The following is a 117875-nucleotide window of genomic DNA, read 5'->3' as shown; positions in this document are numbered from 1 at the left end:
TTTATTTAGTTGAAAATAAGTACCTCAATTCATCATAATGGACCAACACCCCGTCTGACAGGTGTGCTGTCATTGCCTGGGTGAAGAAGATCCATCTTCCTTGTTTTGGTTGAACTTCTCTTTCCTCATGACAAGGGCTATTTCCCCACTTCTCTTTCCTCATGACAAGGGCTATTTCCCCACTTCTCTTTCCTCATGACAAGGGCTATTTCCCCACTTCGTGTACTAAGTGTGACAGAATGTGACTGTAAATGTGATTCTCTGATTTCTCAGACCATGACGCTTCACTCATCTCAGCATGTCCTCTCTCTCTCTCTCTCTCTCTCGTCTGTCTGTCTGGTATTTAGAGGACGTATATGTAAGAACAGATGGTGTCTTTCTTTGTTTTCCATCTCTGAGTTCACTTGAATGTGACCTGAATCATTCACATTTTGAAGAGTGTCCTCACTTCATGTACAGTATTTATTCACTATTTCATTGTATTTATTTTGGTGTACCCCTGAATCAATCTTCAACGGAATGTGATACTGGTATAGATGAATAGCTGGACCGTGACACAGAGAGTACTGCACAGATGTTACATCACTTAGAGCTAGGACACTACGGACCCCAGAGAGGATGGAAGGGACTATTGTTATAGAACCCAGTCAGAGAGGATGGAAGGGACTATTGTTATAGAACCCAGTCAGAGAGGATGGAAGGGACTATTGTTATAGAACCCAGTCAGAGAGGAGGGATGGGACTAATGTTATAGAACCCAGTCAGAGAGGATGGATGGGACTAATGTTATAGAACCCAGTCAGAGAGGAGGGATGGGACTAATGTTATAGAACCCAGTCAGAGAGGATGGATGGGACTAATGTTATAGAACCCAGTCAGAGAGGATGGATGGGACTATTGTTATAGAACCCAGTCAGAGAGGATGGATGGGACTATTGTTATAGAACCCAGTCAGAGAGGATGGATGGGACTATTGTTATAGAACCCAGTCAGAGAGGATGGATGGGACTAATGTTATAGAACCCAGTCAGAGAGGAGGGATGGGACTAATGTTATAGAACCCAGTCAGAGAGGATGGATGGGACTAATGTTATAGAACCCAGTCAGAGAGGATGGATGGGACTATTGTTATAGAACCCAGTCAGAGAGGATGGATGGGACTATTGTTATAGAACCCAGTCAGAGAGGATGGATGGGACTATTGTTATAGAACCCAGTCAGAGAGGAGGGATGGGACTAATGTTATAGAACCCAGTCAGAGAGGATGGAAGGGACTAATGTTATAGAACCCAGTCAGAGAGGATGGATGGGACTAGTGTTATAGAACCCAGTCAGAGAGGATGGATGGGACTAGTGTTATAGAACCCAGTCAGAGAGGATGGATGGGACTAAAGTTATAGAACCTATTCTGCAGATAGAAGTTAGATTTATTTTGTCTTGCACACACTCTCACGCATACCGACACTGTCTCTGTGTTTGAGTAAGGTGGAGTTTGTCTAGCGCTATGCATTATGACTTGGATCAGGTGAGTACAGGTGTATTCCCACTTGTTCCTGGTCACATGACATCACCTGATGACTGTACCTACCTGTTCAGGAAGGTCAACACCAGCATGGTGATTAGAATGTCGGTAGTGTAGAGGCAACAGACTTCCCCAAAACACTAGACAGGATAGTACTGCACTGCAGAACATCGTCATTCCAATAGATTGTAGTTTTATTCTGTGTGTTTAGTTGCCAGTGAGCTGTTATGAAGTATAATGGGAATTTACACTAAGGCTGTACTCAACATGTAAACATGAATAGAAGCTAACAGAATCCACTGAGAGCAGATGGTGCATTGATGTCCATAATTTCTCCTATTGATTTTGGCTTTTTACAATGCTCTCTGATGGGGAAGCAACATGTACTGGGAACAGTTGCCTTACTCACCACCACCCTCTCCTCAGTCTGACTGCAATGGGTCTTACCTGCAGAAATACCTGATGAGAATCATAAACACTGGATCACCATAGTCAGACAGGCCATCTACCCAGAGCAGGGTATCATGTGAACTCAACTCACCCTCCTTTTGACACTGTGAGGTACAGTACTACTCTATTCTCTGTTGTGGTACAGGATGCTGAAGAGATGGGATGGCTTTCTCTCTCTCCCTCTCATTCCAAACAGTTCTGGAACATTCAAGGCATGATGAGTGACATTTTGAATGGAAAGATTTTTTAAATCTGTTAATTTATTGTTGTTTTAACTACACAGGACATGGGGATCGTAACCACAACAACTATTTATTTTCAAATCATGTTTCGGTATATTACTTTTCATTGCTAAGTACACATATAACTGATCCACTGTGTTAATGGTTTAATTTCATTGTCTAATCTATTCTGTCCCTTTTTTTAAAGTGATTTGGTTGAATTGCTTGTTTCTGTACAAGCAGCTTCTAGGGGTGTAGATTGTGACTCACCATGATGACACACTGGGTTTTTCCATACTGTGAATTCCTTTATTCCTGGGAGAGACCAGAGAACACTAAACAGGCTTCGGAATTTGGTTTATGTCAGGTCCTTTTTTTTCTTCTTTTTTTTAAAAGATAATGAGCAATGATTTTTGCTTGTCAGATAAATCAAGGTATAGATTTGTACTGAAAATTGTCAGTATTTTCTTATTGATAGTGTATGATGTACATTGTTATCACATTTAATGAAAATGTTTTAAAGTAATAAAGAAATGTATGAATATAGATGCACATGTATAATTGTTGATTCCATGAGCTGGAAATATAAACAAATATGTAGCAATCATTGAATATATGTTTTATGTTTCTTTTCTTTTCATTACAAAAACATGCATTTAAATAACTTGACACATTTTTCTACTATCAAAATTAACAGAAAATGCGCAAGTTCATATATCAGTCAGAGAGGAGGGATGGGACTAATGTTATAGAACCCAGTCAGAGAGGAGGGATGGGACTATTGTTATAGAACCCAGTCAGAGAGGAGGGATGGGACTAATGTTATAGAACCCAGTCAGAGAGGATGGATGGGACTATTGTTATAGAACCCAGTCAGAGGAGGGATGGGACTATTGTTATAGAACCCAGTCAGAGAGGATGGATGGGACTAATGTTATAGAACCCAGTCAGAGAGGAGGGATGGGACTATTGTTATAGAACCCAGTCAGAGAGGATGGAAGGGACTAATGTTATAGAACCCAGTCAGAGGAGGGATGGGACTATTGTTATAGAACCCAGTCAGAGAGGATGGATGGGACTATTGTTATAGAACCCAGTCAGAGAGGAGGGGAGGGACTAATGTTATAGAACCCAGTCAGAGAGGATGGATGGGACTATTGTTATAGAACCCAGTCAGAGAGGAGGGATGGGACTATTGTTATAGAACCCAGTCAGAGAGGAGGGATGGGACTATTGTTATAGAACCCAGTCAGAGAGGAGGGATGGGACTATTGTTATAGAACCCAGTCAGAGAGGAGGGATGGGACTAATGTTATAGAACCCAGTCAGAGAGGATGGATGGGACTATTGTTATAGAACCCAGTCAGAGAGGAGGGATGGGACTATTGTTATAGAACCCAGTCAGAGAGGAGGGATGGGACTATTGTTATAGAACCCAGTCAGAGAGGAGGGATGGGACTATTGTTATAGAACCCAGTCAGAGAGGAGGGATGGGACTAATGTTATAGAACCCAGTCAGAGAGGATGGATGGGACTAATGTTATAGAACCCAGTCAGAGAGGAGGGATGGGACTATTGTTATAGAACCCAGTCAGAGAGGAGGGATGGGACTATTGTTATAGAACCCAGTCAGAGAGGATGGAAGGGACTAATGTTATAGAACCCAGTCAGAGAGGATGGAAGGGACTATTGTTATAGAACCCAGTCAGAGAGGAGGGATGGGACTATTGTTATAGAACCCAGTCAGAGAGGATGGATGGGACTAATGTTATAGAACCCAGTCAGAGAGGATGGATGGGACTATTGTTATAGAACCCAGTCAGAGAGGAGGGATGGGACTAATGTTATAGAACCCAGTCAGAGAGGATGGATGGGACTATTGTTATAGAACCCAGTCAGAGAGGATGGATGGGACTATTGTTATAGAACCCAGTCAGAGAGGATGGATGGGACTATTGTTATAGAACCCAGTCAGAGAGGATGGATGGGACTAAAGTTATAGAACCCAGTCAGAGAGGAGGGATGGGACTATTGTTATAGAACCCAGTCAGAGAGGATGGATGGGACTAATGTTATAGAACCCAGTCTGCGGGAAGAAGTTACTCTTTTGCATTTACATTTTAGTAATTTAGCAGACCCTCTTATCCAGAGCGACTTACAGTTAGTGCATTCATGTTAAAATAGCTAGGTGGGACAAACACATCTCACAGTCATAGTAAGTACATTGTTGCTCAATAAGTAGCTATCAGCAATGTCAGTGCTAGTAGGTGGAAAAGTGAAGTGCGAGTGTTTAGTTCACAAAAGGCTTTTTTTTTTTGCGGTGGGGGTGGAGGGGTGCTGTGGGATTATTTAAGATACTCTTTGAAGAGGTAGGGTTTCAGATGTTTTTGGGAAAATGGGCAGGGACTCTGTGTCCTAGCTTTAGGGGGAAGCTGGTTCCACCATTGCCATGCCTTTGACTGGGCTGAGCTGAGCGGGTGCTGCCCTCCCGTAGGGGTCGGAGGTCCAAGAGACCAGTGGTGGCAGAACAGAGTACTCGGTTGGGGGGAGCAGGGAGCCCAGCCAACAGTGAGTTGCAGTAATCCAGATGGGAGATGACAAGTGCCTGGAATAGGACCTGCGCCTCTTCCTGTGTTAGGTAGGGTCGTACTCTACGGATGTTGTAGAGCATGAACCTGCAGGAGCGAGTCACTGCTTTGATGTTTGCAGAGAACTATAGGGTGTCGTCCAGGGTCACGCCAAGGTTCTTTGCACTCTGGGAGGGGGACACTGTGGAGTTGTCAACCATGATGGAGAGGTCTTGGAGCGGTCCAACCGTAATTGAGTGGTCTTTTGTCTTGCACACGCTCTCACGCATACCGACACAGTCTCTGTGTTTGAGTAAGGTGGAGTTTGTCTAGCGCTATGCATTATGACTTGGATCAGGTGAATACAGGTATATTCCCACTTGTTCCTGGTCACAGAATATATCATCACAATATAAGCCATTTAGCAGATGCTTTTATTCAAAGCGATCCCGGGAAACGAACCCACTACTCTGGTGTTACAAGCACCATGCTCTACCAACTGAGCTACAAAGGACCACATGTACTGTCCCCTGATGACTGTACAACTGTGGTAGTTCAGGAAGGTCAACACCAGCAAGGTGATTAGAATGTCGGTAGTGTAGAGGCAACAGACTTCCCCAAAACACTAGACAGGATAGTACTGCACTGCAGAACATCGTCATTCCAATAGATTGTAGTTTTATTCTGTGTGTTTAGTTGCCAGTGAGCTGTTATGAAGTATAATGGGAATTTACACTAAGGCTGTACTCAACATGTAAACATTAATAGAAGCTAACAGACTCCACTGAGAGCAGATGGTGCATTGATGTCCATAATTTCTCCTATTGAATTTGGCTTTTTACAATGCTCTCTGATGGGGAAGCAACATGTACTGGGAACAGTTGCCTTACTCACCAACACCCTCTCCTCAGTCTGACTGCAATGGGTCTTACCTGCAGAAATACCTGATGAGAATCATAAACACTGGATCACCATAGTCAGACAGGCCATCTACCCAGAGCAGGGTATCATGTGAACTCAACTCACCCTCCTTTTGACACTGTGAGGTACAGTACTACTCTATTCTCTGTTGTGGTACAGGATGCGGAAGAGATGGGATGGCTTTCTCTCTCTCCCTCTCATTCCAAACAGTTATGGAACATTCAAGGCATGATGAGTGACATTTTGAATGGATATTACTTTTCATTGCTAAGTAAGTACACATTATTTATTTTTTTGGAACTGATGCACTGTGTTGATTAATGGTTGAAGTTCATTATCTCATCTATTCCTGGTAGGTAGATATTCTTGCCCTTTAAAGGTGATTTGATTAAATTGCTTTTTTCTGTACAAGCAGCTTCTAGGGGTGTAGATTGTGACTCACCATGACATACTGTTTCTTTCCATACTGTGAATTCCTCTGTTCCTGGGAGAGACCTGCATGTGTTAGGGAATACACTAAACAGGATGGGAGGGACCTGCATGTGTTAGAGAATACACTAGACAGGCGTCGGAACATAATAGCCAGGATGTGGCTGGTTGTGTCCAATATCACCACCTGGTGGATAAATTGTGTTTTTATTTCAGTGCGAGCATTCGATTTGTCCAACACCTTGGACCGGAGTTCATCATTCAGCTCCGGGCTTGATGAGCAAACTTCGGCCATCATATGCAACTTCAAAATTTGAATTTTCATGCAATTTTAAAATGGTATTCATGATGATGTTTCTTTAAACCCACCAAAAATCTAAAAACTAGCTAGATAACCTGAGATATGTGTATTAGGTTTTTGTTGTAGAACTGTTAGATATTACTTGCTAGATATTGCTGCACTGTCGGAACTAGAAGCACAAGCATCTCGCAATAATATCTGCTAACCATGTGTACAGTCGTGGTCAAAAGTTTTGAGAATGACACAAATATAAATTTTCACAAAGTCTGCTGCCTCAGTTTTTATGATGGCAATTTTCATATACTCCAGAATGTTATGAAGAGTGATCAGATGAATTGCAATTAATTGCAAAATCCCTCTTTGCCATGAAAATGAACTTAATACCAAAAAAACATTTCCACTGCATTTCAGCCCTGCCACAAAAGGACCAGCTGACATCATGTCAGTGATTCTCTCGTTAACACAGGTGAGAGTGTTGACGAGGACAAGGCTGGAGATCACTCTGTCATGCTGATTGAGTTAGAATAACAGACTGGAAGCTTTAAAAGGAGGGTGGTGCTTGAAATCATTGTTCTTTCTCTGTTAACCATGGTTACCTGCAAGGAAACATGTGCCGTCATCATTGCTTTGCACAAAAAGGGCTTCACAGGCAAGGATATTGCTGCTAGTAAGATTGCACCTAAATCAACAATTTATCGGATCATCAAGAATTTCAAGGAGAGAGGTTCAATTGTTGTGAAGAAGGCTTCAGGGCGCCCAACAAAGTCCAGCAAGCGCCAGGACCATCTCCTAAAGTTGATTCAGCTGCGGGATCGGGGCACCACCAGTGCAGAGCTTGCTCAGTAATGGCAGCAGGCAGGTGTGAATGCATCTGCACGCACAGTGAGGCGAATATTTTTGGAGGATGGCCTGGTGTCAAGAAGGGCAGCGAGGAACCACTTCTCTCCAGGAAAAACATCAGGGACAGACTGATATTCTGCAAAAGGTACAGGGATTGGACTGCTGAGGACTGGGGTAAAGTCATTTTCTCTGATGAATCCCCTTTCCGATTGTTTGGGGCATCCGGAAAAAAGCTTGTCCGGAGAAGACAAGGTGAGCGCTACCATCAGTCCTGTGTCATGCCAACAGTAAAGCATCCTGAGACCATTCATGTGTGGGGTTGCTTCTCAGCCAAGGGAGTGGGCTCACTCACAATTTTGCCTAAGAACACAGCCATGAATAAAGAATGGTACCAACACATCCTCCGAGAGCAACTTCTCCCAACTATCCAAGAACAGTTTGGCGACGAACAATGCCCTTACCAGCATGATGGAGCACCTTGTCATAAGGCAAAAGTGATAACTAAGTGGCTCTGGGAACAAAAAATCGACATTTTGGGTCCATGGCCAGGAAACTCCCCAGACCTTAATCCCATTGAGAACTTGTGGTCAATCCTCAAGAGGTGGGTGGACTAACAAAACCCCACAAATTCTGACAAACTCCAAGCATTGATTATGCAAGAATGGGCTGCCATCAGTCAGGATATGGCCCAGAAGTTAATTGACAGCATGCCAGGGCGGATTGCAGAGGTCTTGAAAAAGAAGGGTCAACACTGTAAATATTGACTCTTTGCATAAACTTTAATGTAATTGTCAAAAGCCTTTGACACTTATGGAATGTTTGTAATTATACTTCAGTAAACCATAGTAACATCTGACAATATCTAAAAACACTGAAGCAGCAAACTTTGTGAAGACCAATACTTGTGTCATTCTCAACTTTTGACCACGACTGTATGTGACCATTTGATTTGATTTTGATATATCTTAGCCATCTGCTGCCTTCGGAAGAATCCAAATCAATCAAAAACATTTAATTGAGTTACGTAGGGTAAATACTGTCTGTAAGAAGTGTGTATGATGAAATTTTGATTATCAGCATGTGTAAAGGTTTTAGTGGGAAAACCAAGGCGTCATTAAATCCAGTGGAGGGGGACAAAGCATCCAAATAAAAGCAGCTGAAAATCACGTGACGTGGAACCAACATGGCGACTGTGCTGAGGTAGCATCCTCAACGAACTCGGTGACTAGACAGACACCGATAGCCTTTCTCTCGCCTGCATCTACGCAGTGCCCGGCCGAAGATGACGGCCTGAGAGAGCAGAAGTTATATCAAGAGATGCAACAGCAACGTCTTGCTCAACAACAACAGAAGCAGGCAGAAAGCGCAAAAACCAAGAGCATGTTTCTGTCTAGGGCGCTGGAAAAAATCCTCTCCGATAAGGAGGTGAAGCGGATCCAGCACAGCCAGCTGCGTAAAGCTTGTCAAGTGGCACTTGGTACGTGAGTTTTATTTTTATTCTTGGACAGTGCACACATAGGCATGTTTTGTTTCTTCAATGTAATGTTTTAGGTAACCCTTTGCGTGCTAACTAACACAGTACTGGGTTATCTCATTTCGTAGTGGCCTCCTGACTGTCAAGCTAGCTACTCTAGCTTGCTAGCCAGTTTGGTATAACGTTAGATAGCTTGCACGCTAACAACACAACGCAGGTAATGTTCAACGCTTCAGACTTTGAACGCTGGCTGATTATAGTGGGGTCTTGGCATAGGTCTGACTGCATGGGAACGCTTGGATCTGAGTCCTATCTCTTAAGATTGCAAAATCATCACTGTCAACTTTAACAGCTGGCTGGCTAACTAGTTAACGTGATACCTTCCCATTGGACCAGTCATTGTACAGTACGTAGCATTGTCACCTAACCGGAGCGGCACCTGTTTATTGAACTGGGAACTTATGCCGCGTTCAGATACTGTTCGGCCTAGGAAACTCGGAAATGCTCGATTTGTGGATTCGTTGAACGCGGCACGTGTAGCTAAGTACAACCAGTTAGCAAGTCGGAAATGTCATTTTCCTAGTTCCGACTAGCACGTGAACGCGGCATTAACTCAGGGTACTCTTGACGTCCGTTCTTTTCCATTGAGCAGTGGAGGGATAGTTTTACACACCACGCATTCTTGTGTTTGTTGAGAGAGAAATCCTGTAACCTTGTCTTTGATAATCTGAATAGGAGACATTCCAGCTGTATACATTTTACTGTAAATTAAGGATAATGTGTAAGTGAAATGTTAGTGTAAATGAATGGTCATTATTACTGCTAGTTTAGTATGGCATACAGCGTAGTCCCTGCCCATCTTACGAAAATGTCTGAAACTCTACCTCTTTAAAGAGTATCTTAGAGAAATACCATGGCGGGGACTTCTAGCTCGATCAGGGGCAATCAATTACTATTTGAGAAGGTATAGACACACACATGTCCTATGTGGTAAAGGTCAGAATGGATAATGTCAAGTAATGATAGATTCCAGTCAAGTCATTGTCACAGCCAGGTAACCCTGTACTGAAGTAGTACCATATTCATCTGGTGGGTAAATGTTGGCCTTGCTCCTTTCAAATAAATTAATCTCTCCATATTGACATTGCCCAGCCCACTCATAGACTCTCATATTCAGCACACTGTACACTAAACCGTTTACTTAGGCTCTATTCATTGCATACTTTTCTCATTGGCACAGATGGTGGGGGGAGAACCTCCCTGCCTGGCTATAGCCCAAATTCTTTAACGAAGCCCAGTCATTATCATAATCAGATAACATGTTATAATGGAGTGATTCCGTACAAAACCCGGACAAAATCCCCCAAATCATGGTATTTTTTTGTCTTGGTTTCATATGGAATCACTCCATGAGCATGCCTCAATGGATCCTCATCCTCTGACTAATATTAGCCACCCTTTTTCACAAACTGTGAGTGGCCAATGGACTGTGGTTCCCCCTAGTTTGAGTATATGCACACATATGCCATTGAGAAATGAAATGACCTAGACACTGGCACCATAGTTAGTTTATTTGCTGTTTACTGCACTGTGATGTATCCTAGATCGGTGGTTCCCAAACTGTGGGTCGGCGGGGGTCCCCCCCCCCCCCAAAAAAAAAACGGAACTCAGTCCTGCTTTAAACATTCTCTTGAAAGTTGTAATAGTAGAATGCACAAGGTGCAATTTAGAAATTGGGTAGTGCGTCATCAGTTCCTCTTGTCATGTTAGTCATTGCATACCTTAGAGAGCTTTACAACTTGTCAGAAATGTCCAGATCAACTAGCCTATGTCAGCTAATGTTTTTTTAGCCAATAGATATTGTTGGATTTTTGTGTCACTCAAATATGACACGAATACACATTAGACATGGCAAATGGATAGAATTGCAAGAAAAATAGCTTTAAAACAAACTGCAATATTTTCTTTGCACCCCATGACAAAATGTGTAGAATTGCTGAAAGGGGGGCCCCCAAGTGGAAAAAGTTTGGGAACCCCTGACCTAGATTATGAAATGTAGACTATTGCACAAGTTGTATTTGCTGTTATATTGTTAAGGGGAGATATGATGAGCAACTAGAGATGTCCAGTGGTGCCATAATGCTGCTTCCACAGCTAATGGTTTGTTTATGGATCCCAGATGAGCCTTGGGAGATTCTTTCTCTTCCTTTTCTGAGTCGGCAGTTTTCATATTTACAATACAACTTTATACAACACCACTTTAATGTCCATCGTTGCAGCGAACAATGGGAATTCTGTCTTCTGCGCTCTTCATTTCTCAACCCCCCCCCCCCCCCCCCGCCCAGATAGCACACGTCAATCAGACACACAGTTGAGAGGAGCACAAGGCCAAGCTGCAGTTGAGAGACTACAACTGCTGTAAGCTATATCCTCAGAGAGTGTACGCTATGCTCCCTGTTCTACCTCGTGCCTGCCTTGAGAACAACTTTGGGTCTTGTGTGTCAGCAGTTGCCAAGCATCTCAGCATGTGAAGTTCTGGGATGCAACAGGCCAACTTGGTCACATCACGTCTGGCCTTGTATGTATGCACCATTGCTAATGCTTAGACCTACTAGGCTAGATAAGGAAAATTGTGACTTCCAGTGAGTGGTGCATTTGGGCCTGTTCCGAAAGAGCTGCTTTGAACGCAGGACCTTTGGTCACAGCTTTGGACAGAGCAATGTTAAGGCGATTTAAGATTGTCTCTGGTCATTAGCAAGAGGTTTATGGGTTTTGCGGTAGTGTGATTTTAAATTAGCCAAACACCATAATATCAATTGTTTGATGACTGCAGTCCATTTTTTATTTGTTTTTGCTAATGCTAACTGTATTAATGGTATGTTGATACTGGTATTTTTATGTTGGTGAAATGAATTATGAGTTATGCCTACAAAACAGAAGAAACACTCATCAGGTCTAAAGGTCTAAAAGTTCAGACGTCATTTATCTTGTTCCCTTTGTTTTCACAGATGAAATCAAAATCGAGCTTGAGAAGCAAAAGTAAGTTCAAACCCCTTTCTCTCCGAAAGTATTTGCAACTCATGGACAGGTGATTGGTGATGCACCTATCAAAGGGATACTGCGACATTTTAGCAATATGTGTCTGCGTTTAGTTTGCAGGAAGTTGAAGATAGTTTCTGGAACCATTGCTATCTAGCGTTAGCGCAACGACCAGAAGGCTACGGGAACAACTATCGCGCTCTATCCCTTTTAAGCAGTCACCGCTGTTATTAGTGGTTATTAAGCTTGTTGTTCTGAGGCCTGCATGTCATCAAGACCTTGTCCTGTGGCTCCTTTATACAGAGATGGCACAGTGGTCCTGCCCCGAGCAAACTACATTGAAGCTGACAAATATGTGCTACCTTTTGAGCTCGCCTGTCAATCAAAGTCCCCACGCATTGTCAGCACATCGTTGGACTGCCTACAGGTACGCAAGTTTACACATCAAAGGACTTTAAACACACCAACACCCATATGTATTACAAATCAAATGTTATGTGTCACATGCGCCGAATACAACAGCTGTAGACCGTAAGGAAGCATTTCACTGTAAGGTCTACACCTGTTGTATTTGGCGAATGTGACAAATACAATTTGATTTGATTTATGGGATGGAGGTAATTGGCCCTACTCAATCAACCACACTATTCTATTATATACAAGACACTGTCTCTGTCGTACTGTCTCTGTCGTACTGTCTCTGTCGTACTGTCCTACTGTCTCTGTCCTACTGTCTCTGTCGTACTGTCTCTGTCGTACTGTCTCTGTCGTACTGTCTCTGTCGTACTGTCGTACTGTCTCCGTCGTACTGTCTCCGTCGTACTGTCTCTGTCGTACTGTCCTACTGTCTCTGTCCTACTGTCTCTGTCCTACTGTCTCTGTCGTACTGTCCTACTGTCTCTGTCCTACTGTCTCTGTCGTACTGTCCTACTGTCTCTGTCCTACTGTCTCTGTCCTACTGTCCTACTGTCTCTGTCCTACTGTCCTACTGTCTCTGTCTCTGTCCTACTGTCTCTGTCTCTGTCGTACTGTCTCTGTCGTACTGTCGTACTGTCTCCGTCGTACTGTCTCCGTCGTACTGTCTCTGTCGTACTGTCGTACTGTCTCCGTCGTACTGTCTCCGTCGTACTGTCTCTGTCGTACTGTCGTACTGTCTCTGTCCTACTGTCTCTGTCCGACTGTCTCTGTCGTACTGTCTCTGTCCTACGGTCTCTGTCTCACTGTCTCTGTCCTACTGTCTCTGTCCTACGGTCTCTGTCGTACTGTCTCTGTCCTACTGTCTCTGTCCTACTGTCTCTGTCCTACTGTCTCTGTCCTACTGTCTCTGTCCTACTGTCTCTGTCGTAATGTCTCTGTCCTACTGTCTCTGTCCTACTGTCTCTGTCTCTGTCGTACTGTCTCTGTCCTACGGTCTCTGTCTCTGTCCTACTGAACTACTGTCTCTGTCGTAATGTCTCTGTCCTACTGTCTCTGTCGTACTGTCTCTGTCCTACTGTCTCTGTCTCTGTCCTACGGTCTCTGTCGTACTGTCTCTGTCGTACTGAACTACTGTCTCTGTCGTAATGTCTCTGTCCTACTGTCTCTGTCTCTGTCCTACGGTCTCTGTCGTACTGTCTCTGTCCTACTGAACTACTGTCTCTGTCCTACTGTCTCTGTCGTACAGTCTCTGTCCTACTGAACTACTGTCTCTGTCCTACTGTCTCTGTCGTACTGTCCTACTGTCTCTGTCCTACTGTCTTTGTCCTACTATCTCTGTCGTACTGTCTCTGTCCTACTGTCTCTGTCTCTGTCCTACTATCTCTGTCCTACTGTCTCTGTCGTAATGTCTCTGTCGTAATGTCTCTGTCGTAATGTCTCTGTCGTAATGTCTCTGTCGTACTGTCTCTGTCCTACTGTCTCTGTCGTAATGTCTCTGTCGTACTATCTCTGTCCTACTGTCTCTGTCGTAATGTCTCTGTCGTACTGTCCTAGTCTCTGTCCTACTGTCTCTGTCCTACTGTCTCTGTTGTACTGTCCTAGTCTCTGTCCTACTGTCTCTGACCTGCTGTCGTATTTTCTGACTGTCTCTGTCCTACTGTCTCTGTCCTACTGTCCTAGTCTCTGTCCTACTGTCTCTGTTGTACTGTCCTAGTCTCTGTCCTACTGTCTCTGTTGTACTGTCCTACTGTCCTACTGTCTCTGTCCTACTGTCTCTGTCGTACTGTCTCTGTCGTACTGTCTCTGTCGTACTGTCTCTGTCCTACTGAACTACTGTCTGTCGTACTGTCTCTGTTGTACTGTCCTACTGTCTCTGTCGTACTGTCCTACTGTCTCTGTCGTACTGTCCTACTGTCTCTGTCGTACTGTCCTACTGTTGTACTGTCCTACTGTCGTACTGTCCTACTGTCTCTGTCGTACTGTCTCTGTCGTACTGTCTCTGTCGTACTGTCTCTGTCCTACTGAACTACTGTCTGTCGTACTGTCTCTGTCGTACTGTCCTACTGTCTCTGTTGTACTGTCCTACTGTCTCTGTCGTACTGTCCTACTGTCTCTGTCGTACTTTCCTACTGTCCTACTGTCTCTGTCCTACTGTCTCTACCCTACTGAACTGCTGTCTCTGTCCTACTGTCGCTGTCATATTTTCTGACTGTCTCTGTCCTACTGTCTCTGTCGTACTGTCCTACTGTCTCTGTTCTACTGTCTCTGTTGTACTGTCTTACTGTCTCTGTCGTACTGTCCAACTGCCTCTGTCCTACTGTCTCTGTTGTACTGTCCTACTGTCTCTGTCATACTGTCCCACTGTCTCTGTCGTACTGTCCTACTGTCTCTGTCATACTGTCCTACTGTCTCTGTCGTACTGTCCTACTGTCTCTGTCCGACTGTCTCTGTCGTTCTGTCCCACTGTCTCTGTCGTACTGTCGTACTGTCTCTGTCGTACTGTCCTACTGTCTCTGTCCTACTGTCTCTGTCATACTGTCCTACTGTCTCTGTCGTACTGTCCTACTGTCTCTGTCCGACTGTCTCTGTCGTTCTGTCCCACTGTCTCTGTTGTACTGTCCTACCGTCTCTGTCCTACTGTCCTACCGTCTCTGTCCAACTGTCTCTGTCGTACTGTCCTACTGTCTCTGTCCTACTGTCTCTGTCCAACTTTCTCTATCGTGCTGTCCTACTGTCTCTGTCGTACTGTCCTACTGTCTCTGTCCGACTGTCTCTGTCGTTCTGTCCCACTGTCTCTGTCGTACTGTCGTACTGTCTCTGTCGTACTGTCCTACTGTCTCTGTCCTACTGTCTCTGTCATACTGTCCTACTGTCTCTGTCGTACTGTCCTACTGTCTCTGTCCGACTGTCTCTGTCGTTCTGTCCCACTGTCTCTGTTGTACTGTCCTACCGTCTCTGTCCTACTGTCCTACCGTCTCTGTCCAACTGTCTCTGTCGTACTGTCCTACTGTCTCTGTCCTACTGTCTCTGTCCAACTTTCTCTATCGTGCTGTCCTACTGTCTCTGTCCTACTTTCTCTGTCCTACTGTCTCTTGTACTGTCCAACTGTCTCTGTCCGACTGTCTTACTATCCTACTATCTTACTGTCCTTCTATCTTACAAGGATGGGAAACAGTGTTTAAACCCTTTACAATGAAGATCTGTGAAGTTATTTGGATTTCTACTAATTATATTTGAAAGACAGGTTCCTGAAAAAGGACGTTTCTTTTTTTTTGCTGAGTTTAGTTCTATACTGTATATCCTATTGTGTACATATTGGTCATATTTTTATGTGACTTCTTGATTTATTATAGATGTCGATTATTGTACTGCAATGTTGAGGGAGCTAGCACACAAGCATTTCACTTCACCTTTTATACATGCTGTGAACTGTGTACGTGTCTAACATTTGATTCGATATTTACTTGTAAATGCCACATGTTGGAGGACTTAAAATGTTACTACACTTGTTGTGTGCCTCAGAAATGTGCTCCTAAATGCCACAGATGCATACTCTCTCCACAACATCTCCTCTCCCCCTTGGCAGAAGCTCATTGCGTATGGCCACATCACAGGGAACGCCCCTGACAGTAGTGCTCCAGGGAAGAGGCTCATCGACCGGCTGGTGGAGACCATTTGTAACTGCTTCCAGGGCCCACAGACAGACGAGGGGGTGCAGCTGCAGATCATCAAGGTCTGGCAGGGATCCCATCCATCTTAAACATCTCCTTTTATGTATAGCTACATATTTATATAGATATAGTACCAGTCAAAAGTTTGGACACACCTACTCATTCAAGGTTTTTTCTTTATTTTCACTATTTTCTAATAATAATAATATGCCATTTAGCAGACGCTTTTATCCAAAGCGACTTACAGTCATGCGTGCATAAATTTTTGTGTATGGGTGGTCCCGGGGATCGAACCCACTACCTTGGCGTTATAAGCGCCGTGCTCTACCAGCTGAGCTACAGAGGACCACATTGTAGAATAACAGTGAGGACATCAACACTATGAAATAACACATGGAAGTAACCAAAAAAGTGTTAAATCAAAATATATTTTATATTTCAGATTTTCCAAATTAGCCACCATTTGCCTTGGTGACAGCTTTGTACACTGTTGGCATTCTCTCAACCAGCTTCATGAGGTAGTCACCTGGAATGCATTTCAATTAACAAGTGTGCCTTGTTAATTTGTGGAATTTCTTTCCTTCTTAATGCGTTCGAGGCAATCAGTTGGAGGTATACAGAAGATATCCCTATTTGGTAAAAGACCAAGTCCATATTATGGCAAGAACAGCTCAAATAAGCAAAGAGAAATGACAGTCCATCATTTCTTTTAAGACATGAAGGTCAGTCAATACGGAAAATGTTAAGAACTTTGAAAGTTTCTTCAAGTGCAGTCGCAAGAACCATCAAGAGCTATGATGAAACTGTCTCTCATGAGGACCGCCACAGGAATGGAAGACCCAGAGTTACCTCTGCTGCAGAGGATACGTTCATTAGAGTTACCAGCCTCAGAAATTGCAGCCCAAATAAATGCTTCACAGAGTTCAAGTCACAGACACATCTCAACATCAACTGTTCAGAGGGGACTGTGTGAATCAGGCCTTCATGGTCAAATTGCTGCAAAGAAACCACAACTAAAGGACACCAATAAGAAGAAGAGACCTGCTTGGGCCAAGAAACACGAGAAATGGACATTAGAACGTTGGAAATCTGTCCTTTTGGTCTGATGAGTCCAAATTTGAGATTTTTGGTTCCAACCGCCGTGTCTTTGTGAGACGCGGTGTGGGTGAACGGATGATCTCTGCATGTGTAGTTCCCACCGTGAAGCATGGAGGAGGAGGTGTGATGGTGTGGGGGTGCTTTGCTGGTGAGACTCTGTGATTTATTTAGAATTCAAGGCACACTTAACCAGCACGGCTACCACAGCATTCTGCAGCGATACACCATCCCATCTGGTTTGGGCTTAGTGGGACTATCATTTGTTTTTCAACAGGACAATGACCCAACACACCTCCAGGCTGTGTAAGGGCTATTTTACCAAGAAGGAGAGAGATGGAGTGCTGCAACATGATGACCTGGCCTCCACAATCCCCTGACCTCAACCCAATTGAGATGGTTTGGGATGAGTCGGACCGCAGAGTGAAGGAAAAGCAGCCAACAAGTGCTCAGCATATGTGGGAACTCCTTCAAGACTATTGGAAAAGCATTCCAGGTGAAGCTGGTTGAGAGAATGCCAAGAGTGTGCAAAGCTGTCATCAAGGCAAAGGGTGGCTACTTTTGAAGAATCTCAAATATAAAATATATTTTGATTTGATTAACACTTTTTTTTGGTTACTACATGATTCCATATGTGTTATTTCATAGTTTTGATGTCTTCACTATTATTCTACCATGTAGAAAATAGTAAAAAGAAAGAAAAACCCTTGAATGAGTAGGTGTGTCCAAACCTTTGACTGGTACTATATATATATATATATATATATATATATATATATATATATATATATATATATATATATATATATATATATATATATATATATATATATATATATATATATATATTATCCCCTAGTTGCCTCTCAGGACAAATTGCTGCAGATTCTTTTCCACACCCCATTCCCAATAGTTATACTACAGATATATCCGGTGGCACATCCGTCTCTGATGACTGTTCAGTCAGGCGTGATGCGTAACCAGAGCTCATTTCAGCTTCCCATATTGGTGCTCCAGAGTTGAGGGTCCAAAGTCTGGCTTGTTCATACAAGCTACCCGTCAGTATTATCATGGTTGATAACAGGTTTTATTGGACTGACCAACATTCCTACCCATATTTGAAAGACATATATATCAAGATAATTAATCTATAATTCACAAAGGTAGTTAAAGGCGGTATTTATTCTCTGTCCCCTGTCTGTCAAAATTCCGGGAACTTTCAATAAATTCCCTGGTTTTCCCAGAAGTCCTGGTTGGAGGAATCTGGATTAAACTGCTTATTCCCTTCTGATTCCAGAAATCCTGGTTGGAGGATTCTGGGAAAAGCAGGCAATTTATTGGAAGTTCCCAGAATTGTGCAACCCTAGTCCTGACCCCTCTGTCTGTTCTCCTGCAGGCTCTGCTGACGGCAGTGACCTCCCCTCACATTGAGATCCATGAGGGAACTGTTCTGCTGACAGTGCGTACCTGTTACAACATCTACCTGGCCAGCCGTAACCTCATCAACCAGACCACCGCCAAGGCCACGCTCACACAGATGCTCAATGTCATCTTCACCCGCATGGAGACACAGGCGGTTAGTGTACTACTGTCACCTGTCCAGACCCGCTCAGTTCAGTCTCATATCTACACAGTCGTCTACAACAAGCACTTGACGCAATCATAAATGCTGGTCTGTATCATCTTAGAGCAAGCTGCTTGAGTATCTGGATTGAAACTAGATTGGAAATGTATACCCTCCTTGTATCTCAGTCATTTCTCCATAAGTGTATTTGTGTCTCTATCCTGAGTAGGTGTGTAACAGCCTGTGTCTCCTAGTCCTATTAGCTGACTGGTTCGGCTGGGATTGACATGCTGTTAGTTTGGTAGTCTGACTAGTTGTGTTGATCATGGCCGGTCTGTTCATCTCCCTGCATCTATACAGGCTATGGAGGCTCTGGAGAAGGATAGACTATGTCTGCCCCAGCAGAACCCCTCCCCTTCCCCTGGGCAGATGTCTGGTGGTTCCCCCACGTCAGACTGCACCCCAGACCTCAACTGGACCCCCTCTTCTGCAGCCAGCACACCGGACCTTAATGCCACGCCCCCGGCCCCAGACACACCCTCCATCAATGGCCAACCAGAGGAGTGCAAGACTGAGGAGGGTGTGGCTACTACAGAGGAGAACAGAGAGCAGACACCACCTCCAGGTATTGTCCTTGGTCGTATTCATACTTAGCATAGATCAGTGCTGTTTCTGGAGAGCTACCCTCCTGTAGGTTTTCACTCCAACCCTGTTCCTGGAGAGCTACCCTCCTGTAGGTTCACACCAGGGCTCTCCAACCCTGTTCCTGGAGAGCTACCGTCCTGTAAGTTTTCACTCCAACCTTAATCTAGCACACCTGATTCTAATAATTAGCTGGTTGATAAGCTGAATCAGGTTAGTTACAACTGGGGTTGGACTGAAAACCTATAGGAGTGTAGCTCTCCAGGAACAGGGTTGGAGAGCCCTGGCGTGAACCTACAGGAGGGTAGCTCTCCAGGAACAGGGTTGGAGAGCCCTGGCGTGAACCTACAGGAGTGTAGCTCTCCAGGAACAGGGTTGGAGAGCCCTGGTGTGAACCTACAGGAGGGTAGCTCTCCAGGAACAGGGTTGGAGTGAACCTACAGGAGGGTAGCTCTCCAGGAACAGGGTTGGAGTGAAAACCTAAAGGAGGGTAGCTCTCCAGGAACAGGGTTGGAGAGCTCTGCCAAAGATCATGTGCTTTCATTGTATGACATTTCTGAAGCCGACGTCATCCTCATTAATTTGACACTTACTCTTTTTCCTCATCAATAGTTTTTAATGATCCACTTCCATTAACACAGTCAGAGGAAGGGGATGAAGTGGGAGAGGGGGAGAAATCAGAAGTACGGGAGAAGGACAGGGGGTGAAATCAGAAGTACGGGAGAGCAGGACATCGGGAGTAGGACAGGGGAGAAATCAGAAGTAGGGGAGAAGGACAGGGGAGAAATCAGAAGTAGGGGAGAAGGACAGGGGAGAAATCAGAAGTAGGGGAGAAGGACAGGGGAGAAATCAGAAGTAGGGGAGAAGGACAGGGGAGAAATCAGAAGTAGGGGAGAAGGACAGGGGAGAAATCAGAAGTAGGGGAGAAGGACAGGGGAGAAATCAGAAGTAGGGGAGAAGGACAGGGGAGAAATCAGAAGTAGGGGAGAAGGACAGGGGAGAAATCAGAAGTAGGGGAGAAGGACAGGGGAGAAATCAGAAGTAGGGGAGAGCAGGACAGGGAGAGAAATCAGAAGTTGATTCAAAGCAACAGAGCAACCAACGACAGATATTGTGGAGGAAGTGGCCGCAGAACCTGAACCAGAACCACAGCCCCAAACTGTACATTTACATTTACATCATTTAGCAGACGCTCTTATCCAGAACGACTTAGTTAGTGAGTGCATACATTATAAAAAAAAAAAAATAATCATACTGGCCCCCGTGGGAATCGAACCCACAACCCTGGCGTTGCAAACGCCATGCTCTACCAACTGAGCTACATCCCTGCCGGCCATTCCCTCCCCTACCCTGGACGACGCTGGGCCAATTGTGCGCCGCCCCATGGGTCTCCCGGTCGCGGCCGGCTACGACAGAGCCTGGATTTGAACCAGGATCTCTAGTGGCACAGCTAGCACTGCGATGCAGTGCCTTAGACCACTGCACCACTCGGGAGGTTTTGTAATTGGTCAGTAATTGGTTGTGATCGGAGTGGCTGGGCTATCATTTACACACCTGTATCAAGGTTCCTGCCTTCTAGTTTTTCCAGGCCACTTTGTGAAAACTGCTGATGTAAAAAGGACTTTATATAATACATTTGATTGCATCTGACTGGTCTGTTCCACCCCTCCACACAGAAGGGGATCGTCCCCCACCCATACCCCCAGAGCACCCTGAGGCGATGCCCCCTACACCCAGGACAGACAGGAACCAGATGAACGGCATTATGGGTGACCGTGGTTCTGTGTCCTCTACAGACGTCTTGGTGAGTGATCTCTTATCCTGGAATGAGGATGGGTCACATCAAAGGTTCTATGGGAACAGTGATTCCTGATGATATTTGCCCCTATGAATTATAAATAGTTATGCTCATTTTAGTTATATATTGACAATTGCATGGTGCAGTTAAAGCTGTTCTGTTAGTTATTTTTTTGTCTTTGTCTCTTTCAGGATGCAGAGTCCATTCAGGGTGGCCAGAACACGGCTCGTTTCTCCCACATCCTGCAGAAAGATTCTTTCCTGGTGTTCCGCTCCCTCTGCAAGCTCTCCATGAAGCCGCTTGCGGACGGACCCCCTGACCCAAAGTGAGACATGATCCACTAGTCCTTCAGCCCTTGCTTCCCCTCTGTTCACACACACAGCTTCTCTTGTCCCTTTGGTCTCATCACCAAAACCAAGTCCAAATGTTCTCCTGGCTTTCTCTTCTATCCAAAGCGACCAACTAACCTGGCATGCGCTACTAGCTATGCTACAGAGGACCTCCAGGCCCCAATACAACACTATATAACTAGCTGCCATTTGCTCGATATAGCTAGAGTGTTTTAAAGATCTGTAGGTTTTCTGGAGGTTTTAAATTCTGGACTGGGCTTCTTCAGTTACTGTAATGTAAAACCCTGAGGCTGGGAGTCTGAATAGATGAATGCTGAACCTGATCACTGCATCCAAACATAAGAGAGGGACTCGCTCTAATTTAACCCTAAATACCTTTATTGTACCAAGGCTCTAGACTGTACAATACATTCCTATACTACACTGTTCAATATTTACACCCCTCACCATCTACTTTGGCTCTTTGTCTTAATCTCTCCTTTCTCCAACTTCTTCTTTCCCCTCTTCCTCTCCGCTGCTTTTGACCTTCCCTCCCTATCTTTCATCCTCTCCTCCCCCCTCCCTCTCTCTCCCCCTCCCCCCTCCCTCTCTCTCCCCCTCCTCTCCTCCCCCCTCCCTCTCTCTCCCCCTCCCCCCTCTCTCTCCCCCTCCCCCTCCCTCTCTCCCCCTCCCCCTCCCTCTCTCTCCCCCTCCCCTCCCTCTCCTCTCCTCCCCCCTCCCTCTCTCTCCCCCTCCCCCCTCTCTCTCTCCCCCTCCCCCTCCCTCTCTCTCCCCCTCCCCTCCCTCTCTCTCCTCCCCCCTCCCTCTCTCTCTCCTCCCCCCTCTCTCCCCCCCCTCCCTCTCTCTCCCCCTCCCCTCCCCCTCTCTCTCCTCCACCCTCCCTCCCTCTCTCTCCTCCCCCTCCCCTCCCTCTCTCCCCCTCCCTCCCTCTCCTCCCCCCTCCCTCTCTCTCCCCCTCCCCTCAGGTCCCATGAGCTGCGCTCCAAGGTGGTGTCCCTGCAGCTGCTGCTGTCTGCGCTCCAGGGGGCGGGGCCTGTCTTCCGCACCCACGAGATGTTTGTCAATGCCATCAAGCAGTACCTGTGTGTGGCCCTCTCTAAGAACGGTGTCTCCTCTGTGCCCGAGGTGTTCGAGCTCTCCCTCGCCATCTTCCTCACCCTGCTCTCCCACTTCAAAGTCCACCTCAAGATGCAGATCGAGGTGTGGGATGCAGGAGTTACATATCCATTTAATCTGTGATTTTAGTTTGAATCCTGTCACTCAATTCAGAATAGGCAACAGGGAATGAAAATAAATGATGCGGCTACGTACCATCTTTCCTCCCCTCACACTCCCTACCCTCCTCTCTCTACGATCCTCCCCTCGCGCTCTCTCTCTACGCTCCTCCCCTCGCGCTCTCTCTCTACGATCCTCCCCTCGCGCTCTCTCTCTACGCTCCTCCCCTCGCGCTCTCTCTCTACGCTCCTCCCCTCGCGCTCTCTCTCTACCCTCCTCCCCTCACTCTCTCTACCTCTCTCAGGTGTTCTTCAGGGAGATTTTCCTGACCATCCTGGAAACGTCATCCAGCTCCTTTGAACACAAGTGGATGGTCATTCAGACACTGACACGGATATGTGCAGGTAAAAACACACAGACCTGATGGAGACGTTGCTGTTTGTGTACAATACACCACCTTAACCCTCATTTTGACCGGTCTCATTGTATTCTTCCCTCCCCTCTTCAAACCCTTCACACCAGATGCTCAGTGTGTGGTGGATATCTATGTGAACTACGACTGTGACCTGAACGCTGCAAACATCTTTGAGCGTCTGGTGAATGACCTGTCTAAGATTGCCATGGGGAGGAGTGGCCAGGAGATGGGGATGACCCCTCTACAGGTGACCTTACACTGACCTGTCAGTAGTTACATACCAAATATGGTCAGAATTAGAATCACCTTTATTCGCCAAGTACATTGACACAGTCAGAAATGGACTTGGTGGTATGGTGCCTCTAGTGATCTACAACATCTAGAGACAGTTATACATTATATACAAAATCATGGTTGTCTATTTGTCTGATTCTGTGTGTTCTAAAGTGTTTTTGAGCTCCGTAAATGATGTGACTGACCGTTAACAGGAGAGCTATTTTCCAGGAGTTGAGTCTGCGTAAGAAGGGCCTGGAGTGTCTGGTGTCCATTCTGAAATGCATGGTGGAGTGGAGCAGAGAAATGTATGTCAACCCCAACCTGCAGACCAACCTCGGTGAGTGTAATGTCTGTAGCTGTGTTTGTGTCTGTAGCTGTGTTTGTGTCTGTAGCGGTGTGTGTCTGTCTGTAGCGGTGTGTCTGTAGCGGTCTGTCTGTCTGTAGCGGTGTGTGTGTGTGTGTCTTGACCCTGCTGTATATGTGTGTGACCCAGGCCAGGAGCGGCCGTCGGATGGTGAGGGTGCGGAGCTAAATCTTCCTGACCAGCTGGCGTCTCGTAGAGACAGCGTCAGTTCTCTGGACTCCACCATGTCGTCTAGTGTCCAGTCCTCCCAGCCTGACCACCCAGAACAGTATGAGGTCATCAAACAACAGAAGGACGTCATCGAACATGGCATTGAGCTGTGAGTCCCACTCTTTCTCTGTATCAGTCAGTCTGGGAGATGTCTCGTGGCCTATCTAATGATGTATCAGTCTGGGAGATGTCTCGTGGCCTATCTAATGATGTATCAGTAGTAGCCATAGATTATTTGTGTCGCTATCTCTCAAGGTTCAACAAAAAGCCCAAGCGAGGTATCCAGTACTTACAAGACCAAGGCATGCTGGGAACCACAGCAGAGGAAATCGCCCAGTTCCTGCATCAAGAGGAGCGCCTGGATACGGTGAGCAACTCCCCACAACCTCATAGCCTTCATCCACCTTGTATCACTGGGCAAATAATCAGTAGCCTCTCTAGAGAGTATGTAACAACAGGAAGTTATTGTGATGTACTCTGCCTTGAGTTTGTACAAGAAAAGGTTGTCATTGTAAATGCCAGGTCGTTATTGTAAATGCCAGGTCGTTATTGTAAATGCCATCTTACGAAGGCCTTGATGCCGATGCGTAAAGCTTATTAAAGAGCAGCGATACTATCAAGAGCAGTGTGCAGGTTATTTTTCTCAAATGGCATTGTTTATAACTAATTTCTGTGGTTATATAAAGGTTAAATAAAAAGGTGTGTAAGAGTTTCCTGTCTGACTCAGCTCTTCATCTTCCTCTCTCCCCTCTATAGACCCAGGTAGGGGAGTACTTGGGAGAAAACATGCGTTTCAACAAGGAGGTGATGTACAGCTATGTGGACCTGCTGGACTTCTGTGGCCGGGACTTTGTTTCTGCTCTGAGGGCTTTCCTGGAGGGCTTCCGGCTCCCAGGAGAGGCCCAGAAGATTGACAGGCTCATGGAGAAGTTTGCTGCCAGATATCTGGAGTGTAACCAGGGGTAAGGAATATGGCTGTCAGTGGCTGTATGCTACCTGAAGGGGGAGGCATTGAGATTTTATACACTCTCTGGAAACATGTCATGAAGAACATCCTCAATTATATATACTGTGTGGATGTAGCCTCTTTGAATATTCATTCTTTAATCTCTGTGTTAGATTGATGTACTCTTGAATCCAGCTGATCTTGCCCCTACAGACAGACAGAGTTTGCCAGTGCAGACACGGCCTACGTCTTGGCCTACTCCATCATCATGCTCACCACAGACCTGCACAGTCCACAGGTCAGAACACCATCCAATCAGTCAGTCCATTTAAAAAATATATATATATACATACATACATACATACATACAGTTGAAGTCGGAAATTTACATACACTTAGGTTGGAGTCATTAACTCGTTTTTCAACCACTCCACACATTTCTTGTTAACAAACTATAGTTTTGGCAAGTTGGTTAGGACATCTACTTTGTGCATGACACAAGTAATTTTTCCAACAATTGTTTACAGACAGATTATGTCACTTATAATTCACTGTATCACAATTCCAGTGGGTCACACGTTTACGTACACTAAGTTGACTGTACCTTGAAACAGCTTGGAAAATTGCAGAAAATGATGTCATGGCTTTAGAAGCTTCTGATAGGATAATTGACATCATTTGAGTCAATTGGAGGTGTACCTGTGGATGTATTTCAAGGCCTACCTTCAAACTCACTGCGTCTTTGCTTGACATCATGGGAAAATCAAAAGTAATCAGCCAAAACCTCAGAAAATTGTCTGCTTCATCCTTGGGAGCAATTTCCAAACGCCTGAAGGTACCACGTTTATCTGTACAAACAATAGTACGCAAGTATAAACCCCATGGGACCACGCAGCCATCATACCGCTCAGGAAGGAGACTCATTCTGTCTCCTATATATGAACGTACTTTGGTGCGAAAAGTGCAAATCAATCCCAGAACAACAGCAAAGGACATTGTGAAGATGCTGGAGGAAACGGGTACAAATGTATCTATATCCACAGTAAAACGAGTCCTATATCGACATAACCTGAAAGGCCGCTCAGCAAGGAAGAAGCCACTGCTCCAAAACCGCCATAAAAAAGCCAGACTACGGTTTGCAACTGCACATGGGGACAAAGATCATACTTTTTGGATAAATGTCCTCTGGTCTGATGAAACAAAAATAGAACTGTTTGGCCATAATGACTATTGTTATGTTTGGAGGAAAAAGGGGGCTGCTTTTCTTAAAATAAAGTGGTGATCCTAACTGACCTAAGATAAGGAATTTTTACTAGGATTAAATGTCAGGAATTGTGAAAAACTGAATTTAAATGTATTTGGCTAAGGTGTATGTAAACTTCCGACTTCAATTGTACATACATACATACAGTACCAGTCAAAAGTTTGGACACACCTACTCATTCAAGGGTTTTTCTTTATTTTTCTACATTGTAGAATAATAGTGAAGACATCGAAACTGTGAAATAACACATATGGAATCATGTAGTAAGCAAAAATGTGTCAAACAAATCAAAGTATATTTTATATTTGAGATTCTTCAAATTAGCCACCCTTTGCCTTGATGACAGCTTTGCACACTGTTGGCATTCTCTCAACCAGCTTCACCTGGAATGCTTTTCCAACAGTCTTGAAGGAGTTCCCACATATGCTGTGCACTTGTTGGCTGCTTTTCCTTCACTCATCCCAAACCATCTCAATTAGGTTGAGGTCGGGTGATTGGGGAGGCCAGGTCATCTGATGCAGCACTCCATCACTCTCCTTCTTGGTCAAATAGCCCTTACACAGCCTGGAGGTGTGTTGGGTCATTGTCCTGTTGAAAAACAAATGATAGTCCCACTAAGCGCATACCAGATGGGATGGCGTATCGCTGCAGAATGCTGTGGTAGCCACGCTGGTTAAGTGTGCCTTGAATTCTAAATAAATCACTGACAGTGTCACCAGCAAAGCGCCCCCACACCATCAAACCATCTCCGCCATGCTTCACGGTGGGACCCACACATGCGGAGATCATCCGTTCACCTACTATGCGTCTCACAAAGACACGGCAGTTGTAACCCATAATCTCTAATTTTCTTGAGCCAATTTCCTCCAACAACAGGACAATGACCCAAAGCACAGCTCCAAACTATGCAATAACTATTTAGGGAAGAAGCAGTCAGCTGGTATTCTGTCTATAATGGAGTGGCCAGCACAGTCACTGGATCTCAACCCTATTGAGCTGTTGTGGGAGCAGCTTGACCGTATGGTACGTAAGAAGTGCCCATCAATCCAACTTGTGGGAGATGCTTCAGGAAGCATGGGGTGAAATCTCTTCAGATTACGTCAACAAATTGACAACTAGAATGCCAAAGGTCTGCAAGGCTGTAATTGCTGCAAATTGAGAATTATTTGACGAAAGCAAAGTTTGAAGGACACAATTATTATTTCAATTAAAAATCATTATTTCTAACCTTGTCAATGACTACATTTCCTATTCATTTTGCTATATTTCCTATTCAAACTCATTTCATGTATGTTTTCATTGAAAACAAGGACATTTCTAAGTGACCTCAAACTTTTTAACAGTAGTGCATATATATATAGAAATTATCAGTTAGGGGGTTAGGGTTAAATATGTGTGTGTGTATATGTATGTATATACATACATACATACATACATACATACATACACAGTGAGGGGGAAAAAGTATTTGATCCCCTGCTGATTTTGTAAGTTTGCCCACTGACAAAGAAATTATCAGTCTATCATCAGAAAGATTTCTGGCTCCCAGGTGTCTTTTATACAGGTAACGAGCTGCGATTAGGAGCACACTTAAAGGCAGTGCTCCTAATCTCAGCTTGTTACCTGTATAAAAGACACCTGTCCACAGAAGCAATCAATCAATCAGATTCCAAACTCTCCACCATGGCCAAGACCAAAGAGCTCTCCAAGGATGTCAGGGACAAGATTGTAAACCTACACAAGGCTGGAATGGGCTACAAGACCATCGCCAAGCAGCTTGGTGAGAAGGTGACAACAGTTGGTGCGATTATTTGCAAATCAGCCCAAAACTACACGGGAGGATCTTGTCAATTATCTCAAGGCAGCTGGGACCATAGTCACCAAGAAAACAATTGGTAACACACTACGCCGTGAAGGACTGAAATCCTGCAGCGCCCGCAAGATCCCCATGCTCAAGAAAGCACATATACAGGCCCGTCTGAAGTTTCCCAGTGAACATCTGAATGATTCAGAGGAGAACTGGGTGAAAGTGTTGTGGTCAGATGAGACCAAAATCGAGCTCTTTGGCATCAACTCAACTCGCCGTGTTTGGAGGAGGAGGAATGCTGCCTATGACCCCAAGAACACCATCCCCACCGTCAAACATGGAGGTGGAAACATTATGCTTTGGGGGTGTTTTTCTGCTAAGGGGACAGGACAACTTCACCGCATCAAAGGGATGATGGACGGGGCCATGTACCATCAAATCTTGGGTGAGAACCTCCTTCCCTCAGCCAGGGCATTGAAAATGGGTCGTGGATGGGTATTTTATGGGCACATTAAGGTCCTGGAGTGGCCTAGCCAGTAGAAAATCTGTGGAGGGAGCTGAAGGTTCGAGTTGCCAAACGTCAGCCTCGAAACCTTAATGACTTGGAGAAAATCTGCAAAGAGGAGTGGGACAAAATCCCTCCTGAGATGTGTGCAAACCTGGTGGCCAACTACAAGAAACGTCTGACCTCTGTGATTGCCAAAAGGGTTTTGCCACCAAGTACTAAGTCATGTTTTGCAGAGGGGTCAAATACTTATTTCCCTCATTGAAATGCTAATCAATTTATAACATTTTTGACATGCGTTTTTCTGGATTTTTTTGTTGTTACTCTGTCTCTCACTGTTCAAATAAACCTACCATTAAAATTATAGACTGATCATGTCTTTGTCAGTGGGCAAACGTATAAAATCAGCAGGGGATCAAATACTTTTTTTCCCTCACTGTATATTTGTATGTGTGTGTGTGTAAGACGCTTTTATCCAAAGCTATTTAGTCATGCATACATTTTATGTATGGGTGGTCCCGGGAATCGAACCCACTACCCAGGTCTTACATGCTCTACCAACTGAGCTACAAAGGACCAAAAAGTTTTCATGCATTGAACTCACAACCTTCCTTTGGGAACCAACCACTACTCTACCAGACAGACATTCATCCATACACCAGTTATTTTAATGAACTGTTGTTCCCCACCCACCGTTACGTTATGTTACAGGTGAAGAACAAAATGACGAAGGAGCAGTACATCAAAATGAACCGTGGCATCAACGACAGTAAGGACCTGCCCGAGGAGTACCTGTCCTCCATATACGATGAGATCGCTGGCAAGAAGATCGCCATGAAGGACAGCAAGGAGCACACCATCACACCCAAGACTATCAAGCACAGTAAGCAGAGAGGACCGGGGTGACGAAGCAGAGACATGTATTTAGATAGTTGGGCCAACATTTTAGAATATATTTCGGATTCTAGACATTCAGTTATTGTTTAAATATTCCCTATGTAATGTTAATGTGGAGCTAACACGGTTGGCGTATAATGTTGCGGTGTCATTTTAAATGCAAAAACCTCAATGTCCCAACTCTCTAAATACATGGCTCTGTGACAAACTATCTAATCTTGAATATATATATATATATATATACATACAGGTAAAAGTCAGTAAATTAGAATATTTTGAAAAACTTGATTTATTTCAGTAATTGCATTCAAAAGGTGTAACTTGTACATTATATTTATTCATTGCACACAGACTGATGCATTCAAATGTTTATTTCATTTAATTTTGATGATTTGAAGTGGCAACAAATGAAAATCCAAAATTCCGTGTGTCACAAAATTAGAATATTGTGTAAGGGTTACATTTTGAAGACACCTGGTGCCACAAAATAATCAGCTGATTAACTCAAAACACCTGCAAAGGGCTTTAAATGGTCTCTCAGTCCAGTTCTGAAGCCTACACAAACATGGGGAAGACTTCAGATTTGACAGCTGTCCAAAAGGCGACCATCGACACATTGCACAAGGAGGGAAAGACACAAAAGGTTATTGCAGAAGAGGCTGGCTGTTCTCAGAGCTCTGTGTCCAAACACATTAATAGAGAGGCAAAGGGAAGGAAAAACTGTGGTCAGAAAAAGTGTACAAGCGATAGGGATCACCGCGCCCTAGTCAAGATTGTGAAAAAAAACCCATTCAAAAATGTGGGAGAGATTCACAAGGAGTGGACAGCTGCTGGAGTCAGGGCTTCAAGATCCACCACCAAGAGACGCTTGAAAGACATGGGTTTCAACTGCCGCATACCTCGTGTCAAGCCACTGTTGACCAAGAAACAGCGCGAAAAGCGTCTCACCTGGGCTAAGGAAAAAAAGAGCTGGACTGCTGCTGAGTGGTCTAAAGTCATGTTTTCTGACGAAAGCAAATTTTGCATTTCCTTTGGAAATCGAGGTCCCAGAGTCTGGAGGAAGACAGGAGAGGCACAGGATCCACGTTGCCTGAAGTCTAGTGTAAAGTTTCCACCATCAGTGATGGTTTGGGGTGCCATGTCATCTGCTGGTGTCGGTCCACTCTGTTTCCTGAGATCAAGGGTCAACGCAGCCGTCTACCAGCAAGTTTTAGAGCACTTCATGCTTCCTGCTGCTGACCTGCTCTATGGAGATGGAGATTTCAGGTTCCAACAGGACTTGGCGCCTGCACACAGCGCAAAATCTACCCGTGCCTGGTTTACGGACCATGGTATTTCTGTTCTAAATTGGCCAGCCAACTCCCCTGACCTTAGCCCCATAGAAAATCTGTGGGGTATTGTGAAAAGGAAGATGCAGAATGCCAGACCCAACAACGCAGAAGAGTTGAAGGCCACTATCAGAGCAACCTGGGCTCTCATAACACCTGAGCAGTGCCAGAAACTCATCGACTCCATGCCACGCCGCATTAATGCAGTAATTGAGGCAAAAGGAGCTCCAACCAAGTATTGAGTATTGTACATGCTCATATTTTTCATTTTCATACTTTTCAGTTGGCCAACATTTCTAAAAAATCCCTTTTTTGTATTAGCCTTAAGTAATATTCTAATTTTGTGACACACGGAATTTTGGATTTTCATTTGTTGCCACTTCAAATCATCAAAATTAAATGAAATAAACATTTGAATGCATCAGTCTGTGTGCAATGAATAAATATAATGTACAAGTTACACCTTTTGAATGCAATTACTGAAATAAATCAAGTTTTTCAAAATATTCTAATTTACTGACTTTTACCTGTATATATATATATATATTTTTTTTTTTTGTAATTTAGCAGACGCTTTTATCCAGAGCGACTTACAGGAGCAATTAGGGTTAAGTGCCTTGCTCAAGGGCACATCGACAGATTTTTCACCTAGTCGGCTCGGGGATTAGAACCAGCGACCTTTCGGTTACTGGCACAACGCTCTTAAGCACTAAGCTACCTGCCACCCTGTATCAGCTGAACCCCTACACCAACCTGCCCAGGGGGAATTGTATCCCTACAGGTTGCCTAGGAAACGTAGGTGTTGGTCATGTGATAATCTCTGTTAACCCAGAACTAATATTTTACACAATTTTGTCAGATGTTTATGTAGTCTGTCCACAAGAGATTAGTCATGTGATCATGTGGGCGGTCTCTCTTTGCAGGCATAGCCAATGAGAAGCAGCGCCGTCTACTGTATAACGTTGAGATGGAACAGATGGCGAAGACAGCCAATGCCCTGATGGAGGCTGTGAGCCACGCCCAGGCCCCCTTCTTCAGCGCCACCCACCTGGAGCACGTCCGGCCCATGTTCAAGGTACCGTAGAGCAGAGCCGGCCAGCCCCAAATCAAATGTATTTTATAAAGCCTTTTTTCTTTTTTTTACATCGGCAGTTATCACAAAGTGCTTTACAGATACCCAGCCTAAAACCCCAAAGAGTTGAACGTTTTATTAGTCGTATGTACAGGATACACATGGTATACAGAGTCCAATGAAATGCTTACTTACAGCTTCCTTCTGGACAATGCAACAACAATAAGAAATAATACAAAGATAAGAATATGAACATAAAGTAAATGGCTCAGTAGAACAGAATACCCATTGTAGCATAAGCATAGTACAGGAAGGCACAATTTATAGTCCCAATATTTACACGTTTTGGGGAATGGGGGACAAGTGTATACATTGAGCAGTATAATAAGAGTCTGGTAACAGCAGTTGTGGTGTGTGTGTGTGTGTGTACATGAATGTACTGAGTGTACAAAACATTATGAACAGCTCTTTCCATGACATAGACTGCAGGTGAATCCAAGTGAAAGCTATGATCCCTTATTGATGTCACTTGTTAAATCCACTTCAATCTGTGTAGATGAAGGGGAGCAGACAGGTTAAAGAATAATTTCTAAGCCTTGAGACTATTGAGACATGGATTGTGTATGTGTGCCATTGAGGGTGAATGGGCAAGACAAAATATTTAAGTGCCTTTGAACAGGGTATTGTAGTAGGTGCCAGGCGCACCAGTTTGAGTGTGAGAAGAACTGCAACCCTGCTTGGTTTTTCACGCTCAGCAGTTTCCCGTGTGTATCAAGAATGGTCCACCACCCAAAGGATATCCAGCCAACTTGACACAACTGTGGGAAGCATTGGGGTCAACATTGGCCAGCATCCCTGTGGAATGCTTTTGACACCTTGTAGAGTCCATGCCCTGACAAATTGAAGCTGTTCTGAGGGAGGTGGGGGGGGGGGTGCAACTCAATATTAGGAAGGTGTTTTTAATGTTTTGTACACTCAGTGTGGGTGTGTGCATGAGTGAATGTATGTGTGCTAAGGTGCGGAGAATCAGAGCAGGTGGTCAGTCCAGTTCAAGTGTTCAGCGGTCTGATGGCTTGTAGATAGAAACTGTCTCTGAGCCTGTTGGTATCAGACCTCATGCTACGATACTGTCTGCCTGCCTGACGGTAAGCGAGGGAACAGCTCGTGGCTGGGGTGTGTGGAGTCCTTGATGATCCTACTTGCCTTCCTCAGGCACCGTTTCCAGTAGATGAAAAAATGTAGATGCAGAAGCCCAGACTGTCACCATCTGCAGTGGCTGTGATGGATAACGCTTGTGAATCTGTGCCAGAAGATGACTTCACCCTGTGTGTGTATTACGGAGTAAAAGGATTCAAGTGTGCTCTGCTCTGCTCTGCTCTGCTCTGCTCTGCTCTGCCTGCGTGTTTCAGCTGGCGTGGACCCCTCTCCTGGCAGCGTTCAGTGTGGGCCTGCAGGACTGTGATGACCAGGAGGTGGCCTCTCTGTGTCTGGAGGGGATCCGCTGTGCTGTCAGGATTGCATGCGTCTTCAGTATGCAGGTTAGTTGGCTCCCTTGGCTACACAGCTAGACCACAGCTCCTTCACTAAATAATCTAATGTACCAACCTTAGGCTGTGTTTACACAGGCAGCCCAATTCTGATCTTTTTCCACTAGTAGTTTGTTTACCAATCAGATCAGCTCTTTTGCCAGTACTTGGGCTGCCTGTGTAAACACAGCCTTATAAACTTTCCACGGAACAGGATTATTTTTTATACCCCCATCAAATATAGTTCTAGACTTAACATGAACTTGAAAGCCCTGGAAAAGCCCGTTTTGTGTCTGTCTGTCATCTTTTAACATGTTCTCTTTGAATTACCTTTCTGTCTGTCTGTGGCTCTGTGCAGTTGGAGAGGGATGCGTATGTCCAAGCCTTGGCTCGGTTCACCCTGCTCACAGCCAGCTCCAGCATCACCGAGATGAAGCAGAAGAACATCGACACCATCAAGACCCTCATCACTGTGGCCCACACAGACGGAAACTACCTGGGCAACTCTTGGCATGAGGTAGGTCAGAGGACTTCCCCAAGATAGCCCACCTGGCCTTTCCATTCCTAACCCTGCCTCTCATCTCTTCTGTTAGTCAGGAATCCAACCCATATTATATCTGTGTCTCTTTTGCAAACAAAGGTAAGAAAGAAAGAGTGCAGAAAGAGAGCGTAGCACTCGGTAGAGACATTTTGAACAGAGCATTGAGGCTCACCCTGGCCCGTGTTTCTCTGTGCAGATCCTGCGGTGTATTAGCCAGCTGGAGTTGGCCCAGCTGATTGGCACGGGGGTGAAGCCGCGCTACATCTCTGGAGTGGTCCGGGATAGCCAGGCTGGCATCAAGGGCTTCCCCACCGGGGGAGAGGAGTTCATGCCCCTGGGACTGGGTAGGTCTCACAGGGCTCTGAACATCAAGGACATTGACTGTGTAAATGAGCACCCTATTCCCTATATAGTGCACTACTTTTGACCATGGCCCTGATCAAAAGTAGTGCACTATTTATGGGATAGGGTGCTGTTTGGCAAGTAACCAGTGTGTTAAATGTTTCCTTTTGTAGGGACCCTGGTGGGAGGTCCAGACCGGAGGCAGATGGCTCATATCCAGGAGTCAGTGGGAGAAACCAGCTCTCAGAGTGTAGTGGTGGCTGTGGACAGGTGAGAAACCAGCTCTCTGAGAGTAGTGGTGGCTGTGGACAGGTGAGGGACCAGCTCTCTGAGAGTAGTGGTGGCTGTGGACAGGTGAGAAACCAGCTCTCTGAGAGTAGTGGTGGCTGTGGACAGGTGAGAAACCAGCTCTCTGAGAGTAGTGGTGGCTGTGGACAGGTGAGGGACCAGCTCTCTGAGAGTAGTGGTGGCTGTGGACAGGTGAGAAACCAGCTCTCTGAGAGTAGTGGTGGCTGTGGACAGGTGAGAAACCAGCTCTCTGAGAGTAGTGGTGGCTGTGGACAGGTGAGAAACCAGCTCTCTGAGAGTAGTGGTGGCTGTGGACAGGTGAGAAACCAGCTCTCTGAGAGTAGTGGTGGCTGTGGACAGGTGAGAAACCAGCTCTCAGTGTAGTGGTGGCTGTGGACAGGTGAGGGACCAGCTCTCTGAGAGTAGTGGTGGCTGTGGACAGGTGAGAGAGATGCGTGGTAGGGCTGGGCGGTATACTATATTTCACTATATACAGGTATTGATGCACGGACCGGTTTGGGTTTTTACTTTACCTTGTATAACGGTATTTCAATGTTTGGCTTGTTAAATGTGTTACACCACTCCGGCACGTAATAATGTCAGTTTTTTTATAGTTTACTCCGTTTGCTACTTGAGTCGTCTCCCTCTCTGTCTTTCCACACACACCAAGCCCCGCCACCGTCACTCAAGGAGAGCAGTTTTTTGCACTACAACGAGTCACAACCGCTCGCAGTGACAGTCTGCATGGTCAATGCTGCTGATATTGGTGACAACGATGCTGATTTCCACATTGCTTCTTCGTATAAATCCACAGGTGTTCTATAATTACACTAATAGTTAGCAGCATCAAGGCTACAGTAAGAGAAAACATTTAATGTAACATTAATTAGGGTCCACTGGGAAACACTGACCAATGCTTTGGTTCCTACCCTGTCACAATAACCCCTCCCTGGCTTTTTCATTCGTTGTCATGTCAAACAACACTGTATTCAAAGGGCCCACTATATTCCAACTTTTGGTTAAAGTTTGAATTGAACAGTATAAAACAATCAGAAGAGAGAAAGCCCCATTTTTTAAAAATCACTTAAAATGTATGTGTTGCCACCCTGGGGTCACGCACTACTCATGAAGCATATTTAAAACTTGTATTATTCAAAAACCATAAATATCGTAAAATACCATAAAAATGTGAATAATATTATGATATTATATTTTGGCCACATCGCCCAGCCCTAACACATGGTCAACATCCACCCATGTCTGCAGTCAGACATCTGTAATTTGTACATGACCTGCCTTTGCTTTGTTTGCAGGATCTTCACTGGTTCCACAAAGCTAGATGGAAATGCAGTTGGTAAGTGGATTTGTGCGTCTGTTTGTTTCTCTGTATGTGTGTGTCTGTCTGGCAATGTGTGTGCGTTTACTGACATTGTCCTGTGTCCTATTCCTAGTGGACTTTGTGCGGTGGTTGTGTGCGGTGTCCATGGATGAGCTGGCCTCCGCTCACCAGCCGAGGATGTTCAGTCTTCAGAAGATAGTAGAGATCTCCTACTACAACATGAACCGTATCCGGCTGCAGTGGTCACGCATCTGGCAGGTCATCGGAGACCACTTCAACAAGGTCAGCGCCTCCCTTCAGTAAGGAAGATTTCCCAGAACCAGATTAAGCCTATTTCTGGACTAAGAAACACTTTTTAGTGGAGATTCTCCATTGAGCATTGTTAATCCATCAGTAATATTAAAGGGATACTTGTGGATAACATTATTGTCTCGTGTGTCCAGTATGAAGGAAGTTAGAGGAAGCATGCTAGCAGATACCCATAGACTTCCAGTCATTGCGCTAATACTACCTAGCATTAGCTTGCAAAACGACCTCCAACTTCCTTCGTACTGAACACAGAGACATGAATGGTATCCTCTAGTTCCTCTGACTCTGGGGAAGTAGATAAAGGGCCTCATTGCCAAAATGCCGAAATATCCCTTTAATCTATTACTCTAACCTGGTTATGTAAAGACGTAGCCAAGCTATTAACTGTGGATCTATGCCTGTGTGTTTGCTGCTCTGCCAGGTGGGCTGCAACCCCAACGAGGACGTGGCCATCTTTGCGGTGGACTCTCTGAGGCAGCTGTCAATGAAGTTCCTGGAGAAAGGAGAGCTGGCTAACTTCCGCTTCCAGAAGGACTTCCTCCGGCCATTTGAACACATCGTGAAGAAGAACAGGTAGAGATGGACCAGGGGGAAGGGAGAGTTGTTGAAAGAGGAAACGTTGAAGGGAGTAAAGAGGGAGAGGTGATTTGGCACAATATTGAGGATATGAGGAAAAAACTCTCCCAGCACCGAACCAAATCCAGTCTACACACTCACAACTCTCCCTCTCCTCCACAGGTCTCCCACTATCAGGGACATGGTGATCCGCTGTGTGACCCAGATGGTCAACTCTCAGGCAGCCAATATCCGCTCTGGCTGGAAGAACATCTTCTCTGTGTTCCACCAGGCCGCCTCCGATCACGACGAGACCATTGTGGAGCTGGCCTTCCAGACTACTGGCCACATAGTCAGTGAGTACAGTCAGTCACCTCAGGACTGGGGCTCACCATTTTCACTGAAAGTGCACGGCCAACTCGGTAGAGAAATGGACTGCTGAATAACTATTTTTCTCTCCTCCAGTGATCACGTTTCAGCAGCACTTTGCAGCAGCCATAGACTCCTTCCAGGATGCAGTGAAGTGTCTGTCTGAGTTTGTGTGCAACGCTGCCTTTCCTGACACCAGTATGGAGGCCATCCGGCTCATCCGCCACTGCGCTAAATATGTTGCAGACCGGCCGCAGGTAGGGACCACACAGGCCCCGGGTAGGGACCAACACAGGCCGCGGGTAGGTACCAACACAGGCCGCGGGTAGGGACCAAACACAGGCCGCGGGTAGGACCCAACACAGGCCCCGGGTAGGACCCAACACAGGCCCCGGGTAGGACCCAATACATGCCCCGGGTAGGGACCAACACATGCCCCGGGTAGGACCCAATACATGCCCCGGGTAGGTACCAACACAGGCCGCGGGTAGGGACCAAACACAGGCCGCGGGTAGGGGCCAACACAGGCCGCGGGTAGGGACCAACACAGGCCGCGGGTAGGGACCAACACAGGCCGCGGGTAGGGACCAACACATGCCCCGGGTAGGGACCAACACATGCCCCGGGTAGGGACCAACACATGCCCCGGGTAGGGACCAACACATGCCCCGGGTAGGTACCAACACATGCCCCGGGTAGGTACCAACACAGGCCCCGGGTAGGGACCAACACTTATGCCAACACGTATCCCTATACTTCTGTTATTTCTCCGCCTGCTCAGAAGTTTCCCTCCATGTTGGCAGAAGTTTCCTTCCATGTTGGCAGAAGTTTCCCTCCATGTTGGCAGAAGTTTCCCTCCATGTTGGCAGAAGTTTCCCTCCATGTTGGCAGAAGTTTCCCTCCATGTTGGCAGAAGTTTCCCTCCATGTTGGCAGAAGTTTCCCACCATGTTGGCAGAAGTTTCCCACCATGTTGGCAGAAGTTTCCCTCCATGTTGGCAGAAGTTTCCCTCCATGTTGGCAGAAGTTTCCCTCCACGTTGGCAGAAGTTTCCCTCCACGTTGGCAGAAGTTTCCCTCCACGTTGGCAGAAGTTTCCCTCCACGTTGGCAGAAGTTTCCCACCATGTTGGCAGAAGTTTCCCTCCATGTTGGCAGAAGTTTCCCACCATGTTGGCAGAAGTTTCCCACCATGTTGGCAGAAGTTTCCCTCCATGTTGGCAGAAGTTTCCCTCCACGTTGGCAGAAGTTTCCCACCATGTTGGCAGAAGTTTCCCACCATGTTGGCAGAAGTTTCCCTCCATGTTGGCAGAAGTTTCCCACCATGTTGGCAGAAGTTTCCCTCCATGTTGGCAGAAGTTTCCCTCCATGTTGGCAGAAGTTTCCCTCCATGTTGGCAGAAGTTTCCCTCCATGTTGGCAGAAGTTTCCCACCATGTTGGCAGAAGTTTCACTCTCTGGACCAAGTGTGATGGCAACTATGTACTGTGGAGATACGGTGAAGTAAACGTTTTTAAACTGGAACCTAGTTATTGTGTCATTTGGAGTTAACATTGGTAGCAGAGGATGGCTGATAACTACAACGTGCCACCTCGCTTCGACGAGAAGAGGTCGTATGGAAGTTGGAAAAAGGAAGTTGGAATCTGGACATGGGTTACCAATCTGGATGAGAAAAAGCAAGCACTTGTGGTGGTATTATCGCTCGAGGCGAGAGCGAGGGATACAGCACTGGAAATATCCACGGAGGATTTGAACAAGGATGACGGTATGGGAACTTTGATCAGAGCACTGGATTCTGTGTTTCTTAAAGAAGAGAAAGACTGTGCCTACGAGGCATATTCAAACTTGAACAGTGTTAACTAGAGACATTTCGGTTGCAATGACGGACTACATCATTGATTTAGAACAGAGGTACAATAGGATGTGCAAGTACGACATGGTTCTCCCGGATGCAGTGTTAAGCTTTCACGTTGCTAGATACTGCCAGTCTGAATGGTGGGGAGAAACAGTTTGCTTTGACTGCTTGTACTGTGCTGACTTTTGCGTCAATGAAGCCGGCACTAAAAAAAGATTTTTGGTGAAAAGATGGCTGTCGTGCCAATAACAGATGGAATGTGAGTGAGTGAGGAGGTATACTACACTGAGCTGCAGAGCAAAGGCCCTAACAAGTCACCTTCTCAAGACAACCAGACGAGGGCGCCATTGCCCTGCACAAATCCACCGGACAGGTATGGAGGAGATCAAAATGTGCTATTTGTCAAAGCATTTACCATTGGGTTAAAGACTGTCCTCATAAAAACGATCATGTTAAACCAAAAGAGGAAAACGAGAGCAGAGAGAGCAGTGTAACGCTGTTTTCAAAAGAATCTGCTTCTGCTACTGAGGTCTCTATAGTTGAGTCCTTTAGGATCTGCTGTGAGTGATACTGCATGCACACGCAGTGTGTGGTGCTAAATGGCTTGGTAGCTATGTCAGTGAACTAAATATGAAAGAAGTACACAATAAGAGAATCAAGATACCTGCAAAAATTGGTCAGATTAAGTGTCACATTGAAACAGAGGTGGTCCCTGCAGATATCCCCTTACTGAATGAAAGAATGGAATTTTTTATGAAATGAATGAACATTTTTATTTTCGTGTCAAATCACAAGTTAGCAACCCATCCCTTATGGGATAAATTGACACACAAACAAACATTACAATAATTCACTGTGATAATTCAGTGATGATTGTTCTTACTACTCCCCTTGCTATTAAGCAAGGCTTCCCTCAAGAAGGCAGAGGCTGTACTAGACATTGGAAATGACAAGGCGTGATGTTTAAACAACCAGTGACCCTTGAACTTACTACCTCAGGCCACTATTGTGTAAACATTTTAGACAAAGACATTACACAGAGTCCATGTGAAAAATGAGATTCTGAAGGACAGAACATATGGATATTCTGACAGTCACAGAGAACATGACCACAGAGGAAAAACATAAAGTATTGTTTAAACTTCACAAACAGTTTGGACATGCTACAGTTGACAGACTTCAGAAATAACTCAGTAGTTCTGGGAATAATGATGATGAGAGTATTTCCATTCTACGGCAGATAGTGAGCAGTTGTGAGACACGCCAGAAGCACAGCAAACCTAAGCCCAGACCAGCTGTTGGTTTGCCACTGGCTTCCAAGTACAATGAAACAGTGGTTCTACACGAGCTAGGACTAAGTGTGTGGTACCTTCACGTAATCCACCACTTCACGCGCTTCAGTGCTGGAAGCATTGTGAATACAAAGAAACACAGTGACATCGTCAAGCACTTCATTCATTCCTGGAAAAGTGTGCATGGCTCGCCCCAGAAATTGTACAGTGACAATGGAGGAGAATTCAATAATGAGAGAAATGGCAGAGAAATTCAACATGGAAGTAAAGACAACTGCTGCATACAGTCCATGGAGCAATTGACTTCTGGAGAGACATAATCAAACACTCACAGAGATCATGCTGAAAGTGAAGCAAGACAATGGATTTGACTAGGAAAACAGCCCTAGATTGGGCGCTGATGGCAAAGAACTCGATGCACAATGTTCATGGCTACAGCCCATGCTTACTAGTGTTCGGACAGAACCCTAATCTAACCTCTGTACTGGTTGACAAGCCACCAGCACTAGAAGGGACCAGTGTGAGAGCGTGGGTGGGACAGCACCTTTCAGCACCACACACAGCGAGAAAAGCGTTCACTGAAGCAGGGGTGTTCAGAGAGAATTCGCAGCTTCGTCCCACAGATGAGAAGTACGAGACTGGAAACAAAGTGTACTACAAAGGAGTTGACTGTCAAGTGGAAAGGACCGGGAGTCGTCATTGGCCAAGATGGTGTGGCGATATTTGTGAGGCCCGAAGGCACCATTGTCAGGGTGCATCACTCAAGATTGTGGAAAGTAAATGATCAACAAGTTGGAGGGGCTGTTGCGGAGAGTCAGCCTCTCACCGAAAAGGACACATTAATAGGGACAAACCTATCAGATGTCTCATCCACTGATATGGACACTGAAACTGACACAGGAAATGGAGCAGAGACCTTCAACCATGACACAGGTAATACTGTTGAGGGTTCAAATGAGGAAAACGTTCAACAGCCACGTGTTAAACTGAAACCTAGTTGTTGTCATTTGGAGTTAAGAGACCACACAGGCCACAGGTAGGGACCACATAGAATCCCCAAGCACATCCCAAACCTAGATTACAAACTACTACAGTGCTCTCAAATCAAGCCTGCAGCCCTGTACGCCATCTGAGAATTTTGCATCATGGTGTTCCTGTTCCATTCCTCTGAGGGTCTTCCCGGGTCTGTCCCCAGGCTCTGCGGGAGTATACCAGTGATGACATGAATGTGGCCCCAGGGGACCGGGTGTGGGTGAGAGGCTGGTTCCCCATCCTCTTTGAGCTATCCTGCATCATCAACCGCTGCAAGCTGGACATCAGGACCAGGTAAAACATCTGACCTCAGTTCTGCCTACAGGTATTGACCCATTTCCTGGCTGCGTCATGAAAGGTTGCACACGCCGTTCCGAATCAGAACGCGGTTTGTTTTAAATGGAAGGAAATACGATCACGTCCGACTTCAGATGCAAGTTAGCAAACACGTAATCGGATGGTTGTCTATAACATCGCAGATGTATTACCTAGCAAGCCAGTGAGGCAATGTAAAATATCCCAAATACAGTTAGATAAAGCCAGAAGAATAATATACTTATTGAACATGGCTATAGCCATCAGTCTTGTGTTTTCATGGTCATCACTCACTGCTAAGTTTGCCATGGTTCCGACATCCGTGTATAGCTAGCTATCTGCTACAAGTATGTGCGCATCATTCGAACGTGACGTTTGCTTGAAAACCAAAAAATGGCTATATATGGCTGTAACCAACTTGGATGCTTTGAGCCCAATAGATATTCATGTATGATTGTGTGTGTGTGTCTTTCTGGCACAGGGGTCTGACTGTGATGTTTGAGATTATGAAGAGCTACGGACACACCTTTGAAAAGCACTGGTGGCACGACCTTTTCCGCATCGTCTTCCGCATCTTCGACAATATGAAGCTTCCTGAGCAGCAAACGGAGGTGAATGGCTGTAGTTATTGTCCTTACATACAGTGCATTCGGAAAGAAATTGAGAACCCTTCACTATTTTTCACAATTTGTTACGTTACAGCTTTATTCTAAAATTGATTAATTTGTGAAAATTGATTGAGATGTGTCGCGCTGCATGAGGCAAATGGTGGTCACACCAGATACTGACTGGTTTTCTGATCCACGTCCCTACCTTTTTTTTTTTTTTTTTAAAGGTATCTGTGACCAACAGATGCATATCTGTATTCCCAGTCATGTGAAATCCATAGATTAGGGCCTAATATTTTTTTTTCAAGTGACTGATTTCCTTTTATGAACTGTAACTATAACTCTTTGAAATTGTTGCATTTTGCATTCATTTTTGCTGCTCATCTATGTACATTTTGTGACTTCTTGTAGAAGCATGAGTGGATGACCACGACCTGTAACCATGCCCTGTACGCTATCTGTGACGTCTTCAGCCAGTTCTATGAGCCTCTTAGTGAGGTCCTGCTGGCTGACCTCTTTACTCAGCTGCAGTGGTGTGTCAGACAAGGTGGGTCCCTTCCTCTCAACACCGCTCACACACACACCCCTAACTATTTAAATTCAGGCTGTATCTCATGTAATATTATATGTGTAACATTTGACCAGAAATCTAAAGTTAGGTAAAGTAATGGTGAATGACACCACTATTTTATCTTCCCCTCCCACAGATAATGAGCAGTTGGCCCGGTCAGGGACTAACTGCCTGGAGAACCTGGTCATCCTGAATGGGGAGAAGTTTAGCCCGGAGGTGTGGAACGTCACCTGCTCCTGTATGCTGGACATCTTCCAGACCACCAGCCCACACGGGTGAGTTCTGCTGCCGGCCAGCCTGTCTGTCGCCTTGATGTTCTCACAACTTGGGGCGGCAGGTAGCTTAGTGGTTAAGAGCGTTGTGCCAGTAACCGAAAGGTCGCTGGTTCTAATCCCCGAGCCGACTAGGTGAAAAATCTGTCGATGTGCCCTTGAGCAAGGCACTTAACCCTAATTGCTCCTGTAAGTCGCTCTGGATAAGAGCGTCTGCTAAATGACTAAAATGTAAATGTAAACTTTGCCAACCCATCACCGTGAACCAGTTGCACGTAACAGTAATAATCTGTGTGTTTTAAATATTTCTTTGCATACATAAACAGAAAACACACTGTTAGAGAAGATGAGGATCTTTGTGTGCGTGCGTTACCAGTGCTGTCAGATGTTGTGAGCAGAACTTGTCGCATGCCGTGGTGACTCATGAACACACGTGGCCAGCCAGAACACTGTAAACACTTACTCCCACAGACCACATGACTGACGGTGTGCACATTCTATTTGCGCTTCTCAACAGCCTGTTGACGTGGCGACCGGCTGGTCAGGAAGAGGAGGCTGGCGATGGGAAACACATGGTGAGCAAACAATAACATTTCTGAACCCTCTGACAGAGTTCCCTTTGAGCCTGATTAGACAGGACAGCGAGTTGACTCTTCTAAATTGATCTGGTCCTGTTGTTTATGTCATGAGTTCTTTAAACAAACATGCAGATAGAGCTTTCTCATCGCGTTGACTGTATTTGTGTCTGTTTGTTTAAAGGATGTAGATTTTGACACCCAGTCCCAGAGCAGCTATGACAGGGCCCTGTCAGAGAAAGGAGGGCAGAGCCAGATATCCACCGCCAGCGATGAGACCTGGAAAGGGAAACCCCATGCCAGTAAGCAACGGGTTACAGAAATATTTGGCCCTCGCCCCTCAATTCACATTTCTCTCTCTACCTCATCATCCTTCATGTCATGTTCCACTTTGCCACATTTGACCTCAGTCTCTCGTTGGTCCCTGTCTATCAAATAAAATCGTATTAGTCGTGTACACATATTTTGCAGGTGCATCGAAATGCTTGTGTTTCTAGCTCCAACAGTGCAGTAATATCTAGCAATACAAAACAATACACACAAATCCCAAAAATAATTAAGAAATATCAGAACGAGTAATGTCAGATTCCGGAATAATGCAAGAAACGTTCTGAGCAAATAATTCAAATAAATACTGCAAAGTTGACTAGGAGCTAGAAACAGGCCGACCACATCATCTTCCTGATGCCACTGTGCTCTGTGTCTGTGGCAGGGGTGGCAGACCAGAAGCTGTTTGCTGGGCTGCTCATCAAGTGTGTAGTGCAGCTGGAGCTGATCCAAACCATTGACAACATCGTCTTCTACCCGGCAACCAGCAAGAAGGAAGACGCAGACAATATGGCTGCCGCACAAGTTTATCACAACGACCATGTTTGTCCTTTTATGAATATAAAAGTCATGATGCTTATTAAACATGTAGTTAATTATGGCTTTTGATACATAAACTTAGTAGTGTGTTTTGGGTGTACTGTATGTTGCTGGGGGATTGACCGAGGCTCTGTGCTGTATCTCTCCCAGAGGGATGCCCTGGAGGAAGGGGAGCAGGGCATGTACAGACACCTCTCCTCCCAGCACCTCTTCAAGCTGCTGGACTGCCTGCTAGAGTCACACGCCTTCGCCAGAGATTTCAACTCTAGCAACGAGCAGAGGACTGCACTCTGGAGAGCAGGTACACTCAACTGTCTGTCTCTCTGGTGGGTTTAGATCATCTAATCTGCCAGTCTGTCATATCAATGGTTTTTGATACAGGATGCTCTGTGTTGTCTGCCCCTCTCTGTGTGTCTCAGGATTTAAGGGGAAGTCGAAGCCCAATCTGCTGAAGCAGGAGACTAGCAGCCTGGCCTGTAGCCTGCGTATTCTGTTTCGTATGTACTGTGACCGGCAGCTGCAGGACTCCTGGCCTGACATCCAGACACGCCTACTGCTGTGAGTGTCCCAGGGAGGGAAAGACTGGGGGGATCAGGGTGTGAAAAACCTTGACAATTGTAAAGCGACTTTGGGTCCTTGAAAAGCACTATATAAAGACCATGTATTATTATTATTATTAGAATTAAATATATAAAAGCATGTTTTCACACCAACGATTTAGAGGCAGCAACCTGGGAAACCCCAATGTGTTAAATTCTCGGTAAAACTGGATCCAGTTTTCTGTGTGACCTGAACAACAAGACTAACTTGAATGTCAATTTGATTCCATCATGTCATCCTTAGTGCTCTGGCTTCATCCCTGCTTTGTCCAGCTGTAACAGGTTCTTCAGCATTGGTTTGTGGGGGTGTTTCACTCCCAGCAGTGTGATACGTGGTAATGTTGGTCCTGTGTGTCCTGTCCTGTCCTCAGGGTGTGCAGCGAGGCCCTGGCCTATTTCATCAGCCTGACCTCAGAGAGCCACAGAGAGGCCTGGACCAACCTGCTCCTACTACTGCTCAGTAGGACCCTGCGACTGACCAACGATAAGGTTACACACACCTACATCCACATGGACTGAAATATTTGTGCGCGCACACACAGTGACAAGTGCTGCACAAGAGTGATCTGTTTTTTTGAAGACTGTTTATGTGAGCAAGTGTCTGCCAGCACCATTTCAACTCTATATACCTCGCGTGAGTACGCGGTATGAAAAGAAGTCCATTTCCCCTGACGTCCAGCTGGCGTAACTAATAGGTCAAATGGTTTGAATAACGAGCCGTAGGACAGCCCCTCATAGGTCAAATGGTTTGAATAACGAGCCGTAGGACAGCCCCTCATTTGCCTGATTTCCCCGCAGGCAATGAATTTGACTTCTGTAGAGGAAGGACACTGATTATTTGACAGTTTTGTCTTTGTAATGACATTTGTATGTAAAAGAGGCCATCAGCTGTGTGCAGGCAGACCAGGGACTGCCCCTGGGGTCTTGGGCTACCTCTGCTACATCAAGGATCTCTGAATTACACTCCATTCAGTGCAGATTTCCCCGTGTAGAGCGTACAGTCAGTTATCTTTTAGCCTGGTTCATTCTAATTGAGAATGATATTAAAGGTGATTTGGGGAACAGAAGAAAGGACGCTTAGGTACCAACAAGTTCCTTTGCACATACCAATCAGATAAACAGGAAGTGTGCAGCCTTGGGTTATTTTGAATTTGACTAAGAAATGTTTCCTCTCCCCAAATCCCACCTTCAGGTGTACGTAGTGGCTACTAAACAAACAACGTTTGATATTCAACTTTGGCCATATTTCAAACAATCCACTCTGACATCACACTCCACTCACCCTAAGCGTTTAGCAGCTTGTGTGTGCATCTGTCTGTTTGATGCTAAAATAGCCTGTTCTATGTACCGTTCTCTCCTCAGTTCAAGCCTCATGCCTCCTGTTACTACCCTCACCTGTGTGAGATGATGCAGTTTGACCTGATACCAGAGCTCCGTGCCGTCCTGCGCCACTTCTTCCTCCGCATCGGCTCAGTCTTCCACATCGCTGCTCCTGAGATGGGCTAGTCCTACCCGCCCTAGGAGGGTCTGGAGATGGAATGGTCGGTTTGGAGCGGGGGGGGGGTCTGGGAGGTGAGAGCCCCCTCTATCAGGAGTAAGGGAGTGCGTAGCGATGAAGGATGCAGATCGACGTAAAGATTCTCAGGGGAAAATGCTTTGAAAGTCCTCAGTTCCTGTTTATTTTCTGCAAAGCAAAGGCTTCAGGTGTTGGTAATAAGGTCTGGTGCCCTTTAAGACTGACACCACCTAGAATCCCTGCTGTGTAAAAAGCACTGTGACAGAACAGAGCTCTCTGACTGTTTCTCAACACTGACGTTAATGTCAAATGTATGGAAAATGAACAACAACAATTTATTGATGTGGTTCTATAAATATATATATATATCTATACTGTACCTGATTTTGTTTGTTCTATTTGTTGGTTTGTTTGTCTGTCTTTCTGTTTTTAAGACTGAACAAACATGCATATCCAAATGCTAACGCAAATGAAGAATATCATTACTGAATATGCCGAGAAGTACCACTGGCAGACAAGCTCATTGGAAACACGACACTAAAGGATCCTCAGTGTCTCTCTAGTTGTGATGTGCTTGATGATCTGATCAAAATATATTGTAACAACTGATAGGCCTGATGACAAGGCCTATCCTTATTACTGTCCCTTTTCATTATGTTCAATCTCCGCTTCATTTGATGGTTATTGGTGGTTGGTTTTTGTAGCACAACCTGTATTCAGCATCCTACCCTAGGATTGCCGTTAGTGGATGAGCCTGTATGGCCGGTTGTTCCCCTGCCACCACTTCCCATTCATCTTATCATGTGAATCACTATAGCCTGTTATAAGAGTCCTAATTTTACTTGTATTTATTTATTTTTATACTTATTTTAAAGCAACATTACATGCCAGTTTACTTGTTGAAAGGCTACTGCACATTCCCTATGTTTCCCATGTTCTGAGAGCAAAATGGAACTACTTGCTATTTTCTAGAATGAATCTGGTGTCCCGTAAAGAAAGTCTGCAAAGCAAAGCCCATGGTATTATATAGCAAGGATGAGATTTTCTTCTCCCATCAAACGGTTCTATTGTTCTGTTTTCCCTGTTCTGCTTTACACCCAATGGAGCCTGCAACAGCCTCCTCATGTATTAACTGTCCATACTTTCTCAGTTGTGGAGTGTCTGTCAGTGTTGTCGGTGAAATAACAGACAGGAGAAAGAATGAAGCAAAATCAAACGTTACCCCTAAATATGTCAAGGTATAGCTACCATCTTTACCATTTGCAGTTTAATCCTGTGCATTTTTTTTTTTTAAACAAGGATGTATATAATTATTTGAAGTGCATTTAAATATGTTTGAGAAGCATTCCTCCCCCTTGCAACAATGGATGGCTACTTTTCCCTTAAGGGGATCTATACATTTAATATACAGTATATGGAGAAATACAAGGTGGAAAGTTTATGTAAAATAGAAATGTAAGTGCTATACATATTGTGATGTAATCTCCCAAGCAGTTGGTGAAGTAATCAATAAACCTTTAATTCAGATCTATAGCAGCACTGCTTTTGATTTGAGTTGGTTTACTGGAAAGTGAAATACTATCATCGCTGCAATGTAGCAGCTACTGATGTGGCCTTTTGACAATGCGTTTCTAAAGTTGACCACAATGTGCCGCTGTAAACCTCAAACGTCAGAATGTATCGAAGGCAATTTTGGGGTAACAAAGGTTACCATGGTGATGTGAAACATCCTTTGTTTTGTTTGGGGTGTACAGACGGATATAAAAAAATATATTTTACGTTCTGGTAAAGCTGTACTGTGTCTGATTTACTTCTGAAGACAACCGACAACGTTTATCAAGAAAGTCATCTAAATTCATTTTCAACAACACCCCCACAGTATGTTGGGAACCGGTGACATAATTTGACTATGAATATTTTAGCAAACTGAAAATAGGTCAAAGAAGATGGAATTGAGCCTCTGTTTAGGGTGCTAACGTAAACTAACGTTACTGTAGTTAGCTAATAACCTAGCTAACGTAGCAGGCGTGTAAAGATGTACATCTGTAGTTAGCGATATAGTTGGATGAAGTAAGCGTCATTTAATGTCAGTGGGCGGAACAGCTAGCTAGGAATGGCAACTTTAGCTAAAATTAGCTAGCTATCCAGTCAGCGCGTCTCCATTTGCTCCAGCAGAAAAGTCTAATATGATCTTGTCTGCTGCTGATTGGATTTCGTTGTGGGCTTTGTGCCAACCATTCAAGTTGCAGTAAGTGTTTCATATCGATTAACGTAGCTAATCAAGTTCAACTTGCAGCTTCTATGAGCTGTATGAGAACGTTAGCTAAAGAAGCACAACCATTAGCCATTTTTACCAAATCAAATGGGAAAGCTAACGTACATATGTGTTAAACAAACTTAAGCGAGCTAAACTAGCTAGTTACATACCCCGGCCTAGGTTTTATGCAAATAAACTGAATTTAGACTGGTTGCAGTAGCCAAATAGACATTTCAGGTGCAAGTCACAAACCCAGGATAATCATACCAAGATTAGAACGCCGACTTCCTACGAATTAAAAATATTTGGGGGATTTAGAATGACATGGTTAAATCGGTGTATTATAAATGTAATTAGTAACTACCTTTTCATTTTGAAATTGTAATGTGTTTCTCTAACTAGTGACGATTGCGCAAAGCCGAGTTGGCATCCAACAAGCCATATTCCGGTGGGTGTAATGATTAAAGGTCGCCGACATGGGTGTTTAAAATAGGCGGAAAATAATGGCGATCATTGGCTGCGTTTTAGGGTGCGTTTACACAGGCAGCCCAATTCTAATCTCTCTTTTTTTTTTTACGAATTAGATCAGCTCTGAAAAAGATCTGATGTAATTGGTCACTACGACCAATTAGCGAAAACATTTATAAATTGAGCGGCTTGTGTAAACGCAGCCTTATGCTGCATTCACGTCATCTCAAACTCGGGATCTCCGAGTTAAAATGAACAGGTTATTTGTGTAGACGCGTGTTTACATGGTTCTGCGCATGCTTCAGGTGATAGAGATCTGAACACGCTACTAGCGCTTTAAAAAGTTTATGTAGTTATACTTGCCTGAGGATACATTGTCTCACATTCCTGCCGCCAAAAGGACCAACCGCATGGACAACCGGTAAAGTACATTAAAATATAATTTTATTCAACATTCTGGCTATTCGAGGTCGTGAGAGGAAACTTTCCTGATTCAAACGCTCATTTCTGCCTGACATACCATTCAATGCAATTCAACGTCAGGTTTCCAGGCATGTAGTTTGGTAAACTATGATTTCATAGTAGCTTCCCCAACACTAGCCCTTCATAATTACACATAAGTCATTGGACGAAGGCATCCTCTGTTAGGGGAGTTTTTGTTAAGTGCCACGACACTCGGTCTGAACATTAACACACATCGCTTGCAGTACGGTTTTGGAAACGTAGTAACTCTTTCATATCAGCGATAAATTGATACACACCTTTGTATAGGGTTAGTGTTCCCACACGGCCATATATCGCATGTTACAGCGCGTGTTTACGGAGGGACCACCTGTGCTAATTAGCTATCTAGCATGTTCCAAACACCTGCGTGTAACAGAAGACTGCAACTGTGATGCATCCGGTTAAAACAGTGTATTGTAAGTGTATATTTTGCATTTGTTTAATTATTTTGTGATATGAAAGTAAAGGGCTTTATGTTTCTAGAATCATATCACAATTGAGAATCGATTCACGTTTAGATAGTTTGTGGCTGCCAGAGCCAGTCTACCTCTGAAAATAACAAAAGTTCCTTGGACCTTAAGGAGTAACGGTAGGCTCCTTAAGAGTACATCTTGGACTACCCCAACAGTGGTGATTGGTCAAAAGACCAGAATTGGGCTGTATGTCTAAACACAGCCTTTGTTATGTAATGGATTGAGTGGCCTGGGCATACAGTGCTTTCAAGACAATTCGGAACCTCAATCAAAATGTACTTAAGTTATTTTGCGTAGCGCTTCCTATTGGTTGTTTCTGATATTTTCCTAATTGTAAACTCTGAGCTCATCTTTCAGCAACGAGTTTCCGAGTTGTCTTCAACGCGGCATACCCAAGACACGCGCATCACGTAGCAATATCAGTTACGGAAGAGGGGACACGCGCATCACGTAGCAATAGCAGAGACAGAAGAGGAAGCGCGACACCCTACCCCCTAATTTCTTCTGGTTACATTACAGGCAGTCAATGAACTAAGCAAACCAGACCCAGCTGCTATTGCATTGGTTATGGGAGACCGGAACGGAGCATTTTTTTCCAATGGTAAACGGTTTGAGTGAACTATCTTCATTTGTCCACCATCTTCGGCAATAGTACATTTCACTTCTCTCCTCGGATTTTGACAGCAGGACTGATACATTTTCAGAAAATAGGATTAAAGCAACTCACTAAGAGTGTTGCCGTTGAAGATATTCCACTTTTGGTGTAACTAGGTAAGATAACATGTCAATTGTAGACAATCATGATTATTATGTTTATACGTGACAATATAATTAGATTAGTTTATTGTTCTGTAAAAAATGTAGTTAGCTAGCTTGTTTATCAATAAATTGCTATGCAATTCCAACTTGTCTCCACAACTATATGCATAAGGACGAGAACAATTTCCTCTTGACATTTTCACAAAAATACATTTACTTGAAAAACAGTGCAGATGCAGTTTTGAAACATAATGACGGTTTGTGCTGCATATAGTTGTGGTTTAACTTGGCAATCAATGGTTTTTGGGGTTTGGCATACATTTTGGGAAATTCTTAGTCTCCGCATTATTCTGTTACTGTGGAATTGCCTAAACGAAAAATGGCCACTTTGAAACATAACTAAAACTAATTACTGTAGCTATGTGTTTTGATCAAATTCGGAGATTTATTTAAATCAGTCAGTAATCTTTCAGTATTATTTGCCTTGAAAATGATATGGACGGGCTAGATTGTTCCATGGAATTCTGTGTAGCCCTAGTAGCTAGCGACACGTGTTGGTTAGCTGTTGCTACTGTAAACATATATGCTTAAAACGGCCAAGGCAACAAAGTAGCTCCCCACTTTCTAGTGCTATTTTCGATGTCGTCATTTTGGGATTGAGTTCCCACCTGTCAAGTCGCCAGTCACTGGTAACTCTTTATACCGTAGAGAGAGTCCTAAATGTCACTATTACCATAGGAAAAGAAAGGTCAGGTTCGGTGGGTGAGAACATACTACTGAAGAAGATCTGGGATGTATGCACCTCGTTTCTCCCACGTGGGGTTCTGTGACGACGTTACAACAACAGGGGTCCACACTGACGCGCATGGACAAAGTGTTTTAAGAAATCACTTATGTTTATGAAGAAATATCATTTTATTCTTAATTTTGGGGTTACATGTGAAAATGACAAATGTAATACATTAATGTTTATCTGATTACGGTTTACTAAGTAACATTAGGTTAACTGTTAACAATTATCATATGTTCATAGAATATATATCTCCAAAATATACATGCTGGCAATTGTAAATGAAAAATGTGTTCTGAATCAACCTAACTGGTAAATAAATGATCATATATTTAACTTCTGTCACAAACAACCTGCTGTTTAAAATTCAAGTCTGTTGGTAGTCAGAGCACCTTGCCCTGTCATGACTGTTCTGAAACCAAAGGAAGGTTGTCTGTGGGGGCAGACAGGTAACGGCAACCATCGCCATCTGTTTCATCTCCAATTAAAGCGATGCACTTTGACCCCACCAGATCTAATTTTGCCCACTACAGCTCCCCTCCTCCCCCAACCCACCTATGCTTATTGTGATGAATTATGCTCATTAAGATCTTCATTGTTCTCTTACCACAGGGCCTGAGCCATTGCACCAGCCTTGTTTTTTTTTGTATTCATAACGTCCATTTTCTGCATACCCAGAATGACACCGATTGGATTAAACACAGAGGCCTGATCCGAAGGGGCGTGTCACGAGCAGGTAAAACTGAGAACCCCGGGGGGCAAAGAAGAAAGACAAGAAAACGAATGATGACTTACAACAACAGAGAACTGGTGGAATACTATATTACATATAAACTATCACAGAGGGACTACCCCTTCAATCACATTGGGCTCACGGAATCCCAGAGTCGGACTGAGGGGGGACCGGTGGACGGGAGTGCGGCAGTCATGACATACGTCAACTGCACAATGAACGGGACGAGTCCTGGTACTCCACCACCACGGCAGTCACCCCCCTCCTCCCCTCGGCGGACAGAGGGCCTGGACGCAGTGAAAGAGGCACTGCGGGACTCTGCCAACGAGTTTGAGCTGCGTTATGCCAGAGCGTTCAGTGACCTGGCCTCCCAGCTGCACATCACGCCGTCCACAGCCTACCAGAGCTTCGAGAACGTGATGGACGAGGTGTTCCGGGACGGTGTGAACTGGGGACGGGTGGTTGGCCTGTTTGCCTTCGGAGGGGCCCTCTGTGTAGAGTGTGTGGACAAGGAGATGAGCCCTCTGGTGGGAAGGATCACAGACTGGATGACAGTCTACCTGGACAACCACATCCAGCCCTGGATCCAGAGCCAAGGAGGATGGGTGAGTCACGACTGAAAGATGTGTGCATGGGGGTAGGGAAAGGGACATGGGTCATTTAGCTCAATGTGGGTTGTTGTATGAAGCATCAGTTCCGGAGGTCGTTGAGACCAGGATAATTTGGAATATGTTTAACTGTTGATTCTGCGCATTAGCACTCGTATCTGTTTATGTCGTGTCAGTTGGTCTGATCTGTGTACTGTATTTGACGCCTGACCTCTGACCTCAGGCTGATTTGTCAGCTCTTGGACCGAGACTGTTCTGTTTTAAGTGACTGATCTCTGTTGAGACTGGGTGCGGTTGGTTCTAGATCAGCCAATAAGACGGCGTGAGATGTTTGCCTCTGGTCAGCTGGGCATTGATCAGCCTCATTGAGTTTTCAGCTGAATCGAAGTGAGCTCTGCTGGCTGGGATCGAAGTCTTCATGGGGGAATGAAGTATAGGCTTGGGCTTTATAGATCAACCTTTGTTTTCCCCTGGTTGTTTTCAATCTCTTCCTCTGTTCTGCGCCAGCTGCCTTCAGATGAAAGCAGTGTTCTCTCTGGGGTCAGCTGAGAGATGGGTTGTCCTGTTCCTGTTGGGTGGGTGTGTTATGGGATGGGAGAAGGACACTATTAAGGTCAGCTCTCCCTTTGTGTGGGCTGACATTTACATTTTTAGTCATTTAGCAGACGCTCTTATCCAGAGCGACTTACAGTTAGTGAGTGCATACATATTTCATACTGGCCCCCTGTGGGAATCGAACCCACAACCCTGGCATTGCAAGCGGCATGCTCTACCAACTGAGCTACACGGGACATATGATGGTGTGTGGATTGGAATGGGGAGGGGATGTTGAAACAGTCTCGAAAGGGATGGGTCCTATGGAAACTGGAATCTGATTGGGTACATTGTGTTGTGTGGGTAGGGGCCATCCGATTGGATTGTCTTTCTGCTGTTGCAGAGCTGAAATCAATTTTTTTTTTTTTTTAAGAGTTGAAACAGGCAGATGACTCGATTACTGACAGCTCAGACACTCTGTGTCATGCCACCACCACACCCAGAAACACCAGACTCAACGCCTTGAACCAGTGGAAGCTTTTAACGGGAATAGTAACTCATCATGTACAGGATCTCTATGTAAACAAAGTCTGTTGTCTGTGTGTTATTTCTGAACAATATCCTGATGAAACACATGCCCAATCACCTAAGCACTTTCCCCCAAGCGCCTTAGCGAATTTGAACGTTGTTGATGTCATCGGATGTTGAATGTTGCTCTGAGTGGAAGACGTGAATGGCCTAAATATTGAATGGAATTTGCTTGTTCAATCAAGCAGATTCAGTCAAGTAGCGTTTTGTTCTCCTCGTGGTACTGGAATAGCGCCTCCAGACAAACGTAATGTCCTCCCTGGCTGTAATTAGTTCATGCACACACACCCTAACTACCGGTTCAATGTTTGGTATTCTAGCCATGCCACACTAATGGATCATGTGCATGCCTCAGACTGAGTACACACACAACACACACACACACACACACACACACACACACACACACACACACACACACACAACACAAAGATAAACAGTATGTTTAATGCATCTCTTCATCCTCTACACAGGAATACACACAACCCTTCAGCTCACATTTGAATTTGTCTGATGTGGTTAAAGCAGGTAGCTTAGTGGTTAAGAGCGTTGTGCCAGTAACCGAAAGGTCGCTGGTTCTAATCCCCGAGCCGACTAGGTGAAAAATCTGTCTGTGCCCTTGAGCAAGGCACTTAACCCTAATTGCTCCTGTAAGTCGCTCTGGATAAGAGCGTCTGCTAAATGACTAAAATGTAAATGTAAAATGTGGTTTCTGTGTGTAATGAAGAGAACACTGAGGTGTGCGTTCGTTTGAACACCTGGGACATCCCCACACTACAGGGGAATCTTTCAAAATGGATCCTATATTTCCCAGTAAGAAATGCCCACTTGTTTACCCATTTCTCCCATGTTTCATTACAAATCTAACCTACACACTTGACTTTCTGTCCTCTTTTTTTCTTTTCTTCTGAAACACATAGGCTATGCTCTCACTCTTTAACACACACACCCAGATCCGTTGGCAGCTGTAGGATGCTTAGTGTGTCATATTACCTGATTGTATTGTGGCGTTAGAAAGAGAGCTAGCCGGTTGCTTAGGGGAGTCCACAGCCTGTTACTGTACAAGGTGGCTTACTGCTGTCCTACCAAACACATGTTGATTCATTTCTCCTCGACTGCTCTTCATCCCAGTGCTGCTTCATAACATATTCAGTAGTGATGTGTGTTAGAGAAATGAACTGAGAAGAACGACGGAAAGAGAGGTTGAAAGTGAATGGATGGAACAGCAGATGAAGGAATGAAGACTGGGTGATGGGTGGAATCCCCCTTGAGTGAATGGTTGGTTCTCTGTCTGACCTCAGTGTGGGAGGAGGTTTGAAAGTGAATGGAGGGAACAGCAGATTAAGGAATGAAGACTGGGGGATCCCCCTTGAACGGTTGTCTCTGACCTCAGTGGTGATGGAGGTTGGAAAGTAAAACGGAGTGCCAAAGAGCCTCATTTCGAAACAAATGGTGTGTGAGAATGTAGCCTACTGCTACACTGTGACAGTATGTCGGAGGGAGGGCAGTGAGGGATGTGGGGAGAGGGAATGCCTGAGGGGGTGTGGGTTATAACCAATTTATGGGTGAATAATATCTGGACGTGCGGTTCTGACAGAATAATAATGGTTAACTCATTTTGAATGTCAGTGGGAGAGGGCGGCTCTGAGAATGATAGTTGGAACTGGGAGGGTGGGAGGACGCTAGTGGAGGACAATACAAAATAAACCCTTCCTTTATTTCCTGCTCATCTCCTTTGTCACTGTGAGAGTGCTACACCTCTACTGTAGGTTACATCCCCTCCACCGCTGCCTGACACAGGATAGATTCTACTCTTACATCTAGGCATATCTTATACTCTGTTGTGACTGGAGAACTTGAGCTCTTGCCATTTATTTTAATTTTTTTGTGTGGCCGTTTTCATAGGCGGCACATATTTGCTCCAGACGGTGCCCTTTTTCAATGAATACATAGGCACACTGCACCTAGGATACACTGCCTTATCCACACGACACGCCTCTATTCCCTGCCATTGTATGTCAGACTGCCCTAAAGGAAAGGACAAGGAGATGGTACCTCTGGGACCTATCAACCCTCCCTCCCCCAACCACCACACACTAGCAGACGTGTTGCAGACCAGACAAGCACCAACACGCCAGCGTCACCATGGGGGGCGTGTCTCCACTCCTTTCTTTACCCATCCATCCATGTCTCCTCGTTTTCTTCGATCCATTTGACATGATCACTAATTACGGCTGACTGTGTCCTCCCCACCTCTCCCCTGATAGATGATGCCTCAGATCCCTCCATCCCCGTGTCCCCGACTGTCTTGCCTAGGTCACCGTGGGGATTTTAAAAAACATTTTCCATTGTACGTTTCAAATGAGTAGTGGGTTGGTATGTTTCTGAAATGAAAATGCTAAATTAAGTGAATGTGTTTTGGAAGTAGTCTGTTTCATAGTTGTCGTACAGTGCATTGATACAATGGATCGAACAGTGTCCTAGACCATTCACGTGACCACCTTAAACAAAGGACCTCTGGCCATGTACACACACACACAGTAATGGGGTTTGCTATCTGCTGTGCCCAGCCGTCCCCACAGATAACGTGCTGGTGTGTAAACATGCAGTAATAGACATTCTGATGGGTAGATGATCATGTAACAGTCATTCTGATGGGTAGATGATCATGTAACAGACATTCTGATGGGTAGATGATCATGTAACAGACATTCTGATGGGTAGATGATCATGTAACAGTCATTCTGATGGGTAGATGATCATGTAACAGACATTCTGATGGGTAGATGATCATGTAACAGACATTCTGATGGGTAGATGATCATGTAACAGACATTCTGATGGGTAGATGATCATGTAACAGACATTCTGATGGGTAGATGATCATGTAACAGACATTCTGATGGGTAGATGATCATGTAACAGTCATTCTGATGGGTAGATGATCATGTAACAGACATTCTGATGGGTAGATGATCATGTAACAGACATTCTGATGGGTAGATGATCATGTAACAGACATTCTGATGGGTAGATGATCATGTAACAGACATTCTGATGGGTAGATGATCATGTAACAGACATTCTGATGGGTAGATGATCATGTAACAGACATTCTGATGGGTAGATGATCATGTAACAGTCATTCTGATGGGTAGATTATCATGTAACAGACATTCTGATGGGTAGATGATCATGTAACAGACATTCTGATGGGTAGATGATCATGTAACAGTCATTCTGATGGGTAGATCATGTAACAGACATTCTGATGGGTAGATGATCATGTAACAGTCATTCTGATGGGTAGATGATCATTTAACAGACATTCTGATGGGTAGATGATCATGTAACAGACATTCTGATGGGGAGATGATCATGTAACAGACATTCTGATGGGTAGATGATCATGTAACAGTCATTCTGATGGGTAGATGATCATGTAACAGTCATTCTGATGGGTAGATGATCATGTAACAGACATTCTGATGGGTAGATGATCATGTAACAGACATTCTGATGGGTAGATGATCATGTAACAGACATTCTGATGGGTAGATGATCATGTAACAGACATTCTGATGGGTAGATGATCATGTAACAGACATTCTGATGGGTAGATGATCATGTAACAGTCATTCTGATGGGTAGATTATCATGTAACAGACATTCTGATGGGTAGATGATCATGTAACAGACATTCTGATGGGTAGATGATCATGTAACAGTCATTCTGATGGGTAGATCATGTAACAGACATTCTGATGGGTAGATGATCATGTAACAGTCATTCTGATGGGTAGATGATCATGTAACAGACATTCTGATGGGTAGATGATCATGTAACAGTCATTCTGATGGGTAGATGATCATGTAACAGTCATTCTGATGGGTAGATGATCATGTAACAGTCATTCTGATGGGTAGATGATCATGTAACAGACATTCTGATGGGTAGATGATCATGTAACAGTCATTCTAATGGGTAGATGATCATGTAACCAGTAACAGTCATTCTGATGGGTAGATGATCATCAAGTCTGTGTTTTGCCTTTTTCAATAAATTGTTTCCTTATAAATGTGTTCAGTCTTGCACATACTGAATTGTCTGTGTAGGAATTGTGTGGTTGATGGTGTGTGTCAGTGACCGAGTGAAAGTGGCAGTAGATGGCGTGATTCCGTCATCCTCAGCCTTGTCACAAAACCATAAGTCTGAGACAGTAGTTTCGATGCTGAGAGAGAGACTGGGCCATTCCAATGCTGTAGGGGGAAGCCGGGGGGGGGCTCAACTCACCTTGGGCCGTTTCACTCCTCCAGGGTTGCAGGGTGATCCAGCCACCATCACGTGTACGCTACAGACAGGATGAGATGGCAGGATGCAGCCAGGAGAAAAAGCACTACTCAGTGTCTAGGGGTGTGTGTGTTGTGTGTGTCTATGCACATCATGTGTGTTTCTGTTTTTGTGTGTGTCTATGTGTACGTGCGTAATGGGGTCTTGCCCAATGGAGCAGTCCATTTAGTGGCAACTCCCCTCTCTCTCCTCTATTTATAGCCTCTATCAGCGCATCAGCCAGTGATGTGGAAGAGGGACCTGCAGCATTACTGCCTCACTGGGTGCACTTCAACACAGCTTGCCATCCAACTGAGCAGCACCACACTAAGCAATGAGCTTTTGCTGTGCTCTAAATATGTCAGTATGTGATTCTGATTCAGCACAGAGCAGCCAGACATCCAGTGGTCTGTGTGTTGGTAGAGGGACTAGAGCAGTGGTCTGTGTGTGTTGGTAGAGGGACTAGAGCAGTGGTCTGTGTGTGTGTTGGTAGAGGGACTAGAGCAGTGGTCTGTGTGTGTGTTGGTAGAGGGACTAGAGCAGTGGTCTGTGTGTGTTGGTAGAGGGACTAGAGCAGTGGTCTGCGTGTGTTGGTAGAGGGACTAGAGCAGTGGTCTGTGTGTGTTGGTAGAGGGACTAGAGCAGTGGTCTCTGTGTGTGTGTTGGTAGAGGGACTAGAGCAGTGGTCTGTCTGTGTGTTGGTAGAGGGACTAGAGCAGTGGTCTGTGTGTGTGTTGGTAGAGGGACTAGAGCAGTGGTCTGTGTGTGTGTTGGTAGAGGGACTAGAGCAGTGGTCTGTCTGTGTGTGTGTTGGTAGAGGGACTAGAGCAGTGGTCTGTCTGTGTGTGTGTTGGTAGAGGGACTAGAGCAGTGGTCTGTCTGTGTGTGTGTTGGTAGAGGGACTAGAGCAGTGGTCTGTGTCTGTGTTGGTAGAGGGACTAGAGCAGTGGTCTGTGTGTGTGTGTTGGTAGAGGGACTAGAGCAGTGGTCTGTGTGTGTGTTGGTAGAGGGACTAGAGCAGTGGTCTGTCTGTGTGTTGGTAGAGGGACTAGAGCAGTGGTCTGTCTGTGTGTGTTGGTAGAGGGACTAGAGCAGTGGTCTGTCTGTGTGTGTGTTGGTAGAGGGACTAGAGCAGTGGTCTGTGTGTGTGTTGGTAGAGGGACTAGAGCAGTGGTCTGTGTGTGTTGGTAGAGGGACTAGAGCAGTGGTCTGTGTCTGTGTTGGTAGAGGGACTAGAGCAGTGGTCTGTGTCTGTGTTGGTAGAGGGACTAGAGCAGTGGTCTGTGTCTGTGTTGGTAGAGGGACTAGAGCAGTGGTCTGTGTCTGTGTTGGTAGAGGGACTAGAGCAGTGGTCTGTGTGTGTTGGTAGAGGGACTAGAGCAGTGGTCTGTGTGTGTTGGTAGAGGGACTAGAGCAGTGGTCTGTGTGTGTTGGTAGAGGGACTAGAGCAGTGGTCTGTGTGTTGGTAGAGGGACTAGAGCAGTGGTCTGTGTGTTGGTAGAGGGACTAGAGCAGGGGTGTCTGTGTGTGTTGGTAGAGGGACTAGAGCAGTGGTCTGTGTGTTGGTAGAGGGACTAGAGCAGTGGTCTGTGTTGGTAGAGGAACTAGAGCAGTGGTCTGTGTGTTGGTAGAGGGACTAGAGCAGTGGTCTGTGTGTTGGTAGAGGGACTAGAGCAGTGGTCTGTGTGTGTGTGTTGGTAGAGGGACTAGAGCAGTGGTCTCTGTCTGTGTGTGTTGGTAGAGGGACTAGAGCAGTGGTCTGTGTATTGGTAGAGGGACTAGAGCAGTGGTCTGTGTTGGTAGAGGGACTAGAGCAGTGGTCTGTGTGTTGGTAGAGGGACTAGAGCAGTGGTCTGTGTGTTGGTAGAGGGACTAGAGCAGTGGTCTGTGTGTGTGTTGGTAGAGGGACTAGAGCAGTGGTCTGTGTGTGTTGGTAGAGGGACTAGAGCAGTGGTCTGTGTCTGTGTTGGTAGAGGGACTAGAGCAGTGGTCTGTGTCTGTGTTGGTAGAGGGACTAGAGCAGTGGTCTGTGTCTGTGTTGGTAGAGGGACTAGAGCAGTGGTCTGTGTGTTGGTAGAGGGACTAGAGCAGTGGTCTGTGTGTTGGTAGAGGGACTAGAGCAGTGGTCTGTGTGTGTTGGTAGAGGGACTAGAGCAGTGGTCTGTGTGTGTTGGTAGAGGGACTAGAGCAGTGGTCTGTGTGTTGGTAGAGGGACTAGAGCAGGGTGTCTGTGTGTGTTGGTAGAGGGACTAGAGCAGTGGTCTGTGTGTTGGTAGAGGGACTAGAGCAGTGGTCTGTGTGTTGGTAGAGGGACTAGAGCAGTGGTCTGTGTGTTGGTAGAGGGACTAGAGCAGTGGTCTGTGTGTTGGTAGAGGGACTAGAGCAGTGGTCTGTGTGTGTGTTGGTAGAGGGACTAGAGCAGTGGTGTCTGTGTGTGTTGGTAGAGGGACTAGAGCAGTGGTCTGTGTTGGTAGAGGGACTAGAGCAGTGGTCTGTGTTGGTAGAGGGACTAGAGCAGTGGTCTGTGTGTTGGTAGAGGGACTAGAGCAGTGGTCTGTGTGTTGGTAGAGGGACTAGAGCAGTGGTCTGTGTGTGTGTGTGTGGTAGAGGGACTAGAGCAGTGGTCTGTCTGTGTGTGTGTTGGTAGAGGGACTAGAGCAGTGGTCTGTGTGTGTTGGTAGAGGGACTAGAGCAGTGGTCTGTGTGTGTGTGTTGGTAGAGGGACTAGAGCAGTGGTCTGTCTGTGTGTGTGTTGGTAGAGGGACTAGAGCAGTGGTCTGTGTGTGTGTGTTGGTAGAGGGACTAGAGCAGTGGTCTGTCTGTGTGTGTTGGTAGAGGGACTAGAGCAGTGGTCTGTGTGTGTGTTGGTAGAGGGACTAGAGCAGTGGTCTGTGTGTGTGTGTTGGTAGAGGGACTAGAGCAGTGGTCTGTCTGTGTGTGTGTTGGTAGAGGGACTAGAGCAGTGGTCTGTGTGTGTTGGTAGAGGGACTAGAGCAGTGGTCTGTCTGTGTGTTGGTAGAGGGACTAGAGCAGTGGTCTGTGTGTGTGTTGGTAGAGGGACTAGAGCAGTGGTCTGTGTGTGTGTGTTGGTAGAGGGACTAGAGCAGTGGTCTGTGTGTGTGTGTTGGTAGAGGGACTAGAGCAGTGGTCTGTGTGTGTGTGTTGGTAGAGGGACTAGAGCAGTGGTCTGTGTGTGTGTGTTGGTAGAGGGACTAGAGCAGTGGTCTGTGTGTGTTGGTAGAGGGACTAGAGCAGTGGTCTGTCTGTCTGTGTGTTGGTAGAGGGACTAGAGCAGTGGTCTGTGTGTGTGTGTTGGTAGAGGGACTAGAGCAGTGGTCTGTGTGTGTGTGTTGGTAGAGGGACTAGAGCAGTGGTCTGTGTGTGTGTGTTGGTAGAGGGACTAGAGCAGTGGTCTGTCTGTCTGTGTGTTGGTAGAGGGACTAGAGCAGTGGTCTGTCTGTCTTTGTGTTGGTAGAGGGACTAGAGCAGTGGTCTGTGTGTGTGTTGGTAGAGGGACTAGAGCAGTGGTCTGTGTGTGTGTGTTGGTAGAGGGACTAGAGCAGTGGTCTGTGTGTGTGTGTGTTGGTAGAGGGACTAGAGCAGTGGTCTGTCTGTGTGTTGGTAGAGGGACTAGAGCAGTGGTCTGTCTGTGTGTTGGTAGAGGGACTAGAGCAGTGGTCTGTCTGTGTGTTGGTAGAGGGACTAGAGCAGTGGTCTGTCTGTGTGTGTTGGTAGAGGGACTAGAGCAGTGGTCTGTGTGTGTGTGTGTGTGTTGGTAGAGGGACTAGAGCAGTGGTCTGTGTCTGTGTGTTGGTAGAGGGACTAGAGCAGTGGTCTGTGTGTTGGTAGAGGGACTAGAGCAGTGGTCTGTGTGTGTGTGTGTGTACTCAGTGGAAACATTGTGGCTCCTGCTCTCTCTGCTCCAGTTCTGAGCTGGCTTAGTGTGGAAAATCAGGTCAGGATTCCTTTCCCCTTCCCTCATTCTCTCTCCCTCTTTTTCTCCCTCTCGCTCTCCCTCTTGCTGTCTCTGTCCATCTCTGTTCTTCTCTCTGTCCCTCTCTCTGTCCCTCTGCCTGGTTGTTACTTGCAGTTTATTCTCCATCTTTATTAGATTGACTGTATAGGCCTGCATTTTCTCCCAATTACCCCCTCCCTCCCTCGGTTTCTCTCTCTCGCTCTCTCTGTGTATAGAAACTGATTTCAGATGATGAGACCTCTCTATTGGATTAGTGTGGTAGCTGTGATCTATTAAACTGACATGGGGAGAGGGGCTATGGTGCCCAGCAAATATGACAGAATCTGGTAGCGCTGTATTGAATATGATGACGCTGATCATCATGATCAATGTTGTTCGAATTGGCGGCAATGTAATAAGAGCCATATTTAATGTTCTTTCCTCTCCTTGTCTCCTAGTCCATTGCATCTCTGTCTCCCTCTGTGTCTCTCTGTCTCCCTCTGTGTCTCTCTGTCTCCCTCTGTGTCTCTCTGTCTCCCTCTGTGTCTCTCTGTCTCCCTCTGTGTCTCTCTGTCTCCCTCTGTGTCTCTCTGTGTCTCTGTCTCCCTCTCTGTGTCTCTGTCTCCCTCTCTGTGTCTCTCTGTCTCCCTCTCTGTGTCTCTCTGTCTCCCTCTCTGTGTCTCTCTGTCTCCCTCTCTGTGTCTCTCTGTCTCCCTCTCTGTGTCTCTCTGTCTCCCTCTCTGTGTCTGTCTCCCTCTCTGTGTCTCTCTGTCTCCCTCTCTGTGTCTCTCTGTCTCCCTCTCTGTGTCTCTCTGTCTCCCTCTCTGTGTCTCTGTCGCCCTCTGTGTCCCTCTGTGTCTCTCGGTCTCCCTCTCTGTGTCTGTCTCTGTGTCTCCCTCTCTGTGTCTGTCTCTGTGTCTCCCTCTCTGTGTCTGTCTCTGTGTCTCCCTCTCTGTGTCTGTCTCGCTCTCTCCCTCTGTCTCCGTCTGTCTGTCTCGCTCTCTCCCTCTGTCTCCGTCTGTCTCTCTCTTCCTCTGTCTCTATCATTTTCTCTTCTCCCCCTCTTTCTTTCTTTCAGACAGATGGTAGCTCTTTGCCCCTTTGTGAGGAGATTTGAGTGGGGGTGAGTGTTTGAGGGTTCAAGTTTATGGGGTGCTGCTGGTGACATACAGTGGATCTGAAAAGCAACACACACGTTTCTCTGTGTGTGTGGCTGCTGTGGCCCCTTTTTCCTAGACGCTGGGAGAGTGCTGTGGTGACCGAATGGGAGCTGCGCTGCTAGTGAACCCCATTGAGATGGGGAACAGATCGGCGTCTGAGCCTGAATGTCCGACTCATTAATCTCCTCTTTAATGAATGGATTCACCTCCGGATGGATCAGCAGAGACACATCCCACTAGAGGAAGAGAAAGGGGGGAGACAGACGTCTCCTTCATGTGTAGGCTAGAACCGACAGTAACAGCCAGCTGGGAGGTCACCATCAAGTTCCTTGATCCCTATGGTCCTTCTTACCAGACCACATCCTAGCTAGGGAGGCAGGTAGCCTAGCGGTTAAGAGTGTTGGGTCTGATGACAGTGGTATGGGAGGCAGGTAGCCTAGCTGTTAAGAGTGTTGGGTCTGATGACAGTGGTATGGGCTGCAGGTAGCCTAGCGGTTAAGAGTGTTGGGTCTGATGACAGTGGTATGGAACAGACAGTGGTATGGGAGGCAGGTAGCCTAGCTGTTAAGAGTGTTGGGTCAGATGACAGTGGTATGGGAGGCAGGTAGCCTAGCTGTTAAGAGTGTTGGGTCTGATGACAGTGGTATGGGAGGCAGGTAGCCTAGCTGTTAAGAGTGTTGGGTCTGATGACAGTGGTATGGGAGGCAGGTAGCCTAGCTGTTAAGAGTGTTGGGTCTGATGACAGTGGTATGGGAGGCAGGTAGCCTAGCTGTTAAGAGTGTTGGGTCTGATGACAGTGGTATGGGAGGCAGGTAGCCTAGCTGTTAAGAGTGTTGGGTCTGATGACAGTGGTATGGGAGGCAGGTAGCCTAGCTGTTAAGAGTGTTGGGTCTGATGACAGTGGTATGGGAGGCAGGTAGCCTAGGGGTTAAGAGTGTTGGGTCTGATGACAGTGGTATGGGAGGCAGGTAGCCTAGCTGTTAAGAGTGTTGGGTCTGATGACAGTGGTATGGGAGGCAGGTAGCCTAGGGGTTAAGAGTGTTGGGTCTGATGACAGTGGTATGGGAGGCAGGTAGCCTAGCTGTTAAGAGTGTTGGGTCTGATGACAGTGGTATGGGAGGCAGGTAGCCTAGCTGTTAAGAGTGTTGGGTCTGATGACAGTGGTATGGGAGGCAGGTAGCCTAGGGGTTAAGAGTGTTGGGTCTGATGACAGTGGTATGGGAGGCAGGTAGCCTAGCGGTTGGGCCAGTAACTGAACGGTCGCTGGTTTGAATCCCTGAGCCGACTAGGTGAAAAATCTGTCTGTTCCCTTGATTTAAGACACTTAACCCTAATTTCTCCTGTAAGTCACTCTGGATAAGAGCGTCTGCTAAATGACTATAATGTGAATATAACTAGTGTATAGTCTTCTCTAACTTCAGCCTTGCGTGAGTGTTTTTAAAGGGGCGTGAATGGCAGAGTGGCTTAGTGTGGATTGTTGTTTCTGATTATTCACCAGTATTTATGGCTACATTGTGTTCTAGCTACTTGAGCAGGCGAGGTTAAAGGCAGAACAGAACCTTGCTCTGGGGCCTTGCCAGGTTTATTAACCCCTCCCCCACACTGTCCCGGTGCTCTATGGTTTGGCCCAAAGCCCGACTCTCACACTCTGGGGGATGACTGTCTGCCAGTCGTCATATGGACTTATGATGATCTGCCGACAGGCATGGGGAATTGTATTCTGAGGGTGGGACTGGGAGCAGTGTCTTAGCTCTCAACTTTAGCCTAGTTCTGCCCTTCCTGTATGCATCACATGATTGCAGATAAGAGGTCCATCTGTGGTCAATGTGAGTGTATTCACCATATTTGACCAGCGGTGAAGATTAAAAAGCCGTCCTTTGATGTCACACGAAAATGTAATCAAACGCAACGGTTTGTTTATCTGAGTTTACCCAACAAACGACTTACTGATGTGATGTGGAATTGCACTTTTGCCCCAGAAGCACAACCCATCCCGTGTTTTCATTATGACTCAGCAAAGGTCAGACTTCAACGTCAGAGAGGGCATTCAAGGCATGTCTGAGACATGAGGTGATTACTTATTACTCAAGTACTGGATGATACAATCCAGATCTCCTGCGCCGTCACTGAAGAATGCAGCATTTGACAGGAAATCCGTCCAGTGTGACCAAGGAGTTTTGCAACCCTCAATTGTCTTTCGTTGGGCTGGTTTAAAGCGGAATCTGGCCTTTTTTGTTAGTAGTTCTATTCAGAGGCTTCTGTGTTCACAGGGCTATGCCAGCATTCTGTAGTTCACAGAACTAGGCTAGCAGAACATTCTGGATTCCTTTCTTTATTTGAATGGAACACTCCCCTTTAGTATTGTTTCAACTCTGTGTGGTAACCGTGTTCCTTCTGCCCAGTTCTCTCTCGGTTGCCAAACTGAGCTGAGGCCTCTATTGAAAGAGACCTGCCCAGATCAGCTGCTGCGGAATCATTTGAGAGGCTCTGGTCAATTCATCTTCTCTCTCTGGGGAACTAAAGGCTCTAAATTATGAAGAGAAACACTTCGGTTTTGAAGTTTAGGCCATCTTTTAAATATTGCTTCCATTCACTGCAACCCCTTTCATTGATTAAAAAGATAAATATTCTGACTAATCTAGTGGTCAGTGTTTCACCATGGAGACACGGTTGCAGGTTATGATGATGGTGGTGAAACAGTGGTGTAACCGGTTAGAACTGACTCGGGGTCCGGTGGTGGTGGTGGTTTTCCTCTCAGTCATGGAACCTTGGGCAATCTTTTAGACACAAACGCACCGATCAGCTGATCTCTGGTAACCATGGAAACCTTATAATGAAATGTTGTTGTTTTTCCTCCTCTCTCCTTCCCGCTTCTGCCTTTTTCTCTCCTCAGCTATCGATTAAAAAATTTTTTTTTTTTTAATCCTGAGGCTGGAAAACATCTTAGAATGGCTGCTGCTTAGTGCCTGACATCTCTGGGGAACAGGTGGAGAACACTGGGAGGGGGCAGCAGGTTTAGGGCTAGCTACCTCACAGGTGTGACTGAGACAGAACCACTCAGACAGATACAGACATGGAGACTGACAAACATTACAATGTGGCTGTGTGATGTTACTACCTGTAATTTAACATGTAGGACAGGCCTGTGTGATTTTACTACCAGTAATTTAACATGTCGGACAGGCCTGTGTGATTTTACTACCTGTAATTTAACATGTAGGACAGGCCTGTGTGATTTTACTACCTGTAATTTAACATGTAGGACAGGCCTGTGTGATTTTACTACCTGTAATTTAACATGTAGGACAGGCCTGTGTGATTTTACTACCTGTAATTTAACATGTCGGACAGGCCTGTGTGATTTTACTACCTGTAATTTAACATGTAGGACAGGCCTGTGTGATTTTACTACCTGTAATTTAACATGTAGGACAGGCCTGTGTGATTTTACTACCTGTAATTTAACATGTAGGACAGGCCTGTGTGATTTTACTACCTGTAATTTAACATGTCGGACAGGCCTGTGTGATTTTACTACCTGTAATTTAACATGTAGGACAGGCCTGTGTGATTTTACTACCTGTAATTTAACATGTAGGACAGGCCTGTGTGATTTTACTACCTGTAATTTAACATGTAGGACAGGCCTGTGTGATTTTACTACCTGTAATTTAACATGTCGGACAGGCCTGTGTGATTTTACTACCTGTAATTTAACATGTAGGACAGGCCTGTGTGATTTTACTACCTGTAATTTAACATGTAGGACAGGCCTGTGTGATTTTACTACCTGTAATTTAACATGTAGGACAGGCCTGTGTGATTTTACTACCTGTAATTTAACATGTAGGACAGGCCTGTGTGATTTTACTACCTGTAATTTAACATGTAGGACAGGCCTGTGTGATTTTACTACCTGTAATTTAACATGTAGGACAGGCCTGTGTGATTTTACTACCTGTAATTTAACATGTAGGACAGGCCTGTGTGATTTTACTACCTGTAATTTAACATGTAGGACAGGCCTGTGTGATTTTACTACCTGTAATTTAACATGTAGGACAGGCCTGTGTGATTTTACTACCTGTAATTTAACATGTAGGACAGGCCTGTGTGATTTTACTACCAGTAATTTAACATGTAGGACAGGCCTGTGTGATTTTACTACCTGTAATTTAACATGTAGGACAGGCCTGTGTGATTTTACTACCTGTAATTTAACATGTAGGACAGGCCTGTGTGATTTTACTACCTGTAATTTAACATGTAGGACAGGCCTGTGTGATTTATTACCTGTAATTTAACATGTAGGACAGGCCTGTGTGATTTATTACCTGTAATTTAACATGTAGGACAGGCCTGTGTGATTTTACTACCTGTAATTTAACATGTAGGACAGGCCTGTGTGATTTTACTACCTGTAATTTAACATGTAGGACAGGCCTGTGTGATTTTACTACCTGTAATTTAACATATAGGCCCCAGTTCACTAGAAAGGTGTGGTTATATGGTCCCGTGTAGCTCAGTTGGTAGAGCATGGCGCTTGCAACGCCAGGGTTGTGGGTTCGATTCCCACGGGGGACCAGTATGGAAAATGTATGCTCTCACTAACTGTAAGTCGCTCTGGATAAGAGCATCTGCTAAATGACTAAAATGTTATACAGTATGTGGATTCAATCTGTGTGTGTGTGTGTGTGTGTGTGTGAGAGTAGTATAGGCATGCCTAGGCAGGTACAGTACACATTAGAGCTCCAGAGATCAATAAGCACTGATGACTACAGGGTTGAGTATGTTACTGCTGCCTGCCATGATGATAGACCACAGGAAGCAGTGATGACTACAGGGTTGAGTATGTTACTGCTGCCTGCCATGATGATAGACCACAGGAAGCAGTGTAGAGCTGAGACAGACCTAGGCACTGTTGTAATAAAGAGACATTGACGATGAACCTAGATGGTATGGTAGAAAGATGAACAAGCGTGTCACAAATAAAATGTATTCTTGTTTTTTATTTTATTATTATTATTATTATTACAGGGAGGCTATTCAGGAGAGGGGAGGTGAATATCCTATTTGATTTCACCGGTCACTCACACTCTCTGTATTCTGTCATGCCTTAACACATCAGGTCATGAAATAATCGTCATCACAAACGACTCTCTTTCCTCTACACCCACATCATTCCTCTCATTCCCCTTCCTGGAGTTCTCACGGGGAGCGATACTCTCCATGGCTTCACCTCCTGCGTGCTGCTGGCTCCTGTGCTGTAGTTAGCCTACATGTTGACATTTCTTAGAATCTATAGACCGACTACGCCCACCTCACCTACAGTAGCTTGGTTTGTCTCCGATGGGTTTGTTTGGACAGAAGTGTTTGCACCGGAATCATTGAGTGATGAATGTGAACACTATGGGTGTAATTTGCAGTGTGTTTGTCTCAGTGGGCCTACACTGCAGGGATGGGCAACTCCAGTCCTCAGGGGCCGACGTGGTGTCACTTTTTCCCCATCCCTAGCAAAAACAGCTGATTTTTTTTAAACTATACTGAACAAAAATATAAACGCAACATGCAACAATTTCAAAGATTTTACTCTGTTACAGTTCATATAAGGAAATCAATCAATTAATTGAAATAAATAAATTAGGCCCTAATCTATTGATTTCCCATGACTGGGCAGGGGTGCAGCCATGGGAATTAGCCAATCAGAATTAGATTTTCCCCACAAAAGGGCTTTATTACAGACAGAGATACTCATCATTTATATTTTTGTTCAGTATAACTGCATTCCCTAGCAAACACAGCGGATTAAACTAACTGCATTCTAAACTGAAGATTATGACTAGTTGATTATTGGAGTCAGGTGTGTTAGCTGGAGCTGGGGCAAAAGTGTGACACCAATCAGACCCCCGAGGACTGGAGTTGACCATCTCTGGCCTACAGTATTATGTCTGTCTGGCAGTGTTTTATCTGTAGGCCAACAGTATTGTGTCTGTCTCAGGCAGTGCTAGCTAGCTGAGGTCTTCAGGTCTGAGGAATAGACATCTGTGCCCAGTGGGCTGTTATCTGCCCCCACCATGTTCCCCACCTCTGTTATCTGCCCCCACCATGTTCCCCACCTCTGTTATCTGCCCCCACCATGTTCCCCACCTCTGTTATCTGCCCCCACCATGTTCCCCACCTCTGTTATCTGCCCCCACCATGTTCCCCACCTCTGTTATCTGCCCCCACCATGTCCCCCACCTCTGTTATCTGCCCCCACCATGTTCCCCACCTCTGTTATCTGCCCCCACCATGTCCCCCACCTCTGTTATCTGCCCCCACCATGTCCCCCACCTCTGTTATCTGCCCCCACCATGTCCCCCACCTCTGTTATCTGCCCCACCATGTCCCCCACCTCTGTTATCTGCCCCCACCATGTTCCCCACCTCTGTTATCTGCCCCCACCATGTTCCCCACCTCTGTTATCTGCCCCCACCATGTTCCCCACCTCTGTTATCTGCCCCCACCATGTCCCCCACCTCTGTTATCTGCCCCCACCATGTTCCCCACCTCTGTTATCTGCCCCCACCATGTTCCCCACCTCTGTTATCTGCCCCCACCATGTTCCCCACCTCTGTTATCTGCCCCCACCATGTTCCCCACCTCTGTTATCTGCCCCCACCATGTTCCCCACCTCTGTTATCTGCCCCCACCATGTTCCCCACCTCTGTTATCTGCCCCCACCATGTTCCCCACCTCTGTTATCTGCCCCCACCATGTTCCCCACCTCTGTTATCTGCCCCCACCATGTCCCCCACCTCTGTTATCTGCCCCCACCATGTCCCCCACCTCTGTTATCTGCCCCCACCATGTCCCCCACCTCTATCTGCCCCCACCATGTCCCCCACCTCTGTTATCTGCCCCCACCATGTCCCCCCCCCCTTTCTTGGAACCCTTTCCTTTGAAATTGATCTCTCGATTCCTCAGAAGCCTTTTACCAGACACCTTCACAGCTATGACATCGGTCACAAATCCTGTTAAGGGAAACAACAGCTCCATTGTGAAGTATTCTTCTGTATTTGGAGGAGGAATGATGATGGTATCACCCTGTTAGAGCGGAAAGAAGAGGGGTGTGGCAGATGTGCACACCACCCATCTGTAATCAAAGCAGCGTGTTTGGAATGTCTCTGGAATGATTCTCTTATCTTACGTTAATTCCAGCAGTAGGACAAAGGCTCTTTATCTGACCATCTGAATGTTAAGTTATGAAGGCTATACAAACAACTAGTTGGATTACAGTCATCAGTCATGGTATAAGATTGTTTGAGAACTATTTGTTTTGCTGCCCAGTTAAGTCCACCATTCACTCACTGCACTGAAAACAACCCCCAGCCAGCCAAAACATCAGTGCCAGACCTAATCAGATGAATCATCCAATGTGAGCTTGCGCTCTCTGCTGGCTGTAGCCAGAACTGCAGACTGTGATGTCAGCGTTCTGGGCTGTTCTCCAATGAGTTACTGGAAGGGGTGGGCAACAGATGACACTGATGGTGGGGAAATGTCAACAACGAAAGTGATTCACTTTGGGGTTACTGCAGTTCAGAGTAACAGCATAGGGAGGTTTTGTGGTTGTGGACATGCTGATAACATTTTATATTTGGCTCAGATTTTTAAATGAATGCATTATGTAATTTTAGATTTGTTTTGGGTCATACCTCATTCTGTTCACCAACTCCCTCTCTCCTCTCTTTCGGTCTCCAGGACAGGTTTGCAGAGATCTTTGGGATGGACTCTGCAGCCGAGAGCAGGAAGTCTCAGGAGAGCGTTAAGAAGTGGCTGCTGGCGGGTTTGACTCTGGTCACAGGAGTCGTCTTAGGATCTGTCTTCGCTCAGAAACGCCTGTGAGAATGACAGCCACAACAGACACCCTCTTGTAGGGGAAAAATGAAGGAATTTATTTAACTTTTCTAATGTCTCCTTTAATTTCCAAGAAAGGACATTATTATGTTTGAACCTTACATCCCACGATACACTGAGGACTCTCTGACAAACTGTTGAGATTTTAGAGAGTGTGATGGTCACTAATGTTACCCTCATCAAACAACTGTCTGCAACACCCTAAAACACAAGAAAATGGAGGGGAGTTATCTATAACTGCCTTGGGCCAAACGTTCCTCTTTTTTTCCTTTGTGTACTCTTTCCTGTTGACCTCTTCTCCAATTGTTGTATTAATTAGTTTTTACAAATGTAAAAGTGATTCAGAAACAAGTTAGCGCATCATACTAGGCGCATTGGCCTGAAATTAGTGAGGTCATTTAATTTTTCGTGTGTGTTCATTGGTTTGTGTTTTTTTGTTGTTTTTTTTACCATTAAAACCCACATGATCATGTCCTGATGGTGGTCAATAAATACCTGGCACACAGAACACACAACGTGCACAACAAACCACTAGCCAGTGACGAAGAGGAGTATTTATCTAGCAGCTGGTGATAGAGGCTCAGTTGGAGAAAACGTTCAGTATTTAAAACTTACAACACAGCCTTGTGATTAATTTTAGCTAATATGATTGAAGATGAATGAAGCAGAAACCTTTATTTAGTGAGATTACAGATCATTGAGACTTCATATAGATCGAAGACATGAGAAAACGTTGTCAGGTAGACTTCAGGGTTGGACTCCTCCGACCTGCCACGTCTCTGTCTGTGCCTTCATTTCCACACAAGGTGGCACATTCACTTCTGATCTCCTCTCTGCCACAGCAGCTGATGGCGTGCGTCACTCAACACAGGCCCACCTGCTGTTCAGAGCACATCTCCTGTCAAACCTAGTCGACAGAGACTGAGGAAAACGATTCCTTGGTTTCCAAACATCTTTAATTTTAAACACGGCTTCAGTAAGTCAGGAGGGTGTTTGTCGTCTGGGGTTTTCTAGTGTCACGCTCCTTGAGCTGGCAGTTAGCTTCATTCAGGAGGAAGTAAATGGATGAGGTGAGACTGGTGCAACCCCCCCTACCCACATTCTGACCCTCTGCTTCAGGGAACGGGGGCCCTCTTGTGTGACAGACTTTGCAGCGGTGTCCTGCATTTCAAAGCTGGAATGATGTCTCTTTCACTTGCTGTGGTTTTTCCACATTTTATTTGAACAGTGTAGCAGAGCTGTGTTAAACTTTTAGAGGCATGTCAACTTTTATATGCTTTATTTTATGTCAAAGCCCTGATGCAGGTTAGTTTATTTACCCCATGTTTTCTATGCATTTCCTGCAAAATATTTTAACATGACGTGTTTTTGCCTGCTTTTCTCAATTGCCGATGAATAACTTGGGTTTCGTCAGGAAACATTTCTCCGACTGCCAATAACCTCCAAGCAGTTCATACAGTACCGGGCCCTCCATGGTATTTAGTTACAGTACCAGTACCGGGCCCTCCAGGGTATTTAGTACCAGTACCGGGCCCTCCAGGGTATTTAGTACCAGTACCGGGCCCTCCAGGGTATTTAGTTACAGTACCAGTACCGGGCCCTCCAGGGTATTTAGTTACAGTACCAGTACCGGGCCCTCCAGGGTATTTAGTACCAGTACCGGGCCCTCCAGGGTATTTAGTTACAGTACCAGTACCGGGCCCTCCATGGTATTTAGTTACAGTACCAGTACCGGGCCCTCCATGGTATTTAGTTACAGTACCGGGCCCTCCAGGGTATTTAGTACCAGTACCGGGCCCTCCAGGGTATTTAGTACCAGTACCGGGCCCTCCAGGGTATTTAGTTACAGTACCAGTACCGGGCCCTCCAGGGTATTTAGTACCAGTACCGGGCCCTCCATGGTATTTAGTTACGGTACCAGTACCTCCGGGGTATTTAGTTGAGTCAGTCTGTTGATGTTGAGCATTTGTTCAGGTCTACTGTCACCCTGCTTAGGATCTTGATGCTCTCCTCTCCCTAATTATTTTCTGTTTGATATCTCAAGAACACCATATTATTTGATTATCTGGGGACAAGGCTTTCTCTTATGAATATACTATAGATCAGGGCTCTCAACCCTGTTCCTGGAGGGCTACCGTCCTGTAGGTTTACACTCCAACCCTGTTCCTGGAGAGCTACCGTCCTGTAGGTTTACACGCCAACCCTATTCCTGGAGAGCTACCGTCCTGTAGGTTTTTGCTCCAACCCTAATCTAGCACACCTGATTCTAATAATTAGCTGGTTGATAAGCTGAATCAGGTTAGTTACAGCTGGGGTTGGAGCGAAAACTACAGGATGGTAGCTCTCCAGGCAACAAGCTCTCATGGTCTCACTGCAGAATTAGCCGTTCAGCCACGTTCTCCAAACGTCAAATTTCTAAGTGTTTTTGTTGCTCCTGCTGCTCTGTATCGTTCTATATCTCCAAACATCAAATTTTGAATTTACGGGTTAAGTTTAGCTATTCATTCTGAATGGTTTGGGTTAGGGTTAAAATAAAAAAACATTGTCCACAACTGGGATCGAACGCGCAACCTTCTGATCCAGAGTCATGGGATTTCGGCCATCCGCAAAACCCAAGCCTACTTGATGGTAATAGCGCTCACTGTTTCCCCTAGTGGCTGGTTTTGAAGGCATTTTCTGATATTTCAGGACGTGGATAGACGTCCAATTTCGACGCCAATCTTGAACGACCTGGCTTCTCCAGGAACAGGGTTTGAGAGCCCTGCTATAGATCCATATCCGCCAACTGATCATGAACCATTTCATCATAGGCCTGATTTGAATATACATTCCAAGACGGTAATATATTTTTCTAGTGTGTGCCCCCACCAAACGCTAGCCTGGATGCCAGTCTGTTTCTGCTCTCTTGCCAACTCCTTATGGAATTGTCATACCATGTTTGTCTTGACAATGACAAGTAGGCAAAAGCGGAAACAGATCTGGGACCAGGCTAACAAAAAGCTTCTTGCAATGTGACCTTTTTCACGTAAAGAAGTTCCCTCCACGTATGTGAGTGTGTGTGTGTGTGCATTCGTGTGGATACTGTATGGCAAATGTTTACAGGAGGCACAAGAATGAATCGAAACAGCATTGATACGACACTGTATTCTAGTTATTTAAACAATCCATTAGAATAGTATCATAGCTTACTAACATATAAAAAAAAAAAAAATTGCTGACATTGAAATGTTATTTATGATAATTGGTGTAAAGCGTAAAGTTTCCCTTCAAATTGCCTTATTAAATTCCATCTTTTCATTTGACGTGTACTTGTAATTCATTGTTAATGTTTTGCATTTAACTGCTAATAGAATATAATAGTTTTATTTCCCTATTGATAGCGTAAAGGAGGAAAATCGAAGGACGAAAACAACGCTGTCTAATGGTCTGTTTCTATGTCTTAGATTTACATGCAACTGAATAAAAGACCAATGTTGAACATGGAGAGATATCTGAATGTTCATTTTTGGTGGTTTGGGAGGTAAGAGGGAAAAGGCCAGAAGACATCCATTGTGGAAAACTCAAACATTCATGACTTGATCTAGCTGTTGAAAATATCAATGTAGCACAGAGAATTTTCGAACAACCTTAACTTGTCGATACTTCTTCAATTGCAGACTTGGAAGACAACCAATGTCTTCTAAACGTCCATGTCTAGTTGCAGTGGGTTCGTTAGAATTTAGAAAATGCTCCGTTATTAAATTAAATGTTTCGCTTCATGAATTAATCCAACTGTGTAGACCGCCATCTTCTCGATTTTTATTGGATCATCTTCTCATTGAGACAGGTGGGTCCACCCCAAAGTGCCACATGTCATGACACTCACCTGTCTCCGTCAATGACAGAATATTTGAAATAGACAAGATGGCGGCGTACACATTGTTGGATTACCTCATGGAGCAAAACATTTATTTCATTAGAGGCGCATTTTCTAAATTCAAATGAACCCCCTGCAACTAGACATTGACGTTTAGAAGACATTGGTTGACTTCCAACTTGGGAATTGAGTTAGTATGGACAAGTTAAGGTTGGTCAAAAAATGTCTGCTATGCCAAACGGTACGTATCCTGTAACTGCTAATGGAGCATCACATTAGCCCGTTACAATCTGTTAGCTAGAATTGATCCTAAAGGAGAGAACATACAAATTAATATATTATTCTGTAAGTTCATTTAAAGGGAAAATCTGTAGTTGCTACATACATTTTTGAAATTATGAATGAATATGTACCCATTGATTCTTGAAGAATATAACTTATAAATAAATGCCTCATGAGCTTAGTTCAACTTTCATACCCAATCGGAACCCAAGATATGAGCTTCTTTTACTCCAATGCTTGTAAACAAACAATTTATAGCCTCATGGTTAAAACTATAATTTTGATATCATGGGTGGGCAGTCTTTGCATCCATAGCTGTCTATGAATTTGAGAGTGGCTACAATTCTCCAGCCCCATCCCTCAGTTATTTTTGCAACTGCTGATTGCTGCTTTAATGGGCTCGATGCTGTCCGTTACCTGTAGTGATGATGCTCAGAGCCTCAGACCATACATGATCTTTAACTTGTTTGCCATCTATACTCTACTCCAAGCATAATCAAAGCATTTTCTACAGAAAATACTGATGTTCTTTGCAATGTTAGGACACATTTTAGGTAAGGAAAACACACAAAGGTAAAGGTTTATTTATTTTTTAGTTGTCATTGAGTAATATTTTGATACATAAAATGCTACGGTGCAGCATTTTAGAGTAAAAATTCCCTTTTGTGAGAACTGAAAATGCGGCCTTAAAGGAATTCTCCGGTACTTCTGTATACTTTTTAGCCAGTAGTTCTGAAAGTAGCGCTCACGAGCCAAAAGTGGACTCTGAAAATGATGTACTACATCACACACACTACATGACCAAAAGAATGTGGACACCTGCTCGTCGAACATCTCATTCCAAAATCATGGGCATTAATATGGAGGTGGTCCCCCCTTTGCTGCTATAAAAGCCTCCACTCTTCTGGGAAGGCTTTCCACTAGATGTTGGAACATTGCTGTGGGGACTTGCTTCCATTCAGCCACAAGCGCATTAGTGAGGTCAGGCACCAATTTCTGTATGGACCTCGCTTTGTGCACGGGGGCATTGTCATGCTGAAACAGGAAAGGGCCTTCCCCAAAATGTTGCCACAAAGTTGGAAGCACAGAATCATCTAAAATGTCATTGTATGCTGTAGTGTTAAGATTTCCCTTCAGTGGTATTAAGGGGCTCAGCCCGAACCATGAAAAACAGCCCCAGATCATCATTCCTCTTCCACCAAACTTTACAGTTGGCACCATGCATTCGGAAACCCAGATTTGTCCGTCTGACTGCCAGATGGTGAAGCGTGATTCATCACGCCAGAGAACGCGTTTCCACTGCTCCAGAGTCCAATGGCGGCTAGCTTTACACCACTCCAGCCGACACTTGGCATTGCGCATAGTGATCTTAGGCTTGTGTGCGGCTGCTCGGGCCATGGAAACCCATTTCATGAAGCTCCCGACTAACAGTTAATTTAAATTTTTGTAAATTGTTTTAACCCCCTTTTTCTCCCCAATTTCGATCTTGTCTCATCGCTGCAACTCCCCAACGTGCTCGGGAGGCAAAGGTCGAGTCATGCGTCCTGCGAAACATGACCCGCCAAACCGCGCTCCTTAACACCCGCCCACTTAACCTGGAAGCCAGCCGCACCAATGTGTCGGATGAAACACCGTTCAACTGACGACCGAGGTCAGCCTGCAGTCGCCCAGCCCGCCACAAGGAGTCACTCGAGCGCGATGAGCCAAGTAAAACCCCCCTGGCCAAACCCTCCCCTAACCCGGACGACGCTGGGCCAATTGTGGGCCGCCCTATGGGACTCCCGATCACGGCCGGTTGTGGTGATACAGCCCGGGACCGAACCCGAGTCTGTAGTGACGCCTCTAGCACTGCGATGCAGTGCCTTAGACCGCTGCACCACTCGGGAGGCCCCCGACGAACAGTTTTTGTGCTGACGTTGCTTCCAGAGGAAGGTTTGGGACTCGGTAGTGAGTGGTGTGACCGAGGACAGACGATTTTTACATGCTTCAGCACTCGGCGGTCCCATTCTGTGAGCTTGTGTGGCCTACCACTTGGCAGCTGAGCTGTTGTTGCTCCTAGACGTTTCCACTTCACAATAACAGCTCTTACAGTTGACAGGGGCAGCTCTAGCAGGGCAGAAATTTGACCAACTGACTTGTTGGAAAGGTGGCATCCTATGACGGTGCCACGTTGAAAGTCACTGAGCTCTTCAGTAAGGCCATTCTACTGCCAATCTTTGTCTATGGAGATTGCATGGCTGTGTGCTCGATTGTATACACCTGTCAGGAACGGGTGTGGCTGAAATAGCCGAATCCACTAATTTGAAGGAGTGTCCACATAATTTTGTATAGATAGTGTATGTGCAGATACGTGCACCACGTCATTGCTCTCTCTCCCTCTGCTGTGGGTGAGTCTCGCAAGCTGTCACAAATGGCGAGGGGCTGAATAGATTTTAAAGAGTTTCACAGTGATGGGATAAAACAAATGTATACTAGGTTGCGTTTTATTGTTAGTGTTGAGTGTATCTGGACCACAGGGACCACCAAGGCAATTGTACAACCCACAATACTCACTGCCTTCAGGTCCAATCCAGACACAATACCACTGGAACGCTAAAGCAGAAATTAGGACAAGCAGCCTATAATGTTAGACTTATTTTCTCAGCTAGATGGAGGGAGAAGGAAGCAAACCGTTTTTTTTTGTAATTTATTACTTAAACAGTAAGAGGATGGATTCAGATGGATAGCTTGCCACGATGGTGGAAGGAGAGGCTGTTGGTTAAACGGAGGCTCAAGGTGTTGTCAAGTCCAACCAACCGCTCCTCATTTCAGCTCAGTAGCCCGTCTATTCCTTCCTTTATTTACTTCCACTGTTTGTTCTTGTAGTCCCACTTGGCAGAAAAGCCCTCGATTGGGTTGACCCGCATGTCCAGCATCCTCTGGATCTGCTTAGCCTGCCACTCCTCACCAAAGGTGTGAGGTTGGGGTGGGTACACTGTAGGACACAAAGGAGAAAGAGAACAGCAACTTTGAGGATGGAACAATCGCCCATCCATGTGTTATACAGGCTCGAGGAAGTCTATCAAGTTTAGCAATCAACCATGAGAAATCTTACCATAGTGGCCCTGCCAAAACACCACCAGACCAGTGATGCCAAAGAAGATGAACATCCCACCGATGACAGTCTTCCACTCATGGGAGGGCCTCTTCATCTCAGGGTAGGTGTGGTTGAACTTCAACCTGTACACTGGGACAGAGAATGAGAAATATTAAAGATGAAAGGCTGTAAAATGAGAAGGAATGAGACAGAACAGTTTCACTTGCTTTGGCAAAGTAAACATACCATATGTTTCCCATGCCAATAAAGCTCTTAGAATTGAATTGAGAGGGGCTTACATGCAATTTTCTCCTCCTTGGACAGTGCAGTCCAGGGCCCCTTCTCCTTCTGTTTCAGGCTCTTATCCGTAGAATCAAGGACATCCTTCCATGCTCTGTCTGGCAGAGGGGTGTCCAAACGATCCCAGTACATTGGCTGGGACATGTCCACCTGGTCTGACACCTCTACAGTACAGGAGAGATAGGACACATCATCGATGATGGTAGAAAGAACGTTAATCAATCAATCAGTAACGTGGGAAAGATGTGAAGGGGAGGCTGAGGTAAAGGGAGTGGTAAGGTGGGGTTTAGAGGTTTATAGACGTCAGAGAAGTAGACATTACACTGGGAGGTTAAGACCTCAGGTCTTTGCGCTTGTAGCGCCGTTCACCACTTCATAAAGCCAACAGCGCCATCTGCTGATAATAAATGCAATGGTGCAGTAGGCCATGCCTTTTCAAATGCAACTTGCTTCAATAAAATTAGGTTTACGCAACAAACTAGGATGTGTGTATTGTGATTCCTTTTTTGGATACATTGGAACAGAAAATAAACCGTTTTTTCCCTACTGACAGTTATGCATGCAGTGCAACGTCAAATAATACCGTGGTGGCTATGGCTTGACATCCTCGCGCCACTGTTGGTCAGTCCCACCACCGCGCGCCTGGAAAGCAAGCACCCCACTCGTCCTGTTGTCAGGTGAAGCATCTGACAGGTGAGGAAGAGAGAGAGAAAAATATTTATACACCAACAAAATGTCGCCACATAACTGATCAGTCCATCTGGACCCAGTGAGCATCGTCTGATGCTGACGTCCATGGATGTTGAAAAGACGTTGAAATGTGGTCCATCTGCCCTGGCCTTGATTTAAACATCCACAGACTTCGTTTTTTTGGTCCTGACCGGTCTTGATTTTAACGTCCATAGACGTCTATAATTGGTTCAGTGAAAACGTTACTCTACTGTACTGTCCAAACTTGTGAAACATAGACATCTATATTGGTTGAGACGTTTTAAGATCTGGCATGCGTCAGCAACATCTGAGCAGGGGAGCACGACCTGTGTCTTGTTTAGAATAATACCCAGCGTGCTTTTCAAGTGTTCGTGTTTACATTTACATTTGGGGCTTTTAGCAGACGCTCTTATCCAGAGCAACTTACTGTCAGTGCATTCAACTAAGGTAGATAAACAACCACATAAAAACGTACACAGCGTTGTACGAGATCTTCAGTTTCTTGGCAATTTCTCGCATAGAATAGCCTTAATTTCTCAGAACAAGAATAGACTGACAAGTTTCAGAAGAAAGTTATTTGTTTCTTGCCATTTTGAGACTGTAATCGAACCCACAATTGCTGATGCTCCAGATACTCAACTAGTCTCAAGAAGGCCAGTTTTATTGCTTCTTTAATCAGCACAACAGTTTTCAGATGTGCTAACATAATTGCAAAAGGGTTTTCTAATGATCCATTTTAAAATGATAAACTTGGATTAGCAAACACAACGTGCCATTGGAACACAGGACTGATGGTTGCTGATAATGGGCCTCTGTACGCTTATGTAGATATTCCATTAAAAATCTGTTTTCCAGCTACAATAGCCATTTACAACATTTACAATGTCTACACTGTATTTCTGATCAATTTTATGTTATTTTAATTGACAAAAAAAATTGTGAATAAAAATTTTGTGACCCCAAACTTTTGAATGGTAGTGTATATGTGTATAAATATATATGATGGGATGTATAGACATTATGGACAATATGTGGATAGCATATTAATTACACTTTAGCCCCCCTCTCCAGGCTTAGAGTAACTAAAAGCAGGGGAGGATTCAGAAAGGCTGGGAATACCAGCTAATTTAGGACATTTGTTTGTATTGCATGAGTAATACTCTGTCTGTCTGTCTGTCTGTCTGTCTGTCTGTCTGTCTGTCTGTCTGTCTGTCTGTCTGTCTGTCTGTCTGTCTGTCTGTCTGTCTGTCTGTCTGTCTGTCTGTCTGTCTGTCTGTCTGTCTGTCTGTCTGTCTGTCTGTCTGTCTGTCTGTCTGTCTGTCTGTCTGTCTCACTCACTCACTCACTCACTCACTCACTCACTCACTCACTCACTCACTCACTCACTCTCTCACACACAACAGCCAGTGAAAACTGGCAGTTGGTCAACATCAGCAGCCATGTCACCACGTCCGAAATGACCTCCACACACACAGACGGACAGACAAACAGACACGGACCATTACACATTTATGAGACATTTATGCAAAATAATTTGTACAGACATATTATTATCAAGAAGGAGTACAGTGTGATTTGTTCTCCAAATATGGAGTTGGTGTCTGTCTTTTATGGCACAAATGTTTACAAATGAAACTTGTGGAGAATTGAGTTAACACAGGCTATTAGACAGCCAATGCCCTAATGCATAATCTCATAAAGTCATTGAGAGAGATTACAATGATTTGTAACCAAATACAGTACTGCATGCCATTAACACAATCCCTTTTCCTCTGTCAACAGCCTGACTTGGAATATTACCAATGCTCATGCCTTGTTGAAGTCTCTGTCTGCATGGTCTGTGTTAGAGTTCTAAATACCCCTCTCACCTTCCCAAGGGTCTTAATACCCCTCCCCCCCCCAGCCCCTGTCTGACCCAAATAGCTAGTCCTCTCTGACCCCAAAGGTTCTGAAGCCATCAGGTACTCACATTTGTCCTGAGAGAGTGGACCTTCAGAAAAACTAGATGGACAATGAAGAGCACCCTCTCTTCAGCGATTGCCTGCTTTGGCGCACTGTTGCTGTGTCTCAGCTTTGGTTCTTGGTGAGAGAAGGGGAGGGTTAGAGGCAGGGAGGGGGTGTGTGAGAGTTTAGAGAGACTAAACCAGTGCAAGTAAACAATCTGAGAAAGCATGTGACACCACTGGCAGACTACAGCAGGGATAGGATTGCACTGTAAAATATATATTTCACTCTCTCTTTAATCATTTTCTTCTTTCCACTTTCACAGATCTTACAGAGAACTCCACTGTGACAGAAACAGGGAGCCTCTGGAATGCAGAGAGGGTCACATTAGGTCAGTTTATAAGAACGAGGGAGTTGCTTTCACAGAGAAGACGAAATGGAAAGAGAGAGAGAGACCTTAAATTGAATAGAGAGAGAGAGAGACAGAGAGAGCGAGAGACAGAGAGAGAGGAGAGGCTGTGTGAAAGCTTGAAAGAGAGAGAGAGACAGAGAGAGAGGAGAGGCTGTGTGAAAGCTTGAAAGGTTGAGAGAGAGAGCCCAAGAGAGGTTAAGAAAAAGAGAGAAATGAATTTGGTGTAAATACAACCTTATAAACTGGGTGAAGAACAAACACCATTGTAAATACAACCCATATTTATGTTTATTTATTTTCCCATTTGAACTTTAACTATTTGCACATTGTTACAACACTGTATATATACATAATATGACTGTTCAAATATACATTTGAAATGTCTTTATTCTTTTGGAACTTCTGAGTGTAATGTTTACTGTTAATATTTATTGTTTATTTCACTTTTGTTTACTATCTACAGTTGAAGTCTGAAGTTTACATACACTTACGTTGGAGTCATTAAAACACGTTTTTCAACCACTCCACAAATTTCTTGTCAACAAACTATAGTTTTGGCAAGTCGGTTAGGACATCTACTTTGTACATGACATAAGTAATTTTTCCAACAATTGTTTACAGATAGATTATTTCACTTATAATTCACTATATCACAATTCCAGTGGGTCAGATGTTTACATACACTAAGTTGACTGTGCCTTTAAACAGCTTGGAAAATTCAAGAAAATGATGTCTTGGCTTTAGAAGCTTCTGATAGGCTAATTGACATTATTTGAGTCAATTGGAGGTGTACCTGTGGATGTATTTCAAGGCCTACCTTCAAACTCAGTGCCTCTTTGCTTGACATCATGGGAAAATCAAAAGAAATCAGCCAAGACCTCAGAAAAAAAATGGTAGACCTCCACAAGTCTGGTTCATCCTTGGGAGCAATTTCCAAACGCCTGAAGGTACCACGTTCATCTGTACAAACAATAGTACGCAAGTATAAACACCATGGGACCACGCAGCCGTCATACCGCTCAGGAAGGAGACGCATTCTGTCTCCTAGAGATTAACGTACTTTGGTGCGAAAAGTGCAAATCAATCCCAGAACAACAGCAAAGGACCTTGTGAAGATGCTGGAGGAAACAGGTCCAAAAGTATCTATATCCACAGTAAAACGAGTCCTATATCGACATAACCTGAAAGTCTGCTCAGCAAGGAAGAAGCCACTGCTCCAAAACCGCCATAAAAAAGCCAGACTACGGTTTGCAACTGCACATGGGGACAAAGATCGTACTTTTTTGAGAAAAGTCCTCTGGTCTGATGAAACAAAAATAGAACTGTTTGGCCATGATTACCATCGTTATGTTTGGAGGAAAAAGGGGGATGCTTGCAAGCCGACGAACACCATCCCAACCGTGAAGCACGGGGTGGCAGCATCATGCTGTGGGGGTGCTTTGCTGTAGGAGGGACTGGTGCACTTCACAAAATAGATGGCATCATGAGGAAGGAAAGTTATGTGGATATATTGAAGCAACATCTCAAGAGATCAGTCAGGAAGTTAAAGCTTGGTTGCAAATGGGTCTTCCAAATGGACAAAGCATACTTCCAAAGTTGTGGCAAAATGGCTTAAGGACAACAAAGTCAAGGTGTTGGAGTGGCCATCACAAAGCCCTGACCTCAATCCTATAGAACATTTGTGGGCAGAACTGAAAAAGCGTGTGCGAGCAAGGAGGCCAACAAACCAGACTCAGTTACACCAGCTCTGTCAGGAGGAATGGGCCAAAATTCACCCAACTTATTGTGGGAAGCTTGTGGAAGGCTACCCAACACGTTTGACCCAAGTTAAACAATTTAAAGGCAATGCTACCAAATACTAATTGAGTGGATGTAAACTTCTGACCCACTGGGAATGTGATGAAAGAAATAAAAGCTGAAATAAATCATTCTCTCTATTATTATTCTGACATTTCACATTCTTAAAATAAAGTGGTGATCCTAACTGACCTAAGACAGTGCATTTTTACTAGTATCAAATGTCAGGAATTGTGAAAAACGTAGTTTAATTGTATTTGGCTAAGGTGTATGTAAACTTCCGACTTCAACTGTACTTCACTTGCTTTGGCAATGTTAACATACGTTTCCCATGCCAATAAAGCCCTATAAAAAAATGAATTGATAGAGAGAGAGAGAGAGAGAGAGAGAGGCAGAGAGAGAGAGAGAGAGGCAGAGAGAGAGAGAGAGAGAGAGAGAGCGAGAGAGAGAGAGGCAGAGAGAGAGACAGAGAGAGAGAGAGGCAGAGAGAGAGAGACAGAGAGAGAGAGAGGCAGAGAGAGAGAGACAGAGAGAGAGGAGAGAGAGAGAGAGGCAGAGAGAGAGAGAGAGAGAGGCAGAGAGAGAGACAGAGAGAGACAGAGAGAGAGAGAGAGAGAGAGAGAGAGAGAGAGAGAGAGAGAGAGAGAGAGAGAGAGAGAGAGAGAGAGAGAGAGAGAGAGAGAGAGAGAGAGAGAGAGAGGCAGAGAGAGAGAGAGGACTAGAATCTGAAGTCAAATGTCTTCTGTTTGCTGATGATCTGGTGCTTCTGTCACCAACCAAGGAGGGCCTACAGCAGCACCTAGATCTTCTGCACAGATTCTGTCAGACCTGGGCCCTGACAGTAAATCTCAGTAAGACAAAAATAATGGTGTTCCAAAAAAGGTCCAGTTGCCAGGACCACAAATACAAATTCCATCTAGACACCGTTGCCCTAGAGCACACAAAAAACTATACATACCTCGGCCTAAACATCAGCGCCACAGGTAACTTCCACAAAGCTGTGAACGATCTGAGAGACAAGGCAAGAAGGGCCTTCTATGCCATCAAAAGGAACATAAAATTTGACATACCAATTAGGATCTGGCTAAAAATACTTGAATCAGTTATAGAACCCATTGCCCTTTCTGGTTCTGAGGTCTGGGGTCCGCTCACCAACCAAGAATTCACAAAATGGGACAAACACCAAATTGAGACTCTGCATGCAGAATTCTGCAAAAACATCCTCCGTGTACAACGTAAAACACCAAATAATGCATGCAGAGCAGAATTAGGCCAATACCCGCTAATTATCAAAATCCAGAAAAGAGCCGTTAAATTCTATAACCACTTAAAAGGAAGCGATTCCCAAACCTTCCATAACAAAGCCATCACCTACAGAGAGATGAACTTGGAGAAGAGTCCCCTAAGTAAGCTTGTCCTGGGCCTCTGTTCACAAACACAAACAGACCCCACACAGCCCCAGGACAACAACAACAACAACAACACAATTAGACCCAACCAAATCATGAGAAAACAAAAAGAGAATTACTTGACACATTGGAAAGAACAAACAAAAAAACAGAGCAAACTAGAATTCTATTTGGCCCTAAACAGAGAGTACACAGTGGCAGAATACCTGACCACTGTGACTGACCCAAACTTAAGGAAAGCTTTGACTATGTACAGACTCAGTGACCATAGCCTTGCTATTGAGAAAGGCCGCCGTAGGCAGACCTGGCTCTCAAGAGAAGACAGGCTATGTGCACACTGCCCACAAAATGAGGTGGAAACTGAGCTGCACTTCCTAACCTCCTGCCAAATGTATGACCATATTAGAGACACATATTTCCCTCAGATTACAGCGATCCACAAAGAATTCGAAAACAAACCCAATTTTGATAAACTCCCTTATCTACTGGGTGAAAAACCACAGTTTGCCATCACAGCTGCAAGATTTGTGACCTGTTGCCACAAGAAAAGGGCAACCAGTGAAGAACAAACACCATTGTAAATACAACCCATATTTATGTTTATTTATTTTCCCATTTGTACTTTAACTATTTGCACATTGTTACAACACTGTATATATACATAATATGACATTTGAAATGTCTTTATTCTTTTGAAACTTCTGAGTGTAATGTTTACTGTTAATATTTATTGTTTATTTCACTTTTGTTTACTATCTACTTCCCTTGCTTTGGCAATGTTAACACACGTTTCCCATGCCAATAAAGCCCTTAAATTGAAATTGAAATTGAATTGAGAGGCAGAGAGAGAGAGAGAGAGAGAGAGAGAGAGAGAGAGAGAGAGAGAGAGAGAGAGAGAGAGAGAGAGAGGAGAGGCTGTGTGAAAGGTTGAAAGGTTGAGAGAGAGAGCCCAAGAGAGGGTAAGAAAAAGAGATAAATGTGACTGTCACAGTATTTGGTGAGGAAGAGTGAGTGCTAGAAAGGGAAAAAGACAAGATGGGATCAAGTTCAGGCCTGATTTAGGTTTAGTCATGCAGGACCCAAACCAGCATTACCCCTGGCAGTTGTTTAGCTGCTGGTATGTGATCCACAGGAGGGCAACCAACGGTGGAGGGCGCTGAGGGGAGAGGAGGGGAATGACAAGAGGGGTTGGTTAAGGACAGGCTGGCTCCACAGTACTGTATGCTGTTCAGCAAGCAAATGTAGAGGCACCTGTCTTTCTTTCCTTCTGTCATTCTATCATTATCTCTCTCTCTCTCTCTCTCTCTCTCTCTCTCTCTCTCTCACTGACCAGCATGAAAATATTTATAAACTGCAGGCGATGTGCCAGGTTGCTTTATTAAGTCAAGGTCAATGTTAGCATGAACTATACCCTCTTTGGTTGCACAATTTACCTTCCTATTTCAGCAGAACACGGTAAAGAAATGACGAAAGTACTAATAGCCAGATTCTTGAAGTGGTAGCTTTTCAATCCATATTAACACAGAGCAGTGCAATGGATTCAGACAGTCTGTTAAAGTGTAACTGCCCGCTGATTCACTGATAAACAGTGCTGTTGCTGGTACATTACGTAACCATCAGGGTCCACCTTACTTGGACTAACCCTCTCACTGTTTATTTAATATCTTCATGGTTTGTATATGCAACTACATTCAATCTGCTTGCCAATCTTTCACCAGCACAGGACTAAGTATATTTGACTGCAACGGTAGACTGGAATAAATATACAGTATGTAGTTGCATGTATGCATTTCAGTGCTACAACTCATAGTACAGTCCCACTGGGCACACACTGGTTGAATCAATGTTGTTTCCACTTCATTTCAATGAAATTATGTTGAACCAACATGGAATAGACGTTGAATTGACGTCTGTGCCCAGTGGGTTATATTATGCACCAACAAAAGTGTGCTGCAGACCAATGGTTCTTAGAAATACAAAATGGCTAAAAAGTTCTGCTAGTTATTATTGGTGAACACCCCAACTCCTTCCAACTTGCTCCGAGGGCCCTCCGTTGTCACGTGTTGCTGACGAAACTCCGAGAATGACCAGATAGTGGCGATGGGATCAATAAACCCATCAACTTCGGGACACACTCGTGACTTGAATGATGCAATTCATGTTCCCAATTTTAAATAATAAAACGAGCGTGACATTCAAATTGCCAAACCCCCCTGTGGTTTTACAAGACACCCCCCAATCCTAGTAACAGTTAAACATTTAATTTGGGAAGTGTTTCATCTGTTCGTTTCAAGTCTCGAAATCAGGCATAAACAAATGCACGTGACATTTCATTAGGCACACTCTCCATTACTTTCATTATTTTGTATGAAATTGCGCAAACGCAAACATATTGCAGTGCGGCGGGATAGCACGCCTGCAACCTTGCTGGCTCGGTCGAAGTGGATATCTGAGGGTCTACTTAGGGCTACAGCATCGATAATGTTCACTCCCTCAGCTTTGGGACAAAAGACGCAAGCGCGCATGAACGCAAAAATGGAGGGGCCAGGGGAAGGTGGTTATTTTGAATTCAGAGTATTGCTTCTTAATGGTGCCGCAATTTTATTGTGGTTACCACATTTAGCCACAAGGTGGCAGCATGTACATAACGTCAGGATCAATAGTGTCGCCTGGGATTATTGGTGTTGCGCTGTAGGTTTATCAAGTAGGTCTCAAATGGGTAGGCCATTTCTGTTGTCATTGTATTAGCTTCAGGAGGCTGTCAGAGACCAAAAACCTGTACTCACAGAGCTCCAGTCCTGGAAAGAGAGATTAGGCTACTGGGATTTGTGTTTCTCTGGATTTCGTGGAAAGACTGAGGCTGCCCCATGAGCGATATTGGGAATGAGTCCGAATGTTTAGTTAAACTAGCTTTTCTCAAATGGTGGTGAGATGGCTACAACGGAAGTGGATGATCAGCTTTATATTTCGTCCTGTGGTGGAACATGACAGACTGATTGGATATTATAAGGTGTGTGACACAGGCCTGATCCTCTCTACTGTAGATGGTGTACTGGTCTGTCTCAGTCCCACATGGAGGGTTAAAGACAGATCAAACATCCACTTTACCTTTGAGGAATAGATATATTTTAGGCAGGTACTCACTCATAACTCATAGTCAAGTGCACAAACACACGTAGGCCTACATACATGCACATCTCCTTTGGTACCCGGTTGAAGTTGTCCGGTGCCCCCGCACATTGACTCTGTACCGGTACCCCTTGCATATAGCCTCCCTACTGTTATTTTATTTTACTGCTGCTCTTTAATTATTTTTAATTTTTTACTTAACACTTTTTTTCGTAAAACTGCATTGTTGGTTAAGGGCTTGTAAGTTAGCATTTCACCTGTTGTATTCGGGCGCATGTGGGAAATCAAATTTGATTTGATTTGGTAAAAGTCTAAAAGTATCTGGTTTTAAATGTACCAAAGAACAGTGGTGGGAAAAGTACTCAATTGTCATACTTGAGTAAAAGTAAAACATAAATGCTATACATAAAATTCCTAATATTAAGCAAACCAGACTGCATGATTTATTTTTTATAGTTTTTATTTATGGACAGCCAGGGGCACACTCCAACACTCAGACATCATCTACGGATGGCCAGGGGCACACTCCAACAATCAGACATAATCTACAAACGCAGTATTTGTGTTTTGTGAGTTCGACAGATGAGAGGCAGTGGGGATGACAACTCGTTATATTGATAGGTGTGTGAATTGGACCATATTGCTGTCCTGCCTGAGCATTCAAAATGTAACGAGTACTTTTGGGTGTCAGGTAAATTATATGGGAATAAAAAGTACTATTTATATTTTTGACAACTTTTACTTTTACTCCACTACATTCCTAAAGAAAATATGTAAAGTACAGATACCCCACAAAATGACTTAAGTAGTACTTCAAAAAGTGGTGTAAAGTACTTAAGTAAAAATACTTTCAAGTACTACTTAAGTAGTTATTTTGGGGTATCTGTACTTTACTTTACTATTCATATTTTTGACAACTTTCACTTTTACTTCACTACATTCCTAAAGAACATAATATACTTTCTACTTCATATATTCTCCCTAACACCCAAAAGTACTTGTTACATTTTGAATGCTTAGCAGGACAGGAAAATGGCCCAATTCCCTACTGCATCTGATCTGGCAGACGCACTAAACAAAAATGCTTTGTTTGTAAATTAGTGTTGGCGTGCCCTTGGCTATCCGTAAATTGAAAAAAACTAGAAAATTGTGCCGTCTGGTTTGCTTAATATAAGGATACTTATACTTAAGTATATTTTAGCAATTACATTTACTTTTGATACTTACGTATATTTAAAACCAAATCCTTTTAGACTTTTACTCAAGTAGTATTTTACTGGGTGACTTTCACTTTTACTTGAGTCATTTTCTATTAAGGTATCTTTACTTTTACTCAAGTATGACAATTGGGCACTTTTTACACCATTGACTTCAAAGTATTTTTACTTACAGTTGAAGTCGGAAGTATACATACACCTTAGCCAAATACATTTAGACTCAGTTTTTCACAATTCCTGACATTTAATCCTAGTATAAATTCCCTGTCTTAGGTCAGTTAGGATCACCACTTTATTTTAAGAATGTGAAATGTCAGAATAATAGTAGAGAGAATGATTTATTTCAGCTTTTATTTCTTTCATCACATTCCCAGTGGGTCAGAAGTTTACATACACTCAATTAGTATTTGGTAGCATTGCCTTTAAATTGTTTAACTTGGGTCAAACGTGTTGGGTAGCCTTCCACAAGCTTCCCACAATAAGTTGGGTGAATTTTGGCCCATTCCTCCTGACAGAGCTGGTGTAAGTGAGTCAGATAGAGTGGGAGGAAAAAGTATTTAGTCAGCCACCAATTGTGCAAGTTCTCCCACTTAAAAATATGAGAGAGGCCTGTAATTTTCATCATAGGTACACGTCAACTATGACAGACAAAATGAGAATTTTTTTCCCAGAAAATCACATTGTAGGATTTTTAATGAATTTATTTGCAAATTATGGTGGAAAATAAGTATTTGGTCAATAACAAAAGTTTCTCAATACTTTGTTATATACCCTTTGTTGGCAATGACACAGGTCAAACGTTTTCTGTAAGTCTTCACAAGGTTTTCACACACTGTTGCTGGTATTTTGGACCATTCCTCCATGCAGATCTCCTCTAGAGCAGTGATGTTTTGGGGCTGTCGCTGGGCAACACAGACTTTCAACTCCCTGGGGTTGAGATCTGGAGACTGGCTAGGCCACTCCAGGACCTTGAAATGCTTCTTACGAAGCCACTCCTTCATTGCCCGGGCGGTGTGTTTGGGATCATTGTCATGCTGAAAGACCCAGCCACGTTTCATCTTCAATGCCCTTGCTGATGGAAGGAGGTTTTCACTCAAAATCTCACGATACATGGCCCCATTCATTCTTTCCTTTACACGGATCAGTCGTCCTGGTCCCTTTGCAGAAAACAGCCCCAAAGCATGATGTTTCCACCCCCATGCTTCACAGTATGTATGGTGTTCTTTGGATGCAACTCAGCATTCTTTGTCCTCCAAACACGACGAGTTGAGTTTTTACCAAAAAGTTATATTTTGGTTTCATCTGACCATATGACATTCCCTCAATCCTCTTCTGGATCATCCAAATGCACTCTAGCAAACTTCAGACGGGCCTGGACATGTACTGGCTTAAGCAGGGGGACACGTCTTGCACTGCAGGATTTGAGTCCCTGGCGGCATAGTGTGTTACTGATGGTAGGCTTTGTTACTTTGGTCCCAGCTCTCTGCAGGTCATTCACTAGGTCCCCCCGTGTGGTTCTGGGATTTTTGCTCACCGTTCTTGTGATCATTTTGACCCCACGGGGTGAGATCTTGCGTGGAGCCCCAGATCGAGGGAGATTATCAGTGGTCTTGTATGTCTTCCATTTCCTAATAATTGCTCCCACAGTTGATTTCTTCAAACCAAGCTGCTTACCTATTGCAGATTCAGTCTTCCCAGCCTGGTGCAGGTCTACAATTTTGTTTCTGGTGTCCTTTGACAGCTCTTTGGTCTTGGCCATAGTGGCGTTTGGAGTGTGACTGTTTGAGGTTGTGGACAGGTGTCTTTTATACTGATAACAAGTTCAAACAGGTGCCATTAATACAGGTAACGAGTGGTGGACAGAGGAGCCTCTTAAAGAAGAAGTTACAGGTCTGTGAGAGCCAGAAATCTTGCTTGTTTGTAGGTGACCAAATACTTATTTTCCACCATAATTTGCAAATACAATCATTAAAAATCCTACAATGTGATTTTCTGGATTTTGTTTCTCAATTTGTCTGTCATAGTTGACGTGTACCTATGATGAAAATTACAGGCCTCTCTCATCTTTTTAAGTGGGAGAACTTGCACAATTGGTGGCTGACTAAATACTTTTTTCCCCCACTGAATGTAGGCAGGCCTCCTTGCTCGCATACGCTTTTTCAGTTCTGCCCACACATTTTCTATAGGATTGAGGTCAGGGCTTTGTGATGGCCACTCCAATACCTTGAGTTTGTTGTCCTTAAGCCATTTTGCCATAACTTTGGAAGTATGCTTGGGGTCATTGTCCATTTGGAAGACCCATTTGCGACCAAGCTTGAACTTCCTGACTGATATCTTGAGATGTTGCTTCAATATATCCACATAATCCACATAAACCCCTACAACTCATCCAGAATGCCGCAGCCCGTCTGGTGTTCAACCTTCCCAAGTTCTCTCACGTCACCCCGCTCCTCCGCACACTCCACTGGCTTCCAGTTGAAGCTCGCATCTGCTACAAGACCATGGTGCTTGCCTACGGAGCTGTGAGGGGAACGGCACCTCCGTACCTTCAGGCTCTGATCAGTCCCTACACTCAAACGAGGGCACTGCGTTCATCCACCTCTGGCCTGCTGGCTCCCCTACCTCTGCGGAAGCATAGTTCCCGCTCAGCCCAGTCAAAACTGTTCGCTGCTCTGGCACCCCAATGGTGGAACAAGCTCCCTCACGACGCCAGGACAGCGGAGTCACTCACCACCTTCCGGAGACATTTGAAACCCCACCTCTTTAAGGAATACCTGGGATAGGATAAAGTAATCCTTCTACCAAACCCCCCCCCCCCCCCCCTATTTGTAAGTCGCTCTGGATAAGAGCGTCTGCTAAATGACGTAAATGTAAATGTAAATGTAATAATTTTCCTTCCTCATGATGCCATCTATTTTGTGAAGTGCACCAGTCCCTCCTGCAGCAAAGCACACCCAGGGCATGATGCTGCCACCCCCATACTTCACGGTTGGGATGGTGTTCTTCGGCTTACAATCATCCCCCTTTTTCCTCCAAACATAACGATGGTCATTATGGCCAAACAGTTCTATTTTTGTTTCATCAGACCAGAGGACATTTCTCCAGAAAGTACGATCTTTGTCCCCATGTGCAGTTGCAAACCGTAGTCTGGCTTTTTTATGGCGGTTTTGGAGCAGTAGCTTCTTCCTTGCTGAGCGGCCTTTCAGGTTATGTCGATATAGGACTCATTTTACTGTGGCTATAGATAATTTTGTACCTGTTTCCTCCAGCATCTTCACAAGGTCCTTTGCTGTTGTTCTGGGATTGATTTGCACTTTTCGCACCAAAGTACGTTCATCTCTAGGAGACAGAACGCATCTCCTTCCTGAGCGGTATGACGGCTGCGTGGTCCCATGGTGTTTATACTTGCGTACTATTGTTTGTACAGATGAACGTGGTACCTTCAGGCGTTTGGAAATTGCTCCCAAGGATGAACCAGACTTCTGAGGTCTTGGCTGATTTCTTTTGATTTTCCCATGATGTCAAACAAAGAGGCACTGAGTTTGAAGGTAGGCCTTGGAATACATCCACAGGTACACCTCCAATTGACTCAAATTATGTCAATTAGCCCATCAGAAGCTTCTAAAGCCATGACATAATTTTCTGGAATTTTCCAAGCTGTTTAAAGGCACAGCCAACTTAGTGTATGTAAACTTTTGACCCACTGGAATTGTGATACAGTGAATTATAAGTGAAATAATCTGTCTGTAAACAATTGTTGGAAAAATTACTTGTGTCATGCACAAAGTAGATGTCCTAACCGACTTGCCAAAACTATAGTTTGTTAACAATACATTTGTGGAGTGGTTGAAAAACGAGTTTTAAGGACTCCAACCTAAGTGTATCTAAACTTCCGACTTCAACTGTAGTAACTTTACACCACTGATAAAATACCAGGTTCTGCATCTTATTGAAGCATACTTAGAATACATTATCTTACCAATATGGTATACAACATTTTCTAGTCAGCCTTGTAGGGATCTTGTGTTTGTAGTCTGGTAGGGGTTTTGGGGTTTCTTCTTGACACGCAGGTTACATAAGCTGTTGGACATGACCATAACAGCTGGGAGGACAAAAACATAGAGCTAACATAAACATCACAGGCCATGGACCCCCACCAACACACACACAAAAACTCCCCCAAACAGGTCGGCACGTGTCCCCCTGATTCCTTCATGAAATCCACCCCACCCCCAAGTCGATGCCCCTATTGTCCTATTGGCTGACCTCCTGTCTCCCACTGCCTCCCCCATTACAGCTGGACGTTCTCTCTCCAGAGGTTAACACGTTAATTCTTTGTTCACCTTTCTATCGTCTCTTCCATAACAATAAAAAGAAAAGAAAAAGGCAGAAATTAGAATTGAAGGAGGAATTAACGCCTGACGGCAGATCCCGAAACCGGCCTCACTAGCACATCCCTCTGACCCATGAAGAGATAATAGATTATCAATCCGCTGGTTACTGATGTCTCTTCAGTGTAACGGCTGCTCTAAAGTTCCCCATTATCTGGTGACGTCCTTTATTCATAAAAAAAAATACTGCTTTTGTTTTATTCACTTCGCTTACAGAATTCGTATTTTTTTTTTTTCGTGTCAACCTCCAGTTTTATTGAATGAATACAGATACTTTAGATATCTGTGTACATCGGGGGGAGATGTCAACCATGATCGGTTCATTTGTACATTTACGATTAGTGGGTTTTGTTATCTGTTTTAACAAACCTTTTTTATTGTTGTACTTTATGTATTATATAGTGTTCTTTTGTGGTGTGATTTTTATTTAAGTCCTTGGGCTTCCAACCTGCACACCATTTTTTTTGTTTTAATTAGTCTTTATCTGTATTGTTGTTTATCACTTGTTTTCTTTGGTGCAAATAAATTAAACCTAAACCATTCTGGATCACCAACCCATGCATTAATGACTTCCTCTTTTTCCAGGACCTTATGACATAAGTCACAACTCATCATCACACATTGTGTAATGTACACTATATCCAGCATGCATCAAATTACCACAGATTATTTTTTTAATCTCCGTTAGGAGAAGCTGATGGAAAACACTGTAAAATAAAAAATATGCCATTTAGCAGACGCTTTTATCCAAAGCGACTTACAGTCATGCGTGCATTCATTCTTTTTGTGTATGGGTGGTCCCGGGGATCGAACCCACTACCCTGGCGTTACAAGCGCCGTGCTCTACCAGCTGAGCTACGGAGGAGCTACCCTGACTACAGACTGTAGGCAGCATCCCAGAGACAGACAGAACCTATCAGGGGTCTATTGTCAGGGTAATGGCTATTGATCTTCTTCCACACGTCAGTGTAGTCTGCTGCCTCAGTCAGCCATGAGAATCAGGATGTTTTATCAGACTGTACAGTACATTCTCCTGCTAAGGAATGTGGGTCGAGGAGAGTGGAGGCCCAGCCTATCTCTGGGAGCAGCATTAACTGAGGCTGCCATGGTGGCCCCTACATGCCCAGGCTCGCTGGGCCGTCTCGTCTCCCCTGTAGAGCTTGTTCTCACGCTGGCTCCCTGGCCATGGCAGCACAGGATGGTCCCCTCCATTGAAGCCCTGAGGCATAATGGGTAAGTGGGTCAGATTCCCATCGTGGGCGGCATCATCCGAGGCTGGTTGTTCTTTGTTTTCCTTCTGCTGCTGTGTGCTCTTTTTGGGGTTGTCCCTTCCCTGGCACTGCTTCAAAGGGGATACTGATGCATGGAGGGGGACGTGGCCCTGGATAACGATGAACCAACGTGCCATCGAGGGGAGGGGGGCGTGGCCCTGGATAACGATGAACCAACGTGCCATCGAGGGGAGGGGGGCGTGGCCCTGGATAACGATGAACCAACGTGCCATGGAGGGGAGGGGGACGTGGCCCTGGATAAGGATGAACCAACGTGCCATCGAGGGGAGGGGGACGTGGCCCTGGATAAGGATGAACCAACGTGCCATGGAGGGGAGGGGGACGTGGCCCTGGATAACGATGAACCAACGTGCCATGGAGGGGGATGTGGCCCTGGATAACGATGAACCAACGTGCCATGGAGGGGAGGGGGACGTGGCCATGGATAAGGATGAACCAACGTGCCATCGAGGGGAGGGGGATGTGGCCCTGGATAAGGATGAACCAACGTGCCATCGAGGGGAGGGGGACGTGGCCCTGGATAAGGATGAACCAACGTGCCATCGAGGGGAGGGGGACGTGGCCCTGGAGCCGCTGGTGATGACATTGATTAGTTCCTCATCACCGTTTGTTGCTTTGTTTTCTCTCTGTTTCTCCACTGATACACTAAAGGAAGGGGAGGTCTGGTGCACCAAGATAACATTGTCAATTTAGTTGTATACTTGGCACATTCACTCTTATCCAGGGCAAGTCACCTAGCTTGCAACTGTATGTATTATCTACCTAATGAGGCAGATTGGGTTAAGCCCCTTGCCTGAGGGCACAGCATAGTGTCCTTGGTTCTACTGGATGTAGCCTCCCACTGGTACACACTGGTTGAATCAACATTGTTTCCACGTTATTTAAATGAAATTACGTTGAACCAACGTGGAATAGACGTTGAATTGACATTTGTGCCCAGTGGGCATGCAGAATTTGGTTTTGCTACGTACCAGATTAGCCTACGGTTTCTCATAGATTTTTAACAACATGTAATGACATCACACATCAATAAAAATAGACAAACTTAGCAATAACAATAAAAAACAATAAAACTTCAGCACCAAATCAACCAAATTGGTCTCTCAGTAAAAAGCAGCAGTTAGACTTGTTTCTTCAGTCTTTAGTATTCTGGAGGAGTTGGTCTCTGCAGGCTTGTGGCCGTTGCCAGGGCAGTGTATAGAGTCCATTCTGTGCATGGCCTCAGAGTTTAGGGGCCTTCCTTTGGGTGTCGGAGAGTGTCCTGCGCCTCTGACTAATCACCTGGGATACAACGCAGGGGAAGGGACCAGAGGGTCTGGAGCAATGCTCTAATTAACTTTATCCCAATGAATCTACAGGACAAACCCCCATTCTGTCATTCTTTGTTTTTAAAGGGTTCAGTGAAGGAAATGTGGTGGAAATGAATCAGGTTTAATCTAATTAGAAGTAATGGATTACTCTAAAGTGAGGCAGGAATGTTGAAAGGTCACTGGTATTTCTTTCTGCACCCTCTAGGTACTGGAGTGGATGCTACCACAGGCCAGGATGTAAACAACAGGCCAGGATATCAAAAACAGGCCAGGATGTCACCACAGGCCAGGATGTCACCACAGGCCAGGATGTCACCACAGGCCAGGATGTCACCACAGGCCAGGATGCCACCACAGGCCAGGATGCCACCACAGGCCACGATGTCACCACAGGCCAGGATGTCAAAACAGGCCAGGATGTCACAACAGGCCAGGATGCCACCACAGGCCAGGATGCCACCACAGGCCAGGATGCCACCAAAGGCCAGGATGTCACCACATGCCAGGATGCCACCACAGGCCAGGATGCCACCACAGGCCAGGATGTCACCACAGGCCAGCCAGGATGCCATCACAGGCCAGGATGCCATCACAGGCCAGGATGCCACCACAGGCCAGGATGTCACCACAGGCCAGGATGTCACCACATGCCAGGTTGCCACCACAGGCCAGGATGCCACCACATGCCAGGATGTCACCACAGGTCAGGATGTCACCACAGGTCAGGATGTCACCACAGTAGCGATGGGGGGTCCCTGGTATGTCACTGTTGCTGTATGTACCGAATAAATGTGGGGAGAAAAAAGAAAAATAGATACTCATTATGTTGTGTTGTGTTAGTGAACATGGCATCTTCATGCAACTTTCAACGTTGTCTGTTGGGGAGCAAGGAAGGCCACTGCTCCAGATTTAGAACCTCCTGAACTGGTCCGGAACTGGTCCTGAACTGGTCCTGAACTGGTCCTGAACTGGTCCGGAACTGGTCCTGAACTGGTCCTGAACTGGTCCTGGGTGTCAAAGTACAATTGTAGCTATTAATACACAAAACATACAAAAATATACACTCATAGACTCACACAGACACTCACTCATCGTATTCGATGTTGACACAAAGCCACTCTACATATGTATCCTCACATTGACCTGAATACACTCAAACAAATAGTTAAAAATCAATGTACTCATAGCCACATGTTGGCACCTCCCACTCACCACACACATAAAGGACAAAATGAGAGGCTAGAAAATAACCAAGAATTCTCTGTGGAATGTGGTTAGATCACAGTTTGAGACAGGTGACCTGGAGAGAGCTCAGGAGGATGGGAAGGGCAGAAAAGTACCCAGGGTGGTTAGTGCTATGCTAGCTAGAACGCAAAGACCCTCCTACTGTACATGTTGCATGTTATTGCTTCATTTTGTATCTCAATGATGGAATCGTTCACATATTGGACTGGTTACTGGCATAGTGAATTCCCCAAGGAATACATGAGTGGAACAGCCTTCTTGGTCTATGGCAGGGTTCCCAAACTGGCGGCCCTGCATGCAGTGAAGGGGACATTGCCCTGCTTAGTGTGCTGTCTTTGGGATGGGGCGTTAAACGGGTGTCCTGACTCTGTGGTCATTAAAAATCCCATGGCTCTAGTAGGGGTGTTAACCCCGGTGTCATGGCAACATTACATCATGGCTACCTAATTATCCCCCTCATTCCTAATTGGCATATATCACTCCTCAGCTAATGTGTGGTGAGCATTCTGGCACAGAAAAGGTCGCCGTACATTACCTAGGTGGCTGCTACACATTGGTGGTGGATGAGGTGAGTTTCCTTCTACTATGTAAAGCGCTTTGAGTATCTCAGTTGGTAGAAAAGCGCTATTCCAATCAATTATTATTATTATTAAATGTAAGCAAGGGTTGAAATGTTTATGTTTTAGTTAAATATTATATCAGTTTGGCAGTCAATTTGCGGTCTAAAAATTATTTGTAATTATGTTCCGGCCCCCTGACCATCCGCTCAAGGAAAAATCAGCCCGCGGATGAATCTAGTTGATGATCCCAGGTTTCCCCAACTCGGTCCTGGGCCCCTCTGGGTGCATGTTTTGGTTTTTACCCTAGCTCTACACAGCTGATTCAAATAACTAACTCCCTCTCTCCTATCTCACCCCTGCCTGTGCCTGGTAAACCATCTGCTTCCTCTAACACATGCAGTCCTATCTCTCCAGTCCTATCACTGCAGTCCTATCTCTGCAGTACTATCTCTGCAGTCTCTGCAGTTCTATCTCTGCAGTCCTATCTCTGCAGTCCTGTCTCTGCAGTCCTATCTCTGCAGTCCTATCTCTCCAGTCCTATCTCTCCAGTCCTATCACTGCAGTCCTATCTCTGCAGTCCTGTCTCTGCAGTCCTATCTCTGCAGTCCTATCTCTCCAGTCCTATCTCTGCAGTCCTATCTCTGCAGTCCTATCTGTGCAGCCCTATCTCTGCAGTCCTATCTCTCCAGTCCTGTCTCTGCAGTCCTATCTCTGCAGTCCTATCTCTCCAGTCCTATCTCTCCAGTCCTGTCTCTGCAGTCCTATCTCTGCAGTCCTATCTCTGCAGTCATATCTGTGCAGCCCTATCTCTGCAGTCCTATCTCTCCAGTCCTATCTCTCCAGTCCTGTCTCTCCAGTCCTGTCTCTGCAGTCCTATCTCTCCAGTCCTATCTCTGCAGTCCTGTCTCTGCAGTCCTATCTCTCCAGTCCTATCTCTCCAGTCCTATCACTGCAGTCCTGTCTCTGCAGTCCTGTCTCTGCAGTCCTATCTCTCCAGTCCTATCTCTCCAGTCCTATCACTGCAGTCCTGTCTCTGCAGTCCTATCTCTGCAGTCCTATCTCTCCAGTCCTATCTCTGCAGTCCTATCTCTCCAGTCCTGTCTCTGCAGTCCTATCTCTGCAGTCCTATCTCTGCAGTCCTATCTCACCAGTCCTATCTCTCCAGTCCTGTCTCTGCAGTCCTATCTCTGCAGTCCTATCTCTGCAGTCCTATCCGTGCAGCCCTATCTCTGCAGTCCTATTTCTCCAGGCCTGTCTCTGCAGTCCTATCTCTGCAGTCCTATCTCTCCAGTCCTATCTCTCCAGTCCTATCTCTCCAGTCTGACCTTTCTCTCTCTTCTGGCTCAGGAGGACTGACTCCATGGCCTTCCTGTGAACAACCCCTGCTTCCTGTGAACAACCCCTCCCCTCTACTGTGCAATGGGGCTGTCTGCTGCATAGGGTGACCTAGTTTTCTTTCTTTCTTTATTGCATTGTACTTTCTTCTAGTCAGTCATTCTCAGGATAGTGTATGCACCCATTTCTTACTTCCTGTTACAGTATTTGTAAGCTTGCGTGCTTTGACAGTGTCATCTGTGGATTTAAGCGATAATATTGACACGAGTGATGAGAATAATCTTCACAACAGCAATTCATCCCTAACGCTAAAGCTTTCATTCAGGTCAGCAAACAGAGCTGATGGTGTACACGCACTCCACTGGGATTCTACTGTACGTCCAACAGCTTAGAGAAGTACCAGTGCTGCAGAGATGATGAACAACTGATGAAGCTCCCTGAACTAATAGCCTTAAAACAAGTATCCAATCCAAACTTGTCCATACTGTGGTCACTGCTGATTCAGTGGTGTTCACAGTGGAGCGTCAGCCCTGGTTACACAGCTTCAGTGGTGTTCACAGTGGAGCGTCAGCCCTGGTTACACAGCTTCAGTGGTGTTCACGGTGGAGCTTCAGCCCTGGTTACACAGCTTCAGTGGTGTTCACAGTGGAGCGTCAGCCCTGGTTACACAGCTTCAGTGGTGTTCACAGTGGCGTGTCAGCCCTGGTTACACAGCTTCAGTGGTGTTCACAGTGGAGCGTCAGCCCTGGTTACACAGCTTCAGTGGTGTTCACAGTGGAGTGTCAGCCCTGGTTACACAGCTTCAGGACAAATACATTATCACTGATCTATTATTCATTTCTTTATGATTCATAATTCATGATTTGGTTAAGTGCCCTTACGCATGGGGCCACCACTGTGTTGCTTACAGCAGCACCTTGACTCCTGCCACACATGCAGGGAATCATCTGTCCCAGATTAAAGGAGGATGGAGAGAGAGTGAAAGATAGGAGTGGGGGATCGTGGGGCAAGTGTTCTAGTGAGGGAGGGAGGGAGGGAGGGAGGGTTAACGATGACGGAGGGGGGTAAGCATGACAATTTTTGTGATCATGGCCCAGTCCCTTGGGTTCTGAACCCTGTCTCTGCTGATCGACTCAGTAATGAGCGTGTGTGGGGGTGTCAGGACAGACCAACAGTTTGAGGGGGAGTGTGTTAGCGTGTTTGGGGGTTAGGTGAACACAAAGAACCCTGGCGCATGCAGGTCTGACCTCCGACCTGAGGCATCTAGTCGCACCAATCCGCTCCCTCCCTCTCTCTTGGGGCACTGCTCTGTCTCAGATGGAGAATCCGCTGGCTGTCTGGAGAGAGAAGCGAAGTGGAGGGATGGAAGGAAGGCAGAGAGGGATGTGCGGCTGAAATAGAGGGATGGAGCAAAGAAAATAGAAAAATGTATCTTATTTACTTTGTTGTAACATTTGGCACAGATTTCTGCTATTGTCAGATGTCACCCTGGCATACTCTTTAGCTAAGTAGATTTACATTTATCATTTTGTATTTTAATGACATTTATGAAAATATCAGTATGATAAGAAACACTGACTCAAGTTCAATAGAAATTCATAGAAATGTATTTGATGGTTTCTGGTTTTTAGTGTTTTGCACCTCTAAAGACAGTTTTAGAACTTCAGTTGACATTACAGGCATAGATTGTAGCAATGTAGATCTGTACCCATAACTGTCTTCATAACCGTACTTGTCTTCAGGTACCACCTACTATTCCCAAAAACGGAACTACCAAAAAACTACCAAAAAATAATGTAAAAATACATAAAATATATCAAACAGATCTGATCCCTACTCAGGCTCAAGGGGAACCTGGGAGGGCAGGTCTTCCAGATCTGATCCCTACACAGGCTCAAGGGGAACCTGGGAGGGCAGGTCTTCCAGATCTGATCCCTACACAGGCTCAAGGGGAACCTGGGAGGGCAGGTCTTCCAGATCTGATCCCTACACAGGCTCAAGGGGAACCTGGGAGGGCAGGTCTTCCAGATCTGATCCCTACACAGGCTCAAGGGGAACCTGGGAGGGCAGGTCTTCCAGATCTGATCCCTACACAGGCTCAAGGGGAACCTGGGAGGGCAGGTCTTCCAGATCTGATCCCTACACAGGCTCAAGGGGAACCTGGGAGGGCAGGTCTTCCAGATCTGATCCCTACACAGGCTCAAGGGGAACCTGGGAGGGCAGGTCTTCCAGATCTGATCCCTACACAGGCTCAAGGGGAACCTGGGAGGGCAGGTCTTCCAGATCTGATCCCTACACAGGCTCAAGGGGAACCTTTACTGCAAGCTGTGGTGTACACTACCATGTCTTCACTAGCATCACTTGTTTTCTCAATTATTTTAAATCGCCTCCGCATAGGAGCTTCGATTGACCGCTCTAACTTTTGCCACCTCAATCTCCTTCACCCTTACAGGGCACTCCAGGAACTCAGTATCATCATCCCCACCACAATTGCAACACCGTTGTCCTTCTACACACCGTTCTTCAGTATACTCTGTTCGTCTGCACACACTTGAAACATGGCAAAATGTCATTACAATTCTTACACTGCAGTGGTTTGGGGACAAAAGCTCTTACGGCGTTTCTTACATAACCAAGCTTCACATGCATAGGTATCTTTATCAAAAAACAACAGGACTGACATACTTTCTTATTATTTCCTATTCACCCAGCGGGTCAACCTGAAGATCCGTCATCACCCTTGAAATGACTCCTTTGACGGGTGTTCTACTACGAAGTTCAAAACACCAAACTTCTGTTGTTCGGATTCTTTTGAGGCCCACTGCAATCTTCCTCTGCTCTTCAGAAATACAATTAATCAAAATAAGACCACTCCTGGTCACTCTGACAGACTACACCTTTCCAAGCACATACTTCACAATTTTCGACACCTCAAACGGGTTTCCCACATATGCATCCTTACTCAACAAACGCATCCCAACAAGAAGCGATTCATTATCATTTACACATGTATCCTCCACTCCAATTTTAGACAATGTTCTTTCTGTTCCAGTTTTCGATACTTCTGTTGTACATTCAGAACATTCGTCTTCACCAAATTTGCTTGACGCGCTGCTTGATTCGAACTCAACATCCACTTCTGCCATCTTCCCGCTTGCAATCACCTTGCGGAATGCAACCAACCATTGCTAGCAGCTCTGCCACACTGATTAGTGACAGGTGTGGGTATTTAAAGGTGGTGAAGGAGATGCAGTCCCGCCTCTGCTGGAGGGGGATTGGACAGGGGATGGTGGTTGGTGATAGGGTGAGGGGACTATCGGTCAGGGTAGGGGCAATTCGACCACAGCCCTCGACATTGTTTCCTCATGTTGGTAAACTTGTTTTGGTTTTTATTTGCCTCAGAGAGTTTTAGTGGAGCTGAAATGGGTGGATATGGGACTGTGTTTTTTCTGTGTGTCAGTGTATCCATCCTGTCACATTCCAGTGTGTGAAGGTAAGAAGGCTCTGCTGTTATAAAACCCTAAAGGTTAGGTTCTCTGAGACGCTTGTGTGCTCCTGGGGCATTTTCTTCTCAGCTCACGTGTTAGAAAACCAAACCAAGTATTCCGTTTCTTCAGCTCTAGCGTGGACTGTGTCCCTGTTTTGCCTGAGAGTCTGTCTGTTTTGCATCAAGTCTGTCATCGGTTTGTGGGTTGATGTTTATTTTGTATTTATTTTTAGTATTTTACCCGAAATTCTCTTCCCAATTTCGTAGTATCTAATTGGTAGTTACAGTCTTGTCCCATCGCTGCAACTCCCGTACGGACATGGGAGAGGCGAAGGTCGAGAGTCATGTGTCCTCCGAAACACAACCCAACCAAGCCGCACTGCTTCTTGACACAGTGCCCGCTTAACCCGGAAGCCAGCCACACAGTACACCTGGCGACCGAGTCAGCGTGCACTGCGCCTGGCCCGCCACAGGAGTCGCTAGTGTGCGATGGGACAAGAACATCCCTGCCGGCCAAACCTTCCCCTACCCTGGTCGGTGCTGGGCCAATTGTGCGCCGCCCCATGGGTCTCCCGGACCAGGATCTCTCGAACCAGGATCTCTAGTGGCACAGCTAGCACTGCGATGCAGTGCCTTAGAAAACTGCAATGTGGGCATTTATACGTACTATTACCAACAATGATGAGACCACCTACAGGGAGGAGGTGAGGGCTCTGGGAGTGTGGTGCCAGGAAAATCAACGTCAACAAAACAAAGGAGATGATCGTGGACTTCAGGAAACAGCAGAGGGTGCACCCCCCTATCCACATCGACGGGCCCGCAGTGGAGAAGGTGGAAAGCTTCAAGTTCCTTGGCGTACACATCACCAACAAACTGAAATGGTCCACCCACGCAGACAGTGTGGTGAAGAAGGCACAACAGAGCCTCTTCAACCTCAGGAGGCTGAAGAAATTTGGCTTGGCACCTAAAACCCTCACAAACATTTATAGATGCACAATTGAGAGCATCCTGTCGGGCTGTATCACCGCCTGGTACGGCAACTGCACCGCCCGCAACCGCAGGGCTCTCCAGAGGGTGGTGCTGTCTGCCGAACGCATTACCGGGGGCAAACTACTCGCCCTCCAAGACACATACAACACCCGATGTCACAGGAAGGCCAAAAAGATCATTAAGGATATCAACCACCCGAGCCACTGCCTGTTCACCCCGCTAGCATCCAGAAGGCGAGGTCAGTACAGGTGCATCAAAGCTGGGACCGAGAGAATGAAAAACAGCTTCTATCTCAAGGCCATCAGACTGTTAAATAGCCATCACTAGCACATTAGAGGCTGCTGCTGCCTATTGAAATCACTAGCCACTTTAAGAAATAGAACACTAGTCACTTTAACAATGTTTACATATCTTGCACTACTCATCTCATATGTATATACTGCATTCTATTCTATAATATTCTACTGTATCTTAGTCCATGCCGCTCTGTCATTGCTTGTCCATATATGTATATTTTCTTAAATTCCATTCCTTACTAATTTTGTGTATATTGGGTATATGTTGTTAAATTGTTTAATATTACTTGTTAGATATTACTGCATTGTCGGAGCTAGAAGCACAAGCATTTCACTACACCCACTATAACATCTGCTAAACACGTGTATGTGACAAATAAAATTCGATTTGATTGGATGTTTTTGTTGCATTTTCTTGTCTGACCTGTTTCATCTCTCTGCTCTGGGTTACTTTAACTTACTGTTCTTCTTCTTCATGCCCAATAATAGTTCCTAGACAATAATTGCTTCTTGAGGTATGTTTGACACACATTAGACTCCTTCGTGATAAGGAAGCATGAGTGTTACAAAAACTGTGTAAGATTTATGCTAGATCCCAAGAATGATAGATTCCAAGAATGATACAGTATCATTGATATCCAGGAGAAGTGATTATATAATGGAATAAAAACAACATCAAAACAAATACATTATTTTTAACCTGCATTTATACGTACTATAAATACCAGCGAAGCACAAGGACTAGGAGAAAACCAGGTTGTGAGTCAGACAGAAGCCCACAGAGAGAGGAGCGGTCAGCTGTGACAGAGTACCAGCGTCCTGGCCTGGCCTTCAGACCCGGCCACACAGCCTGAGAAAACAAGGAAACCAGCTGTATAAATAGCAGTTAAGGCCTGATGGAGTGATAAAAACTACCCCGTGGGTACAGCGCCTTCAGAAAGTATTCACACCCCTTGACTTATTCCACATTTTGTTGTGTTACAGCCTGAATTTAAAATGGATTACATTTAGATTATGTGTTACTGGCCTACACACAATACCCCCTAATGTCAAAGTTTATTTATGTTTTCAGACATTTTTACAAATTAATTAAAAATGAAAAGTTGAAATGTCTTGAGTCAGTAAGTATTCAACCCCTGTGTTATGGCAAGCCTAAATAAGTTCAGGAGTAAAAATGTGTTTAACAAGTCACATAATTAGTTGCATGGACTCACTCTGTGTGCAATAATTGTGTTTAACATGATTTTTGAATGACTACCTCATCTCTGTACCCCACACATACAATTATCTGTAAGGTCCCTCAGTTGAGCAGTGAATTTCAAACACAGATTCAACCACAAAGACCAGGGAGGTTTTCCAATGCCTCGCAAAGAAGGGCACCTGTAAAAAAAAGCAGACATTGAATATCCCTTTGAGCATGGTGAAGTTATTCATTACACTTTGGAGGGTGTATCAATACACCCAGTCACTACAAAGATACAGGCGTCCTTCCTAACTCCGTTGCTGGAGAGGAAGGAAACCCCTCATGGATTTCACCATGAGGCCAAGGGTGACTTTAAAACAGTTACAGAGTTTAATGGCTGTGATAGGAGAAAACTGAGGATGGATCTACAACAGTGTAGTTACTCCACAATACTAACCTAAATGAGTGAAAAGTAGTAAGCCTGTACAGAATAAAAATATTCAAAAACATGCATCCTGTTTGCATTAATGCACTAAAGTAAAGCTGAGAATAAAAATTGGCAAAGAAATGAACTTTATGTCCTGAATACAAAGCGTAATGTTTGGGGTAAATCCAACACAACACTGAGTAACACTCTTCATATTTTCAAGCATGGTGGTGGCTGCATCATGTTATGGGTTTGCTTGTCATCGACAAGGACTAGGGATTTTTTGGGGGGATAAAAAGAAACGGAATAGAGCTAAGCACAGGCAAAATCCCAGAGGAAAACCTGGTTCAGTCTGCTTTCCAACAGACACTGGGAGACAATTTCACCTTACAGCAGGACAATAACCTTACATTTACATTTACGTCATTTAGCAGACACTCTTATCCAGAGCGACTTGGTGCATTAACAAATTGGTGCATTAACCTTATAGGCAGTGGGATAACCACTTTACAAGTTTTTTTTTTTTGGGGGGGGGGGGGTGAGTGACTCCGCTGTCCTGGCGTCGTGAGGGAGCTTGTTCCACCATTGGGGTGCCAGAGCAGCGAACAGTTTTGACTGGGCTGAGTGGGAACTGTGCTTCCGCAGAGGTAGGGGGGCCAGCAGGCCAGAGGTGGATGAACGCAATGCCCTCGTTTGGGTGTAGGGACTGATCAGACCCTGAAGGTACGGAGGTGCCGTTCCCCTCACAGCTCCGTAGGCAAGCACCATGGTCTTGTAGCAGATGCGAGCTTCAACTGGAAGCCAGTGGAGTGTGCCGAGGAGCGGGGTGACGTGAGAGAACTTGGGAAGGTTGAACACCAGACGGGCTGCGGCATTCTGGATGAGTTGTAGGGGTTTAATGGCACAGGCAGGGAGCCCAGCCAACTGCGAGTTGCAGTAATCCAGACGGGAGATGACAAGTGCCTGGATTAGGACCTGTGCCGCTTCCTGTGTAAGGCAGGGTCGTACTCTCCGAATGTTGTAGAGCATGAACCTACAGGATCGGGTCACCGCCTTGATGTTAGCGGAGAACGACAGGGTGTTGTCCAGGGTCACGCTAAGGCTCTTCGCACTCTGGAAGGAGTACACAACAGAGTTGTCAACCGTGATGGCGAGATCATGGAACAGGCAGTCCTTCCCCGGGAGGAAGAGCAGCTCCGTCTTGCCAAGGTTCAGCTTGAGGTGGTGATCCGTCATCCACACTGATATGTCTGCCAGACATGCAGAGATGCGATTCGCCACCTGGTTATCAGAAGGGGGAAAGGAGAAGATTAGTTGTGTGTCGTCTGCGTAGCAATGATAGGAGAGGCCATGTGAGGATATTACAGAGCCAAGTGACTTGGTGAATAGCGAGAATAGGAGAGGGCCTAGAACTGAGCCCTGGGGGACACCAGTGGTGAGAACACGTGGTGCGGAGACAGCTTCTCACCACGCCACTTGGTAGGAGCGACCGATCAGGTAGAACGCAATCCAAGAGTGAGCCGCGCCGGAGATACCCAGCTCGGAGAGGGTGGAGAGGAGGATCTGATGGTTCACAGTATCAAAGGCAGCAGACAGGTCTAGAAGGACAAGAGCAGAGGAGAGAGAGTTAGCTTTAGCAGTGCGGAGAGCCTCAGTGACACAGAGAAGAGCAGTCTCAGTTGAATGACCAGTCTTGAAACCTGACTGGTTTGAATCAAGATAGTCATTCTGAGAGAGATAGCAAGAGAGTTGGCTAAAGACGGCACGCTCTGAGTTTTGGAGAGAAAAGAAAGAAGGGATACTGGTCTGTAGTTGATGACATCAGAGGGATCGAGTGTTGGTTTTTTGAGAAGGGGTGCAACTCTCACTCTCTTGAAGACGGAAGGGATATAGCCAGCGGTCAAGGATGAGCGAGGTGAGGTAAGGGAGAAGATCACCGGAGATGGTCTGGAGAAGAGAGGAGGGGATAGGGTCAAGCGGGCAGGTTGTTGGGCAGCCGGCCGTCACAAGTCGAATATACAGTGCATTCGGAAAGACCACTTGAATTTTTCCACATTTTGTTACGTTACAGCCTTATTCAATCTATACACAATACCCCATAATGACAAAGCAAAAACAGGTTTTTAGAACATTTGGCAAATGTATTAAAAATAAAATCACTGAAATATCACATTTCCATAAGTATTCAGATCCTTTACTCAGTACTTTGTTGAAGCACCTTTGGTAATGATTACAGCCTCAAGTCTTCTTGGGTATGACGCTACAAGCTTGGCACACCTGTATTTGGGGAGTTTCTCCCATTCTTCTCTGCAGATCCTCTCAAGCTCTGTCAGGTTGGAGGGAGAGCGTCGCTGCACAGCTATTTTCAGGTCTCTCAAGAGATGTTCGATCGGGTTCAAGTTCGAACTCTGGCTGGGCACTCAAGGACATTCAGAGACTTATCCCAACGCCACTCCTGCGTTGTCTTACCCGTGTGCTTAGGGTCTTTGTCCTGTTGGAAGGTGAACCTTCGCCCCAGTCTGAGGCCCTGAGCACTCTGGAGCAGGTTTTCATCAAGGATCTCTCTGTACTTTGCTTGGTTCATCTTTCCCTCCATCCTGACTAGTCTCCCAGTCCCTGCCGCTGAAAAACATCCCCACAGCATGATGCTGCCACCAACATGTTTCACAGTCGGGATGGTGCCAGGTTTCCTCCAGACGTGAGGCTTAGCATTCAAGACAAATAGTTAAATCTTGGTTTCATCACACTAGAGAATCTTGTTCCTCATGGTCTGAGAGTCCTTTAGGTGCTTTTGGCAAACTCCAAGCGGGCTGACGTGCCTTTTACTGAGGAGTGGCTTCCGTCTGGCCATTATACCATAAAGGCCTAATTGGTGGAGTGCTGCAAAGATGGTTGTCCTTCTGGAAGGTTCTCCCATCTCCACTGAGGAACTCTGGAGCTCTGTCAGAGTGAACATCGGGTTCTTGGTCACCTCCCTAACCAAGGCTCTTCTACCCTTGATTGCTCAGTTTGGCCGGGCGGCCAGCTCTAGGAAGAGTCTTGGTGGTTCCAAACTTCTTCCATTTAAGAATGATGGAGGCCACTGTGTTCTTGGGGACCTTCAATGCTGCAGACATTTTCTGGTACCCTTCCCCAGATCCTGTCTCGGAGCTCTACGAACAATTCTTTTGACCTCATGACTTGGTATTTGCTCTGACATGCACTGTCAACTGTGGGACCTTATATAGACAGGTGTGTGCCTTTCCAAATCATGTCCATTCAATTGAATTTACCACAGGTGGACTCCAATCAAGTTGTAGAAACATCTCAAGGATGGTCAATGGAAACAGGATGCACCTGAGCTCAATTTCGAGTCTCACAGCAAAGGGTCTGAATACTTATGTAAATAAGGTATTTCTGTTTTTATTTTTTTATAAATTAGCAAGAATTTCTACAAATCAGTTTTTGCTTTGTCATTATGGGGCATTGTGTGTAGATTGATGAATATTTTTATTTATTTTATCAATTTTAGAATAAGGCTGTGACATAACAAAATGTGGAAAAAGTCAAGGGGTCTGAATAGTTTCCGAATGCACTGTTCACTGAAGTTTCTTACCAAAACAACATTGAATGTTCCTGAGTGGCCTAGTTACAGTTTTGACTTAAATTGGCTTGAAAATCTGTAGCAAGACTTGTTACTTGGCGCCGACGAGGATGGCGGCCTCACGACTAGCTCTTAGGAAACGTTGCACTATTTTTTTTTATGTATAATTTTTTACATTATTAGCTCAGAAAGTGTTTTGTATCATTACATACAGCCGGGATAAACTACTGGATAGCAGAGTGGCGGTAACTCACCAGCATTACGACCAGGAATATGACTTTCCCGAAGCAGATACTTTGTTTTCTCTCCCCAGGGCAATTGAACCTATTGCAGCGGCTGACCCAAAACATCGCTGGCAGAGGAGAGGCACTCGGAGCGGCCTGCTGGTTCAACTTAGGAGGCGCGCACACCACCCACCACTTCCAAGTATACTACTTGCTAATGTTCAGTCTCTGGTTAACAAGCTCGACGAGCTCTGGGCTAGGATTTCTTTCCAGAGAGACATCAAGGCCTGTAACATACTTTGTTTCACGGAAACATGGCTTTCTGGGGATATTCTGTCGAAATCGGTCCAGCCAGATAGGTTCTCAGTTCATCGCGCAGACAGGAAAAAATATCTCTCCGGGAAGCAGAAGTGCGAGGTGTGTGTTTCATGATTAATGACTCATGGTGTAATTGTAGTAACATACAGGAACTCAAGTCCTTCTGTTCACCCAACCTAGAATACCTCACAATCAAATGCCGACCGTATTATCTCCGAAGATAATTTTATTTGATTATAGTCACGGCCGTGTACATCCCCCCCTCAAGCCGATACCACAACGGCCCTTAAAGAACTTCACTGGACTTTATGCAAACTGGAAACCACATATCCTGAGGCTGCATTTATTGTAGCCGGGGATATTAACAAAGCAAATTTGAGGACTAGGCTGCCGAAGTTCTATCAACATATCAACTATTGTACTCGCGCTGCTAAAATTCTCAACCATTGCTATTCGAACTTCCGAGATGGTTATAAGGCCCTCCCCCGCCCTCCTTTCGGCAAATCTGACCACGACTCCATTTTGCTCCTCCCTTCCTATAGGCAGAAACTCGAACAGGAAGTACCCGTGTTAAGGACTATTCAACGCTGGTCTGACCAATCGGAATCCACACTTCAAGATTGTTTTGATCACGCGGACTGGGATATGTTCCAGGTAGCTTGTGAAAATAATTTAGATGAATACACTGAAACGGTGACTGAGCTTATCAGGAGGTGTATAGGTGATGTTGTGCCAACTGTGGCTATTTAAACCTACCCTAACCAGAAACCGTGGATAGATGGCAGCATTCGCACAAAACTGAAAGTGCGAACCACCGCATTTAACCATGGCAAGGTGACTGGGAATATGGCAGAATACAAACAGTGTAGCTACTCACTCCGCAAGGCAATTAAACTGACAAAACATTAGTATAGAGACAAAGTGGAGTCGCAATTCAACGGCTCAGACACGAGATGTATGTGGCAGGGTCTACCGACAATCACGGACTACAAAAGGAAAACCAGCCACGTCGCCAACACTGACGTCTCGCTTCCAGACAAGCTACAAACCTTCTTCGCCCGCTTTGAGGATAACACAGTGCCACCGATGAGGCCCACTACCAAGGACTGTGGCCTCTCCTTCTCTGTGGCCGACGTGAGTAAGACATTTAAGCATGTTAACCCCCGCAAGGCTGCCGGCCCAGACGGCATCCCTAGCCGCGTCCTCAGAGCATGCGCAGACCAGCTGGCTGGTATGTTTACGGACATATTCAATCTCTCCCTTTCCCAGTCTGCTGTTCCCACATGCTTCAAGATGGCCACCATTGTTCCTCTACCCAAGAAAGCAAAGGTAACTGAACTAAATGACTATCGCCCCGTAGCACTCACCTCTGTCATTATGAAGTTCTTTGAGAGACTAGTCAAGGATCATATCACCTCTACCTTACCTGTCACCCTAGACCCACTTCAATTTGCTTACCGCCCCAATAGATCCACAGACGATGCAATGGCCATCACACTGCACACTGCCCTATCCCATCTGGACAAGAGGAATACCTATGTAAGAATGCTGTTCATTGACTATAGCTCAACATTCAACACCAAAGTATTTAGTCAGCCACCAATTGTGCAAGTTCTCCCACTTAAAAAGATGAGAGAGGCCTGTAATTTTCATCATAGGTACACGTCAACTATGACAGACAAATTGAGAAAGAAAAATCCAGAAAATCACATTGTAGGATTTTTAATGAATTTATTTGCAAATTATGGTGGAAAATAAGTATTTGGTCACCTACAAACAAGCAAGATTTCTGGCTCTCACAGACCTGTAACTTCTTCTTTAAGAGGCTCCTCTGTCCTCCACTCGTTACTTGTATTAATGGCACCTGTTTGAACTTGTTATCAGTATAAAAGACACCTGTCCACAACCTCAAACAGTCACACTACAAACTCCACTATGGCCAAGACCAAAGAGCTGTCAAAAGGACACCAGAAACAAAATTGTAGACCTGCACCAGGCAGGGAAGACTGAATCTGCAATAGGTAAGCAGCTTGGTTTGAAGAAATCAACTGTGGGAGCAATTATTAGGAAATGGAAGACATACAAGACCACTGATAATCTCCCTCGATCTGGGGCTCCACGCAAGATCTCACCCCGTGGGGTCAAAATGATCACAAGAACGGTGAGCAAAAATCCCAGAACCACACGGGGGGACCTAGTGAATGACCTGCAGAGAGCTGGGACCAAAGTAACAAAGCCTACCATCAGTAACACACTACGCCGCCAGGGACTCAAATCCTGCAGTGTCAGACGTGTCCCCCTGCTTAAGGCAGTACATGTCCAGGCTCGTCTGAAGTTTGCTAGAGTGCATTTGGATGATCCAGAAGAGGATTAGGAGAATGTCATATGGTCAGATGAAACCAAAATAGAACTTTTTGGTAAAAACTCAACTCGTCGTGTTTGGAGGACAAAGAATGCAGAGTTGCATCCAAAGAACACCATACCTACTGTGAAGCATGGGGGTGGAAAGATCATGCTTTGGGGCTGTTTTTCTGCAAAGGGACCAGGACGACTGATCCGTGTAAAGGAAAGAATGAATGGGGCCATGTATCGTGAGATTTTGAGTGAAAACCTCCTTCCATCAGCAAGGGCATTGAAGATGAAACGTGGCTGGGTCTTTCAGCATGACAATGATCCCAAACACACCGCCCGGGCAACGAAGGAGTGGCTCCGTAAGAAGCATTTCAAGGTCCTGGAGTGGCCTAGCCAGTCTCCAGATCTCAACCCCATAGAAAAGCTTTGGAGGGAGTTGCAAGTCTGTGTTGCCCAGCGACAGCCCCAAAATATCACTGCTCTAGAGGAGATCTGCATGGAGGAATGGGCCAAAATACCAGCAACAGTGTGTGAAAACCTTACAGAAAACGTTTGACCTGTGTCATTGCCAACAAAGGGTATATAACAAAGTATTGAGAAACTTTTGTTATTGACCAAATACTTATTATCCACCATAATTTGCAAATAAATTCATTAAAAATCCTACAATGTGATTTTCTGAATTTTTTTTTCTCATTTTGTCTGTCATAGTTGACGTGTACCAATGATGAAAATTACAGGCCTCTCTCATCTTTTTAAGTGGGAGAACTTGCACAATTGGTGGCTTACTAAATACTTTTTTTCCCCACTGTATGTGACAAATACAATTTGATTTGATTTGATTTGAAAATGGCTGTCTAGCAATGATCAACAACCAGCTTGAAGAATTTAGAAAATAATAATGTGCAAATATTATACAATCCAGGTGTGCAAAGCACTTAGAGACTTACCCAGACAGACACACAGCTGTAATCACTGCCAAAGGTGATTCTGAAATGTTTTCAGGGGTTTGGATCCTTAAGTAACTGAGATATTTATGTATTTGTGTATTTCTTTCATTTTGAAGAAATGTGCAAACATTTTTCTAAAAACATGTTTTCACTTTGTCATTATGGGGTATTGTGTGTAGATGGGTGAGAAAATGTGAATTCAGGCTGTAACACAACAAAATGTGGAGGGATGTGAAATGTCAAGGGGTATGAATACTTTCTGAAGGCACTGTAGACAAGGGAGCAACAGGCCACACACATCTAAAGAGGTGCTATTAGATATGTACCGTAACATTATGACTTTCCAGATTACTATTGTGTTCGACCTGTCCTCCTGTAGTGGATGCCCATGACTGATGTTGCCTGATGTTGCCTGCTGATGCCTGCTGATGCCTGCTGATAGAAAACTTGATCAAACTGGAACACCAACGCCTACCGCAGCCTATCAAGGAAAAGTGCAGTGCCTGCCAGGATGACGTGTGTAGGCCCTGCTTGACTTGTTTTGGTCCATGCCCTGCCCCGCCCCTGATCATATCTCTACAATGGAAAGTATTCATCCTTCCTCTCCTCCTCTCACTTCTAAGGAAAACGAAATACTCAGGTGAAAATTTCACTCCATCTGTGTCCGTTTCCCCCTCATGTCAATTGTTTTCCTTTATCCTTGATTGCATTGTTTACAAACTTAGGACTCCTATTTATTGAAATCATGATACCAGGATGAGTCTAAAATATGATGAATCTAGTACAGAAGGAAAGCATGTTTACAGTGATATAAAATTAAGTAACTTTTCCCACTGTAAACATTGTTTTGTTCTGGACATAAATCTACATATTCGTTACTGTAGCACAAGAGGAAATCATGCCTTGTCCCGAAACCCGCTAACCATCGTTGAGGGCCCAAGATTATGAGATACAGGTAGAGATATATAAATCTTCTTATCACAACACCCAAACTAATTATGTATTTGTGAGATGTGGGCAGGGCTGGTTCATGCGAGGGCAGCTCTCTGGAACCCAAAATAAAAACACTGTTGTCTTTGAGAAACCTGTCCAGTCACACACCGGGGGTTGAATGAAACAGCCAAGTTGAAGGAAGTGATCACACTGTGTTTCCACAGAGGGTCCTGAAGGATTTCCACCTCTGTGTTGTCCAGCGGCTTGGCTCCGGGTCAACCGGGAACAGTGATGAGGTTTCCTCCAGTTAACTGGAAGTAATTGAAAACACAATCATCTGGTTAAGGTGCATTGTAAACAATGGTTAGGCCCCCCAAGTGTTTTATTGGTCCTCGACTGGATGCGTGTGGGTGGACAACATTCCTATTGGTCCTCGACTGGATGCGTGTGGGTGGACAACATTCCTTTTGTAGCAGGGATGTAGTTGTGTTGCCTTAAGAAAGGAACTCAGTTTGAGCATGATATTGAACAGTAAGGAAATAGGAGCGATTTTTGCTCTGTTTGGTCCTACGTCTTCTTAACCTTACCAAGCACTGTGTATTTCTCACATGTCTGTAACGAACGTCCAATGTTCAGGCGTCCAGAAGGGAGTGATAAAACAGCTAAAGATCATAAAATGATGTAGCCGCAAAAATAAGGATCTGCCTGTCACAGAAGTACAGTAGTTTCTACTGAGGAGGAAGTACAGTACTATACATCCCTATCCTTCTTCGATAAAGAGACGCATTTAGCCATACAGATTACATAACATGACATCAATGCTTTTATGACCTGAAATCGCAAGCATTTCCCTTTACTATACATTAACTCTCCTCTCCGTCTTCTGAAGCTCCATAGAGCATTGACATGAGCGCTGTCCCGGTTGGGGGGGGGGGGTGATATGTGTTACATCATGAAGATGGTTTGGCAGACAGGAGTCTGAGCCAAGGACCTTACGGACCACAGTCCTTTGTCTACAGTGGTTCTCTGAGGACTGTCTTTTCTGCCTGCCCTTCCCTCCTCCTGACAGATTCAACTGCTGCGGACAATGGGCTTGAGAGTGGGTGTCGGCGAGGACTGTTAAGCATGGTGTCGTCAACATCAGCCCTGTCACTCCTCTTTCATATAATCCTCCTGATCCCCTCCACTGTTTTGTGTCTAGTTAACGAGTTGAAGCTACAGATGTGGGAAAAAGGGCAAATGTTCCTATAGGACAGAGGCTACATGCCGTTCCTTAGGGAATAAATCTCTTCATTCCATTTTTGTTTTTAAACACACTTAATGGGTATGGGCCTATGAGATACTACATTTACATTTTACATTTTAGTCATTTAGCAGACGCTCTTATCCAGAGCGACTTACAGTTAGTGAATACATATATATATTTTTTTATACTGGCCCCCCGTGGGAATCAAACCCACAACCCTGGCGTTGCAAACGCCATGCTCTATCAACTGAGCTACATCCCTGCCGGCCATTCCCTCCCCTACCCTGGACGACGCTGGGCCAATTGTGCGCCGCCCATGAGTCTCCCGGTCGCGGCCGGCTGCGACAGAACCTGGATTCGAACCAGGATCTAGTGGCACAGTTAGCACTGCGATTCAGTGCCTTAGACCACTGCACCACTCAGGAGACTATACTATACTATACAGTTGAAGTCGGAAGTTTACATACACCTTTGCCAAATACATTTAAAACTCAGTTTTTCACAATTCCTAACATTTAATCCTAGTAAAAATATCCCTGTCTTAGATCAGTTAGGATCACCACTTTATTTTAATAATGTGAAATGTCAGAATAATAGTAGCGAGAATGATTTATTTCAGCTTTTATTTCTTTCATCACATTCCCAGTGGATCAGAAGTTTACTTACACTCAATTAGTATTTGGTAGCATTGCCTTTAAATTGTTTAACTTGGGTCAAACGTTTCGGGTAGCCTTCCACAAGCTTCCCACAATAAGTTGGGTGACTTTTGGCCCATTCCTCCTGACAGAGCTGGTGTAACTGAGTCAGGTTTGTAGGCCTCCTTGCTTGCACACGCTTTTTCAGTTCTGCCCACCATTTTCTATAGGATTGAGGTCAGGGCTTTGTGATGGCCACTCCAATACCTTGCCTTTGTTGTCCTTAAGCCATTTTGCCACAACTTTGGAAGTATGCTTGGGGTCATTGTCCATTTGGAAGAACCATTTACGACCAAGCTTGAACTTCCTGACTGATGTCTTGAGATGTTGCTTCAATATATCCACATAATTTTCCTTCCTCATGATGCCATCTATTTTGTGAAGTGCACCAGTACCTCCTGCAGCAAAGCACCCCCACAGCATGATGCTGCCACCCCCGTACTTCACGGTTGGGATGGTGTTCTTCGGCTTTTTCCTCCAAACATAACTATGGTCATTATGGCCAAACAGTTCTATTTTTGTTTCATCAAACCAGAGGACATTTCTACAAAAAGTACAATCTTTGTCCCCATGTGCAGTTGCAAACTGCAGTCTGGCTTTTTTATGGCGGTTTTGGAGCAGTGGCTTCATCCTTGCTGAGCGGCCTTTCAGGTTATGTCGATATAGGACTCGTTTTACTGTGAATATAGATACTTTTGTACCTGTTTCCTCCAGCATCTTCACAAGGTCCTTTGCTGTTGTTCTGGGATTGATTTGCACTTTTCGCACCAAAGTACGTTCATCTCTAGGAGACAGAACGCGTCTCCTTCCTGAGCGGTATGAGGGCTGCGTGGTCCCATGGTGTTTATACTTGCGTATTATTCTTTGTACAGATGAACGTGGTACCTTCAGGCATTTGGAAATTGCTCCCAAGGATGAACCAGACTTGTGGAAGTGGCTGATTTCTTTTGATTTTCCCATGATGTCAAGCAAAGAGGCACTGAGTTTGAAGGTAGGCCTTGAAATACATCCACAGGTACACCTCCAATTGACTCAAATTATGTCAATTAGCCTATCAGAAGCTTCTAAAGCCATGACATCGTTTTCTGGAATTTTCCAAGCTGTTTAAAGGCACAGCCAACTTAGTGTATGTAAACTTTCTGACCCACTGGAATTGTGATACAGTGAATTATAAGTGAAATAATCTGTCTGTAAACAATTGTTGGAAAAATTACTTGTGTCATGTACAAAGCAGATGTCCTAACCGACTTGCCAAAACTATAGTCTGTTAACAAGAAATTTGTGGAGTGGTTGAAAAACAAGTTTTAATGACTCCAACCTAAGTGTATGTAAACTTCCGACTTCAACTGTAGATGCATCCATGAGCCATCTGCATTGAGTATCTGATACAGGTTTCCTCAGAGCTCCCCCAGGGCCTGTCCACCCACACACACACACACACACACACACACACACACACACACACACACACACACACACACACACACACACACACACACACAC

The 117875-nt window shown here is 45.1% G+C and overlaps 3 protein-coding genes across 6 annotated transcripts; 2 read left to right on the top strand and 1 right to left on the bottom strand.

Moving 5' to 3' along the window:
- Nucleotides 1-8474: 8474 nt before the first annotated feature.
- LOC311149744 (brefeldin A-inhibited guanine nucleotide-exchange protein 2-like) lies at nucleotides 8475-47894 on the top strand. Its single transcript, XM_084186956.1, has 38 exons — nucleotides 8475-8728; nucleotides 11734-11764; nucleotides 12068-12191; nucleotides 15768-15914; nucleotides 18344-18523; nucleotides 18872-19136; nucleotides 20830-20957; nucleotides 21143-21276; nucleotides 22267-22501; nucleotides 22821-22920; nucleotides 23039-23178; nucleotides 23436-23544; nucleotides 23701-23890; nucleotides 24037-24148; nucleotides 24538-24743; nucleotides 24941-25025; nucleotides 29015-29186; nucleotides 31452-31603; nucleotides 33010-33138; nucleotides 33485-33643; nucleotides 33864-34011; nucleotides 34183-34279; nucleotides 35611-35651; nucleotides 35749-35918; nucleotides 36367-36518; nucleotides 36684-36856; nucleotides 36966-37126; nucleotides 41208-41338; nucleotides 41841-41970; nucleotides 42379-42514; nucleotides 42675-42813; nucleotides 43328-43385; nucleotides 43570-43687; nucleotides 44098-44255; nucleotides 44403-44553; nucleotides 44672-44810; nucleotides 45223-45340; nucleotides 46214-47894. The coding sequence occupies exons 1-38, from the start codon at nucleotides 8569-8571 to the stop codon at nucleotides 46355-46357; spliced, it is 5322 nt and encodes a 1773-aa protein (XP_084043082.1). The 5' UTR covers nucleotides 8475-8568; the 3' UTR covers nucleotides 46358-47894.
- Nucleotides 47895-49160: 1266 nt separating this feature from the next.
- Nucleotides 49161-74906, top strand: LOC311149998 (bcl-2-like protein 1). Of its 4 annotated transcripts, none has more exons than XM_084187233.1 (3): nucleotides 49161-49513; nucleotides 52297-52956; nucleotides 71267-74906. In XM_084187233.1, the coding sequence occupies exons 2-3, from the start codon at nucleotides 52402-52404 to the stop codon at nucleotides 71408-71410; spliced, it is 699 nt and encodes a 232-aa protein (XP_084043359.1). In that variant the 5' UTR covers nucleotides 49161-49513; nucleotides 52297-52401; the 3' UTR covers nucleotides 71411-74906. The 4 variants fall into 4 exon arrangements, with proteins under 4 accessions (XP_084043359.1, XP_084043358.1, XP_084043361.1 ...); XM_084187232.1 differs by having other exon boundaries at nucleotides 52231-52956; XM_084187235.1 differs by lacking the exon at nucleotides 49161-49513 and adding an exon at nucleotides 49596-50840.
- A 1222-nt stretch (nucleotides 74907-76128) lies between these two features.
- LOC311149999 (cytochrome c oxidase subunit 4 isoform 2, mitochondrial-like) lies at nucleotides 76129-81725 on the bottom strand. Its single transcript, XM_084187236.1, has 5 exons — nucleotides 81617-81725; nucleotides 79520-79622; nucleotides 78936-79100; nucleotides 78655-78786; nucleotides 76129-78534 (listed from the first exon to the last, which is right to left on the bottom strand). Exons 2-5 carry the CDS (start codon nucleotides 79620-79622, stop codon nucleotides 78401-78403), a joined length of 534 nt encoding a protein of 177 aa, XP_084043362.1. The 5' UTR covers nucleotides 81617-81725; the 3' UTR covers nucleotides 76129-78400.
- Between the last annotated feature and the right edge of the window lie 36150 nt (nucleotides 81726-117875).

Source organism: Coregonus lavaretus, assembly GCF_964263955.1.
Source record: "Coregonus lavaretus genome assembly, chromosome: 22".
Classification (NCBI taxonomy): domain Eukaryota; kingdom Metazoa; phylum Chordata; class Actinopteri; order Salmoniformes; family Salmonidae; genus Coregonus; species Coregonus lavaretus.
This window is presented reverse-complemented; position numbering and strand designations above follow the sequence as displayed.

Excerpts from the sequence above, each read along its gene's own strand:
- LOC311149744 (XM_084186956.1), top strand. The coding sequence starts at position 8,569 with ATGCAACAGCAACGTCTTGCTCAACAACAACAGAAGCAGGCAGAAAGC. Across the intron at positions 23,179-23,435 it reads TGGGGATGACCCCTCTACAG|GAGTTGAGTCTGCGTAAGAA; the intron begins GTGACCTTACAC and ends GCTATTTTCCAG. Across the intron at positions 34,280-35,610 it reads GTAGTGGTGGCTGTGGACAG|GATCTTCACTGGTTCCACAA; the intron begins GTGAGAAACCAG and ends CTTTGTTTGCAG.
- LOC311149998 (XM_084187233.1), top strand. The coding sequence starts at position 52,402 with ATGATGACTTACAACAACAGAGAACTGGTGGAATACTATATTACATAT. Across the intron at positions 52,957-71,266 it reads TCCAGAGCCAAGGAGGATGG|GACAGGTTTGCAGAGATCTT; the intron begins GTGAGTCACGAC and ends TTCGGTCTCCAG.
- LOC311149999 (XM_084187236.1), bottom strand. The coding sequence starts at position 79,622 with ATGCTTCACCTGACAACAGGACGAGTGGGGTGCTTGCTTTCCAGGCGC. Across the intron at positions 79,101-79,519 it reads GTCAAGCCATAGCCACCACG|AGGTGTCAGACCAGGTGGAC; the intron begins GTATTATTTGAC and ends CCTGTACTGTAG. Across the intron at positions 78,787-78,935 it reads CAAGGAGGAGAAAATTGCAT|TGTACAGGTTGAAGTTCAAC; the intron begins GTAAGCCCCTCT and ends TCTCTGTCCCAG.